This window comes from Xenopus laevis, chromosome 3L, assembly GCF_017654675.1.
Source record: "Xenopus laevis strain J_2021 chromosome 3L, Xenopus_laevis_v10.1, whole genome shotgun sequence".
Classification (NCBI taxonomy): Eukaryota; Metazoa; Chordata; class Amphibia; order Anura; family Pipidae; genus Xenopus; species Xenopus laevis.
Genome location: NC_054375.1, coordinates 132,540,457 through 132,676,464, shown reverse-complemented (window position 1 = coordinate 132,676,464; position 136,008 = coordinate 132,540,457). Strand labels below are relative to the sequence as shown.

The 136,008-nt window shown below is 39.8% G+C and overlaps 5 protein-coding genes across 8 annotated transcripts in view; 4 read left to right on the top strand and 1 right to left on the bottom strand.

Annotated features, from left to right (window-relative positions):
- Positions 1–5,937, top strand: part of stard7.L (StAR related lipid transfer domain containing 7 L homeolog) — a 17,082-nt gene extending 11,145 nt beyond the window's left edge. The window contains 3 exon segments of the mRNA NM_001097841.1: positions 808–907; positions 1,469–1,553; positions 1,868–5,937. Of these exon segments, the coding sequence (NP_001091310.1) occupies positions 808–907; positions 1,469–1,553; positions 1,868–2,043 (361 nt within the window). The 3' untranslated portion in view covers positions 2,044–5,937.
- Positions 5,938–9,943: 4,006 nt separating this feature from the next.
- astl.L (astacin-like metallo-endopeptidase (M12 family) L homeolog) lies at positions 9,944–26,816 on the top strand. The gene is made up of 12 exons (XM_018253431.2): positions 9,944–10,079; positions 11,900–11,992; positions 13,460–13,524; positions 13,906–13,996; positions 15,375–15,492; positions 16,754–16,941; positions 17,063–17,144; positions 17,695–17,843; positions 19,628–21,802; positions 23,277–23,408; positions 26,402–26,541; positions 26,688–26,816. The coding sequence occupies exons 1-12, from the start codon at positions 10,040–10,042 to the stop codon at positions 26,766–26,768; spliced, it is 3,354 nt and encodes a 1,117-aa protein (XP_018108920.1). The 5' UTR covers positions 9,944–10,039; the 3' UTR covers positions 26,769–26,816.
- Positions 26,817–26,847: 31 nt separating this feature from the next.
- On the top strand, positions 26,848–29,174 carry adra2b.L (adrenoceptor alpha 2B L homeolog). The gene has a single exon (XM_018253432.2). It carries the CDS (start codon positions 27,827–27,829, stop codon positions 29,057–29,059), a length of 1,233 nt encoding a protein of 410 aa, XP_018108921.1. The 5' UTR covers positions 26,848–27,826; the 3' UTR covers positions 29,060–29,174.
- A 35,274-nt stretch (positions 29,175–64,448) lies between these two features.
- Positions 64,449–116,041, top strand: gpat2.L (glycerol-3-phosphate acyltransferase 2, mitochondrial L homeolog). The gene is made up of 22 exons (XM_041586974.1): positions 64,449–64,571; positions 71,768–71,836; positions 75,210–75,323; positions 75,500–75,573; positions 76,358–76,468; positions 77,194–77,346; positions 80,495–80,594; positions 80,801–80,940; positions 88,332–88,413; positions 88,704–88,916; positions 90,646–90,759; positions 92,469–92,554; positions 93,883–93,983; positions 102,878–102,948; positions 103,580–103,841; positions 104,269–104,402; positions 105,043–105,120; positions 107,012–107,143; positions 110,031–110,151; positions 110,929–111,000; positions 113,492–113,547; positions 115,650–116,041. The coding sequence occupies exons 2-22, from the start codon at positions 71,786–71,788 to the stop codon at positions 115,767–115,769; spliced, it is 2,385 nt and encodes a 794-aa protein (XP_041442908.1). The 5' UTR covers positions 64,449–64,571; positions 71,768–71,785; the 3' UTR covers positions 115,770–116,041.
- A 1,091-nt stretch (positions 116,042–117,132) lies between these two features.
- On the bottom strand, positions 117,133–135,612 carry fahd2a.L (fumarylacetoacetate hydrolase domain containing 2A L homeolog). 4 transcript variants are annotated; one of them, XM_041585100.1, is made up of 9 exons: positions 135,515–135,612; positions 134,795–134,967; positions 133,470–133,734; positions 131,349–131,565; positions 125,231–125,290; positions 122,302–122,464; positions 120,935–121,043; positions 119,682–119,769; positions 117,133–117,496 (listed from the first exon to the last, which is right to left on the bottom strand). In XM_041585100.1, the coding sequence occupies exons 3-9, from the start codon at positions 133,727–133,729 to the stop codon at positions 117,434–117,436; spliced, it is 960 nt and encodes a 319-aa protein (XP_041441034.1). In that variant the 5' UTR covers positions 133,730–133,734; positions 134,795–134,967; positions 135,515–135,612; the 3' UTR covers positions 117,133–117,433.
- Between the last annotated feature and the right edge of the window lie 396 nt (positions 135,613–136,008).

Genomic DNA, 136,008 nt, shown 5'->3' with positions numbered 1-136,008 from the left:
GACACTGCAAAAATATGCTTACCCTGAGAAGGATCAGTGTGGGCCAGGTTATAAATAGCCATTGAACCTCACATACTGGCACCCAGTACATTTGAATGTTGGAGTTCCCTGTGACTCCCACCATAAGTCACAAGCTTGGCATGTTTCTATCTGACAACAGCAAGAACTTGCCAGGCAGCATTGTTCTCCGCCCTATGTACCTGGCGTAATGATGACAGAATGAAAGGGGAGTGACAAGGCAATTTATATGTACATGTACAGCTCCACAGATAGCACTCTGCTGCTGGCAAACTTGGAATCAAGCTTTAGGACCTTTTAACAATGGCCGCCAGGGGCCCTGTGAAAGAGCTGCAGGACGGTTCACTGTGTCCACTCTCCGGGCGGCGCGTCCTTCCCTGCCGGCGTAGATACCGTAGATATGCCCAGCAGTGCGACCCCCTGTGACCCGGCCCCAGCAGGACTGTCTGTGACGCCGCCCGGAGCAGGTCCAGGAGCTCCGGGCGGCGCGTCCTTCCCTGCCGGCGTTCGCTCCCAAAATGGCGGCGCCCATGGCCGCCATGTGGGTAGCGGCCGGCGCCGCTGAAAAACTCGGCTTATACGCGAGTATATACGGTATGCGAATTCCCTGCCCACCCCTAATTTACATATGCAAATTAGGATTCTGATTCCGTGCGGCCAGGCATGAGGATACGGCCGATTCTGAATCCTGCGGAAAAAGTCAGAATTCTGGATTCAGTGCATCCTTAATTATTTTAAAGGATAAAATGTCACTATTACTCTCTAGTGAGAGCCTGTCTCTTTTTGCAGAGCGGTGCAACATCCCTCCATTCCGGAATCTCCAGATTATGTCCGAGTGCGCAATTACCAGTCCCAGATGGTTATCCAGCCTCACACGTCTTTTGATGAGGTAGGTGCAAATTAGTCTTATGGGTTAATATGACTGAGCTACTCCCTGTAGTAAAAAGGAGGAGGACTTACACTAGGGTAAAAATTGTGTAAAGGAGAAGGAAACATACTGAAGCAGTTTATTGCCAATAGATTAGCCTCAATAGTGCAAGCTATAACACTATATTTATTTTGCAGAATGCTTTTCCATACCTGAGTAAACGGCTATAGACGCTGTGTTTGTTTAGGATAGCAGCTGCCATATTAGCTTGGTGTGAAATCACTTCCTGCCTGAGTCTCTCCCTGCTCACTCTGGGCTTAGATTACAGCAGGGAGAGGGAGAGAGGAGCAAACTGAGCATGCTCAAGCCCTAGCCCTGGAGGTTTAAGATGAAAACAGGAAGTCTGATACAGAAGCCCATGTGTACACAATAGAAGGAAAGAAATGCAGTGTTTCTTTTGACAGAGGACTCAGAGCAGCATTTCTTTGAGGGTTTACTGGTTTAGTTATATAGACCCTTCTCATAAAGCTTACTTCATTTTAGCCTTTCCTTCCCCTTTAACCGAGCCCTCTTTTCCCTCAGAATGGTTTTGATTACTTGCTGACTTACAGCGACAACCCTCAGACTGTATTCCCACGCTACTGTGTCAACTGGATGGTGTCCAGTGGTAAGTCTAAATTGTACATAATGTGCCAATTGCACTATTGATAAACCTCATTTATAGTTCCCAGGCCCAAACTATTGTGAATTCAATGGGGCTCATTTATAAACACTGGGCAAATTTGCCCCTGGGTTGTAATCCATAGCAGCTAATCAGCTAATTTGCCTTTTTCAGACGGCTGCAGGTTGAACGTTTATAGCGATCATCTGATTGGTTGCTATGGGTCACTGCCCAGTGTTTATAAATAACCTTACTGTGCATACAATAAACTACGCTCACTATGGTCTTAACCCAGACTTGTGCCCTCTCCGTTGCTATAGGAATGCCGGATTTCCTGGACAAATTACATATGGCAACTGTGCAGGCTAAGAACCAGGAGATTAAAGTGAGAGATTACATCTCCTTCCGCCCCCAGGATTGTGGCAGCGAGAGCAGAGCCAGCCCGGAAAGGAAGAACGCCGCTGCCCATCCTGCACCACACATGGAATATGCCTAATGCCGCCAGAGGAATATTCCTTTATTTCATTGTCTGGGGCTTGGACTGAATATGGCACTGGCTATACCAACGGCCAACTGAAACTGGAACATTGTTGAACACCATCCAAGGCACTCGTTCACCTTTTGGCTTTATAATTACATTTTGCACTGTGAACAAGGACAGCTTGGGGGGTAGGGTTGCCACCTTTTCTGGAAAAAAAATCTGGCCTTCCTATATTCTTGCCATTTTTTTAATAACATTGGCATCAAGCTTAATTTTTACACGCCAAGCCGGTAAAATACCGACCAGATGGCAACCCTATTGGTGGGGGAGGTCATGAAGTAGAGTCCTGCGCGGAACCAATTTGTTAAACCCGACCCGTAACCGCGTTCTTACCCGCTTGGACCCGCAAGTACCTTATACGCGACCCACTGACCATCAAGAATCAGGAAGTGCTGTCATTGTAAACCGGAAGTGACATCATCGGAAGTAGGCATGATCAGAAAAAAAGAGTAAAACTTGCTATTGAGAAGACTCGCAGAACCGCCGACCCACGTCTATACCCGCAACCCACAGGTTACCTGCTTTTTGCGGGTACCCGACCTGCTGCAGGACTCTTGCTTGAAGAGTTAGTTAGTAGTACAGGCTGCCTTTTTTTTGGGTATCTCTTTCAGTTGGCAGTTGTATTGGTGTTAACAGATGTATTGGTCACTGTTTCTATTCTAGGTTTTACTTGTCTCTGCCTATGCAGACTATAACCTCACTATGGGCCCTGTCAGCACACCTGTTATAACTGAATAATAGCAGCAGATTCTGGAAGACAAGCAGGGAGCATGTATGATCATATCTTCTCTGAGGGCCCTGGGAAGTGCCTTAAATCTGGGTCCCAGCTTAACCTGCTTGCATGAAGGAGTCTGTGCTTTAGGGCAAGACCTTGGATTGGATGTTTGACTCAAAGACTTTGCTCTTGAATGCATAAATAGGAAAACTGCCTTTTTTATGGATATTATTGTGCACAAAGAAATGATTGTACAAAGTCCCGGGAGATTAGAATCATTGACGTTTCAGCTGTTTGCGAGCTTTATAGGGAATGGTTTATGTACGCTCTTGTGATCAGAGAGCGCCATTTAGTTGATCTGTACTTGGGGTGTGGGGACAGGGATCTGCACTTCTGTATAACAACTGAAATACCAAGGGCTAATTAACTCTCAAGCCATTAGCTGCATAACATTTCATAGAGGGTGCAAACAGCATGCGCTTCACTACAATACGCTTAGCTGTGAATCATTTAAAAAGGGTGAGGGGGGGTGTTGTTTATCGGCGCAATACCTTGAGGAACAGAAAAGTACAGTATGTGTTGTACTAAAGGAGGCTGCCTCCTCCAGCAAAATTCTTCGGAGGGGGAACATGCTTTAAAATCCCACCTACGCTAAAAGCCATGTACAAACCCGCCACTTGCAAATCCCTCACCTGTACAGGGAAAAAAAAATGAATCATCGTATTCATGGAATGCACGAAACGATTGCTTAAAGGTGCAATTTTACCCCCAAAAAGCATTTTGAGAGCAAAATTATAAATCTAGGAAATCACAGCACTTAGAAATGCTGCTTTTAGTTTTTTTTTTTCTTTCCCTCTTGGTTTGTATTTCTTGGCTTGTATTGTAAATGATTCCTCTGAACGGGAGAGCCAATTATTGCCTGTAATGACTCCTAATGGACCAACCTGTTTCCTAGTTTTTTGTGTGAGTGTTGGAGCAGTCTCCCAGTTCTCTGTCCTGCCCTCCATTACCCAGAAGTATAACTCCTGTTACTGGAATGGTCAGAAAATGAAGGGGTTGGGGGGCACAGATTGGAGACACTTGGATTAAAGGAGTGGTTCGACTTTAAATTCACTTTTAGCATGTTCTACAATGTCCTAGTCGTAGCAACTTTGCCATTGGTCTTCTTGATTATTATTTTTTCTCTTCTGCCTTTTTTCAGCTTTGAAATGGGGGTCAGTAACCCCAGCAGCAAACTGTTGCTCTGTGAGGCTTCAATTGTGTTGTTCCTTTTTATATTACTCTTTCTTCCTTATTCCCTCACTCTTGTATTCATATTAAATTCTTTCATTCAAACCTCTGCCTTGTTGCTAGGGTACATTAGACCCCAGCAACCAAATAGCTGCTCAAATGCCAAACAGGAGAGCTGCTGAATTAAAAGCTAAATAACAGAAACAAATCAAGACCAATTGCAAATTATCTCAAAATACTAATGTCTACATCATACTTATAGTAAATGTAAAGGTGAACTATCATTGTAGGTAGCAGTGAGGTGTGTTTGCTTTGTTCAAAGTTGAACTAAACGCTGGAATAAAACTAGGGATGCACCAAAGTCAGGATTCTGCCTTTTTCAGCAGGATTCGGATTCAGCGAAATCTTCTGCCCGGCTGAACCAAATCCGAATCCTAATTTGCATATGCAAATTAGGGGCAGGGAATTCACATGACTTGTCACAAAACAAGGAAGTAAAAATGTTTTCCCTTTCCCACCCCTAATTTGCATATGCAAATTCAGATTCAGTATTTGCCCGATTTTTCACAAAGGATTCAGGGGTTCGGCCAAATCCAAAACGGTTCATCCCTAAATAAAACTAAAATATATATGCCCCAAGTGACACTCTCCATAGGAAATCCTCCCCATGGAGTCTGAGCTCTGGAGAGACGGAGCAATGTTCCCAAGCTCTGCTGTTGTGGCCTCCCCAGACCCAGAAATACAGTGTCCCTCTCAGAAGTAGCACTGATCATTGACAGGAACATGGTACTGCCTAATAGGGGTGGTGGTTCATAGCACCGGTCAATACAGCTCTGGGCCTAAAGGGCTGGTTCACCTTTAAGTTAACTTTTTGTATGTTAGAATTAATTTTAAACAACTTTTCAGTTGGCCTTCATTTTTTCTTTTTTTTTATAGTTTTTTGAATTATTTGCCTTCTGACTCTGAAAAAACAAATGCTCTGTATGGCTACACCTTTAGGGGCAGATTTATCAAAGGTCGAGGTGACTTTTCGAATGAAAAAAATTCGAATTTCAAGCTATTTTTTGTGTACTAGGGAATAGTCCAAATTCGATTCGAATTTGAAAAAAAATTAGAATATTGAACTTCGACTTGGTCTTTTTGAATTCGAATTTCAAAGTTTTTCAATTCGAAACTTGACCCTTGATAAATATGCCCCTTTTTATTACTCATCTTTCTATTCAAGCCTCTGCTATTCATATTCCAGTCTCTTATTCAAATCGATGCATGGTTGCTAGCGGAATTTGGATCCTACAAGACAGATTGCTGAAATTGCAAACTGGAGAATTACTGAATAAAAAGTTAAATAACTCAAAAACCACAGTTAATGAAAAATGAAAACCAATTGCAAATTGTCTCAGAATATCACTCTCTGCATCCTACTAAAAGTTAATTTAAAGATGAACAACCGCTTTAACTCATGCTGCTCCATCTCACACAGTTTAGCCAATAGGAACAGTAGACAAGGATTCCTTAGCAAATATCAAAATCACAGAAAGGGTGCAGCAGCTGGCAGAATGTTCAATAAATGGGGGCAATTCATTTGGCTGGGCGATTAAGGGAAGAGCACAGGTAAGGGCAGAGACACACGTGGAGATTCGGTGGAGATTAGTTGCCTCACGAGGAAACTTCGGGCGACTTCGGAAAACAAATCGCTCCGAGTGCCATCCCGCCGGCGATTTGGATTCTAGCCGGGGGGAAGGCCCTAATGGGTTTAATTCACTTAATGCATTTTATTTAGTCGTTGATTGGGTGGGGAGGAGTTCCATTTCATTATCACCAGTTTTCTGACATAGACTTATGGCCTTGATTGAGAGACAAACATTGGGAGGAAAATAGTAGGAAACTAGTTAAAAAAAAAAAAAGTTTTTTTAATGCAACAGGTGAACAGCTTCTGCTAATTGAACTGTGTTCCAGCCTTTAGTTGGCCTTTGGTGCTTATGGGGCTAGAGAGAAAGGCAGGGGGCATAATGGCACCTCCTGCACATGGCCGGGTAAGGATCTAAGTGCATCAAGGACATGCCAAATATTTACCAAATCCATAACCCAGTCCCTTCTGTGTTTGCACTACTCACCCCTTTAATGTTACATTTGTGCTACCGGGAGATTATTATTATTATTTTTTTAAACGTTTGTGAGTGATTAAATGTATATATATATATGTACCAAAATGATTGCCTGCCTTGTGTGCAGTCGTGTTTAGCATGAGGTACTGATACTTGTGAATGACTCAATAAAGCCAGTGTAGCCTACAGCGTGCCAGTACAGAACAGCAAAGGGAAAAAGCTCAGAGCCCGTTCTTCATTGTTATATTTGTTTTACCGGTAGATTTTTTTGCTTTTTAATTTAAGCGTGAGTGATTAAATGTACTCGTTTGTACAAACATGACTTCCTGTCTTTATTGCTTTATTATGGGGGGGGGTTGATTCTACAATTTGATTTTTTTATTAATAAATCACGCTACACGTAAATGGCAGAAAGAGGATGCTATGGTATAATGGACAGCCAACTCCTCCAGACTCCAATTAGATTTCCTTCTAGTAAAACATTCACTATCTTGGGAAAGAATGGCCAATGAAAACCATTAAAGGGGAACGCCACAAAAACATAACTTAAGCTTTTTGAAAAGTAAACATAATTACAAGCAACTTTGCAATATACATCATTTAAAAAATATGCAGCCTTTTCATGATTTCTAATGGTTTCTGACAGTTCCCTAAGCCTAGCCCCCTGCTCTCCTGCTGATCTGTCTGACTACTATGCTGAGCTGGCTGACTACTGTTACTTTGTATCATCAGCCATCTGTCCTCAGTCTGCATCCTCCAAACCCCACAATTCCCTGCACATGTGTAGGGAACGCATTTTAGGACATCCTGCAGCTAAATACCTGTCCTTCCTGAGATGTCCTATGCCTTCTGAATGGCACATTGGGTGCTTTTACCGTCACTCATCGCCCAAATCTGCACTCACACCTCCGTCCTGTACCCTCCCTTCTCAGGACGGGTATTTAGCCACAGGATGTCCTAAAATGCGTTCCGTACATGTGATTTCAATAAGGAACAGAACATCCCAGTGCAATGCATTGTGGGTTATGTAGTTCCTGCATGCTGTCTGCAAACTGTGGAGAAGTTATTACAATTTGTAACATCAGTGTTTAGTCCCTCCTTCCCTGCCAGGATTTCAAATGATGCAGAAAAAGAAGAAATGTTAAACAGCAGGATTTCAGCCTAGAACATGGCATTTATTCATACTTATTGAAGAAACAGGTAACTGTGGTGGGTATATTAGGGGTTTCTGTGTTATCTGGGCCTCTTTAAAATTAGTTTTTTTTATTATTTGTGGCTTCTGAGTTATTTAGCCTTTTATTCAGCAGCTCTCCAGTTTTCAATTTCAGGAATATGGGAGCTAAGGTCCAAATTACCCTAGCAACCATACATTAACTTGTGACTGGGATGTGAATAGGATGTGAATAGGAGAGGCCTGAAGGAGTAGACACACTGGGGTACATTTATCAATGCTGGGCAAATTTGCCCATGGGCTGTTACCTATAGCAACCAATCAGATTGCTGTACTCATTGTTCTTCTTGCAGCTGGCTTTAAAAAGCTAATCACTGATTGGTTGCTATAGGTAACAGCCCATGGGCAAATTTGCCCAGTGTTGATAAATGAGCCCCACTGAATTATTGTTAAGGGGCTGTACTCACACAGACGCATGTATGCGCCAAACGCACGTAAAATGCAGCATGCTGCGTCCCAACCTGCGTCTGGCGCTTAAATGCGTCAGTGTGAGTACAGCCCCCTTGACAATAATTCAGTGCGGCTACTCCTGCGCTCCCCTGTGGCTGAACGGAGGAAAGCGAAACGCAGAGGAGCGCACAAACAAACGGCCGTGTGTAAGAGCCCTGACCCTGGCTATCCTCAGTGTAGGCTTGAACAGTTCTGCCCTTACTGTGCAGAGAATTTGCAGAGAATCACACAGAAGCACAGTCCAACTTTACCCTTTGTAATCAATATTACATGGATCATTTTGGCATGCCAGTTTGGAGAGGGTATAATACAATCCGTGCTCCTTACTATACCCTGGGTATAATTTGTAGCTGCACAACAATATACCCGCCACTTGCCATACCAGGGTGTGTATATACATGAAGAAGTTATTGCTGCATCGCATTCCTCCAACTTGGTGTGCAGCACATTGCCCATAACTTATGCTTGTCCAACTGGTGGCCATCTAAGAGTTATTTATTGTATCCAGATTGCTAAGGAACTGCACAGACTTCTTTGAATGACATCATTTTATTATGGAGACATCAAAAGAGGCTGGCACAAGCCTGGAGCCAAAAAATAGTAGAGCCAAAATCAGATTGTAAAAGGTTAAAAGCTTACATTTTATTCTCCATAATTAAGAACCAAGGCACCTAGGAACACTCACAGCTGCTCACACTCCAACCTTCCCCCTCACTCCTTGCACCTCAACTTCCCACTGTACTTCTACCTTCCCTGTCCTCCTACCCCCAGTAGAGGTGAACTGGGAGGGCCAGAGATTTTGGCAGTCTCCCACCCAGTCCCCAGTGCAGTAGCTGCTAGTGGGGGGGGATGCTACCCCTAAAATGTTGCTACTCTAGGACTGGGCCTTTGTGGCCTTCCCTACTGAAGACTCTGATTCTGTGACCTGGTCCATAAAACTCTCAGTTCCTTAAAGTCCACCTTCTCAGAGACCTTTTAGCTACTGGATCAATGACGCCTCCATCTTCACTGGCTTCAAGCCCTTAAAGGAGATTTCCACCCTTTAACAAAAAAACCTGTACCCCCCACCCACGTAGACCCCCTACCTCCCCCCCGGGGAAATGCCCCATACTTAATACTTACCCCCTGGAGCAGATTCTGGCATCGGAGTTCCAGGCTTTGTTCCAGGATTTGTCACATAATACCTATAAAACCAAGTGGACTAGCCACTCTCTTGCTGTTAATTCTGATATATGTTCTTACAAAACTTATAAAATCTGTTTTCCCTACCCTTATAGCAGTTCATATACTTGCCAAGGCAGCCATATAAGTTTATAGGTCTATCCTGGTATATTTGGTGCCATATTGCAATTCACATGTTGGATGTTGGGAGCTGTAGTTGAACAACAGCTGAAGCACCTTGGGGAAAGATTTATCAAGGGTCGAATTTTCGAGTTCATGGGAGTTATTGAAAACTCCCATGAACTAGAAATTCGACCAATCAAAAATGTTTTAAAGTCGGGTAATTATGATGGACTACCAAACTCTAGTAGAATTCTCTGAAAAAACTCGAATGTCAGGAAGGCGGCAAACAACTCCAGATTGATCCCAGGACTTCTTCCATAGGCTAAAACAGCAATTCAGCAGATTTAAGACGGCAAATAGTTTAATTCGAGCTCTAAGGGCTCTTACTGACGAGCGTTTTTACCTGCGCTCCCCTGCGTTCCGTTTTTATGCATTCAGCCGCAGGCGAGCGCAGGAATAGACGCATTACTTTTTTTCCAATGAGGCTGTACTCACACAGGCGCATGTAGGCGCCGAACGCAGGTTGAGACGCAACATGCTGCATTTTTCCTGCGTTCGGCGCCTACACGCGCCTGTGTGAGTACAGCCCCATTGGAAAAAAAGTAATGCGTCTATTCCTGCGCTCGCCTGCAGCTGAACACAGAAAAACGGAACGCAGGGGAGCGCAGGTAAAAACGCTCGAAATCGTATTTCAATTATTTTAAAAACCTCAAATCTAATTTTAATTCCCTAGTCACATTTGACAGTTTTGGCCGTACAAAAAAAACTCGAAAATTTGAATTGAAAATTAGAATTTTCACTTCGAACCTTGGTAAATCTGCCCCTGATTATCCATAGTCATCCACCCCTTCCATGCATAACTTGGGCTGGCCAGAGTGCTTATAAGCCTGTGATAGTCTTGTAGACCCGCCTACCTTACCTGCATTCAGGTGCATTATGAGGGCTGCTGTTGCAATATGGCTGCTTGGAGCTGCAGGTAAACTAAGCAGTCTGGGGGCTGTAATTAATCAAAACAAATGGATTTTGACAAACATTCTGTGCTGTATCCTATGATCTGATAAAATGACAATATATTCATATACTGCCCATAACTGCACTTGTGCAAAGCTATTACAAGGTGTTAAAGCATTAGGTGGGGCAGGTTGCACATAGATTTTGTTGCACATAGATTTTGTTGCACACACATTTTATTGCACATTATTATTCTCGTTCAGAACAGAAGGCCTATGATATTCATGTGCTGCACAGCTGATTACTGCTCTGATTTATGATGGAATTCTGGAGACTCATCAGATTAGTAGCCATCCCTGCAGATCTATAATTGTAGATTATTAATGTTATATAGAGGCCCAGAGCTGTTGATAACACAGTACGGCATTTTCCACTTGCACTGCATTAAACGGGTGGTTCACCTTTTAGTCCGTTTTTATGTTCTAGAATTGCATATTCGAAGCAACTTTTCAATTGGCCTTCATTATTTATATTTTATAGGTTTTTTTTAAATTAATTATTTGCCTTTTTCATCTAATGCTTTCCAGATTTCAAATGGGGGTCACTGACCCCCATCTAACAAACAGATGTTCTGTTAGGCTACAAATATATTCAGGCCCTCGCCTATTCCTTTTCCAGTCTCTTATTCAAATCAACGCATAGTTTCTAGGGTAATTTGGACCCTAGGAACTAGATTGCTGAACCTCCAAGCTGGAGAGCTGCTGAATAAAAAGCTAAATAACTCAAAAACCATAAATGATAAAAAATGAAAACTAATTGCAAATTGTCTCAGAATATCACTCTCTACATCATACTAAAAGTTAATTTAAAGAGATTCTGTTATGATTTTTATGGTGTAGTTTTTTATTAGGGATGCGCCAAATCCACTTTTTTGGATTCGGCCGAACCCCCGAACCCCTTTGCGAAAGATTCGGCCGAATACCGAACCCTAATTTGCATATGCAAATTAGGGGTGGGAAGGGGAAACATTTTTTACTTCCTTGTTTTGTGACAAAAGTCACGTGATTTCCCTCCCCACCCCTAATTTACATATCCAAATTAGGATTCGGATTCGGTTCACCCAGGCAGAAGGATTTGGCGAATCCAAATCCGGCTGAAAAAGGTCGAATCCTGGCCGAATCCCGAACCGAATCCAGGATTCGGTGCATCCCTAGTTTTTATTTCTAAATGACACTGTTTACACTGCAAATAATTCAGTTTACAATATAAAATGTCATTCCTGAACCAGCAAGTTTATTTTTTATTCAGTTATAACATTGGTGTGTAGGCGCCATCTCAGGTCATTTTGCCTGGTCATGTGATTTCAGAAAGAGCCAGCACTTTAGGATGGAACTGCTTTCTGGCAGGCTGATGTTTCTCCTACTCAATGTAACTGAATGTGTCGCTGTGGGACCTGGATTTTATTATTAAGTGCTGTTCTTAGATCTACCAGGGAGCTGTTATCTTGTGTTAGGGAGCTGTTATCTGGTTACCTTCCCATTGTTTGGTTGTTAGGCTGCTGGGGAGTACAGCAGTAAATTTAAATATAAAAAGATCTGTTTGCTCTTTTGAGAAATGGATTTCAGTGCAGAATTCTGTTGGAGCAGCACTATTAACTGATGTGTTTTGAAAAAAAAAAACATTTTTTCCCATGACAGTATCCCTTTAAAGGTGAACAACCCCTTTTAACACATGGTTACCTGCAATAAAGAAATGTGGGGATGAGGCTGTGCAATGTATACAGATACAGCCTATTTTATTCTTCTCTTTCATTGGATGCTGATATCTTTACTTGATACCCGTTAGGTGTGCTTGGGTATCCATTGCCAAACCTGGATCCATCTGCCAGTTCTGGAGGAACAGCCAATAGCAATCCTGGCATACTGGACATCAATAGCCGTAAGCTTATCTGTCACATTTCTTTTATTTGGGAAGGCGTGGCATTAGGATAAACCGAATAGCTTATACATCATGCTGTACATGGCTCAGGTGTTTCCAATTCCACCTGCAGGGCTATTTTATTACAAAAATAAATAAACAGGGATAGTATATAATTGAGCAATGATAAAATCTTAAGACTGCATGCAGTGGTGTAACTACAGATGTTATTGGGCCCCACAGCAAATTAATTTTAGGGCCCCCCAAATATGCAGAGGTTGTCCTGTTTTACCAATACATATTAAAATGGCTCATTAAAGGAGAACTAAACCCTCCCTACCAAAAGCCCCCCGCCGCTCTCCCATCCCATGATGTGCATTAGTTTAAAAAAAAAAAAAAAAAACCCTTTAAAAAAAAAATCTGACCATTAAATGCAGAGAAGTGCAACGGAGCTCCGGCTCGCCATCTTCCGGCTCTTCGTATTGTTTTCGAGTCACAAAGCCTGTCTGAGCATGTGCGGTTGGGCCGAGTCAGCAATTGGCTTCAACCGAACATGTGCACATCGGTGTTGAGACCCGAAGACAATACGGAGAGCCAGAAGATGGAGGCCCGGAGCTCCGTTACACTTCGCTGTATTTAAGGGTCAGATTTTTTTAAAGGGTTTTTTTTAAAAATGCATATCGCGGGGAGGGAGAGGGGGGCCAATGCCTGAAAGTTTAGCGGGAGCTTTTGGTCAGAGGGATTTAGTTCTCCTTTAATTAGGGGTTCACGGGGGCACCCTATACCTCCTTGGCCCCCCTGCAGCTGCAGAGTCTGCTTCCTGTGTAGTTAAGCCCCTGACTGCATGTCTGCTTAGTTATAAATTCAAATGCATGCTGCAGACTGCACTGATTTCCATGCAGCTAAACCAAATTCTAATACAGCATGTATATTTTACAGGCTCAAAGTTGCTCAGCTATAAAAGGGCATATCCACCTCGTCCGTTACACACCCGCCAACATTTGAACATCATTTTCAAGGACACATTGTATACAGGAATTGCACAGAGAAGAGTTATTATGCCAAGTACTGGGTACTTAACTGGCGTGATTAGTTGACATGTAACACAACTTTATTGCTCTAATTATAGGGTTAGCATTTATAATAGGGACAGATTGCTGCTCATAGGATCAGTGATGAATGTCCAGGAACTGTCCTTAGGGGCATTCGGCAATTATGAAGCAATTATTATAAGGGCTGGCATCTCATCCCTAAAATGGGCAAACATTAAATACACCTCCTCTTTTTGGACAACCCCAACAAAGGAATGCCAAGTCAATGTTCATTTTTTTTAAGTCAGAATGTAAAATGAATGGGAGAGACATATAAGTATTGGAAAATGGGAAAACAAACCTCATGGTCAAGTCAGTAGCCCCAATAATACACTTTTGGCTAATGTAAAGAAAATGGCATAATTCGGGTTTAATCAAATAAATCTCTCTCTTCAAGCTCTAATTGAGGGTCGTGCTTCCAGAAACAGCTTCCTGATGGAAGGAGACATTATAAAAGAAAAGGTGAGTTTTCTAACAGAAAAGAATTGAATCCTGATTGAAACCATATATATACCGGGAGATGCTGGTGACTACAACTTCCAGCACTCATTGGCAGCAAACAACAGGCTGAAACTGTGCACCCTTGTGACTGGTACTGTGTATATTTTGGGGGTCAATTTTAATTGGGCAGGGCATTTGCCCCCAAGCTCAAGCAGCAATGTATTAAATGACCATGGGCTGCTTTTGCAGTTGCTATACAATTTAGAGCATTTTGATTGGTCCATCTAGACACTGCCACAGGAAACAGGCGTTATCTGTCCCAGAGGGCTTATAGTCTAAGTGGTTGAGTAAATTACGGACACCAGTATGAAAGTACTAACGGCTTCTTCTTGTTTCCTATAGAAATCTATCAGGACATTCTCTCCTCGAGTTGGAAAGTGGCCCAAAATAAATGGATCTGTGATTATCCCCTATACTCTGTCACCTTCCTATGGTGGGTAACATTCACTGTGTATTGTTCTTTCTCCTTGAACTCTGATGTTCAGCATCTTGTAAGAAGAAAAAACAGCGGAGCACCGTGAGAGTCCAGTAAAAGTATTAAAAAATGGAAAGTTTTATTCAGTAAGCATGTAAAAACAGTTTACAGCAGCAGTTCACCCTGGCTGCCCGCTTAATGCGTTTCGTGGCGTCCTGCCACTTCATCAGAAGCTGACGGCAGCCAACCTTCAACTCCTTAGCATCTTGTAAAATAACCAGAAAAGGACAAAATGAGGATTGAAAAAGTTGGACAACCAGTGGTTTAAAGGGGTGGTTCACCTATAAATTAACTTTTAGCATGTTATAGAATTGCCAGTTCTAAGCAACTTCTCAGTTGGTCTTCATTATTTATATATTTTTTTATGATTTGCCTTATGATTTGCTTTTCCTATTGACTCTTTCCCACTTTCAAATTGGGGTCAATGACCCTATCTAAAAGGGAATTGCTCTGTAAGTCCAGGGCTGTATTTAAGTCGGCTTCGGACCTAAACACGCCCCTACGTCGTGCACGCTGACATCACATGCCGGCGCGCTGACATCACGGGTCGTGCACGGTTACATCACGTGACCTATTCAGCGGAAGTGACATCAGTGCGCCATGCATGTGACGTCCCTTCCGCATTCTTCCTCTGCCCCCTACCCCTCAATCCATGGTGGAGGGTGGGGAGGGTTTAAAAAAAACAACAACAAAAAAAACCCCCACAAAAAATAAGAAAATAGACACCCCGAGGGCCACCCCCAAAACCGTGCTGCCCTAGGCACAGATGTATTGTTATTGCTACTTTTTATTACTAATCTTTCTAGCACCTGATTCCAGTCTCTTATTCAAATCAATGCATGGTTGCTAGGGTAATCTGGAAATTAGCAACCAAATTGCTCAAACTGCTAGCTACTGAATAAAAAGCTAAATAACTCTATAACCACAAACAATAAAAAATGAAAACCAATTGTAAATTGTCTCAGAATATCACTCTCTACATCATACTAAAATTTAACTCATAGGTGAACAACTCTAAGGGAAATATGTGTTTTATTACACCTTAGCTTGTTTTTTTTGTTTTTTTACAATTTTATCCTGAATTTGAATAATACAAGTTGTCCACATTTATAGGGTGAGCACTGAACGAGAATTGTTCTTTTCATTTCCTCTTCTCTCCCTGTTACTTATAGCTACTGCCTTAGTCTGCACCCCTCCCCAGTCTAGCGGATCCGTACTAAGGGGGTTATAATTAGCCCAACAGTAACAAGGTCCTAAAACTTAATATGACAAAGGTTAATCAAACGCGTGGCTTTAAGTATGTTAAATGTGGCTAATGGTTTCCCTGTCCATGCAGAAAATATTGACCGGAATATCATTCTAAAAGCATTTTGGGACTTGCAAGCTTCTACTTGTCTTCGATTTGTGGAGCGCACTACAGAAAAGGATTATATCTCCATAGAGCCATCTTTTGGGTGAGTTATATTTCTCTTAATTGCGAGGATACCAAACATTTTCTATTTCGCACATTTGTGACAACAAAAAGGGGTGGCTCACCTTTAAGTTAACATTTATGTTATAAAATTGCTAATTCTAAGCAACTTTTCAATTGGCCTTCATTTTTTTGTAAAGTTTTTTAATTATTCACCTTCTTCTTCTTCTTCTGACTCTTTCCAGCTTTCAAATGGAGGCCACTCATCCCATATAAAAACAAATGCTCTGTAAGCCTACAAATGTATTTTTATTGCTACTTTTTATTTCTCATCTTTTTATTCAGACCTCTCCTATTCATATTCCAGTTTGTTTACTACAACTTAAATGGATACTGTCATGGGGAAAAATTTTTTTTTCAAAATGAATCGGTTAATAGTGCTGCTCCAGCAGAATTCTGCACTCAAATCCATTTCTTAAAAGAGCAAACAGATTTTTTTATATTTAATTTTGAAATCTGACATGGGGCTAGACATGAACAGAAGGATAATGGATCTTTCCATATTTTGGATCTCTTAAAGGTATACTGTCATGAGAATTTTTTTTTTTTTCAAAATGAATCAGTTAATAGTTAAGCTCCAGCAGAATTCTGCACTGTAATCCATTTCTCAAAAGAGCAAACAGATTTTTTTATATTCAATTTTGAAATCTGACATGGGGCTAGACATATTGTCAATTTCCCAGCTGCCCCAAGTCATGTGACTTGTGCTCTGATAAACTTCAATCACTCTTTACTGCTGTACTGCAAGTTGGAGTGATATCACCCCCCCCCCCGCAGCCAAACAAAAGAACAATGGGAAGGTAACCAGATAACAGCTCCCTAACTCAAGATAACAACTGCCTGGTAGATCTAAGAACAACACTCAATAGTAAAAACCCATGTCTCACTGAGACACATTCAGTTACATTGAGATGGAAAAACAGCAGCCTGCCAGAAAGCATTTCTCTCCTAAAGTGCAGGCACAAGTCACATGACCAGGGGCAGCTGGGAAATTGACAATATGTCTAGCCCCATGTCAGATTTCAAAATTGAATATAAAAAAATCTGTTTGCTCTTTTGAGAAATGGATTTCAGTGCAGAATTCTTCTGGAGTAGCTCTATTAACTGATGCGTTTTGAAAAAAACATTTTTTTTTGATGACAGGATCCCTTTAATTATAAATTGTAGTAAAATAGCTAAACACTAAGTTGGCATTGCTGGTTATCTTCATCCTGAGTTAAACATTTTGGCTTCTTGTCTTCCAGGTGTTTCTCGAGTGTAGGCCGAGTTGGGGGGATGCAGCTGGTCTCCCTGGCCTTTGAGTGCCTGAGGACAAATAAAGGAAAGGGAATTGCTTTGCACGAATTAATGCACGTTGCTGGGTTTTGGCATGAGCATTCCAGAGCAGATCGAGATGATTACATCTGGATAATGTGGGATGAGATTGTAATTGGTATGTCCAGAAATTATGTTTCAAAAATTGCACTGGGAGGGCAGGTCCTTTTCATTGTTCAGTGCTCCTGACCATCTGAGGTCTAAGCAACTAAATCTGTCTTGTTCCTTTCTCTTCTCAGGTTATGAGAAAAACTTCTGTAAATATGATACTACCAACATGTTAGTGAAATATGAGCTTCAGTCCATCCTCCATTACCCCAGGTAAAGTATCATGGGAAACGGCAACATCTGTAGAAATGATCTTACTCAACGGACACCATTCTTTTACACACAGCAAAATAACCACATGGAAGCTGTCTTAGCACTTTAATTTGCACATGGAAGGCACTTCAGACTTTTAATATAATGTATACAAGTACAGGTATGGGACTTGCTATCCAGAATGATCAGGACCTGGGGTTTTCCTGATAATGGATCTTTCTGTAATTTGGATCTGCAAACCTTAAGTCTACTAGAAACTCATGTAAACATTAAATAAACCCAATAGGCTGGTTTTGCTTCCAATAAGGATTAATTATATTTCAGTTTGGCTCAAGTACAAACTACTGTTTTATTATTACAAAGAAAATAAATCGTTTTTTAAAAAATCTGAATTATTTGGATAAAATTAAGTCCCAATTACAAAGCACAATCATGCCCTGTTCTGTTGAATTGCCACCAAAGGCTAATGATGCTTATGACAAACATTGCTGCAGTTATTATCTTGAGAAAGAACAAGGAATTTAGAGGAAACTATAATTGTGTTTTACAGAAATGCATTTGGCAAGTCTGGCCAGACAACCATCAATCCGAAGTATCCCTATTCTAAAACTGAAATAGGCCAGAGAGAAAAACTCAGTGCTTCTGACATTCTAAGGGTCAATAAATTGTACTCCTGCTCCCAGTACACACCGTCAACTGGCAAGTAATATTTTTGTTAATTACCAGTTCTTAAGAAAAATGATAATTAAATGTCATTCTTTAACGTAACATCTTGTTTGCTGGTAAACATCCCTGACAGCTCTTGCGACAAATCAGAAGTTGGTTCAAGCCACATAACTATCAGCAAATAGACTTCTACATGCAAGCAGGAGACAGCTAACTAAGCTCCTATACTCAAAACACAAGGTTTTAGCAAGCATAATTCTGATATCTTAAAAAAGTAGGGTAGAAATGCTATATTATTAAATGCATATTATGTTTTGGGGTCCTGGACCAGCTCAAGGCAACTGCAGCCCTTTAGCTATGAAGATCTGTGTCATCAAATTTGCCCCTAGTAGTTCCCCATCTTCTTTTCTGCTGATTCCAAGCACACACTCTGTGCTGATTCAAAACCTTTAAAACTTCAGTGTATTCAGCACCTGAATGTAATAATCAGCCCTGTAGCATCAGCATCTACAACAGGAGAACCTCCTTTTTTGCTTGATGAATTGCGACGACCCCTAAGCTTAGCTTCTTAACAGCTGCCCACACTACAGTGAAGTGGCAGCATTGAAGGCCTTTATCATTTAGCTATAGAGATGCTAAAGTTTTAGGCTGCTGCAATATATAAAATAAAGCATTAATTTTTAGGGTTTACTTTTACTTTACTGCCAGAGATTGTAAAATGTGCAGTTTGCAAAGTAATAGCTCAGACTGACCTGGATCACTACTTTAAAAGGGGCAGCAGTTACAAAACAACAAATGGCTCAATGACAGCCCTCCTCTATGGACCTGTAGCTCTCCTGTGTTAATACACTTGTAAGTGAAATACACATATTGAGTATTCACCCTAAAAAGTGTTTTGTTGTCCAATGTGACTAATATGAGCACTTGTCAACTGCTACTGATTGCTCCTTTTACCCATAAAACAATCCCTGTACAGTGAGACTAGTAGAAATTGGATTTGGATTACTAATCTTAACTGTACAATACTTTTTTGTCATTTTTATGATCCTTTGTGATTTTTCTGCATGTTCTGGATTACTTGATATTTGCCTGGACAAACTGTGTGCATTATTTTCATTTTGGGGTCTCTACATGCTGCACAGTTAGATAATCCTATGCATATTGGGCATCAAAGTGTTCAGAAGACCCATGGCTTTCATATTTAGGTTGTTTTATCTTCGTACCATAAAATAGGAGGCAGAGAGGAAGCTGTAAATTGCATATTTTGAGCTGCTTTTTCAGTAATTCCATAAAAACCAAAAACTTGAAACACAGGGAGGAGCAAACAACTGTCATTGTGTACACTTACAATATAATCATTTACCTTTTTATCACCTTAATCTAGAAAAAAAATCTGTTTTCAGCCCTGTCCTAAAATCTTAACCTTTATTACACATGAATTGCAATTTGAAAGAAAGCTAGAAGATTCCATGCACAAACCTTTTCTGATGGTAATGTCCTGTTCTGCTTTCTAAAAGCACAGACCTCAAAATAGTTATTGTGATTGTGTAACAGTAACTGTGAAACCTAGTATATATCTAGAAGACATGTCTCTAAAGAGACTATTGTGCTGTTTATGTTGTTTAGACTACACCATAGGTATGGGGCACTGCTTGTACAAAATTGTCCAGTACCCTTACATCGTTCTTTGAGTTGCTATATATCAATCATATTGGATTACTTCTTTTTTCTATCCCTAACCTGCTAACTCTTCATGTCTCTCTTGCTGCACTTATTAGTTTAATTAACTTAATGCCTCTAATGTGGATTTCTTGCAGATGATGATGAGTTAATGTATTTTGCACCAATTTTTTATCCTTGCACTAAAGAAAAATTCAATGAGCCTACATCCACTGATGCAAATAATGAACAAAAGACTGGATCTTCTGAACAGTCTTTGCTAAAAGAGACCTCAGGACAAATATTCACTACCAAACTAAAGGAGATCCCAGGGCAGATATTCACTACCGAACAAACACCAAGAACGAAGCCTATTTTGAGTCAAATACCAGTCCCTACCACAAGCTTTGAGACAAGTGCAGCCAATGAAGGAACTGTAATAGCAAGGCATGGATATACAACACTTTTAAGTAGTGTTAATCACGGCACCAGTTTATTGGGAGAAAAAGTTACATTTTCCAAAGATGTCACTCTTCTAAATATGACTGGGAAGCTTCAAACTGGTACATCTACAGACTCTAATCGAAGTCCAACCAATTCCTCTCAGTCATTAAAGAAGCAACTGCAGGAAACTCAACAGAAACCAACAATGAGCTCAGAGAAGGGTTTATTTACATCGGTCCTTACAGCAATGCCAACACATGTAATTAATTTGAGTTCCCCCAATGCCTTTTCCTCCCAAGTAAACTTGTCTGCACAACCTATCTCCACTGAGAATGGAAGATCCGGATTACTCAACCAAGTGACTTTTGTTAATGTCATCGGAGATCATCAGTATAACCGCGTGAATTCCGAAACAGCCTTGACGCCACTGACCACAGCTGAGAGTGGAGCTGGATTAAATGTGACTTTTGAAACAAAGATAACATTTGCTTCTACTGAAACCATAAATTCCAAGGAGGTCCCAACATCGGCATCAACACCAGAACTTACTCACAATGCTTTGTTTACCCACATATCTAAACTTGGAAACAGTGCTGATGCTGGTGAAGCCTCATTATCCGAGAAAGTGACTTTATTAGGTGCACGCGGTGATCTTCAGCCTGTCACTACTGAGTCTATTAAAATACATTTTAAGAGCAATTTTTCTCAATTGGATACCACGCAAAAAACTCTAAGTTCACTTTCAACATTGCCCTCTTTAACACTGAACACTGTGGAACTGACTCACAATGATTTGTTTCTAACCACAATCTCTCCACCGCAACACCTAACAGAGGATAAAAACAGCATCTTGCCTGAGCAAGTGACTCTCTTTCATGTCAATAAAAGTGTTCAACATGGCACACCTACAAAGTCCAACCAAATTCTTCCTGAAAAATGTTCTACCAAGCCAACACTCTATCCTCCTGATCAGTTGGACTACTCAACAAACTCGATTAAATCAGATGGAAAGAGCCTCATAAGTGGTTTGGACACGACAACACTATCTAAAAATCTAGTTTTGGAAACTCAGCCAACTGTGAAATCCATGATTTCTACTTCTGCAGAAAAGGAAATCTCCAGCGTGGAAGGGACCGGCAGTCCTTCATTATCTATGACACTTATGTATAACAAAATGAATGGAAATATTTCTGTTTCCACTTACAGCAGTCCAAATGGAATAAGCACCAGTACTCTGTCTCAAAACACTGTGAGAGGAGAACAAAACCGTTCCATGCTAACTGCATTAGCTGATTTATCAGGCCATCGGTTTCCTGGACTGTTTCAAGATGTAGCTTATGAGTGGCATAATAAAGCAGATGATCATCACGGCCCAGAATATCATGATAAAATTGGCAAGAGATCTTTAAATGAGCCTTTACCTGTTATAAAATCCATTAGCCCAGTGGTGTCTCATATAAAAAGAGAGACTGAAATCCAAAACTCCCATATACGGCACAGTAAATTCAACGCAAGGAGACACAGAACTAAACTGCAGCATGTGCACATTGTCAAACATCCAAAGGCCACATTCTTAAATAGTGCAGAGGGGTCCAGTCTCTCCAGGATATCAAGAGATCCTCAGATGGATTTTGGGGAGAAGGCAGTAAATTCAGATCTTGCTTCAGTAGAACACACACAATTCAGAAAGTTTTCACCAAGATTGTCTCCACTCCATAACAGACTTTGGATTTTGAGCACAAAATTAAGCCATCGACAACAGGCCTGCAGATCTGACCATGGATTTTGTGAATGGAAGCAGAGAAAGGACGATAGACTTATCTGGAATCTTATTTGGGGGAGAAAAGATCATTTCCATGGAGGCCGGACTACTAAGGACAAACATAAAGGTATGCTGTAATTCATCAACCGGTATTAAAGTTGTTCGCTTTTGAATTAACCTTTAATATGATGCAGAGCGTGATATTCTGAAACAATTTGCAATTGGTTTTCAGTTTTTATTATTTAGTTTTTAAATTATTTAGTTTTTTATTCAGAAGCTCTTCCATCTGCAGTTTCCAAATTACCCTAGCAACCATACAGTGATTTGCATAAAAGACTGGAATATGAATGAGGACTTGAATAAAAAGCGTAATATAAAAAAAGTTAATTTTTTAGCCTTACAGAGTATTTGTTTTTAGTAGGGATGCACCGAATCCACTATTTTGGATTCGGCTGAACCCCGAATCCTTTGTTAAAGATTTGGCCGAATTTGAATATGCAAATTAGGGGTGGGAAGGGGAAAACATTTTTTACATCCTAGTTTTGTGACAAAAAGTCATGTGGTTTACCTCCACGTCCCTAATTTGCATATGCAAATTAGGATTCCGATTTGGCTGAATCTGAATCCTGCTGAAAAAGGCAGAATCTCGAACCGAATACTGGATTTGGTGCATCCCTAGTTATTAGAATCCAGGACCGCCATCAGAAATCGCAAATTTCCTGGGCCCCCTGGGCTGTGCCGACCGCAAGCCCCACCTACAGGTCCGCCCTTCCTACCCACAGGTCCGCCCCCCACCACACAGTAAAAAAACAAAAAAAATATCGGTGGCTTGGGTTCCCACATGTTAATAAAAAATAAAAAGATATTGGGGGTCAGGGGCCCCCATAAAAAAAACATTTGTGGCCAGGCCCCCCCATTAAAAAATCTTGGTGGCTAGGACCCCACATGAGAAAAAATATTGGTGGCCTAAATTGGTGGCCAGTCCCCTTAAACGTCCATGCCTTCCCGAAGTCAGCAGCTCTCAGAAAGATGGGGGGCCTGGCTAATCAAGTAAGTGTGGCGTGGCCGGGCCCCCCTTACCCTCGGGCCCCCTACAACTCTCCCCCCTGTCCCCCCCTGATGGCGGCCCTGTTAGAATCAGTGACCCTGATTTGAAAGCTGGAAAGAGTCAGAAGAAGAAGGCAAATAATTAAAAAACTATAAAAAAAAAAATATACCATAAAGGCCAATTGGAAAAATGCTTAGAATTCTATTAAATGCTAAAAGTTAACTTAAAGGTGAACCACCTCTTTAAATTGCTTTGAAGGAAAAATATACCTGTTTTATAACACTTGAATTACCTTTTAAGTGTTCAATAGAATTTATTGATGGGTTATTATGCCCAATGAACCATATAATTTCTCATACTGGTATGAGGGGATGCAGCTACTATTGCTTTGCTGAGATAACTTGCAAAATGCGATTGAAAAATAATGGGAGGCTTGCTGTAATTTCGGAAGGAATAGCTTCTAATCAAAGCTGCTAACACATGGGTAAACTATTATAGATCTATATTCGGGCAATATAATGTATAATGTTACTTTTAATTTACCATCTAACAGGGTTACTCTTATCAGTTCACAATTTCTCCCTGGAACCCATCCCAGAGCAGAAAGCTTTGCTTGTGAGCCCCGTGTTACACCTTCCCAAGTGCCTGTCATTCTGGTACAGGTTCTTGCCAAACAGTATTGGAGGTGAGTATCATAGTTAATCCTTTAATTCAGTCCAACCTTTGTTCTTCTGATTATGATTCCCATAATGCCCACCACATTTTTCTAAACAAAGGTTTTTAGGAAATTTAGATTTTCCATTGTCATTTCCTAAAATCTTCTTTCCTGCAATACTGTACATGGCTATCTTCCCCAAAATAGTGTAAACTGGGGAGTTGCCTGTAATGTCATCATTTAGTTTTCCAAGATCCTCCTGACAGTGGAACCAGACACGTGCTGGATCGTTCAAGAAAAAAACAATTAAGATTTATGATAAAGTACTCTGTAACCGAACAGAAGGATAATGGATCTTTCCATATTTTGGATCTCTTAAAGGTATACTGTCATGAGAAATTTTTTTTTTTCCAAAATGAATCAGTTAAAAGTTATGCTCCAGCAGAATTCTGCACTGAAATCCATTTCTCAAAAGAGAAAACAGATTTTTTTATATTCAATTGACATATTGTCAATTTCCCAGCTGCCCCAAGTCATGTGACTTGTGCTCTGATAAACTTCAATCACTCTTTACTGCTGTACTGCAAGTTAGAGTGATATCACTCCCCTTCCTTTTTCCCCTCAGCAGCCAAACAAAAGAACAATGGGAAGGTAACCAGATAACAGCTCCCTAACACAAGATAACAGCTGCCTGGTAGATCTAAGAACAACACTCAATAGTAAAAACCCATGTCCCACTGAGACACATTCAGTTACATTGAGAAGAAAAACAGCAGCCTGTCAGAAAGCATTTCTCTCCTAAAGTGCAGGCACAGGTCACATGACCAGGGGCAGCTGGGAAATTGACAAAATGTCTAGCCCCATGTCACATTTCAAAATTGAATATAAAAAAATCTGTTTGCTCTTTTGAGAAATGGATTTCAGTGCAGAATTCCACTGGAGTAGCACTATTAACTGATGCGTTTTGAAAAAACGTGTTTTCCAATGACAGGATCCCTTTAATGTCTGCTAAAAATCATTTACACATGAAATAAACCCTAATAGGATTGTTTTGCTGGGTCCATGAAGCTTAGTTATCATTAGGCACAAAGTACTATTTTATTATTACAGAGAAAAAGGAAATAATTGGCTCTAATCTATAATACTCTCATACAACACCCCATGTTATATCACAAACCCTACTGTCAAATGCACTCATAAACAACCACTTTGTCCTTCCAAAGGCATCAGATTTTTCTCCTTCCTACTATCCTTTTCACATTTTCACTTACAGACCTTTACCAGAAGAGTCCCCTCCCTGTGGAATTCATTACAAATAAACATGGGATACCACCCATCCTCAAAACTTACTTGTCTTTTGCCAACACACTAACCTCTTAACAGCTCACTCACAAAACTCCACCTCCCCACAAACATACAATTTTCACATTATATTGTGGATCAGGGGTCCCCAACCTTTTTTTTTTTTATATCAGTGAGCCACATTCAAATGTAAAAATAGTTGAGGATCAACATGAGCATGAAGAAAGTCGTAGAGAATGCAAAATAGGGGCTGTGATTGGCTACTTGGTAGACCCTATGTGGACTAGCAGCCTACAGGAGGCTCTGCTTGGCAGTATACTACCTCCAAGCCTGGAATTGAAAAATAAGTACCTGCTTTGAGGCCACTGGGAGCAATATCTAAGACTAGGGATGCACCGAATCCAGGATTCGGCCTTTTTCAGCAGTATTCGTATTCGGCCGAATCCTTCTGCCTGGCCGAACGAATCCAAATCCTAATTTACATATGTAAATATATAAATTAGGGGCAGGGAGGGAAATCTCGTGACTTTTTGTCAGAAAACAATGAAGTAAAAATGTTTTCCCCATCCCTAATTTGCATATGCAAATTAGGGTTCAGGTTCGGTATTCGGGGGTTCGGCCGAATCCAATCTAAAGGTGCCCATACATGGAGAGATCCGCTCGTTTGGCGATGTCACCAAACGAGCGGATCTCCCTCCGATATGCCCACCTTGAGGTGGGCAATATCGGGCTGATCCGATCGTGGGCCCTAGGGCCCAACGATCGGATCCTAGCAAACGCAAACCGCATCAACGAACAGATGCGGCTGCGATCCTAGCAAACGCAAACCGCATCAACGAACAGATGCGGCCGCGATCCGACGGGATTTTTAATCCCATCCAATCGAGATCTGGCCGACTTTCGGCCAGATCTCGATCGGGAAACCCATCGGGGGCCCCCATACACGGGCCAATAAGCTGCTGACTCGGTCTGTCTGCAGCTTTTATCGGCCCGTGTATGGCCACCTTAAGACGTTGTTGAACAACATGTTGCTCATGAGCCACTGGTTGGGGATAACTGTTGTGGATTCTCACTTTGTTTAAACAAAAAGTCAATTATCTCCAAGTTTAACGTTCATGAGTGCAATGGCCACTCAGCTATTTGTCCATCCTAAACATTCCAATGCAGTTGTATACTTTTATACTTTGTTCGTTATCCCTAAGTTCTCATATTATCTATAGTGTTTTATTATTTAGTGCCTGAACATTTCACTCCACAAGGGAAATTGCTACATTATTTAACCCAGTGGCATCTGCTTTTGGCATTAACCGTTACTTCAGCCGGGAATTCGCAGTCTATACACAAAGCCAGGATTTTATTTGATACAAAATGTATTGACCTATAAAGAGTTGCTAGAAAAAGATAGAGATAGGAAATGATTGCCTTTATCAGTGACTTTTATGCATTCATATATTTATACAGTAGAAAAAATTCTAGGGGGTTAATGTACAAAAAGTCATAAAGTTTGCACCCACAACCAGAAGTTTTTGGTTTCACACAGGTGGCCAGTAAATTTAATTGCTGGTTGGTTCCCATTGGTTATTAGGCATAATGTAAACGTTGCCACTTTTATTACGATACGTCTGCATCAGGATTTGGCCAGGCTGTTACATTGTCCGGACTATTATGTCTAGTGGTAATTTGTGGAGAAAGCTGACATGATTATTCTCTCATTCTCAAAGGAACGCTGAATGTTTATAGCAGGCCAACTAACATGATAGGAACATGGACTCTCTTGTGGACAAATCAAGGACAGGAAAATCTGGGATGGAGTAAGGCACAAATACAATTTAAAAAGCAACATCGGCATAAGAACTTGCAGGTATCAAGTGCAAACAATATTTCATTGTTCAGTATACAGTATAATATCAATATTGTTTGGTTATAACAGAACTTTCATTAAACAGTACTTGCTTGCAGTGGAGCTACCCGTATACACTTAATAACAACCCTTTGCTTTCATTTTAGATAATCATGGAAGGAGTTGCAGGACCATCTGCTGAAAGCAATATACGTATTGAGAATCTGTACGTTGGTCGGTGCAGATGATGATAATATACATCAGATTTACTGCTCCAATAAACGTTTTAATTTAAACGTGTTGCTACTTTTTTTTTGTGTGCAAAGAACGGCTTTCTGACTAATGATCAATAGAGGGCGCTGCTGCTGCAAGGTACCCATGCTGTCCGTGGTGCTGATTCTCTCAGGTTTAATCATGTAAAACTGGGCATTTACACATCAAACTGTATTTTATTTTAAATATCATTCTTATAGGAGTCTAGCACTGCTTCTGGAGAACTGCTTGTCCTAGAAGCAAAACTCCACAGGATAGCAAAGGTTTCGATGATGACTAGTGGAAAGGGAAACAATATATTAATGACTCTAACAATGTAAACACTGGTTCTTTATTACATAAGTATACTTTTTATCAACATTGTCACAAGAGAATCCAAGTTTTTTCCACCCAAATCGAAGGAAAACAACATACAGATGCTAACCGGAATATAAAGAAAAACAGTATACTCACTGCAGTGATAGAGATGACCACAGAAATGCTTTTTGCAGTGCACATGAAGAGCTGTATTAATTGCACTATTTGCTAATGGGGCTTTGTTTTCTGGTTTTCTGAGCATTGCTTTGTAGGAACACAAGTCTAACAGCTTTAGAGCTGAAGTTGGAAAAATAAAGCTGCAAGTAGAAGAAGCAGGCAGCAATTCTATTCTCCCTCCCCCTGTGGGAAGGACACCGAGCAAGGCAGGGGCTGACGACATACAGTGAGGGTGGTAAAACAAAACATCCAGTCTTTAAAAAGCTAAGCAAAGCTCGGTTTCCCACCTCAGTGTGAGAAGCTGATGATCAACACCCTGTCGATTTGAAATACCCAGTGAAGAAGATTTCATAGAGTCTGCATTTCATGTACGGATTCCATTCTCCATGCACCGTCTACAGGAACAAACTTTCTTTATGGAAAGCTGAACTTCAGTGTTGACTGTCTAAAAGCAATTCTGATGGAGCCCTACTGGCTGCACTTCAAGTTTTTCTAGATCATTTATCCTGTGCTCCAGAAGAGGGTAAGCTGTGTTGGGTGTCCAGTGCAAGTCTCAGCCATGATTGCTCCTCTTTCATACTCCATCCAGGCTACAGCTGTCATAGCAGCCATCATCACCTTTCTTGTTCTCTTCACCATTTTTGGAAATGTGTTGGTCATCATAGCTGTGCTAACGAGCCGTTCATTGAAAGCTCCTCAAAACTTGTTTTTAGTGTCTCTGGCAGCAGCAGATATTTTGGTGGCCACTCTGATAATACCCTTCTCCTTGGCCAATGAGTTAATGGGATACTGGTATTTTGGCAAGACCTGGTGTGAGATGTATTTGGCCTTGGATGTTCTGTTCTGCACCTCCTCCATTGTTCACCTATGTGCCATCAGTTTGGACAGGTACTGGTCAGTAAGTCAAGCTATAGAGTATAATTCCAAGAGGACACCAAAAAGGATCAAATGCTTCATCCTCATTGTTTGGACACTTGCAGCCTTGATCTCTTTACCACCGTTGATTTATAAAGGCAAAAGCAAAGACCAAAATGCCAAACCTGAGTGCAAGTTGAATGAGGAACCCTGGTATATACTTTCTTCTAGCATCTGTTCTTTCTTTGCACCTTGCCTTATTATGATCCTGGTGTATTTAAGAATCTATCTCATTGCCAAACGCAGGAACAGGAAGAACACTACAGGCAACAAACTTAAGAAAACGGCACCTGGACTCTTCAGCCATTTGCATAAACATAGTACGAACAGTTCACATGCACAAACTCAATGTAGTATTATTTCTTCACAGGAAAAAAGAGGGTCTGCGTTAGATGATCTCCACCATGGTGTCCCAGTGTTGTCTTCAACACTTGAGGAACGCAATGGACACTCAGAGCCAATTAGTCATCAGCCCCAAGGGGAGAACCTAAAACACCTGAATGGTCATGAGCCTGCAGTGATGGACACAATTGCAACTGTCCGAGGTGTGATGCTGGTGCCAAAAGGGGCTAAAGATTCTGATATAAATTCAGCCAAGAAGAAAAGTTACATCAACAGGGAAAAAAGGTTCACCTTTGTACTGGCTGTGGTTATAGGTGTTTTTGTCCTGTGCTGGTTCCCATTCTTTTTCACCTACAGTCTTAGAGCCATCTGCACTGAGCTCTGTTACATTCCAGACAGTGTCTTTCAGTTTTTCTTCTGGATTGGATACTGTAACAGCTCCCTTAACCCTGTTATATACACCATTTTCAACCAGGACTTCAGAAAGGCTTTCCGAAGGATTCTGTGCAGTCACTGGTCACAGACAACATGGTGACCTTTAAGGAAGGGGGTGGGGATTTCAGAACTTAATATTTATTAGTAGGGATGCACTGAATCCACTATTTTGGATTCGGCCGAACCCCCGAATCCTTTGCGAAAGATTCGGCCGAATACCGAACCGAATCCGAACCCTAATAAGGGGAAAACATTTTTTGATTTCTGACAAAAAGTCAAGCGATTTCCCTCCCCACCCCTAATTTACATATGTAAATTAGGATTCGGATTCGGTTAAGCAGGCCAGGTGGATTCAGCCGAATCCGAATCCTGCTGAAAAAGGCTGAATCCTGAACCGAATCCTGGATTCGGAGCATCCCTATTTATTAGACTTGATTGACTTCAAGGAAATTTAAGTGATTGAATTGTTGACTAGATAACGTTCTAAACACTTTTGGTTAAGAATCCATGAATGCCAACTTTTCATAGTGAGACTGAAAACTTCTCTTTTCATATTGTAGGATGATTTTGATTCCAGTCCAGTTCTCTTCACCTTATCTTGCAGCTCCAGATTCACATGACCATATGTATTGTTCTCTTAATATTTGGTTCCCAAAAAACCAACCAACTCATTGTTGCTCTACATGCAGTTACCAAAAATGTAGTAAGTATTTTTCAAATGCAAATACTTTGTAAATGCTAAGAAGAATTAAAACAACCTTTGCCTCTAGAGATTCATTGCATAATGTTGACTTTGGGGGGAGTCTAACGTTCTGCCTTTCAGTTGAACTGCAACACCCTGTTTGCTGTCATGGCTGTAGGTTGACCACCCCTGCTGTAGGGAGTCTCCAAAGACATAAGCTACCATTTACATGAATTGTTTCTTCGTGTTCTAGTGCAAGAAGAGTGGGGGGAATCTGAAAAGGGGACATTTGTTGAGACTTAAATGCCTTTCTCAGTGCTGCAAAATCTAAAGCGTGTTTGCTTGTTTATGAAGAATAGAAAAATCAAGCAATTACTGTAACACAGGGAAGTTAAAAAAACAACAGCACTCATTTTCTAGTTGTTTATTCCAAATCTAAATGGAAATGGTACAAAAGCGAGGCTTAATGTTACTAATGGTTTGCCTTTCTGAGATTGCTTTTAATGTGCACAGCTGGAACTCTGTTTGTTCAAGGAAAGTTTCCAAGGCATTCACGGGGTAAAATGGAAGGTTTTTGTTTTTTATCATTTTTTTTAAAGTCTAAACAGAGCTGTTTATTCTCAGCAATCACAACGCGGGTGATCGATTTAGGGTTTGTGCATGTGGGCAGCTGAAAATCCTTTTGCCAACGCATGTTGTTGCATATAAATGTTTAATGTGTTTAGTGCGGGTCTGGGACTTTGGAGGCTTTTGGCAGGAATTTAAATTCAGAGAAAAAATATAATAAAAATGTTCTAAATATGCACCTGGCATGCGTTGGCATTGACTTCCAACATCCATGTTTGTCCAGCTTGAGTTAACTGAGCAGGCAGTGGTTCTTGAAACTGATACACCAAAGGGCACTATTACATCATGTGCCGCAATGTTTTAGTTTTGCACAAAAATGACAGTTACAAACATAACTTTAAATCCATTGGACAATTTTTAAAGAATGTAAACTAGAAAGTTGCTTAAAGTTTGCTTTCCTTATGTAAAGTTTTTCGGCGGAGGACCTCTTTTTAAAACCTCCCGACTATGTGCTGTTTGTGCCCCTGTACTGTCTGCCCTCTTGCTGACATATGACAGGGTGGGTTACAAGGGGTTCTGTGGTTTATCCTCCATATGTATTAAAAAGCACTGTTTGCCCAAATACGGTTACATATAGCAATCAATAAGATATTTGCTTTTAAACAGGTGACCAGTAAATCCTACCTGCTGATTGGTTGCTATCGGTCACTGCTCCTGGGCAAAGCCTTTTATTACATATGGGGAGGGTTTGTGTCTATATGAAGAGAAAAAAAGTAGTTAAATATTCAACAGAAGTCTACTTCTCTGCATCCAATGTTCAAAGTGACCTTCGAAGAACAGGAGGGATAGGGGCTGGTGAAGCACCTACAAGCAACAAACAACAACTGATGTGTATGTAGCCTTAAGGTGGCCATACACGGGCAGATAAAACTGCCGATATTGGTCGTTTGGACCGATTTGACAGCTTATCTGCCCGTGTATGGGGGCTTCCGACTGGTCTTTCTGATCGATATCTGGCCACGATATCGATCGGGAAGGTTTGATTTTTAACCGACTGACCCGTCGGAGCCCCATGGCGCATCGTAATTCGATCATTCGGCCATACGGCCGAACGTTCGAATTACCCCCGATATAGCCATGCCGTTTGTGGCATATCGGGGAAAGATCCGCTCGTTTGGCGATGTCGCCAAACGAGCGGATCTTTGAGTCTATGGCCACCTTTATACTGTATATCTACAATATGGAAAACAAATCCTGCATAAGGGACATCTCTTATTTTTAACGGGACACTTTACTTACAGCAAAAAGGCTGGCGGTTGGGCAACGTTGATATAAAAATAGTCTTCCCCTGCTATTCCACACTCTTCCTACCTACCATGTGTGTCGATGCCAGGACACTTGCCCGCATGTGCACTCCCACTGCACTGAGCTCTAACCCCTGTAATATCCCAGGAGCAGATTCATTGTACCTGTGCCAAACTCATCACCTGAGTCTCTAATGAAGTTGTGAAGTTGGCTGCCAATAGAATGCTGAATATTTTCACTGCTGCGTGACCAGATAAAATATAGGATCTATTAGGAGTCCATTTCAAGCAAATATTTTTTTTCTCTGTAATAATAAAATAGTACATTGTACAGGTATGGGATCCATTATGAAACCCGTTATCCAGAATGCTCCGAATTACGGAGAGGCTGTCTCCCATAGACTCCATTTTATCCAAATAATCCAAATTAAAGTGATTTCCTTTTAATCTATAAGAAGAAACAGTACCTTGTACATGATCAAAACCAAGATATAATTAATCCTGATTGGAAGCAGAACCGCCTATTGGGTTTATTTAATAATTACATGATTTCCCAGTAGACTTACGCTATGAAGATCCAAATTACAGAAAGATCCATTATCCAGAAAGCACCCGGTCCCTAACATTCTGGATAACAGGTCACATTCTGGTATTTGATGGTAACTAAGCTGCATGAATCCATATTGGCAGCAGAAAATTCCTATTGGGGTTTTTTACATTTCTTAATGTTTAGTTGTTTTTTTAGCAGACTATGGTGATCCAAATTATGAAAATGCCTCTTACCTGGAAAACCCCAGATCCCAAGAAATCTGTATAATCGATCCTATGCTTCGGGGTTTAGTGGTTGAGAAAACAATCAGCAGATGGATGTTAAAATCAAAAAGATGACTTTATTGAAGTACTATTTAAAATAACAGGCCTCAATCAAGGAAGTACTACTCTATGATATGTGTGGTCATCTGACGCGTTTCATGCTTCTTTCTGGCACTTCATCAGAGGTGAGGTCACAGGATATCCTGTGCCTTATAAACCTGTGTCTATTAAAATGTCTATCATTAAAAGAAACTAGCAAAAACACATTTTGCTTGTTACATATCATATAAGTTACAACAGTTATTACAGTAAAAAAAGTTAAGAAACATTTGCCGAACATCTTATGCACATTTTGAATAAAAAGTTGTTACAATTATTATGGTTGGAAAAAAAACGGTTCCTTCCCAATCATTATTAAGGCGTGGGTGCCGTATTTTAAGAGTGAATATCTAGTATGTTTCTCTTTGATCAATTATCTTTTTAATATCTCCTCCACGTGGGCTAGCTTAACACTCTCTATGCCTTGGAATCTGATATGACTAAAATCACCCCCATGTTTATACATGATATGTTTGCCTATGGCTGTTGTTCTTTTATTAACTGGATTTGTTTCCTCTATTCTATTCAGATCTAGGGGTGTAAGGTGTTCTCTAACCCTTTCTTTAAGTGATCTATATGTTCTGCCTATATATTGCCCAGTGCAACTACAGGTAGCTAGATAAATGATACCTTTTGAGTCACAATTGATGTAATTTTTAACGGGGAATATCTCTCCTGTTATGCTGCTTTTAAAAGTATTTTGAACTAATACATGTTTACACACTTTACAACTATTTCTTCCACATCTATAGGATCCTTTCATCGATAATAGATCCTATACCTGTACTGAGAACTCTTTAAACATGCATGGCGGCCTTTGGTTCAGCCTGTGTTACTGCACTGGGCTCCAAAAGGAAAGGGGCACCAGACTCGCCATTATGTTTCTACATAAACTCTCTACTTGTGCCACTCAAGAGTCTGCAGAGACCAATGCTTACCATATACTTTAGCCAGTTGTTTTTCTACAAATGCACAGGTTATTTAAACTATGCAAAAATACGAAATAATGGGGAAAGGTATTGGTACTGGCCTCTTCCACCGCCAGTTATACGTACTGCAAAAAATGAAAAGCCAATACCTGGTTCAAAAGTGGGGTGTTCCCAAATTTATTGTGGTGCTCCAGACGCGTGTCGGGAGCACCACAATAAATTTGGGAACACCCCATTTTTGAATAAGGTATTGGCTTTTACTTTTTGCAGGTTATTTTAACAACTGCTCTTTATATCTGTAAGTTGTTAATACCAATGGCAGAATGATTTTTTAAGCAAAATCATAGTGGAAGATGCTAAGGAATGTGCAACATGCAGCCGTGAACTACAGCTTCCACCACTTGTTGTGATGAATGATCTCAGATGCAGTAACCATACGAATAGTGTGTAAATCTGACATCCCTTTGCTAATTTAACTTGATTCATGCATAAGCAGTGTCATTATGTTGTTATTCATTGCTAGTGATTTCATTATGATTTCATAAAAGGAAGACTTTGCAGATAAAAGAAACCGTCATGAATACACTGTAGTGCAAGGAAAGATCTGACCCTTGTTAGTCTCCTGTCATCCGTACGGTTTAATCATAATTCAAACCCCAGGCTGGGGGTTTTTTTTTTAATAATACACTGTCCAAAAACATTAAATAAAACTGAGAAACAACTAAACCCTGCCTGTAGCCAGCAGAAAACGGCTAATTCAATCTGATTGTAATTTGGATTCAAGGTGTGTTCTTCTTGAGAGCATCTTAAAAGTAGGATAGGAGTCCTGTACCCAATATAGGAGATGGAAACTAGACACACAAATAAAAATAAATAAAAAATAATAAGTACCCGAAAAACCCCATATAAGGTGTTGCATCCAAGGTGAACTGAGTGTGACTGAGCTTGAACCCACGGCCTACGTGTGGTGCAGATGCAGTAATTCATGTGCAAAAAATACCTGTGTATAAAGCATAAGAGCAGGAAAATCCAAAAATATATAGGGAATAATGTAGCCCCCTTTGTGAAATGTAAGGTATTAACGGTCATTGGTGAGTTGATATAACCATGTACAGATCAGGGAACTCAAGGGGTGACTGCTCATATCCTCAGCATTCTAGTACACAAGTTTCAGTAAACCATATGACATCACTAAGCACAGATTATAACTGATGACATCACTAAGCACTATTTATAAGGATATAATGTATAGGATATTAATGGCATTTGTGTACTATATACAGGTATGGGACCTGTTATCCAGAATGCTCTGGGGTTTTCCTGAAATCTTTCCGTAATTTGTTTATCCATACTTTAAGGAAGGAAAAGTTAAAATTAAGTAAGCTTTATCAGAAAGGTCTATATAAATACACTAGTAACCCCTCAAAGTAATGCTGCTCTGAGTCCTCTGTCAAAAGAAACACTGAATTTCTTTCCTTCTATTGTGTACACATGGGCTTCTGTATCAGACTTCCTTCTTTCAGCTTAAACCTCCAGGGCTAGGCCTTGAGCATGCTCAGTTTGCTCCACTCCCCCTTCCTCCTCCCCTCCCTGCTGTAATCTGATCCCAGAGCTACAAGCGAGCAGGGAGAGACTGATGTCACACCAAGCTAATATGGCAGCTGCTATCCTAAACAAACAGAGAGAGCTTCTAGAGCTGTTTACTCAGGTATGGTAAAGCGTTCTACAAAATAAATATAGCATTCTAGCTTGCACTATTGTGGGTAATTGATTGGCTATATACTGCGTCAGTAGCTTTCCTTCTCCTTTAAGTCTACTACAAAATCATTTAAACATTAATTAAAGCTAATTGGATTGATTTGCCTCCAACATGGATTAATTATATCTTAGTTAGGATCAAGTACAGGTACTGTGTAATTACAGAGAATTTGTTTTTTTAAATTATTGGATTAAAATGGAGTTCATGGGAGAAGGTCTTCCCACCAGAGCTGTCTGGATAACGTATTTCTGGATAATGGATACCATACCTGTATATGTGTAGGCTATCTTTTACAGGGGAGCTGTCACTCATTACATACATAAAAATCCATGGATATAATAGGGTGTTGGTTGTCAAAACTTTTCGGTTCAAGCCCCCCCTTTGGAGGTCAAATCTTTGTGGTGGACCACTCTCAGCCTTAGCAAGGTTACAGATATATAAAAACTAGAGAGGCACCAATCTCATTATTTTTGGACTAATACGGAATCCTCCACAATACAATTTAACAGAATCCCTTCGGGCTGAGTCCACCTTGGCACAGCTTCAGGTTCACAGAGGGGGACCAGCCCACAATTTGGAAGTCACTAAGGGAACTTGTCTGCCTAATAATAATGAGAGATGGTGTGCTATCTGCTTTGTTTAAAAGGAATTGCAGTAAGGGTCAGTGTCTACTGCAGTGCAGCTGTATGTCTGTTGCCTGGGGCAGATTGCTTCTGTGATAAAATAGCCCCACTATCTATAGATAACCTAAATACAACACCAATGCATGTATTGTAATATGCAAAAAGTATCTTCCAGAAACAACAGATCCATTGTTTTGACACATAGGAAGAATAAAAGGGTTATATTGCCCCTTTAACTATCCATTAGACAAAAATGTATGTATTCAGCATAAGCAAGTGGTTAAAAAGGGTCTGCTCTCAGTGAGGCGTGCAGTGTACTATTTGGCAGGTCTTAATGCTTTTGGCCTGATCCACTAGGTCAGAGGAACATGGCTGGCTTCCAGCAGAGAGCATGGGAAATGTTCTCTTGTTCCTGACAAATGGCACGGAGGAACAGCTACATGTCATATCTTATGAAGGATGAGTAGATGACTTCACAAACAAAGGTGCAAAACAGAATTGTGAAACTGCAAAGTATTATTTATTATTAGAAATGTCGTACTCTCTAGACCACTGGCTGTCAGACATTTTCATTAGATCAAGGCTCTCCTGAGCAAATAACAAGGTTACAGAAAGTGGAAGATATTTAGTCATAGTTCCAAGAATTTCTAGGGCAGCAGAAATCTCCCCATGTATGGCCTTCAAGCTGAGCCCCTCGTGACAACAGGGGAACCAGCCCCACAGTTAGGGGACCACTGCCCTAGACCTTGTTTATCCATGATGTACTTTTCCTGATTCAATGATCCCAATTTTAATTTAGGGACGGTAGAAAAAATAACACAACACGTGTTAACATTAAACACATGTTAGGAAATCTTTATGCAAGCCTCTTCCATGGGAAGTACAAAAATACATAAAATACAACATTTCTGACATCAAATAGATGTTAATTGCTATCATAACTTAACTGTGCACATCTTAAAAGGTAAAGTGCCATATATTAATGAATAATGGAGGGCATTATGCACTTGTCTTATGTCCAGATGCCTCTTCAAGAAAAGAAACGAGTGAACCCTGGAGCTTGGGATAGAGAAACAATCAAAGCAGAATATGAATGACAACTCCCAGTTCTACATTATGTAGAGAGTAATTTTACTCCCAACAGTAAACAATAGTAAACAATTCTTACTCAAGAATTAAACGGGTTATTTTTTGGGGGCAGGTTTATTATTTTTTTGTATTTTAAAGGTTTAAAAAAAAATTTAATTTTCCAGATTTATTATACCCCACCCTGGAAATAGCATAATTCCGACAATATACCACCCTGTAGAGGCCATGTAGGATTCAATGGCAGAGGTCCCTTGAACCATTTGAAAATGTTAACAGCCTGCTTAATGTTCGAGTTTTTTTTAAATAAGATACCATTTGAGTTTAAAGTTCATTCGAGGTAAAAAAAAAAACTCCAACACTTGACCTTTCATTAATAACCCCCTTAGTGTGATGTAGAGAGTGATTTTCTGAGACAATTTGCAATTGGTTTTCATTTTTTATTATTTGTGTTTTTTTAGTTATTTAGCTTTTTGCTCAGCAGCTTACCAGTCTGCAATGTCAGCAATCTGGTTGCTAGGGTCCAAATTACCCTAGCAACCATGCATTGATTTGAATAAGAGACTGGAATATGAATAGGAGAGGCCTGAATAGAAAGATGAATAATAAAAAGTAGCAACAACAATACACTTGTAGCCTTATAGTAGAGCATTTTTAGATGGGGTCTGTGACCCCTATTTGAAAGCTGTAAAGTCAGAAGAAAAGGGCAAATAATTTAAAAAAACCTATGGAAAATAAATAAAGAAAACCATTTCTATAACATACTAATAGAAGGTGAACCACTCCTTTAAAGAAAGCAAAATGATGGTTGGATAAAATGCTGGTTGATTTATGTTCCCTAAACTGAATTTATATTACAATATATTTTCCCTAAACTCTATATATATTTCAATGCCCCATATTAGGCAAGTGCAAGCTGTTCCCTATTCCTGCTACGACCTGCTATGACCTGCTTAGTGGCATCAAGTTCAAAAACCATCGAAAAATCTACACTATTATTTCCATAAAATAGAAAATTTGATAAAAATTTACAGTGCCTTCGAAATGCGAAAAAAAGGTTTTTCTCCAGACTGAAGTCTACATTATGCAATGACAGCTTCCCAGACACAGAGCAGTATATTAATTGCAATGTGTTCTGACCTGTTAGGCAGATGCACCATTACTGTGGTTGGTTTCCCGGTCTCTGCTCAAGTGCTACATTAACTCCACCGTGACCACTGCATAATTATCTACACCAGGCCAAAAGCCTCCAGGTTTGAGTAGAACAGAGATATATGTGTGGGAAAACAAAACAGAAGGGCTCACAGTTCCATGACTGCTCTGTTGCAAAGAATATAAATACTGATATTACCAGCAAACAATGTGTATGTGTCCACAGGCAAAGTACATGTTCAAATAGATAGGGCCTAGGGAACCTAGAGAGCATGTAAATATAGAAAGAATGTCAGGTAGCCTGCAAGAAGAGTTATGGAAACTAGCTCAGGCAATTGATGTGTATCTCTGAATAGTCAGTGGCTTTAATGCTAATGGTACACGGAAGGATTCTTGGCCCTACGGATTGAGGAGGTTTTCATCACCTAAAAACACAGAGTCAAAATTCTTAAAATTGCCAGCTGCTTGTGTTCAGGCATGGCGGGAAAAATGCCAAAGAATAGACCTGAATCCCAGAGGCCTATGAGGTTGTTGGTGTTTAAAGCCTAACAAAACTGAAAACCTGTTCTGGATGCAACCATAATATTTTTCAAGCCCAGGTGCAGTGAGGCTTCAAGACTTTCTCCTTAAAGCCACTTTTGCCCTGTGGACCGTAAACAACTAGATTCCCCCCATGACACAGAGATCTTGAAGTTAAAGATCACTGGGGTAATTGTGAGAGTAGAGCTTTGCTTCAACGCATCTGGTTCATGATATGAAAATAAAAACAGCCTTTGGTGTTCGTACTTGCAGCCAATCAGTTCTGATCTTGTTCATTTCTGTGGTACTTAGTTTCCCCAGCACATGCTGTTACCAATCAGATGCATAATTAAATGTTTCCCAGAAAAGAGACGGTACACTGAATAATGCAGTATGTTGTCTGAGCTCCATATGCATGAAAAACATTCCTCAATGTATAATCATAGCAGATAACATGTAAATATAATGTACAGTATATGAAATTATTTGTGTTCCAGGGATGTCTATATATAATGAAACCATAACCATAAGGTTACTCCTTCAATAGTGCCAACGTGTTGTACTTCTGTAGGATGTATTTCATATACAGCCATTGATGATCCCTAATTATATGCTACATGACACCAAATATAAGAACACCTGTCTGTCCAACCTCTCATTCCAAAACCAATGATAATAATATGAAGTTGGTCATTGGTTCCTGTGCTGCTAAACCATCCTCTGCTTCTGGGAATGCTTTCTGTGAGATGCTGGAACATTATTGGTGGGATTAGTTTCCACAGTAGCATTAGCGATGATTGGTACTCATGTTAGACAATCAGTCCTGGCTTGCAGTCTGGTTTTCAATAAATCCTGCAGGTCTTTAGTTGGGTCAAGGTCATGAATCTGTGCAAGGCATTTAAGTTCTTCCATCCCCATCTCAGAAAACCAGTTTGTGGATCTTGCTTTGTGCATGGGGATATTATTGTGCTCAAATAGGAAAAGGCCTTCTCCAAATTGCTCTAACAGGACCCTAACACAAACACAGCCCCATACCATTATTCCTCCTCCATCAGCCTTGGACATAAATCTTCAACCAGTTTTTACAGTTCTTTACACATTCAAGCAAGTAGCGACAATCGCCAAACCGAGACCATCATTACTGCCAAATGGTTCAGAGTGATTCATCACTACAGAGGAGGTGGTTCTTTTCTTTCATTAAACCACTCCAATGAATGCTTGGCATTGGGCACGGTGATGTTAGACTGCTTTGTGTCTGCTTGCCCATGGAAATCCCATGGACTAATAGTTCTTGTACAGATGTTGCTTCGGGATCATCTTCTTTGAACTTGTCAAAAAAAGAAAAAACATGCGCAGAATCAAGCATTTAATTGTGCAAATTCACCAACTTTTACGGCAAACAATTACATTATAAATATACAAGTATTCATACATAACACATCACATGGCAGTGTCTCCCCCCCTGTCTGCATATGTCGTGTCAGCCACTCCCTTCTGACGCATTTGTCGCCATTGGGCCTCACCTTGATGAGAGGTTCTGAACAAACATCTTTTTTTGACTTCGTGCACCCATGAACAGTACCCACCATTTGGCAGCATTAACCCATTTAAACAAAAACTCATCTTGGAACTTGACTTGAATATGATGCCCTACAAGCTGCAGCACTTAGTAGTCCCTATCTGTGTGTAGTTGTCACGATTGCCACCCTACTCAAAACTAACATCAAGATTCCGGTCTTGGCTCACTCACTCACTCACTCACTCACTCACCTTTGGCTTTGGGAGGAGCTCTCAACTACTCAGACACCGTCAGGATTTAGGGTGGCCATACACAGGCAGATTAAAACTGCCAATATCGGTCCTTTAGACTGATCCTGCCCGTGTAGGGGGCATTTCGACGGGCCTTCATTTTTCTTTGCGATCGAGGACTGCATCGGCTGCGGTCCTTGTCCCGCCTGCGCCTATTCTCAGCATTGAAATTCGATCATTTGGCCCTATATCTCCATGCCTTTGGTGGGCATATCGGGTTAAGATACAGATATTTATAGTCATTGTAGTTTATATCAGAGCTGGTGGAGCAGAAAATATTAATGGGGTGGGCACAACAGCTTAGTGGGTAGCATAACTGCCTTGCAGTCCGGGGGTCCTGTGTTTTCTACATTTGCCCCTAATTTACTAGAAATATTATATATTGATACAAGGAAAGATATAGATATAAAGGAAACAGCCTAGTGAACTGGTTACTGGCTGATCCAACCACTTGTGTGATAACCCCAAAACCCCTAAAAGATATTTGTCTAACATATTTTAAGTGATAAAAAAAGCAAACATGTTTTACTGTATGTACTCTGACCATAAACATAATATTGATGGTCTGATGTGAAGCCAACAGGTTCCCCCATGGGAGACATTAGCCAATCATATGACTGATAAATAAGGGGCCACTTTGCACAATGTCTAACACATCAGTTATCAAGGATGGGGCCACATAACCTGAAATCGGAGGGTCGGTGTGATGGAACAGGAACAAGCAACAAATATCAAGGACCACAAGCCTTGAAATATATTCTTCTACAGCAGGACATGGGCCCTTTAGAGCCATGGATGGAGCCATGGTACCTGATTGGTACTGAGTGGAGCACTGTGGTCATACCTACTTCAGTTTGTGAGTTGGGGGGGGGGAAGAGATGGGATTCTGTGTATGTTAGACACGCAGAAGCACTGCAAATCCTCATGGCCTGAGAAATTGTTTACATTGAGATAACTTTACCATCTGTTGCCATGTATTATATTAGTAAAGTGAATGCAGGCAGTCAACAACACGAAAAGCCCAAGATAAGAGCTTTGACCTGCCTTATTATATACCTGCCCCAGCTCCTCTGGTGACATAATACATTACGTGCGTTCTTTGTTTCTGGAACATGTTAAATATGGCAAACGGAATAATCATATCTCTATACTATGTCCCCCTTCCAAGCAAACATTTACCAATGAAAAATGTCTTATGATAGATATTGTCATCAACTTGGCCATATATTCAATGCATTTTTATAGCAAAGACCTACACATTCTTTTTTATTGTAACCCATTCTAAGCATTCTAACCATTCTATCATACACAGTGAATTCATTCAATACCGCCCATCTTATACTGCACATTTTACATATTTACCGTTCTACATGTCCAACATGCAGATTCTATCTGTTTTATTTAACATGCTTTTGGCATTCACTACTGAATATTCTCACTATTGTATTCTTCACACCATAACTATTCTATCTCACTGAGTTTAAACATTATGCCCTGTTCATTCTAACATTTGGAACCATTCTATACCACTCAGCCATTCTATCCTTATCATTGCACCATTATAATACCGATACGATCAAATAAATATGCATGGTTACTCACTTAAAGCATTTATTAGTGAACAAACTAGGGATGCACCTAATCCAGGATTCGGTTCGGGATTTGGCCAGGATTCGGACATTTTCAGCAGGATTCTGATTCATATGCAAATTAGGGGCAGGGAGGGAAATAGCATGACTTTTTGTCACAAAAGTAAAAACATTTTCCCCTTCCCACCCTTAATTTGCATATGCAAATTAGGATTTGGGTTTGGTATTCGGCCAAATCTTTTGCGAAGGATTCAGCGGTTTGGCCGAATCCAAAATAGTGGATTCGGTGCATCCCTAGAACAAACTAGTTAATTACAAAATAGTGAAAAATAAACTCATATCATACCACATGGCAACGCCTTCCCCCTGTCTGCATAGCTCATGTTAGCCACTCCCTCCTGACGCATTTCGCACCATTGGGAGGTTCATCAGAGGAGGTGGGGGATTCTATACCACTTAATTTAAGTATTTTCTCACTGGTGCATCTATAACATTCATTTTCATCATCATTTTCTGTATTATTTCCATTCTACTCAAAATGCACTCAAATCTCAATTATATCCCACACAGTGTAAATTTCTGAGCATTCAATCCAAAATATTCTCACTGTTCCATTTCTAACACTGCACCCCTCAAATTCTCACCATTCTATTTTACTCAATCTACAAACGTTCGCTTTTTCGAGCATTCTCTGTCTATTTTGGTCCTGCATATTCTGCCCATTCGATTGTACAATTTATGTTCATTCTAATCCACTGCTTTTATCTGTTCCCTATACAAATATTAATGTTGACTGTCCTAGCTATTCTGCACATCCTTATCAGACTATTTACAATTCTGTACTGCAAATTCTCACGCTATTGCACACATTCTGATCATTCTGTCTGGTGTAATCGCAGCATTCTATCTAACTATAAGCTTAAAGGACTTCCTCACAGCAAACACTTTATTCTTTATCATGATGTCCAAAGACAGAAAACCTAGATCACCTGTAACAGTGTAAACCAATAGGCAGGAAATATTGATGTCAAACATTGACACTGCTTCCATTATCATAGTTTGACCTTTCATATTTCAGTATGAATAAACACATCAATATGGACAAACTGAAGTTTTGTGTAGGAGAGTAGGTAACACAGAAGTTAAAACAAGAGAGATAGCCCCATAATGGCCTAACAACAGATTACACTAGCGACAGCACATCCTGGTTTTACAAAATGAAATCAAACGAGTAAAAACAAATGACCAGTACAGGAAAGCGAGGGAATGAGGGAAAACCCCTATGTGTTTATTCTTCACTGACCAAAGATGAAGGAGGGTACTCTGAATTGATAAACAATGCAACCAACCGTATACCTGCTTCAAACCAAAACAACAGTGGTCTTCTACAATTCTCCTTACAGTCAACAAGTAGAATCTGTCAAAGTCTGCACAGTTTTGCATTATGTCTAAAGCCAAAATGTAATTTGTTAAAAACAGCATTCTCAGTTGTAGTCTTGTGGTGTACATTTACTGACCTATGTATCAGTATCAAACCCCCCTTCTCTCTATAATGTCTTTTAGTGTGTACAGACATACCCTTTATATTAATTACATTATTGCTTCCAAGCACTTTATATTTAACCTAACTGTACACTGTATTTTAAGATTTATTAACATGAGCAGAAACGTATGCATATTTTCTACAGTTTTATATATGTACACATTAGAAAAAGTTTTAATACCAACCAGGGTATCGGCCTATTAATGAACACATATCCCTACTCTGCATTCAAACTCAGTGTAATACAATGTATGGATGGATTGTGGATTGGTAGAACTCCCCACAACTCGTAGGGGCCCATTTACTCGAGTGAAGGAATGAATAAAAAATGGTTTCGAATGGTTTTTTGGCTACTTCGACCATCGAATGGGCTACTTCGACCTTCGACTACGAATCGAATGATTCTAACTAAAAATCGTTTGACTATTCGACCATTCGATAGTCGAAGTACTGTCTCTTTAAGATAAAAACTTCGACCCCCTAGTTCGCCACCTAAAAGCTACCGAAGTCAATGTTAGCCTATGGGGAAGGTCCCCATAGGCTTAGCTAGCTTTTTTTATCGAAGAAAAATCGTTTGATCGATGGATTCAACCCAAAAAAAAACAAATTAAATCCTTCGAAACATTCAATTCGAAGGATTTTATCGTTAATTAACCCATACAATGACATGAAGTTACATAATTATAGTTACATAGTTAAGTTGGGTTGGAAAAAGACCAAAGTCCATCAAGTTCAACCCCTCCAAACGAAACCCAGCGTCCATTAACACACTCACACCGACCCCTCCATACACTCACATGAACTATATGGTATATATGGTACAGGTATGGGATCTGTTATCCGGAAACCTGTTATCCAGAAAGTTCTAAATAACAGAAAGGCCTTCTCCCATAAATTCCTTTTAATCCAGATTTTTAAAAATGATTTCCTTTTTCTCAGTAATAATAGTACATTGATACTTGATTCAAATTTAGATATAATTAATCCTTACTGGAAGCAAAACCAGCATATTGGGTTTATTTAATGTTTACATGATTTTCTAGTAGACTGACCCAAATTATGGAAAGATCCTTTATCCGAAATACCCTAGGTCTCAAGTATTCTGGATAACAGGTCCCATATCTGTATACCAATACCTATAAATAACTGTAGATTTTAGTATCACAATAGCTTATGATATTTTGCTTGAAGTGCTGCTGTTGCTGCTAATAGTAATTAGATCAGTCAATTTTGCAACAGTGAAAGAAACCATTTAGTGTAGGACAGCGGGGACATTTGCCCTAGGCATTCAGCACTAGAGGGGCTCTCGGGAAATAAACATAACATAGGTAGAAGTACAAAGGCTATGTTATGTTGTGTTACATTTCAGAATATACATCAGGGATGTCCCTCTGACTGTTGTTCTGAAACCCACAGCATCCTTCTGATCTGTTCTATGTAAACCCCCCCCTCAGATGGGGTCCCAGTCTCCTTGCATTGTCAAGGTCTCCCTCTTCTGTATCTCCCATTTTGCCTGCAATCAGTCCTTCAACCTTGTGCCTTATTTTGGTTTCTTTTCACAGTCTTCGCATTGTCTGTAAATCCTGGGTTTCCCTACTGCATTTGATCCTCAGAATATTCATTAATGCAATTGAAGCAGTCACTGGTCAAACCAAATTTGATTTGGCCTGTGGAGCAGAGCGGAGATATGAAGGTAATCAGACTCCTGCCATCCAGCCGATTGGATTTGGTGCTAATGAATTGCCCCACAAGCTGCCTGCAGTCCTGGGCTGCCCTCCTCTTTAGATCTGGAGATGCCCCAGGCCCCACAGGGCTAATAACATTACACAAGCTTGACAGGGGATCTGTGGGGCAGCAGACAGCAATTTGTTAAGAGACACCTAAATAAGAAACAGTGTATAGAGAACCCTAGGCTGGCATTTAAATGGCTGACGCCAATTTCCTATTATTATAAGCAACATGAGTCACAAAGATGCTGATAGACTGAAAGCAGAGAGAAAATAAAATGCATATAATATTTTTTATCTAGTTCCATTATTTTTAAATTCCTTTTTTTTTTTGCATTTATAAACAAGCTACAGAACAGCATTGGCTATCTCAGTTCAGATAAAAGAAAGCTGTTTCACGCATCCCTATTCTAGTTTACCCATGTCACTAAATGCTGCAGGATGGTGGAAGAAGCAGTTCGGCTACTACTGTTGTGATCACTATGATAGGTATAGGATTTATTATGCAGCTTTGGCCTGGGGATTTCCAAATATGAATTTCTTATAAAAAATGAAGAGCAGTCTGTCTTTCTAATAGAAGTCTAGCACAAGCTCGACGCTTGCCGTTTTTGTACATTTTATTAGTACATTTTGGAGCCTTTTTGAAATCAGTGTTTGAATGGAATGCTGAAAGAATGGAATAAAGCTGGCCATAGACGCAAAGATCCGATCGTACGAATCCTCGATTCGTACGATTTTCGGATTGTGTGTGGAGTGTCCCGACATCTGTCGTGCCATGCCAATCGGTCGTTCAGTTGATCGGACAGGTTAGAAAATTTCTGTCGGCTGCCGATTAATATCTCTGCATGTATTGCCGATCTGCCGATCTTCAGTGGGAGACTGTCACCAGCTTTTGTCGGACATAACTTTCGTACAATTGCTGTAGGGGCAGAACATCGGCTGATCTGTTCTTTATTTGATCTGAAAGGTTAGTGGCAGGTTGGGAGATGGGGAAGTCCGATAAATCCGATCGTTCGAGGATTCGAACGATCGGATCTTTGCATCTATGGCCAGTTTTAGTCAACTGCCAGCCTAGGCCAGGGCTGGTTTTACACACAACAATGTACTAGCCAGTAAAATAGCAATAACTAGTCCATCTGCCCCCAGCACATCTTCCATCTGCCCCAATCTCAACTCCTAAAGGCACTAGCCATACTTACAAAATCCCATCCAATTCATCTTCCATCGTGAGCTGGATCAGAACAGTTTACATGCACAGAAATGACAGCTTTACATGATAGGACACTTGCAGTGAATAATTTAGAGTTTGTGGAAGATCAAACTGGGTAGCCTTGGCTTGATTTTCCATTTATCAACACATTCATTGGGGAATAATAAAGATTTAGAATCTTAGCCTCCCCAAAGGAGTCCAACTGTTATATATTCATGAGTTCTCCAAAGGAAAGTCTTCTGTAGCATTCACAAACACAAATTTCAACCTCCATCCCTCCTCAGAATTTGGTTAATTATCTTCAGATAAATTATTAAAAGATTGGTTATTTTTGAATGGTATACACTCCCATTTTATTCAGTACTACTGGGCTGAAAAGCTTAGAGAGTTAATTACAGATATAGATACCGGTACGAGACAAAGTAATACACCATGCCTTGGTTCTGAATGTTGGAATCCACTGAAATACTTTGGGATTTGTGGTTTGGTACATTCTTCAAATTCTGAAGTGTGACAAATTATCTATAAAGGCTGGAAGTGGGGGTTAAGAAAAAAAATGACATAATTGTGGAAAAACTTGGAAAAAAAATTTGCGTTTTGAAATGTCCAAAACTATTTTTAGTATATTTAAAAAAGAACAAGTAGTCTGTTTTGGCTGTTCTTTTGCTACTGGAATAATGAAATCAGACATTGTTCCCTGGGTTACTAGGACAGCGCTACCGTTGCCCCGGTTTTGCCTATTGCAATTGGCATCTGTTTGTTTGCCCACATTTATCCATAAATACTGTATGCTGATATGCAATTACTCTACTGGTCTGACTCCCATCTCTCTCCCCTCAAATCAATCTTGAACTCTGCTACCAGGATCCTTCTGCTCTCTCCTAAAAGGGAACCTGTTCAACCAAAATCATTAGCATGGCTGCCTATTAAGCAAAGGGTAGCATATAAAATCTTTCTACTAACGATTCAAAGCCCTTCACTCCTTTGTTCCTCATTACATTTATTCTCTTGTCTCGCTATACGTTCCTGGTTGTCCACTGTCACCTCATCTCAAACCCTTATATCTTGCTGCTCCTTACCACTGGAATTCCATCCCTAAATTCCTCCTTAAGGAACCCTCTCTAAATCTCTTCAAGAAAAAACTAAGAGTCTGCCTTTTGGAGTTGTTATTTTGCCCTATACATGTGCACACACTGTATAGTTTAGGTGCCATATGTTAGGAAATGTAGGGGGGAAGGGGGGTGCCCCCCAAAAATTTTTCGATCTTTTTCAGCAGTTTTTTGGGACTTAGAAAAAATTTAAATTTTTTTTGAAGCAATCCCTATGTACTCTATAGTACTTCGCCTGGTCTGAGGTGGCGAAGGCAAGTCTGGCGCAAGAGGTAATGTTCAGTAAAATGTGCAAGTTAGTGAATTAGCATAGTTACGTCTCTTCACTATAGCGCAACTTCGCATGGCGTAAGGGTGCGTAGTAGCGCTTGAGTAGGTCCACTTCGCTAATGAATTTACACCAGCGCCCGTAAGTAAATCGGCGAAGTAACGAAATGATGTCACACTGGCGATTTTGCACTAGCATTAGGCACTTCGCGCTTTAGTGAATTTGCCCCTATGCCTTACCTTGTGCACTTTTTCATCTCCAATTTGTGCTTGTATGTTAGCCCCCCATCCACTTGGACTGTAAGCTCTACAGGGCCTCAACATACCTCCTTCCCACTATTTCTCTTACCACATAGCACTTAAGCTCTTTGTCCTGATATGAATTTTGTGTATATTTATTATTTGATTTGTCTTTCCCGTGTGTAGTTGTATATATATTGTACTTTTATGCACTGTACAGTGCTGCAGCTCCTTAACATCACTTTACAAATAATGTTATATATACATACATACATAAATGTATCACTAATACCACACCCTTGTGAGTGCTTGTAAGATATATATATATATCTATATATATATATATATATAAATATATATATATAAATATATATATATAAATGTATGACTAATACCACACCCTTGTGAGTGCTTGTAAGACATATATATATATATATATATATCCTTGAAAAAGGATATACAAGGATATACATCCTTGAAAAAGGTCCCCAGGTGGGACCGAAACGTCGGATAAAAATGTGTTTTGTTTGAAAATAAACACTATTACTTCACTACAGAACAGTGTGTGCTGATCCTTCGTAAGAACATATATGATTTATTGATCATGCACCACTGGCAACATCTGTCTGAGTGCTGGTACTGTGGGACTGTATATATATATATATATATATATATATATATCCTGACGACGGTTCTGAGAGAGCCGAAACGCGTTGATGTGGGGTAGTTTGTAACACTCCAATAAAAGACATTCCTTTATTATCACAACCGTGAGTGCTCCTAATTGCAACTATTTGTTTCCCCTTGAGGAGCACCCGGGATTCGATTTACTGAGGGTGAGTGCCGGTGAAGCATCTGTCTATATATATATATATATATATATATATATATATATATATATATATATATATATATATATATATATATATATATATGAATGTAGCCAGATAATAGGGCTCATTTAGAAAGTAAGGTGCAATCCACCAGGTTATTTACTCACAATGTTACTTTTCAGCATTCTAGTGTAACAGTAGGTCTGTCCTGGTAAACTGTGTGCAAATCGAGGCACAGCTTGGATTGTGGCAATGTGGGCACAGATTGTGTTAGTTGTGGTGTGGTTTTTACAGTGCAGTGCATTGATGTGTGTGTGCGATTTGCACTGTGCTTTGCATCTGTACAAGAGCCCTAATAAGTGTTATCAACAACAATATTATCTACATAAATACATAATAGTTGATTTGAAAGACCATAGTTGTCAATGGAGGTGTCCAAGTCAATGGTCTGATGTTGTCGCTTAATATGTGCACAGTTCCAAGCCACTACATTTCCCCCACCCTCCCCCTGTTGCAAAAACAGCAATCTCTCTCTGCTCTGTACATGTCTCTAGGCCACAGAGGATACACACAGACAGCTGGTTATATACACACAAATAAATAGACGCGCGGTGTCCCAGCCGTACTTTGACCTTCTCTGAGCTCAATGTTCCAGCAGAAGCTTGGGAGATAGGGGATAGTTCACTGCTGGAGAGGGGAAAGGTTGTGTGAAATGAAACTGACATGATATGTAGGGGACATCGAGGGGAAGCACATCCTGTTCCGCAAGCTGACTGCATGGGTTAGGAACATTTGATATACTAACTGCTGACTTGTTAAAGGAGAAGGAAAGGTTAAAACGAAGTAAGCTTTTTCAGGAATGTCTTTATAAATACACCAGTAAACCCTCAAAGTAAACACCACATTTCTTTCCTTCTATTGTGTACACATGGGCTTCTGTATCAGACTTCCTGTTTTCAGCATAAACCTACAGGGCTAGGGCTTGAGCAGGCTCAGTTTCCTCCTCTCTCCCTCCCTCCTGTAATCTGAACCCAGAGCTATGAGTGAGCAGGGAGAGACTCAGTCAGGAAGTGATGTCACACCAAGCTAATCTGGCAGCTTCTATCCTAAACAAGCAAAGAGAGCTTAAAGAGCTGTTTACTCAGGTATGGTAAAGCATTCTGCAGAATAAACATAGCGTTCTAGCTTGCTCTATTGTGGCTAATCTGTTGGCAGTAAACTGACTCGGTAGCTTTCCTTCACCTTTAAAGGAGCAGCCATAAGTCTTGTCAGGAAAGTCACTGAATGCTGTAGCCATGAGGTTTGCTTTCAATGGTATCAGGGGCCCATAGATAAACCATAGACAACAGACCCAGACCATTCCTCCACCAAACGTTAAAGTTGGCATTATGCATTTGACAGGTTAGACATGTGTCAAACCCAGAGCTTTCCATTGGTGAAATTCTACTTATTAACCCACATGGCACATTTCCACTTAGAGTCCAGTAGTAGTGATTTTTACACCATTACAGCCAATGCCTGGCATTATACAACAGGGATCCCCAACCTTTAGAACCCATGAGCAACATTCAGAAGTAAAAGGAGTTGGGGAGTAACACTACCATGAAAAATGTTCCTGGGGTGCCAAATAAGGTCTGTGATTGGCCATTTAGTAGCCCCTATGTGGACTGTCAACCTACATTGAGCCTCTGTTTGGTAGTGCACCTGGTTTTTATGCAACCAAAATTTGCCTCCAAGCCTGGAATTCAAAAATAAGCTCCTGCTTTGAGGCCACTGGGAGCAACATCCAAGGGATTGGAGAGCAACATGTTACTCATGAGCTACTGGTTGGGGATCACCGTTATACAAGGTGATATTGGGTTTGACATTGCTTACAGAGACAGTTGGAACCCTGACCAAGTAAAGTAATTTTAGTCCAAGTGTACAAATACCTTTGGTCAAATACAATAACAGCAATTTTGGGCTTTTTATTGTAAAGGAGATTAATAGCTCTGTGGGCGGGTGAACAAATGTCTGGAATTGCTGCATGTGCCATAATCCATTAAAGTGAACTTATATTTTATACTTATTTATAATAGGGCAAATGTATCCATTGCGATAAAGCCCAGCAACAAATCTTCTTTAAGCACTTGGGGGCATTGCTACAAGTATTATTATTGGTTGGAAGTGGTTCAACTTTGTTCCTGCCTTACTGAAAGCCTGCAGCTTTGACTTCAGATGACCTTACAAGGCAGAAATATGGGGAAAGGCTCTGCTTATACATCCTTTATCAACAAAGCAGCAAGCCCTATTCCTCTGACATTAGTAGATGTGCAACCCCCTTGCATTTTCCTATTTATAATAGTACAACTGAGCACACGAAGGGTGAAAGGTGCAGGATTTATTCCAATGCACAAAATAGCTGTTATTTTACTTGCCAATCCCCATTGTTATGTACCCCCTTGAAACTCTTTCATCTCAATATACACCGGAAAGAATGATTGTTTAGTATTATCCAGGGAACATAAAATTCCAGAATCTCATCTATGGCTGTTTATCTGTCTGACTAATTGCGGCTTCTCCATTACTTTGCAGACAAAGGAGCAGAATGAAAACAATTATGCTAGGTACGCGTGGTACAGGAGGCTGACAAGCAGGCACTTCAGCAGCTAGAGAAGTGAGAACGACTGTGGGAGCCAACAGCATATTTTGATTTAAATCAACAAATATCTATTTCAGCTGTTTGTTTGTTATTCGATTTAAACTACTTCTGGCAGGGACATGGCTTAATGCACCCCTGTACTCTCCAAAGCCAACGGCACATATGACAAAGTCCCTTTAACTCATTCTCATGAAGGATCAGACAATAAAGTACTGTTTCTGTGAAAAAGGCACGCGCAAAAGTCCCATCATGCTGTACTCTAAATATGAGAGAATGGATGAGATTCGCTTTTAAAGTGTCAGGGAACCCTGTCTAGTAATTAGTAAAGGTACGGAAATGGTGCTGTCACTTGTAACTAGAGAACAATGAGTGTGCAAATGAGGCAACCACTCAGTGCCCATTTAGGAACATTTGCAGGCTGACAGAACAGCATTAAAAAATGTATATCTATTTAAATGCAGACCAGAAAATGATATGTAATGTAATGAGATTTAAATGATATCCACAATACCCTACTACCCGCAGTTGACTTCTCATACCCAGGTTGTCTTTCTGGTGTCATCTCCTCCAAGATCAATATTTTTCTGTCTGTTTGAGAATCCTCTATACTATCAATACTATACTAAGTTGCATTATGAATCTTAAAGGGGACCTGTCACCCCAAATTTTTTTTCCAAATTCTATTTTATCAAGTTAGTACTGATGGGCGAAATTATTCGCCAGGCGTAAATTAGTGGCGAATTTCCACGTATGGCCTCTGGCGAATAAATTAGTGAATTTGCTGCAAAGTTCCGATTTGCCGCCACAGTTCTGACTCCGGTGACAATTAAACGCACGCAGGAAATTTCATGGGAAAGCGAAGCAGGACAAATTCGCCCATCACTACAAGTTAGTCAAGCAAAATAAACTTTAATGCACTGGCTGCATAGTGAAATGGTAAAGAGAATAGGGAAATGTGGGGAGTGCAGTGACATGTAGTAAGTGCTGAATGGAAAGTGAAAGTAAATGCTTGCTCCTGCCTATAGGGGCAGGCAATAGTTGATTGACAGCTGAGATGTTTAAATGAGTTTACAACCTCTATGAATGCATTAATAAAAAAGAAAAAAAGAATTTGGATTTCAAGTTCAAATTGAAAAGGACTTTTATTAAACAGCCTTTTATGTCTGGGTGACAGGGCCCCTTTAAATGGCCAGTGTACCCCCTTTTCAACATAAGTTAAATAAATGGGGCTTGTGCTGAAAATACCTTTTGCCTAGTATTTTAATTACAAAAATCAATGTTTTTTTTTTGCAGGTCTTACTTAAACCAGTATGCCAGGGATGCTTGACCGAAGAGTGGAACTATGGGTCCCCAAGTTGTTTATTCCCCTGAATCAAGGTTCTCCTGCAACAGAAAAAATCAAAATGAAGTACATGAACCGATTTTTGGGTCTAGTTTGAGAACTTAATCCAGTGATATATTGAGTTTTGGCAATGTATCTGATTTGAATGCATTTTCCCATGTTGCTTTTATATCCCAGTAACAGTTGATAGGAGAGAGACTACCGTATATACTCGTGTATAAGCCGACCCGAGTATAAGCCGAGGTACATAATTTTACCTACAAAAACTGGGAAAACTTATTGACTCGCGTATAAGCCTAGGGTGAGAAATGCAGCAGCTAAGTTTCCCTAAATGTGGCTCTTCTAGAGAGCACAATTGTGCCTCTCTGGGCTAGCATCGTGGAACCCACAACCTCCTCCAGAGCCAAAAAGATGAGGGGGGGCAGCAGCAAGCAAATGGGCCAGGATCACCCAAGTGGCAAAGCTCTCTGTCAAGCATCACCTAATATCACTTGAGGTTCAAAGCAGCCTGGCAGTTCCAGTGCTCTCGGGTACCATATAACAATAGGATGGTGATAATAAAACTGTTTAGAATGTATGTGATAAATGTATGGCAAAATACCTTCTTCAGAAGAACTGCTATCTCCATCGTACCCTGTTTCAGAGCAGTCACACTCAACCTTAGCAGGGAAGGGGTTAATCATCACCCCTGGCTAGCTTCTATTACTAAACTGCAATGTTACCGTGGTAACCCGTACCGCACTCTCTACTGGCCACTGCCATCTTGCCCACTGAAAGTCTCGTGAGAGTTGCAGAGGCTGAGCGAGAGCGGACGGGGAGTAACTTGTACCGGTAACTTGTGCAAGATTAATACGGAGTCCGGGAGGATCTCGCCACTGTCCGCAAACATGTCCGCAGTTGTGGCGGACATGTTTGCGGACAGTGGCGAGAGAAGAGGCGCTGGTCTGTGAGCGCTGCCTGCAGGAGCAGCCGTAACACAATCCCAGGTACTGTGTGTTGTTCTGCAGGGAAACTGCATAGACATTGTCCTATTCACTATTTTAGTACCTGCCACGGACCCCAATAGTGAACCCGAACCTGCCCGCGGATATCTCTGGTGCGCATTGGCTTTATCGCTCGCTTGTCTGCAGGGTCTGGTCTGGTACTGACTCGAGTATAAGCCGAGGCAGACTTTTTCAGCACATTTTGGGTGCTGAAAAACTCGGCTTATACTCGAGTATATACGGTATGCTCTGTATATTCTAATCTGTCCCCTAATAAATCTGGAAACTTCTGTGGTCTGTGTTATTTTTTTTACTGAATTCCAGTTTTAACATTTGGAAGGCAAAGGATGATCGGCCTTTTGCACTGTGGGAATGTGATTCAGACACTCCAGCTGCAGAAAACCAGTGGTCTTAAAGGAGTGGTTCATCTTGAAGTTAAGTTTTAGTATGTTATAGAATGACCATTTCTTAGCTGGTTTTCAATTGGTCTTCATTATTTAGTTTTTAGAGTTTTTTTAATTATTTGCCTTCTTCTTCTGACTCCTTCCAGCTTTCAAATGGGGGTCACAATGTCAGGGGGGCCTATCGGCTCCCTAAGGGAGAGTCAGGACCAAGGAGGAAGCTTAACAGGGACAAAGTTCCAGTTCATAGTACAAGCAAGGGTTAAACAGGAAATCGTGGTCCAGTCACAGGCAGAAGTTCAGAAGGCAGGCAGAAATACAGCAGATTCAAGGTCCAGGCAAGGTTCAAAATCAAGGCAATATTAATGGGAACAATACAGAATACCCAGGGACAATGTAACAAACAGTTCCTATACTTGGGCAGTGATTAGGTGTACTGGGCGCTCTTTTATTACAAATTTGGCGCCATTCCAGCGCTGGCGCAGCGCCCAGCATCAGAATTGGCGCGCTGATTTTGGATCTTGCGCCACTGGGAGAAGACGTGCTTCTGAGCGCTCCCGGCGGCGGCGACACACAGACCCCATCTAAAATGTAAATGCTACACATTTATTGTTATTGCTTTTTATTACTTATCTTTCTATTCAGGTCTCTCCTATTCATATTCCAGTCTCTTATTCAAATCAATGCATGGTTGCTAGGGTAATTTGGACCCTAGCAACCAGGTTGCTAAAATTGGAAACTGTTGAATAAGAAGCTAAACTCAAAAACCACAAATAATTGAAACTGTCTCTGCTAGGTCATCCACCTATGTGACAGTCAATGGTTGTCTCTCAAATTGACAGTCTAATCTGAACATGACATTTCAAAAGTGCAATGTATCTAGTCCTGTAGACATGGTTGGTATGTCCCTCAGAACAGCAGGGTCATATGCAAGAAAATATATATGTCTTTCTCTGATTTAATGATAGGAAGACCTGTGTCTGTGCGTCTAAGTGGTATTTCGAAAGCCATCTTCTACTCTTCTATTCTTGCCCCTGCACCTTGGTGCATACAGATCCTCTTAAGAAAGAAATCTGAAGGTAGAGCTTATTGCTCATTTCTATAAATAATCAGGGTGATACAATCTGTAACAGTCACTGACAGTCACTGTCCTCAGGGGCAAATTCACTAAAGGGCAAATTTTTGCCAGCAACCGCTTCGCCACACTTTGGCAGGGGCAAATTCGTTATCACTATGCTAATTCACTAAAATGCAGCGTCTCAGCAGCTGAACGCTGGCGAATTTTCGCTAGCGCTACTTCAGCAGTGAGAGCATTTGATAGTGAATTTTCGCTAGAGTTAATTTCTTATAACTTTGTTATTACTCTTAGACTTAGGTCAATTTTAATAGAGCGGGTACATAAAAGGCATATGAAAGTCTTTATTAGAGATGTTGGTGCTCAAAGTGGCCAGTTTTTATTACAAATGTCCAATGAACCATGATAAAGACATAAAAGATCCTCTAATGCACTAGACATGAGCCCACCCTAAAAGAAATGTGGCATGCCTCTCAAATGTCTGGAAAATTTTTTTAAAAAATCTTTAATAGATAGGACTTTTGAAGGCAATCCCGCTTTTAAAATGGAAAGTCGCCAGCGTTTTTTTAGAACTTTTATGACTTTCCGTTACACAGGATATGATGTCACTGACATAAGATTGAGGAGGATGCAGCATCGTTTTATCAATTCGCCTGGTCTGAGGTGGCGAAGTAAACTCTTGCGAAAAAGGTGATGCTCAGTAAAATTCTCATCTTAGTGAATTTGCGGAGTAACGACCAATCGCCAGAGCGAAAAGTTGCCTGGCCATAGAGTGTTAACGCACGCTAGCGACGGTCTCTTTGGTTAGCGAATTGTTGTCTACGCCTGTTAGTAAATTGCAGATGTCCCAAAAGATAGAATTTCTGCCGAATTGTCGCTGTCCGCCACTTCGCCCTATACTGAATCTGCCCAATAGACTTGCCATCCATTTTCATAAGATATAGGGTTGAAGCCTATACCATTTTGAACAAATATTTGTTTTGCATTTTTAAAGAAAATAAATTTGCCCTGAAATAAGGATGATATTTGTCTGGGATTATAGATTACCTGGTTTGTAAGAGTTACTCAGATCTGCACAAGTCAATGCTCGACTTGTCAAACGCCTGCGTTCTCAAATTAGCCTAATTAGCAGCTGTTCCTTTTCAGCCATCAAAGTCACAGAGTAGATCCAGGAGGCTGGCAGAGCTCAATATAGCAAGTCCCAGCTTTAGTTAACAGTTTATACAGTGGGGTAATAACAGTGATGATTGCAATCTCAAACTGCAGCCCCAGGATAAAGGAGAATTAACTCCAATTTTTTTTTTACTGTGTTGTCAATTAAGCAATGTTTGACATTTTTCCAAATATAATGTATTAGACATGTTCCACTTCTTTTAAAGATATCTAGAAATTACTCCTCCGACAAGTCAACTGAAAAAAAAGCATTTCCATTGTTCTCCTATTGCAAATGTGGGGTTTGTAGGGGACAATGGGGCCCATTATTAAAGGGGTGTCTCAGTTTAAGTTAATTTTTAGTATGTTATAGAATGGCTTATTCTAAGCAACTTTTCAATTGGTTTTCATTATTTATATATTTTTATAGTTTTTTTTTAATTATACGCATTCTTCCACTGACTCTTTCCAGCTTTCAAATAGGGGTCACTGACCTGATCTAAAAATAAGTGTTCTGTAAAGCTACAAATGTATTGTTATTGATACTTTCTGTTACTCATCTTTCCATTCAGGAGTGTGATCCAGTTTATGCCAGCACACCACTATTTTTTTACTTGCTACATTGCCTTCCTGAGCTGAAAGTTTGGGGTTTGTGCACCTGGATCCCCCATTTGCTTGGTTAAGTTAACCCCAAAATTACTACCCATTGCATAGGCACTGAACATTTTTTTATATATGTTTCCATTCAGGCACTCTCCTATTCAAATTCCAGTCTACCATTTAAAGCAATTCTCTGTTGCTAGGGAAATTTGGGCCCTAGCAACCAGCTTACTGAAACTGAAGACTAAAGAGCTGTTGAATAAAAAGCAAAATGACTCAAAAGCCACAAAAGATAAAAAATGAAAACTAATTGCAAATTATCTCAGAATCTCACTCCCTACATCATACTAAAAGTTAAAGGTGAAAAATCATTTTAAGTACTGCCCACATACATACTGTAGGGCTCATTTACAATCAGTGGGCAGGGTGCAAATTAAAAAAAAAAACAGATGCAAGCCACCATGTTTTTAGTGCTCTGCTCGCCATGATTAAAGGAGAAGAAAAGGTTAAAACTAAATAAGCCTTATCAGAAAGGTCCACCTAAATATACCAGTAAACTCTCAAAGTAGTGAGTCCTCTGTCAAAAGAAACACTGCATTTCTTTCCTTCTATTGTGTACACATGGGCTTCTGTATCAGACTTCCTGTTTTCAGCTTAAACTTCCAGGGCTTGGACTTGAGCATGCTCAGTTTCCTCCCCTCTCCCTCCCTCCTCCCATCCCTGCTGTAATCTGAGCTCAGAGCTGTAAGTGAGCAGGGAGAGACTCAGGCAGGAAGTGATGTCACACCAAGCTAATATGGCAGCTGCTATCCTAAAGAAACAGAGAGCTTCAAGAGCTTTTTACTCAGGTATGGTAAAACATTCTACAGAATAAATATAGCATTCTAGCTTGCACTATTGCAGCTAATCTATTGGCAATAAAATGCCTCCGTAGCGTTCCTTCTCCTTTAAGATAATATGATTATTACTTTGTTAATGGTGCTTTGCCACGCTAGAAACCTGCTAAAATTGCTACATTATGACAGCAGCAAATACTAATTCGTTGGATGATGTCTTGTCAACGAGGGGAACATAGAAAACTCCTATTAGGAATGTTTTGCGTCACATGTCAACCACATGTCTCTCTTTGCCATCAGACCATAGCAGAGATCTGCACCCAAACTAGGTCTCTCCACTCTAATCCCTGCTTCTGTTTAACAGGATAAACACACTGTGCAAAGTCAGTGAGTAGCAGAAGACATGTTTCACATATACTTACAAGGGTTCTTCGGGAGCCATTCTGATCCACCCAGTCACCTGCACTTGCAGTCCAGCCACCCACTCCCTGTGATTTGCACCCAGATTAGGTTCACCCAACCATTGAAAACTCACTCAATATCTTGAGAAACCAGAACCAGCTTTTGAAGAAGAGAGTCCGATCATGTTGCTCCTGCATTGAGGGAAAAGCTTGCTGCAAAGTGCAACAAGGTTCTGGGTGCAAGTGGTTAGTGGATCAGCACTAAGGGAGTGGTTTTGACCCCATAAGTGCTTTGAGGCCCACTGAGTTTTCCTACTCACAGCTCAATTAAAGATTTCATTCTTCAGAATGGTTAGTTAAGATTATATTCTCAAGAAAGCATTGACAGAAAGGTTCACATGTATTCAAAAAAATTGAAAGAAACAGATTCACCCATCGTCAGGACTTTGGTTTGCAAGTACTAGATCAAATGCAAATCGCAGGGAAAAGCTGGATAGCATAGCACACTGCACTGCAGGATAGGAACCAATCAGCAGCTAGGCTGACCTGATAGGGAACTGAAGCCTGTCTTTGCTTGTGATTGGCTGTCTTAGCAAGTACTAGATAAAATGCAAATAGCAGGGAAAAGCTGGATAGCATAGCACACTGCACTGCAGGATAGGAACCAATCAGCAGCTAGGCTGACCTGATAGGGAACTGAAGCCTGTCTTTGCTTGTGATTGGCTGCCCCCCTTCTACTGGGTTTCTGGCCGGGACCATTAAAACACGCCCATCTCTCATATGAACTAGGATAGCGACTGTAGCAGATCTATAGGGAACTCCAACAAAGGCTCTGTTTTTCAAGATATTTATTTGTAGCCCAAAGTAAAACCAGCTCCATATAGTATTCATTGTTGCCTACAATATAAAGGGGTCTCACTTATCCTACATGTCTCCTTTAAGCAGACAGCACATCTGTCCTGTAACTACCAAACCTCTCATACCGGTATATGCTTCTTGATACATATCTTGATCTGTACCTTTCCCTAGTTCACATGCTTTTCATCTCTTTTTTTTTCCGGTTAAGCTCTGTAGGCAGCTGGCACCTATGAGATATGGTTTTAGTCTTGTCAACTTGGAGCTGGAGTTACATCCATTAAGCTAGAGACTGGCAAGGAGGTGTCAAAACACCCAATAGCAAGCCATGATTGACCAGGCAACCTTTTAGATTTATGGACCAAAATCTCTGTCTTTCCATACTATTTCTTTCATTGGTAATCATACGTGCAACTTGTACTGTTTGCATAATCAAGAACCAATCCTCTGCAGTATGAGTGTGTGAGACAGCATATCTTTAAAAGAACAGTAACACCAAAAATGAAAGTAATGAAAATATAATGTAGTGTTGCCCTGCACTGGTAAAACTGATGTGTTTGCTTCAGATACACTACTATAGATCATTTAAACAAGCTGCTGTGTAGCAATGGCGGAAATTGAAAAAAAGTCTATATGGCACAGGTACGTAATAGATAACAGATAACACCATTATATTCTACAGAGCTTATCTGCTGTGTAACCTGAGCCTTTTCTCCTTTGAATGGCTGCCCCCATTGCTACACAGCAGCTTATTTATATAAACAATAGTAGTGTTTCTGAAGCAAATAGAGCAATTTTACCAGTGCAGGGCAACACTATTATGTTTATTACTTTAAAACACTTTAATTTTTTTTAGGTTACTTTTCCTTTAAATAGCACCCTCATGGGTTAGGTTTGTAGCATTGGGCTCTGTTCATATAAAATAGTGCATTTTAGACTAAAGATTGACTAGCGTCACGCAGGTAACTGTTGCAACTCTGCTGAGGAGTAGTGACGGGTAGAAAAATATTGCGTTTGGCCCTGCTGCAGAGCATCCTCCAGGGTGTCCTTTGTGTTATGCCGCAGGAATAGTGACATTAGCTATTGAAATAGATGTTCCAGCCCTGATTTTCACACCAACACACACACTGCTGATTTCCTGATGTGCCTGACAAGCCCCCTCAGTTAACTCCACTGAACACGTCACTCTTCCTATTCCTGTTTGTGACTTTTCGTTCCCAACTCTGCATTGGCAAACTTAATGATTTCCATACCTCCCTCTACAGCACCCAAATAAACCACTAACTCGAAGAGCACAGCTTGCAGCCCACGCAAAAGACAACTGAAGTTTTCAGCAGTTTCTATTCTGACAAACATCTAATATTGCCTTCGCTAGAATTCCCCAGTGCATATAGCCTCTATAACAGCTAGCAACAGAACACATTATAATATTAGGAACCTACTCATCAATAGAAGAAATAGCTTTATTAAAAAATGTTTTCAATTTTCCAATTTGCCTTTTTATTCATTTAACAAAATTCCCATTTGGGTAAAAATCTTTTTTTTTCTTACTTATATTATTCAGTCTCAACCTAATTTTATGCAAATTCCTCACTCGTGCACTTGTCATTCAGACATGCAAATTGGGAGACAGGAGGGGGGACACCTACATGACTACCACCGGCTGTTTCTGTTTAATACAGCATCGCAGAACACTCCAGAGAACCTGATGTTTAAGGGTAGGACTACATAGACGTTTTCGGCGCGATCCGATGCAACAAAGCGCCGGCGTCAAATCACATGCAACAGAAACAATGTATGTGAATGCATTGTCGGATGGTGTCGCAGCGTTAATCCGACGCCACACGACTGTCAGATGCAGACGCTGCCACTTCATCCAACATTTACATTACTTATCTTATTTCCGTCGCATGCGATTTGACGCCGGCGTTTTGTTGCAGCGCGTTGGATCACGCCGAAAACGTCCATGTAGTCCTACCCTAACAAAAAACAAAACAAAAACAATATATATATATATATATATATATATATAAATAAATAAATGAAGTGTATTAAAATGCACATCTGAAGGGACATGGATATAACAAGGCAGAATAAAAAAACTTAAATTAAATTAATTAGCTTATGCTTATGTGTGCTCCTATAAACGATAAAAAAACCCAAAAAACGCAAGCATTTCGGAGCTCTGCCATGCAATAGGTGGCTCATTGTACTGAACGATTGCTTAGAAAAGTTGCTTAAATGTACTCAGGAATATTTCACAGTACAGGTATGACATCTGTTAACCAGAAACCCATGATCCAGAAAGCTCCGAATTACGGAAAGGCCGTCTCCCATAGACTCAATTTTATCCAAATAATCCAAAAATTTTTAAAATGATTTCCTTTTTTCCTGTAATAATAAAACAGTACATTGTATTTGATCCAAACTAAGATGTAATTAATCATTATTGGAAGCAAAACCAGCCTATTGGGTTTATTTAGGGGGTTATTTATCAAAGTTGAATTTATCTCAATATTTTCTGTTACGAAGTTTAGTAAATAAGACCCTTAGTGTTTATATGAATCATTCTAGTTGGTTATGAAGATACAACTTACGAAAAGATCCGTTATCCAGAAAACCACAGGTCCCGAGCATTCTGGATAGCAAGTCCTACCTATACAGTGTATCCAGTGTAGATAGGTCTTAAGCAACTGGACTTTCTGAAAACTTTTCGCTACTCATTTGAGCGGCTTCTTCAGTTCAACTGAAACAGGATTTGCCCGAATCCGAATCCTGCTGAAAAAGGCCGAATCCTGTCTGAATCCTGAACCGAATCCTGGATTCGGTGCATCCCTAAAGGAAACATTTTCAAATATACTCAGAAAGTCTAGTTGCTTTAGACTTATCTTTATTAGAACCTGTACAGGTATGGGACCTGTTATCCAGAATGAATGGGACCTGGGGTTTTCCGGATAACGGATCTTTCCGTAATTTGGATATTCATGCCTGAAGTCTACTAGAATATAATGTAAACATTAATAAATTAACCCAAAAAGCTGGTTTTGTTTCCAATAATGATTAATTATTTCTCAGTTGGGTTCAAGTACAAGCTTCTGTTTTATTAATACAGAGAAAAAGGAAATAATTTTTAAAGAATTGGATTATTTCATTATAATGGAGTTGGCCAGTCCGTAATTCAGAGCATGTACAGCTAACAGTTTTGGGGATCCTGAGTGACGGTTTTGGGAGGGAGGCCCCTGGAAGCCAAGTTTTTTAACAGGGTTTTGATCCCCTTTAAAGTATTTCTCAAAGAAAAAAACTAATTTTACGTGAAATAACGATGCTTTTCATTGCTTTTAACAACATGTAATCTTCTCCGTTTTTGCGCTGCACATTTGCAAAGACTTACCCACCGTGTGTGGCTGCATTGTGTTGTTTTGCTTCCCTCTACAGCACGATGGAACAGCCCCAGGTATAATTGTTGTCTATGTAAACAGAATTCATTCTTGCCCCTCAAGGTATGTCTCCAGTATACTGCCTGTTCATATTGCCACTAAAATGACACGGGTGCTGAATTGCATTAGGATTTGTAATGTTATTGTTGTGTAAAGTTTCAACCCTTGTTTTACATATTTGCTGAACGAAGGCTCTAGTTTAACCCTGCAGATGATGCTCACGCAGACCTCAGAGAGGCTAATGGGTAATTAAGGAACAGGTCGATGCTTTGATGTGACAGTGTCTTCTATAAACACATTATCACTGCCTGGAATTGGCACAGACAAAAATACAGTCTATTACGTCACAGCGGAGCAGACTTGTTACCTCCGACTTGAATGGGTGCAGACTCACTAATCTTTCCTATCATCAGCATCTCACAAACAACAACAACATGGTGCCAAGTCCTCGTTCTGCAGATTATTAAATAATTCATTAATAATTAATTAAATCATTTTATTATTTAATTATATTATAATTACAATAATTAAATTAATTATTAAAGGAAAACTATACCCCCCAAATTAATTCTTGAGCAACAGATAGTTTATATTAAGTGGCACATTAAAGAATCTAATCAAACTGGAATATATATTTAAGTAAATCTTGCCCTTTTACATCTCTTGCCTTGAACCACCATTTCGTGATGGTCTGTGTGCTGCCTCAGAGATCACCTGACCAGAAATACTGCAGCTCAACAGGAAGAAGTGTGGAAGCAAAAGACAGAACTTTGTCTAATTGGCTCATGTGACCTAACATGTATGGTTTGTTTATATACACCGTGAATCATACGATCCCAGGGGGCTGCCCTTTTTTTTTTTTAAATGGCAGTTTTTCAGTTTTTTATTATTTGTGGGTTTTTAAGTTACAGGGAGTCCTCAAGTTACATACAACCGACTTACATATAACTACATACTTACAGACGGAGGCTATTACAGTAATGTACTGTGGTTTGCTTTGCCTTTATTAGCATTTAGCTTTAATAAACCACCTGCCCCAATCCCCTCTGGCATGTGTTGTCTACTGCAGAGCACAAAAAGGTAAAGATAAATACTATGTTAAGACAAACATCTGTCTTGTTGCATTTAATGTATAAAGTAAATGTATATGTTTCAACTTACATACAAATTCAATTTAAGAACAAACCTACAGACCCTATCTCGTACGTAACCCGGGGACTGCCTGTATTTAGCTTTTTATTCAGCAGCTCGCAATTTCAGCAATCTGGTTGCCAGGGTCCAAATTACCCTAGCAACCATGCACTGATTTGAACAAGAGACTGGAATATGCATAGGAGAGAGTCTGAATAGAAAGATGAGTAATAACAATAAATGTGTAGCCTTACAGAGCATTTGTTTTTAGATGGGGTCAGTGACCCCCATTTGATCAGAAAAACGATAGAAAATAAATAATGAAGACCAATTGAAAAGGTGCTTAGAATTAGCCATTGTAAAAGTAAATTTAAAGGTAAGCAACCCTTTAATAGATGAACACTGAGCAGTATCAAACTGCCTGCAGCACAAGTGGCAAGTCTTTTGTGTGAAGGTCTGTCTGTCATTGCCCCAGTGTCACAAGGTCACTTTCTTTAGTATAAAGAGCAACAACAGGCAAGGGGTATTTATTCAGCTTCTGTTTCCACCAGATGGCAGCAGTTATAGGCCATAACCTTTAGGGTGCAAAGTTTGCAACAGGTTTAGAAACAGTTAGCATTTACTTATCACCTCTTTAAAATGCTATTGCTATGCAGATTCTCTGAGCAACATCAAACTAGCTACAGCTCCTATCTTTTACCTCCTCAGCAGCTCTTGCCTTAGTCTTTCTTGCCCCTCCCCTTCTTACTCTAGCTGGACTGCTATTGGCAAATGTCCATCCACTTCCTGTTGCACAGCTTCCTGGGATATGTAGTTCTCAGGCTTCCTAGAACTCCACCAAACAGATTCGCTTCAAGAAATATATCAGATGTTTCCAGAGTCTGTGCTTTGAAAGCAGGTGAGCAAAGTAGGAATGCACTGTCCATTTATAGCAGCCACTGTCTCACAGCATGATGCCCACACAGGCTACATACTCAGCAGGTTGCTACTCTTATTAGTATATATAAATATATATATATTTTTTTATTTAAGAAAGTTACAGTTCAGTTGTGCAAGAATATTTTTTCAGGGGGTTATATATTGAGAACTAAACTTGTTTAGTGTGTATATATATATATATATATATATATATATATATATATATATATATATATATATATATATATATATATATATATATATATAAATAAAACAAACAAGGGAAAGTTGTGCTCACCACTACATTTTAAAACCATTAGGCGGGGGTGCAATGAGGCTGTGACCACAAAATACATATAGTCAAATACACTCTCTGCACTCAACCCATTATCAATATATTTAAGACAGCGACATTTTGTGCATACTGCTACTAAAAAATGCCTTACCCTTTAAACAACACAGGGATTGTTTGTCCATATATTGCAATATATTTAAGCTGGCCAACTACGTCAAAGTCATCCCATATCTGGCCAGTCCTATGCTCAATTTTCATCTGATTCATTAAGAATTCTATTGCTTCATTATACAAAGGGACTAAGTTTTACCTGCAACTTACTAGCTGCTTTCAAAGTAAAACTCCCAAACTTGGCTGCCCTTTTATTAGACACCAGTGGGATCACCTGACTATAGCTGGGAAGGGTGGGAGCTACAACATGGAGCTGGTCACTGCTCCTTTATAATCATGGGGCCCTGTACCGCTACATTTTCTGGGCCCCCTGGTCCTGCCCACCCCCAAGCCCCACCCCATATCTCTCCCAACCCACACAGACAGAGCTAAAACATTAAACCCCCCTAAGTTATAAAAAGCCATTGGTGGCTGGTGATCAGTAAAAAAAAATACTGATGGCCTGGGCCCCACACAAGTTATTAAAATCCACTGTTGGACCCTCCTTTAAGTTTAAAATAAAAATAAATGGCGGACAGCCCCCCCCCAAAATTTAAACAAGATAGCTTGCCAGAGCTAAGGGGGCCCCGGCCATGCTTCACTTACTTGATAAGCCGGACCCCCTGCTGTTAAGGTAGGATCCTACTTCACCTATCCAATCCCTGTAAACTTAATCAATCAATGAGGATACAGAGAACTGAAAATTAGAAAAATCATGCACGTATGATCATACACGCACTGGAGCTCCTGTGCTCTTTTCTGAAGATTTCAGCACGCTGACAGCAGGGGGGGCCAGCTAATAAAGTAAGTGAAGCATGTCCGGGCCCCCCTTATACACAAATACCTGCGGGGCCCGGTACAACTGTGCCCCCCTGATGGCGGCCCTGTGTAAAATATGTATATATAGGGCCAGGCCAGATGGGCTGGGCGCCCCAGGCAAGTGGTCAGCTGCGTCGCCCCGTTCACTGTGCGGGCGCATACGTAACTGTGCGCATACGTGACCGTGTGCATACTTAAGCGCACGCATGTGCGCTGGAAGCAGTCTCACAACGCACGCCACCCTGCTGTAAGATAGGCGCATGCGCACATAGACCAGGACGCACGCAACCCTGATGTCAGATAGGCGCATGCGTACACGGAACAGAACAGCAGACTGGACAGGGGTAGGCAGCACTTAAAGGTACGTGTCGGGCGCCCCCCAAGCTTTGCGCCGTAGGCACGTGCCTACTCTGCCTACCCCTAGTTCCGGCCCTGTATATATATATATATATATATATATATATAGCCTTCGTGCAAGTCCGCACACGTCACTTTGTCTATTACTTCGGGTGCAGTGTGTAGATTGCACACCGTATTGAGAATCAATAATTTATTTATTAGCACATTAATGCATCCGCATCGACGTTTCGGTTCATGGTCTTGAACCTTTCTCAAGATGCTTTACCATATAAAATTTAGCAATAAAGTTACAAAATTTAAACCAAACATAATCCCGCCCATCTAGTGACACCACGACAGATGATTGGTGAAATCCAACATATCAATTATTACAAAAAAAACAATAGATCAGTGGAAATACAAACATATTAATACTTGTAGAAAAGAAAAAAATTGTCAGGTGGCTCGAAAGGAGTCAGATCTAATAATTTTGCAGAATTTAACGCTGGTCTAGAAAACAATTGAGTGAGCAATACTCATTGAGTCCATTAGGTGAAATAGTACCAAGTGTTTTAATCCAAAAGGATTCACGTTGCAATAATAGCCGTGAACGGTTTCCACCCCGACGAGGTGCCGGAACATGGTCAATTGCTAAATATTTAAAAGTGGGTAACCCATGTCCCATGTTTGGTTTAAATTTTGTAACTTTATTGCTAAATTTTATATGGTAAAGCATCTTGAGAAAGGTTCAAGACCATGAACCGAAACGTCGATGCGGATGCATTAATGTGCTAATAAATAAATTATTGATTCTCAATACGGTGTGCGTATAACCTTGGAATGCTATATATATATATATATATATATATATATATATATATACATTTATGCAAGAAAGTACATAAAGTACAGCATTAATATTTCCGGGTAACTATAGTCCCAGGACAGTGACAGGAGTATTATTCAATTAAAGGTTCAAAGTTTGTAACAGGGTCTCATTGGAATCTAGGGTTACTACCTTTTCTGGAAAAAAACACCGGCCTCCCTATGTATTTATCTTTTTCCCTATTAATAACGTTGGGATCAACCATCATTTTTACTGGCCAGGCCGCAACCCTATTGGAATCCTGGCCTAATCTCAAACCCAATCCTGGATTCAGTGCATCCCTATTGGGATTAGGCCAGGATTCCGCCTTTTTCAGCAGGATTCACATTCGGCCGAAGGGCCTGGCTGAACCGAATCCGACACACAAACAAGGAAGTCAAAATATTTGTAACCACGCGTTTTAGTCCTTTGTATTGAGCCCAATATTTCACGAAGGATGCAGAGTTCGGCTGAATACCAAAGTAATAAATTCGGTGCATCTGTAATTGGTTGCTATGAGTTACTGCACCTGGGCAAATGTTGCACCTTTTGATATTTTAACATATGGGAGTAGGTAACTAAAGTCGACCATTCACGTGCCGATGCCGCACAGTATCCAACTACTGACTTGTGGGTTGACAGATAATAGGGCTCATTTACAGTGCACTAGGCAGTGTGCAATTTGCAATAAGCAATTGTTTTCACTGTATGGAGCATTGTGCAAATAGCCACAGACCTTTGTGCTCCATTTCCGAGCACAGAGACCTGCAGCTCCCTTCGCTAATACAACACTAACTTTCACGAAGGATTCAGAGTTCGGCTGAATACCAAAGTAGTAAATTCGGTGCATCTGTATTTGGTTGCTATGGGTTACTGCACCTGGGCAAATGTTGCACCTTTTGATATTTTAACATATATGAGTAGGTAACTAAAGTCATGTGCCGATGCTGCACAGTATCCAACTACTGGCTCATGGGTTGACAGATAATAGGGCTCATTTACAGTGCACTAGGCAGTGTGCAAAGTGCTATGTACAATAAGACATCTTTTTCACTGTGTGGAGCATTGTGCAAATATTTTCTGAATGCAGAGACCTGCAGCCAATACAACACTTACTCTATTAGTGCTGTATTAGTGAAGGATGGGCACTCAGGTAATGGCATGTTGGTATCCCGTGTACCGTAGAGGTACGGAGAGGCAGGAGGCACAGCCTGCATTGATCCTGAAGCTGCTCTCTTTTTTTTAATATATTTTATTTGCAGGTGCTTCCCATTAAAACACTTTTGATAGCAACAGACCGACTGTGTGCTTCCAGTTGGGCAGCCTTGCTCTAGGAGTAAGACCTACTGGGAGTAAGTTATTGCATATATATACAATTGTCCTCATAATGCTTGTGCATTAGTCCAGATGGCATGGAATAATTCAAGTTTCTATTGGCCCTTTAAAAATTTGATTTCTTAGTTGCTCATGGGTGGATTTGCTCCTGATATTATATAATTTTACACTGTGTACCCATTAAAATGCACTTCCATGTGGGGGTGGGGATCCCACTAAGTGCCACTCTCTCCATCACGGAGCAAAGTTCCATTTTCTGCCTGATCTGTTAAATGAGTATATTTTGCTCTCGTGTTTTGCCTCCTGGATGTCTGTCAAGAGCTGCAATTATTCCATCCCACAAGCCTGGGGAAAAGGAAAACTGTAACCAAACAGTAGTAACGCATTCCCAGTAAATAAGTGAGGCTTTATAAATGTATTAACATATGTATTCCCTCCATCGACTATTTATTTTATCTTGTGATACTGTAATTATCTGCTTTTTCTTTGCTAAGTGAAATATAAATGGGTCCCGGGGGAGCTTCCATTGTGCGATGTTCTGATGTGGAATAGAACAAATGAAGATGTAGAGTAATATCATTTAGTCCTTTTAGTGATAAGCTTGTAATATGCCATATAACCAGGGAGGTAATACACTTGATTTGTCACTAACAGTATCTTTACTGGCTAGATGTTGACGTTTTGAAAAGCAGAAATAAATAAAATTGTTTGTAAAATTTAATCCTGCTTTCACGATGGCTAGACTATATATATATATATATATATATATATATATATATATATATATATATATATATATGATGAAGGGATCAGCACACTCATTTGTAGATGAATCAAAACGTGCTTTTATTTAACACAGCATTGTGTCCAAAAAGCACGTTTTGATTGTGTTAAATAAAAGCACGTTTTGATTCATCTACAAATGAGTGTGCTGATCCCTTCATCATATATAATACAATATTTGATCGTGCACCTCAGCAAACTAAGAGAAAAGAGTGCGGACACCCATGGGACTTATATATATATATATATATATATATATATAGAAAAAATAAAAACTGCTGCCCTTGGCTTGAGAAAGGGGTTTGTATACCCCGAAACGTCGCCCTATGGGCTTTGGTATGTCTTTCTACAATATATATCTTTTTTTGCATACGAAATTTGGAGTGCTGTGTCAGTTTTTATTTCTTCTATGATATTGGCTACTTTGGCAGTGCCTTTTTGACTACTTGCACCCAGAAACCAAGAGGGTTGTGCGGCAATATCTCTTTTTTTTATATAGTATATATATATATATATATATATATATATATATATAGTGAATAAAGTACCCCCTCTTGTAAAATATAAGGATATTATTAGTTACCGAGGAGTTTCATGACCATATAAAAACACGAGGCCGAAGGCCGAGTGTTTTTATACAGGTCATGGAACTCCGAGGTAACTTCTAATATCCTCATATTTTGCAACTGGGGGTACTTTATTTATTATAATACACAAATTTTAGTAAGTCATGTGACAGAAATGACATCACTACTCACCGTTTATAACTGATGACATCACTACTCACCGTTTATAAGGATATAATTTACAGGATATTCATGGCTTTTGTGTATTATATATATATATATATATATATATATATATATATATATATATATATATATATATATATATATATATATATCATTTTTTTGCAGGTAAAACCTAGTCCCTGTGTAAAATGTATAATGAAGCAACTGAATTCTTAAAGAAAATGAGTTGAGCAGTGTCGGACTGGCCCGGCGGGACACCGGGAAAATACCCGGTGGGCCCCGACCCTCATGGGCCCCCGCCGGGCCAGAACCCCTCTCTAAATATTTATATTTAAAAAAAAAAAAATTATCGGCGCTGAGTAGCGCCGCCTGCGCATGCGCGCCAAGCGGCGCTGTTGCGCATGCGCACCGAGCGGCTTCCTTGCTCGTCCCCGGCGCGTCACAGTGGGAGGACGGGTGGCCGGAGGGGGGCACTCGGCAACAGTCCCGGTGGGCCCCGGTCCCCCCAGTCCGACCCTGGAGTTGAGTGTAGAACTGGCCATTCTAGGGATGACTTTGACGTTGTTGGCCAGCTTAATAATATTGCAATATATGGACAAACAATCCCTGTTTTTTTTTTTTTTTTTAAAGGGTAAGACATTTAGTAGCTTAAAGGAGAAGAAAAGCTACCAAAGCAGTTTGTTGCCTATAGATTGACCACAAAAATGCAAGCAATAACAATTTCTTTATTCTGCAGAATGCTTAACTATACCTTAGTAAATAGCTATAGAAGCTCTCTGTTTGTTTAGGATAGCAGCTGCCATATTAGTTTGGTGTGACATCACTTCCTACTTGTGTTTGTCCCTGCTCACTCATAGCTCTTGGCTCAGATTACAGCTGGGGAGGGGAAGGGAGGGGGAAAAGGAGAGAGGAGCAAACTGAGCATGCTTAAGCCCTAGCCCTGGAGGTTTAAGCTGAAAACAGGAAGTCTGATACAGAAGCCCATGTGTACACAATAGAAGGAAAGAAATGCAGTGTTTCTTTTGACAGAGGACTCAGAGCAGCATTACTTTGAGGGTTTACTGGTGTATTTATATAGACCTTTCTGCTAAAGCTTACTTAGTTTTAGCCTCTCCTTCTCCTTTTAAGGCACAAAATGTCTCAATGTCTTAAATATATTGATAATGAGTGCAGAGGACTTCATGTATTTGTCTGTATGAATTTTGTGGTCGCAGCCACATTGCACCCCCTCTTAATGTTTTTAACAACTTTCCCTTGTTTATATATATCTTCTGGTGACAGCACTCCCAGTGAGGTAAATCAAACAAAATAGGTAAACTAAAGCAGGTTTATTTAATCCAATGTTTCGGTTCTATCTCAGAACCTTCATCAGGGAAAGGATCTGATGAAGGTTCTGAGATAGAACCGAAACGTTGGATTAAATAAACCTGCTTTAGTTTACCAATTTTGTTTGATTTACCTCACTGGGAGTGCTGTCACCAGAAGACTTCTACATTGTTTACAAAAACGGACTGGCACCCAGGCTTTGATTTAACTTTTGGTGTGCGTAACTTTTTTGGCCAACATGGTGCATCAGCAGATACAATTTTCAAACCTGGTGCATTGATGAACAGGCTAATAGTGACAATGGCACAATCATGACCAGCTATCACACAGGTATGGAAAATGTTTCATATTGGTATGTGTATGGCCATTTAAGCTGAGTAATCCAATCAGGTACATCCTTTTATTAGTCTTGCTGTTCTATACAGATACAATCTAATTTTTGATCTGCTGATGCAGGATATGAGAATCAAACCTCTCTCTCAAGCATGCATTTGATCATTTGCTTGTTACAGGTCTTTAGAGGTGCCAGAATGGGAAGCGAAACACCCAACCTTCAGAATCCTGCAAAGTTCATGGTCTCGGTAAGTTTTACTTTTTAATGTTTATACCCAAGAAATGTCAACACTGCTGTGAGTTACAAAATACAGTTCTTTAACTGTCCCCCAGTGGATGGTGGTGGTTTGTTTATAGACCTGTAGCCAGGGCTTTCCTTAGTCTACATGACCTTTGAGCCAAAAAAACTTTGTGGGGTTCCATTATTTTTTAAGGCAGGGGTGGCAATTCTTCAGCTGTTGTGAAACTACAACACCTAGAATCCTGTCTGAGGATGCAACCAGACAATGTTAGTAGAATTCAAGACCTTGAATTTATGAATTTTCAAGCATATGGCAAATGTGGTAGAATCACTCACCCAAGTAAAGACGTGGCCCAGGTGCTCCAGCCCCAGGCCCTCAGCTCAGGGGAGCAGATATTCCGTATACAAAGCACATAAGTGTTGGTGCCGGGCACACTGGCAAACTCACATATTGATCAGACCGGAAAAGTAGTAAATTAAAAATTGAAGCTTTATTATATAGTCATCTCTCACCTGACGCGTTTCATGTCACTAGGACACGTAATCATAGTGATTACTATATAATAAAACTTCAATTTATAATTTACTACTTTTCTGGTCTGATCAATAGGTGAGTTTGCCAGTGTGCCCGGCACCAACACTTATGTGCTTTGTAGTAGAATTCAAGACACCAAGCTCTCAACTTGACTCAAGAGCAATTGAAAACTTGCCCCAGTTGTTAGTTTTCTTGCACATTTCTTCTTTTTTTTGTATAATGGGAAAGGGACCTTTGACTGTACTGTTCTGCACATCAAACAATACAAAAGGCATCATTTGTTGTTGTTAATAGTTTCTCTACATGTCTATGGAGTTAAATGTCTTTGCAAAGCCACATAATATAGCAGGTACAACCACTATTAAAATTTTAATAGAGTGGTACTGTTCTTGGACACTGGTATATACTGTTCTGGGATCTCATTAATTTATGTCCTGGGAGATTTATGAAAAATAAGTAAATTCTTGGTAATTTTTTTCCAAAAATACTCCCACAGCCTTTACAGTACAGCTATGGGACCTGTTATCCAGAAAGCTCAGGATCTCCGGTTTTTCGGATAATGGATCTTTCCGTAATTTGGATCTTCATACCTTAAGTCTACTAGAAAATCATGTAAACATTAAATAAACCCAATAAGCTTGTTTTGCCTCCAATAAGGATTCATTATATCTTAGTTGGGATCAAGTACAAGATACTGTTTTATTACTACACAGAAAAACGAAATTATTTTTAAAAAATTGGATTATTTGGATAAAATGGAGTGTATAGAAGACGACCATTCCACGGGTTTCTTGATAACGGATCCCATACCTTTACCAGTAAATGAAAGGAGAGCTAAAGCTTAAAGGGGTGGTTAGCCTTTAAGTTAACTTTTAGTATGTTATAGAATGGTCAATGCTAAACAAATTTTTATTGGTCTTCATTATTTTTTTTTTTATATAGTTTGCCTTCTTCTAAAATGTATTGTTATTTCTACTTTTTATTAATTATCTTTCTATTCAGGCCTCTCCAATTCACATTCCAGTCTCTTATTCGAATCAGTGCATGGTTGCTAGGGTAATTTGGACCATAGCAATCAGATTGCTGAAATTGCAAATTGGAGAGCTGCCGATTGTCTCAAAATATCACTCTCTACATCATACCAAAACTTAACTCAAAGGTGAACCACCCCTTTAATAAAGTAGGTTAGAAATGTTATGTTTTTGGGTTCTGCACCTGCAAAAGGCAACCACAGCCCTTTAGCAGTGAAGATCTGTTCCTCCAAATATGCACAGATGCCACTAGTTGCTCCCACATGCTCTCTGCTGCCAGGTACCTGATCTTAGGGAAAGATTTACAATACACTGTGTATGTATAGATCAGGGATCCCCAAACTTTTGAACCCATGAGCAACATTCATAAGTAAAAGGAGTTGGGGAGTAACACTAGCATGAAAAATGTTCTTGGGGTGCCAAATAAGTACTGTGATTGGCCATTTGGTAGCCCCTATGTGGATTGTCATCCTACATTGAGGCTCTGTTTGGCAGTGCACCTGATTTTTATACAACTTGCCTCAAGCCTGGAATTCAAAAATAATCACCTGCTTTGAGGCCACTGGGCAACATCCAAGGGGTTGGAGAGCAATATGTTACTCATGAGCTACTGGTTGGGACCACTGATATAGATGATAGATGTCATGATACAAGGCTGATTAGTAATTAATTCAGATGCCATTAGCATCAGAATTTAATAATCAGCCCTGTACTATCAGTTTTTATGACATGAGACCCTCATTTTCTGCTTGATGATTTGTGACAACCCCTAAGCTTAGCTTCTCAGCAGCTGCCCAGATCACACTGAGCATGTGCGTGTCACTGACACTCTTAACAAAATTCTATGGGGCACATTTACTAAACTGTGAATTTTCTCTTCCCCTAACTTCGCCAGGTGTATTTTCACAACATATCTCCATAGTTACTAAAAATCATAAGTTCACTTTTTCAAGAGAAATGTGGTGAATTTTCTCCTGGCATAAATTGGCCAGTATATTTCCCCATACAATAGTAGTGTGGAAAATTCTCTAGAGAAAAGTAGCATGGAAAGGGCAATGTAGATTGTGATTTAAAAGTGGCTGCTCTATCTTTATAATGGGGTTTGCCGGAACCTGGCAAATTACACTTTGGCGAAAAGGGTACCGTTCACACTTTGATAAATTACTGGATTTTCACTAGAGAATTTTCGATGGAGAAACTTCGCTGGAGAATTGTTGCTGGCGAAACATCTCTAGCGCTGAGCTTTTATGCTATCAAATTGTCGTCTTCTAGTAAATTGGCAAATTCGCTGGAAATTTTCGCAAAAAAAAACACAATTCTCCCTTTAGTAAATGTGCCCCTATGTAAGATCCAGTGAAAACTTTAAAGTCCCACATTATTACTATTATAAAGATAAAGTACCCTTAGCTTGGTTTATTAACATTAGGGAGCAGATTTATCAAAATGTGAGATTAGAGCTCGCCACAGAAAATCTCACCGATGTTCTATTCATTCCTATGGAATTTTTAGAATCGTATTGGTGAACTCCATTGATAAATACACTTTTATAAATCTGCCCCTAAATTCAGCATATAAGATTTAATATAAGATATAAGATTTTCGTGTGTGGTTCTACTAAATGTGGGAAATTTAGGGTTCGCTCTCTCTTTCCATACTGTGATTAATATTCACCTATAAAATTACAGTATACTCAGAATTAGCATGAAATTAGCATGTTCTTAAATAGTGTAATTCATGGGAGATTATGGTTGCCGTTTCCTTTGTGTTTTTTTGTGTATTTGTGTTTTATAATTTATACTCATATCAATTTATAGAAAACTATTTGGCCTATTGGACTAGGACTGAAGGTTGATACCATATCTCCCTTTCTTGGGAAGTACCGGCCCTTTGTTGGACAGCCTTGTCAGACATGCACCCCTAAAAGCATGGTGAGTTCTTAGAAATAAAGTCAGAAATATGTTTTGTGATGTTCTTAAGTTTGTCTATCTGTAAATAATACAAGAATATATATATATATATATATATATATATATATATATATATATATATATATATATATATATATATATATATATATATATATATATACTCCTTTGAATTGCAGGAAATCTTCTTTTACAAACGATATACACAGTTGGGATTTCGGAACGCTCTTCATATTACAGAGCAGGACAGCAGGTAAACGTGGCTTGTGTGCGCATGGATTATCTAAACATGACGTGGCAGTCGTTCTGGGGTCTCTTATTGTTTCTTTTATTTACTTGGGAATAGAGAAGGTAGGGAAGCAATGTAAGGATTATGCTCAGGAGATCAAAGGTACCTATTGCAGGGGCCTATTTAATCCAATGTAGCTAACATATATATATATGTGTTTAGTGAGTTGCAGCTTTGGGAATGGAACAGACTGGATTCTGGATTTGCAACTGATCTTCAATTCTTTTTAAAAGGCTGGATGGTTTTGAACATTGACCTTAGCAGCCAGGCAGGAAATTTAATGGCAGATAGAAATATAAACTCACTCTAGCAGTCTCCTAAAAAATCCTGGGTTATATATCTGTGCTACAGACTGCAGTATTCCCTCTTGAGCACTGCCTACTAGCTTTGTGCCTTGCTGTGATGTTAGGAAAACAAAAAGGAAAGGTTGTGGGAGCACTCCAAGGCTAAATAAAAATGTACTAAAATACAATGGAAGTGTTAATGATCTGGCCAAATTAACTACAGACATAGAGAAAAAGAAGAGAAATTGATCAATGCACATTCCCTGTTCCCCTGTCATATAAGTAATCTATGCAGATGCATGTATTTACAAAGACAGGGGTTTTTTAGTTACAAAATTATAATCATAAGATTGATAAGCCACCATACCACGTCAAGGTAAAACCCATATGGCGGAAAACCTAAAACGTATCCTAAAACGTTCTCACTCTGCATGTGTATGTTTATCTCTTTGTTCTGTCTGCAGGTTCCGTGGTTGGTTAGTGAGGAGATTGAGCTGTATAGTGTTCATTTGTGACCGCTCAGCAGATAAAGATGTGTCCTCAGACTTCTGTCAGAAGATATTAAAGCATCCCAGGTCTTCTCCTTAATTAGTTTTAGCCTCTGTGTGCTGGTCAGTGGGTTGTGTCACTGTCACTTCCATGTATTGCTTTACCAATGTGTTTGCTTCACTAATTCTTCAGTATAAAGGTGGCCACACACGGAGAGATCCGCTCGTTTGGCGATGTCGCCAAATGAGCGGATCTCTCTCCGATATGCCCACCTTGAGGTGGGCAATATCGGGCTGATCCGATCATGGGCCGTGATCCAACGGGATTTTTTGTCCCATCCCATCGAGATCTGCCCGACTTTCGGCCAGATCTGGATCGGGGAAGCCCGTTGGGGGGGCCCCATACACGGGCCAATAAGTTGCTGACTTGGTCTGTCGGCAGCTTTAATCGGCCCGTGTATGGCCACCTTAACTCATAAGGTGGCCATACATGTGCAGATAAAGCTGCCGATATCGGTTAGACCAATTCGGCAATTTATCTGCCCATGTATGGGGGCTTCCGATGGGTCTTCCCGATCGATATCTGGCCACGATATCGATTGGGAAGGTTTCATTTTTCCGCCGACCGAGCCCCAATATAGCCCTGCCATTGGCAGGCATATCGGTGAAAGATCCGCTCGTTTGGCGATGTCACCAGATGAGCGGATCTCTTCATGTATGGCCAGCTTTACCCTTCCCATAGTTTTTTTTGTCTTTCTGTAACCCTCTTTTCTTGCTTTCTGACAATGCATTTTGATCTCATGATTTTTCAGTCTTCAGTCTGCTAAAGATAAAGATCTGACACAGGATGAACCTGTTGAACACGCAGAACCTACAACCACCAGATCCTTTGTGGATAGTAATCACATGGAAGTGCTTGAGATTCTGGGTCAAATCCAAAGGTCTCTGTCTCCAGGTCTCACTAGGTAATTGTCTTGTTTTGTAGACAGAAAAAATCTTGCTTAGGGAATAGGTATAACGGACCACTTGTGGACTGACTTCTCTTTTAAGTATAATAGAATTATGGAAATATAATGCTTCACAAAGGGGCGGAGTCCCAAAACGTTGCACTTCCGCAGGAACAACTTTTGCAAGGGCTTGCCCTGCAACTACAAGTCTTGTGTGCCAGTGTGTTTCTTTACTTCTCTTTTGTTAAGGCCATATGTAATAATCACTGCTATTTGTGACATTAGCCAGTGAATCTGTGGTTCAGTGCCACTGCAGTGGCCCAGACAATCACCCTGATCTACTGATATGTATATCGGTTATTGATGCCCTTTTGTATAGTTATCCAATTCAAGCAAACAGTTTTCATGCTCAAAACTCATCTCATTAAAGTGATACTGACCCTAAAAAATTGATTTTCAAAATATTAATCTACATTAAGGGGCAGATGTATCAAGGGTCGAATTTCAAGGGGTTAAATCCCTCGAAATTTGACTGGGGAATAGAATCGAATAGGCAATTCGGGCAAATGTACACATTCGATCGAATAGTCAAATGGGCGAATATTCGCCCGGCGAATAGTCGCACAATCGAATATTCGATCGAAGGATTTTCATTCGATCGAATGATCGATCGAATGCCTTTTTATTCAATCAAAAACTTAGAAAACAAGCCTATGGGACTTTCCCCATAGGCTTTTAAAGCAATTCGGTAGGTTTTCAGGTGGCGAAGTAGGTAGTCGAAGTATTTTTAAAAGAGACAGTTCTTCGACTATCGAATGGGCGAATAGTCGCAGCGTTTTTGTGCTCGATCTATTCGAATCATTCTACTCAGGCGAATTTACGCCAATTCGATAGTCGAAGGAGCACAAAAAACTACTCGAAATTCGAGTTCTTTTCCCTCTATTCATTCACCCGAGCTTGGTGAATGTGCCCCTAACAGTTACCTATAGGTCACATTGATAATTTTTCACTGAAAGTTCTGCTTTTGTAAGTAATTGTCACTTGAAGTTCCTAAACCTGACTGTCTTGACAACCTGACTGTCCCTTCTTAAAGGAAAAATATACCCCCAAAATGAATACTTAAAGGAACAGTAACACCAAAAAATGTAAGTGTTTTAAAGTAATGAAAATATCATGTCTTGTTGCCCTGCACTGGTAAACCTGATCTGTTTGCTTCAGAAACACTACTATAGTTCATATAAATAAGCTGCTGTGTAGCAATGGCGGAAATTGAACAAATGGCTATATGGCACAGGTTAACTAATGGATAACAGATAACACCATTAGACAGACAGAGTTTATTTGGTATCTGCTGTGTAACCTGAGCCTTTTCTCCTTTGAATGGCTGCCCCCATTGCTACACAGCAGCTTATTTATATAAACAATAGTAGTGTTTCTGAAGCTAACACATCAGTTTTACCAGTGCAGGGCAACACTGCATTATATATTCATTACTTTAAAACACTTTTATTTTTTGACGTTACTGTTCCTTTAAGCAACAGAAACAAAAGTCACAACTCTCTCTGTTAATTGGCTCATGTGACCTAACATGTATGGTTTGTTTGTGTGCACAGTGAATCATACGATACCAGGGGCCTGCCCTTATTTTTTAAAAATGCCAATTTTCTATTTATGATTACACAATGGCACATACTACTAAAAAAAGTATATTATTATGAAAATGGTTTACTTACATGAAGCAGGGTTTTACATACGAGCTGTTTTGTGCAATATCTTTTTATCGAGACCTACATTGTTTGGGGGTATAGTTTTCCTTTAACCTGTCAGTTTGATTTTCTAATGCTAACCGACTACTGCTGCACAAATATGGCAGCCTCCTCACAGAGGAACAGGACAGTAAGAAAGGTAGCGTAAAATCATCAGGCAAATACTTTTATGGCAAAATTATAAATAGTATTCAAAGACAATGTTATGATAGATAATAAAAAAGTATCTCTTTAAGTCAACTGTCAGTCTTCTTCTGCAGCGCGTCTTTTCTCCTTTGTCCTTAATGAAAAACAATATTTCAAGGGCCACCAACCCCCTCCATATAACTAATTATGTTTAATATTCAAAATGTTGCACATTTAATAATTGCCTAAAGCTTTAAAAGCTGATGAAGATTAGAGCTCCACAAGCTATCATCTAAAACCATAGGATATCCCTCAATGTGAAATATTGTTAGACATCAGTAACAAAGTTTCTCAAAGCATTAGATCTTTACTATCCAGCAAAAAAAAATACTAAAATGATTCACATTACCACACAAATATATTAGTTATTTGATTTAATTGATCAGCAGTATATTTTAAGCAAAATATTCTTATTAAACGTGTTTTAATTTTTTCTCAGTAAAATATTACCTTGATGGTAATCCAATCCATATTGGTGGCAAAACAATCATGTTGGGTTTATTTAATCTTTAAATGATTTTCAGCAGATTTAAAATCTGATGATTCAAATTACATAAAGACCCCTTTTAAACTCCGTTTAGACCCCGTTTTTAAAAAAGCTCAGTCGGGGTGGTAAACGCCACTGAAACCACACGTGAACGTCAACACGCGTTTTTCAGCACGTAGGTTTCTTTTTACAACATGCACTTCTCATTGTTCCCGTTCCCCATAATTCTGCTGGCTAGAAATAGAAAAGCTATTTAGAAATAAAAAAACTATTTCCATGCAAAATGGAGCAGGAATGATCGTCAATATGCACTGTAATTACGTCACTGACGTATATGCGTCATTTATCGCGCAAGAATTTGGACGCCATATTTAAAATACGCTGCGTATTTGCGTTAAGTGTTTTCAAACTTGCAGATCCCATAGAATCTATTGATTTGGTAGTTTCTTGACTTATTGGCGTTTCTGCTAAAAAACACCAATACTAGCTTACAAGCGCCCTGTGAGAATTGCCTTAGTGCGTTTTCCATTCGTTTTAGTGGTAGTGCAGTTTATGAGTATTTACATCCGACGGAAAAAAACGCAATGTAAAAAACGCCACGTCTGGCCTTGCCCTAACAGCCTATAAGATAGGGTATATTTTGTCCATCACTTCTCATTTTGACTCCTTGATCATCAAGTCTTTCTGTTATTCTAGTCCATCCTCTTTTCTCTTTTTTTTTCTACAGAATGATTCGCTGGCTTCTTGTCAAAGTTCTAAACGCCATGTTTCTAAACCTCCAACTCCATTGTGGGCAGGTGGCTACGCTCCGAGAGGCATCTGCAGCGGTGAGACTCTTGTATAGCTCAGTGCTCATCACTCAAGCAAAAGACCTCTAGCCAAATCTGCCTTTTTATATATTGAACGAGGAAAGCAAAGAAGTAGAGAAGTTATTGCTTAGATTTGATAGAACTCTTATTCATATGATATAGGCTTAGATACAAAAATACACTTGGCTGTACTAATGATGATTTTGTTGCTGTGTCTCTCTTAGAGTCCTGGTGTTCCTGTGGTGTTCCTATCCACACAACGATCATGGCTTGATGGCTTAATAATACCGTTTCTGCTCTTCTCACAAAATCTGGAAGTTCCTCGGGTAGCGTGGGAGAGCACGCACTGCACCCCATTTTTCAGGTCAGTTAAATAACTTTCAGTGGTGTTTATATCAATACTGCTTGCAATATATTCCATTTTTACGCCATCCATGTAAGTATTCTACCGGTCTCTGTGCTGCCTTTACAAGCAAGCCATTTACTACTCTCTACTACTCTCTGACTGACTATGTGTTTAAATAATTTAAACAACCACTGTAGCTTTAATATAAGCTTCATCATACTAAAATTGGAAACTTTCTAAATACAATCTATTAAAAATTCTGAAATAATCAAGTTTATATTCACTATCCCTCTCTCAGCATCTGTTTCTCTTCATTCTGTCATTATGCAGCAGTTGGGTGTCAGATGGATGCTCCAATATATCTCATAGGGGGGGGGGGGCTCCCTTTCCTAGCAGACGAATTAGAGCTCACTCAAATAACTGATTCGAGTACAAACAAAATCTAACAAAATAACCGCCTTTTGCACAAGTCCTGCATGTAGAGAGGATTTCTGGTGATTTTAATAAAGTGAGCTCTAATACATCTTTTAGGCAAAACTGATAACCTTTTCCTCTTTAATATTAAGACAGCTGTTGTGTTTGATTTAATCTAACTTGCATACTTGAGTGCTAATGGCAAAACAATAGTCTGTGTTTCATTACATATTAGATGGTGTTCCAAATTACAGCTAAAACCCCCTATCCTGAAATCATCAGGTCCTAAAAATCCTGTCCCTATAATAATAATAAAAAAAGGATATATTTTTTTAATGTTGAACGTGAAGACACTTTATTTTAATATTTGAGGCACAGAATAATAATTTAAAACGTGTTCAGTGACTGTGGTGTGAGCAGCGGTACAGCAATAACTTTAAACGCTTGGGGAACATAATGTTAATATTGTTGGCTAAATCAATTCTATCAAAATGGATATGTCACGAAAGCCATTACACATATTTGGAACATTACTAATTAAATTCCGGTTTAAAGCCTTAATTAGCAATCAGCCGAGGATTTTAAATACATTTAAGGAGGTAAGATGCTGCGTGCGGTGAGAAGTATTATTTTATTAGATTGCTAGGAACAGGCTGTCTAAAATGAAGATAAACATAACATTACAAATATTACTGTAAATTCCTCCTCATGCACAATCTAATTTTGGGTGCCTCTGCGTCCCAGCAGAATGTTTTATTAGAAGCAGGTTAAATTGGACAATAAGCCCAGGATCCACTTTACATTATCATGTAGAGAATAATCCAGTAGCACACTGATTATGGTGTGATAATTGATAATTTGTTTATTTAGCCCACATACATACAAGATAAGGGCAACGTTTCGGACCCCACTGGGCCCTTTGTCAAGCCTAGTGGTCCAATACAAAACAGTGTTTTATAGAGTGTACAATGGGAGTGGCCTGTAACTCCTCCCCATCAAATGACATCATAATGAATCAGATGAAACAAGAATACTTAAAGTGTCCATTTAAAAATAAAGTCCATTTGTATAAGTCCATACATCTGTGTACTGAATAATATAAATTTAGCAACACAATAGATTGGTCTAGTATTACCTGAGAAGCTTATAGATTGCTGTTGCACATGGTACTCAGCTCTCCCTGAGATTCATATGCAGATCTAGTAGTCTGCACTCAGCAAATTTTCCAGACCATCTAGTAACCTTGTGAATAAAAGAGAAAAAGCATATTATTAAAAACAGAACTATTAGAAAATGGAACAAAATAGTTACGCCATTGTATGCATCCTACAACTTACTTAAACATAAACAATCCAGGGGTATAATCTTTATTTAAGCCTCGTGGCCTAATTTATGTATCCAGTACATCTCTCGATATTTTAATTGAAGTAACCGGTTCCCACCTCTTCTTGGTATGTCAACAGTCTCTATAACTTGGAATTTGAGTTGACTTATTGAATGTTTGGCCTGGTGGAAATGATAAGGGACTGGTAAAGTGGTGATTTCTTTGCGAATTGTGGATTTGTGCTTTGAAATCCGATCCCGGGTCTCCCCTATGTAAATTAACCCACACTACTGTAAATTCCTCCTCATGCACAATCTAATTTTGGGTGCCTCTGCGTCCCAGCAGAATGTTTTATTAGAAGCAGGTTAAATTGGACAATAAGCCCAGGATCCACTTTACATTATCACTGATGGTTAGAGAATAACTTGTTTGTGTAGTCTGTGGGGTAAGCATTTTTTATAAGAGGACACCACTAGAAGGCAGGCAATGTATGACTAGCTTCAAAGTAGACATACATGAACTAGTATGGTCAGGCAGTTTGGTCAATTTTGGCCTTCTCATCTCATTGCTTATTACACCAATTGGCATGTAAGGCAGCATGCTGTTTCTGTAATATAGCTTGTCAGGGTTGTTAGCCCTGATTTTAAAGGGCATGAAAAGCCTACATTTTCCTACCATGTATATAAGTTGGGCATATCTTCCCCACCCAAGCCACATTATTTGTACTGCATATACCCCCTCCATTTGTCAGCATCATCATCACATTTTCCTAAAACAAATAGCAGCTTTCACTAGGCGGCCATTTTCCCTCTGACACATCATCAGTAACATTGACATCTGCAAACAGGACATGTATGCTGTAAAGTTCATGCAATGCAGAATGCAGGTTTACACAGACACAACATACTTTGATAAAACGTTCTGCTGGTGTTGAGCACTGTAATGGTTAAGCTGAGCTCAGGAGAGGTGTTAGGAGAAAAAATAGGATCCGACAGTTAGAGCAGAGTTTCTATGGGAACCAGTAATGCTATCACTTCATTGGCTGTTAGACTGGAGGATGTGTTTAGTAATCTGAGAAGAACTGAGCATGCTCATGAGCCAACAGCTAAAGCAAATTCCTGAGGGAAAGGGCAGATTGGGTTAGAGGAGCAGAAGGATTTCTAAGTAATTAAGGAGATGCTGAAGCCTTACTGTTAACCTTTTAACAACCAGAGTGGCAGGTATCTAAAGATTTCAAAGAGGCTGTTCAATGATTACATTTTTGTGGAGGGGTTTACATGTCCTTTAACCCCTAAACCTGGAGGATTGGTGGACCAATTTTACTCTAGTCTCTACCCTTTGACCTGTCCAAAGGTGGCCCTACCAGGAGCATATGCTCCAATCAGCTTAGCTCTCCCAAATTTGACAAGGTACTCATCCACCTGAAGGTAGTTTTGACCTTATAGCTCCATATGTATAGAAATTTTGGAAGGCCAGAAAAAATGTTCCTAGATACTGTAGATTAGGGATGCACCAAATCCACTATTTTGGAATCGGCCAAACCCCCGAATCCTTCATGAAAGATTCGGCCGTATACCGAAGCAAATCTGAATCCTAATTTGCATAGGCAAATTAGGGGTGGGAAGGGAAAAACATTTTTTACTACCTTGTTTTGTGACAAAAAGTCACGCGATTTCCCTCCCGCATGTAATTTGCATAATTTGTGGCCAGGCAGAAGGATTCCGGTGAATCCGAATCCCGAACCGAATCCTGGATTCGGTGCATCCCTACTGTAGATTATCAAATTTGCCTATAGTTGTTGTTTGTTGTTGAGTCTATAAGTCATCAGCAGATCCAGAAAAGTAAGTGGAGCACAGATCCTTTATTTCTGTTCAGATTAACTCCTTTGGACAGTTAGTGAATGAACTGATCTTTGGTATCTGGTCTTTCATGCATATGGCCAGATCCAATAACATCCTCGACCCCCTGTGACCCCCTTTAGTCTGTTTCTGGCTTGGCAAATGCATCGTTTTCTTATTTTGTTACTTCTTAATTTGGCGATGATTGTAACACAATTCCTCTGTGTGCCAAGGTTTTATATAATAATGTTTTCCCAGTAATGAATAGAGAAAGACAGAGGGGGTGGGGGCGCCTAGTTCTTTCAGTACCCATAGGATCTATTGTAAATTAAATTGACTCTGAAAAGGGCAGCAAAAAGCTCATGCAGTGTTCCTGTGTCACCAAGCTGCTGTGAAAGCCTTCAGCTGCAGTAACTCTTCATAGTAATAATCCACTTCTCTCTGTGCTGTTTATGGGACCTGTGACCTGTTGCCAGTGTTTTGGGACTGAGCACTTTGGTCATATAGTCTATAACTACCTACCTTTTAAAAAGGCTATGTAAAGGCTAAAATGAAGTAAGCTTTATCAGTAAGGTCTATATAAATACACCATTAAACCCTCAAAGGAATGCTGCTCTGTCAAAAGAAACACTGCATTTCTTTCTATCTTTTGTGTACACATGGACTTCTGTATCAGACTTCCTGTTTTCAGCTTAAACCTCCTTGCCCTGGGCGTGAGCATGCTCAGTTTGCTCCTCTCTCTCCCTCCCCTTTCCCTCCTCCAGTCTCTGCTGTAATCTCAGCCCAGAGCTAGTGAGTGATCGAGGAGAGACTAAGGCAGGAAGTGATGTCACATCAAGCTAATATGGCAGTTGTGTCCACCACCAATGTGTCTTTTGCTTCAAAATGGACTCCAAAATGGCAGACTATTGGGCCAGATTCAGGTTGGTGGTAGCTCTGGGGCTATGCAGCCTCAATAGGTGCAGTTGCCCACTATTCATCAGAGGAGACATGATGGGCACTGGCAACCATGTGGACTTGCAGGATCCTATTTAGATGGAAGTAACTTACTAAATTGCATCAATATGCTCTCTGCATTGCATCCATTTTGTTCAGAAATGACTCCTGATCAGATTTCCCTGTGTCTGTTTGTTTTGTTTTCCTCTAGCTGTTCCCTTTTCTTCCATGTTCCAGAAACCTACAGACTGGTTAATTGGCTCTTGATGACCCAGTGCATGTTGTGTTGTTTCAATGGCTAGCGACCTTAGATTGCAAGCTCCCTTACAAAAATATATATATATATATTCTTGAAAACTGGCCTTATTCTGTACCAATAACTGCACTGCGCTATTTAAGCATCGGTAATATGCCATTGGGAAAAACGGAGGAAATGTCATTACAAAGTTACAGTAATCAGTTTTATTGCAGTAATCTCACTCTAATTAGGAAATTAGTTAGGAAATCAGGATGAGTAATCACAACACTTTTTGCTATGGTTGGATTGTGCCACTTGAGTCTCCCAACAGGGGGTGGATGCTAATGGCAGCGTCTAGTGCAACATATGAGAAGGTGCATAGACACCCTTTCCTACAGAGTTTGATAAATATCTATGAATGGTATTAACCCTTTACTCATAAACACAAGGAACATACTTAGATGAGGGTTGAAGTGAAGCTACTTGGAGCATTTGATATTGCTCTTGAACAGAATATATATATATATATATATATATATATATATATATATATATATAATACACAAAAGCTATGAATATCTTGTAAATTATATCCTTATAAACAGTGAGTTCTGATGTCATCAGTTATAAACGGTGAGTTCTGATGTCATTTCTGTCACATGACTCACTGAAACTTGTGTATTATAATAAATAAAGTACCCCCAGTACCTCGGCCTTCAGCCTCGTGTTTTTATATGGTCATGAAACTCCTCGGTAACTTATAATATCCTTATATTTTACAAGAGGGGGTACTTTATTCAATAAATATATATATATATATATATATATATATATATATATATATATATATATATATATATATATATATATATATATATATATATATATAATTGTAATGGGCTGACTGGTTCTTTTTGGACAACAACCTGGCAGGAGAATATAGTTGTGATTAATGAGACTCTAGGTAGCTGGACCAGCATGAAGGAAAGTACCCGAAAGTTCTGTCCTTGGCCCACTTCTTTTTAATGTATTCATTTAAGCCCATGGAAATGGCATTGGAAATAATGACACAAAACTACGCTTGTTAATAAAGAAAGAGGTGGAGGTTTGTCCTCTGCAGAGACATCTATTCAAACTGCTACCGTGCAGGTACAGGACAGGTTTTTTTTATATTTATGATTATTATTGATTACTTATTAAGCATATTGCATTGTGCTTTGCAGTCCTCGCACTCAACAAACCGTGACATGAATACACATTAACAGCAATATAAACTGTATAGCGTGCAACTGTGAATCTACAGGGATTATGGAACAATGTAATATAGCAGGGATGATAGACTGGGGCTACATTTTATAGAGAGGAAGGCGTCTGTTCAGTTGAGAAGTTTTTTTTTCAAATATGATATGTGTGCAGAGTCTTTCAGATAGCAAGTGAACCAATGCTCATGTACAGTATGTTGCCCCTAGCTGTCTGTATTGCAAAGGCTTGCATGTGACCTTGTCATTGGCACTGGGGCTAAGGTGCTCTAAAATTTCTCTAAAAACATAAAAATGATTCACTGTATTGTACATATTAAAGGAAAACTAAAGCTTTACTAAAGAAGTTGGCTAGAAATGTTCTACATTATGTTTTGGGCTTCTGTGTCAGCTCAAGGCAACCACGGCCCTTTAGCAGTAAAGATCTGTGTCTCCAAAGATGCCCCAGTAGCTCCCCATCTGCTTTTCTGCTGATTCATTGCACATGCTCTGTGCTGCTGTCACTTACTGAGCTTAGGGACCCACTCACAATATACAGTACACATAGAATAGAAATGTCACGATATAAGGCTGATTAGTAATTAATAAGGATAATTACTACACAGTGGCACAGAAACCAGTGCAATTAGCATCATAATTTATTAATCAGCCCTGTAGCATCAGCTTATATTACAGACCAACCTCATTTTCTGCTGGATAATTAGTGACGAGCCCTAAGCTTAGCTTCTCAACAGCTGCTCAGAGCCCACTGAGCATGTGAGTGTCACAGACACTTTCCAAGATGGTGACCCCCTGTGACAAGTTTGAAGTCCTGGATCATTGCTGCTATTGACAAGCTGAAACTTTAGGCTGGTGCAATAAATTTAGTATATAAAATATACAAATTTTTGCCATATTCATTTATGAGAGTTTAGTTCTCCTTTTAAAGGGGCTGCTGTTTGTGTCTGCTGCTCTCCCCCTGGCCAGTTTCCTGTTGACACATAGCAAGAGACCTACGCGGGTCTGGTCGGGAAAACCTGTGCCTGACCCAGACCCGTTGTCCCCCAAGGACCTGCCACACAGATATGCCTACTATCCAAACCCATCACCTGACCCTACCCACAAGAGGTTAACTTACCATCCGGTAGTGATATGTGGTTCGAGAAAATCTCGACCCGCACCCAACCTTACCCAAACCAACATGCACCTGCCTTCTCCTATATATATATATATATATATATATATATATATGTATATATATATATATATATATATATATATATATATATATATATATATATATATATATATATATATATATATATATATATATATATATATATATAAAATAAAATAATTATTTTGTGGGATAGTATAACTCATTTAATGCTCACAGGTAAGGTGATACGATGTGTTCACAGGACTGTCCTGCAGTGCACAGGAGCCGTGTTCCTTCCTCAACAGACGGGATCACCAACCATGAGTGACGCTGTCCTTTCTGTGGTATGAACTTGCTTTGTGTCACGATCCCTCTCTTTTACTAAACAATACACTTGCCCTAGAATTTATCTTTGAAACCCTATGCTCTGCCTCTTTCTCTTCTTTGGACTTGACCTATCTATCTCTTTTTCTAGTCCTTATCAGGAATGCTAGCTTATATTTGTGATTTGTTATGGCTTTTTATGGTTCTTATTTCTCTCCAGTACCCCAACCCCATTTATAATGACTTCTCATTTTTCCTATAGTATAATTGCATGATTTAACTATGTATCCTTGCTCTTTTGCTTTCACAGTACGTTGAAACCTTTCTTGCTGAAGGACATTCTTTACTTATTTTTCTGGAATCACCTTCCACCTCCTGTCCTCATAACTTGTCTCCCATTGGGCAGAGGTGGGTGCAGCAGGTTATTGCTGCTTTGAAGTCTGCAGCAGTGTCTGATGTCCTCATTGTACCTGTTGGAGTTTCCTATGACTTCTCTCCAGTTTTCAGTTCCTCAGGAGGAGAGGTAGGATGATGTCTGCCATCATTCAAAGACAAGAGGTCTCCTGCACTAGCCCATTATCAATATATTAAAGGGGTGGGTTCACCTTTAGGTTAGCTAATGTTATGTTATACAATGGCTAATTTAAAGCAACTTTTCAATTAGTCTTCATTATTTATTCTTTAGGGTAAGGGCACACCTGGAGATTCGGGCAACTTCGGAAATCGAAGTGGCGCGAGTGAATTGCCGCAGGCGTTTTTTCATTGAAGCAGGCGGAAGACACAGGGAAACAGTCGACTAACAGTCGCCCGGCGACTAAATCTTCCTGAATCTGCCCATGTGCCCCTGCCCTCATAGTTTTTTTAATATTTGCCTTCTTCTGACTCTTTCCAGCTTTCAAATGAGGGTCACTGACCCTATCTAAAACAAATACTATGTAAGGCTACATATGTATTGTTATTGCTACTTTTTATTACTCATCTTTCTGTTTAGGCCTTTCCTAGTCATATTCCAGTCTGTTATTCAATTATACCCGCAAGTTGCTTTCAAAGGTTACAACCCCCCAAATGATTGCTCCTTTTATCGGCCACTACTGGGATCACCTGATGGGAGCTACACTGTTCCTGTATAAACTTTGCAAACAAGGAAAAGTTGTGCTCACCACTATATTTTAAATCATAAACCAGGGTTGCAATGAAACTGCGACCACAAAATTCATATAGACAAAAGCAAGAGGTCCTCTCCACTTACCCAGTATTAAATAAGGACATCAAGGGGCCTGTTTATTAAACCTCGATTTTTTCTGTTCAAGGTTTTTAGGGGTAAAACTCAAATTTTTCATGGAATAAAAACTCAAATTTTTCATGGAATAAAAACTCAAATTTTTAGAGATTTATTATACCCCAAAGCTGCTAAAAATACAAAAGTACTTCATCTGAAACCTGTCAAAGTTATGTAGAAGTCAATGGCAGATCTTGACACTGTGATCTGCGCTGGATAATTTGCAAAATTTGGGGGTTTCAGCGAAAATCTGAACAAATCGGGTTTTTGCAGCGTCAATTCCGTAAATCAAGTTTTCAGAGTGTCTATTGCGTAATACGAATTGATGCTCGATTTTGTTGTCGTTTTGCCTTGATTTTTAGATGAGTTAAAATCGGGGAAGGGCGATTGATCAGATCTGTTTTTATAAAACAATTTGATTACTTTGAGTTTTAGTAAATGTACCCCTAAGACATTTTGTGCATTAAGCTACTACAAATGCCCTCCCCTTTAAACAAAACAGGGACTGTTTCTTGATATATTGTAATATATTCAAGATGGCCAACTAAGTAAACGTGTGTTGTTTAAAGCGGAGTGCAGAGGATCCCCCCATATTTTTTAAAATTGTCTAGTGGTGAGCACAGCTTTCCCTTTTTTGTTATAGATTCAAATCATTATAATCCTGTTACCACTGAACCCAAATTATGTGTGTATATGTGTGGGAGGAAGAGTTATGCGTGAGGCTGTTATTTGGTGCAGGAATTTGTTTTATTCATCTGTTTTATGTGAATAACTGATAATATTTGCTAATCAGGTTTGACTCAATGAACTTCTGATTTGTTTATTGATACGTTAGACTGAAGTGTTTAATTATTTCAACATTTTGATGTCAATCATTATTATTTGAATTACCATTTGAATTACAATAAGCAGTTTCCCATTTACTACTGTTACTTTAATCATTTTGCTTCTTTATTTGACTTCGGTCTCCCAGGTTGTTCCGACCTCTTCCTTAGGTGCCTTGCGTTCCCTCCTGTGGTGGCTCCTTCCATGGTCCAGCAGCTTAGGTTGTGCACGTGTGGATTTTGCTCAGCCATTTTCTCTACAGGTGAAAAAGAGGCAAAAGTTAATTACTTACTTACGCTTACTACGCTCCTCTACTGACCTGATTCTCAACTCTTCTCTCATTACCTCCTCACATGCTCGCATTCAAGACTTTGCAAGGGCTGCACCCCTCCTCTGGAACTCTCTCCCACCGTCTGTCCGACTTTCTCCCAACCTTTCTGCTTTCAAGAAATCTCTTAAAACGCACTTCTTTCAAGAAGCCTACCCTCACTCTGCTTAACTACCAAATGCAACACCACATACAATACCACATTTCTCACCCTCTTAATTCGATCTTTCAAACTCCCACACCTTGTGTATTACTCCCTTCCCTTTAGAGTGTATGCTCTTTTGCATAGGGCCTTCCTCACCTTTTTGTACCAATATTGATTGTGATGTATGTAACTCCATATGTTCTATGTATAGCAAAATAATTACAGGGTTTGGGGGCCTGGGGTCCAAATAAAAGTGTGCAGAGGTATGTCAGAGCCAATGTCTGGCCAGTTCTTTGTGTGATAGGCTGTGCTATACCATTGTGATGCTATCGCATGTATTTGGCCATCAGTCATATTTGTCAACTCGTGTGTTCAGTAGTCACTGCTTCAGCTAACAAGTTAATTTGGCTTAGAGGGAGAGTAAACCCTATTCAAAATCTTTGTAGATTAAACGCAGCAACAAAATTAACCATTTAGGTTCAACATTATCGTAGAACCCCCGAATCCTTTGCGAAAGATTCAGCCAAATACCGAACCAAATCCGAATCCTAATTTGCCCGCCCTTCATTTGCATATGCAAATTAGGATTCGGTTCGGAATCCGAATCCTGCTGAAAAAGCCCGAATCCTGGCCAAATCCCAAACCAAATCCTGGATTCGGTGCATCCCTAATTGTAAGCAGTATCTAGTCTGTTCCTTTCTATTCTATGCATTGCTGATTCTGACTTTTATAACAATGTAGCAAAAGCCAGTTGCCCGTCTTTGCTGGAGGAGAACTGCCTTTTGCTACATTGTACAGTCAGAACTGGCAGTGCATGAAGTGACAGATCGCTTTAGAAAGAAATTACATTGCCAAATAACTGTGAAATTACTGAAAATAAATATATTTTGGAATTACTTTTGCTTTAATTTATTTTTGGGTTGAAATCCCCCTTAAAGGTGTTGTTTGCCTTTGAGATAACGTTTAGTATGATGTAGAGAGTGATGTTCTGAGACAATTGGCTATTGGTTTTCATTTTTTATTATTTAAGATTTTTGATTTATTTATTTTTTCTATTCAGCAACTCTTCAGTTTTAAGCAATCTGGTAGTTAGGATCCAAATTACTCTAGCAACCATACATTGATTTGAATAAGAGACTAGAATATGAACAGGAGAGGCCTGAATAGAAAGATGAGTAAAAAGAAATTAGCAATCACAATACATTTGCAGCCTTACAGAGCATTTGTTTTTTTAAAAGGGATCATCGATGCCCATTTATAAGCTGCAAAAAGTCAGAAAACAGCTAATAACTTTAAGACTATAAAAAATAAATAATGAAAGCCAGTTGAAAAGTTGCTTAGAATTGGCCATTCCATAACATACTTTTACTTTATTACCTTAAAGGTGAACCACCCCTTTAAAATGAGTTACAATAGCTGACTCACTGTTATGAGTGCAGTGGCTATTTAGTCACTGCCATGGTGAGTGGTAAATAACTGCTGTATATTTCTATTTCAGGAGTACCTTAGCAGCTACATGTGGAGACATTTGAACCTGCCTCTACCACTGCAAAAAACTCTGCTCCCCTACATTCTGGGAACTAGGTAATATGTGATGTTTATGCTCATAGATCCATAAAAAAAACAGTTTGTGCTGTATGAACAGAACAAGATGTTGGTGACTGTGCTTGACAATTTTTATTGTGAATTTGGGGGCTGCAATGTGCACCCCATTTCACTGGGTCCCCAGGAGAGGGAGTGGCTAAGGAGGGGATTATATAGTTATCTATCAAGAGGGCACCCATAGCCACACCTCTTTATAATAAGCCCAGCTTCTCCCAGTTGCACATCATTTTACTATTTTTCACTGCATTAGTTCACTGGGTCCCTAGGAGAGGGAGTGGCTAAAGAGAGAATTATATAGTTATCTATCAAGAGGGCACCCATATCCACACTTCCTTATAATAATCCCATCTTCTCCCAGTTGCACCCCATTTTGCTATTTTTCACTGCACTAGTTCACTGGGTCCCCAGGAGAGGGAGTGGCTAAGGAGGGAATTATATAGTTATCTATCAAGTGGGCACCCATAGCCACACCTCCTTATAATAAGCCCAGCTTCTCCCAGTTTTCTTACCAGGGCATGTAGCAGTTATGTAATGTCTATACATGATTAATGGAATGATTGCATTTTTAGGACAGTGCTTATTAACCTTTATAATATTTGCCAGAGGCGTAAGAGGGAGGCTTATGTTATAAAATATTGGCTTGCATCTTTGCATATTTTTTTATTGTAATAAAACCGATAACAGGTGGGAGATGAAATGAGGCTTTAGTTCTCCTTTAAGGAAATGCTGTTTTTGCTAATAATTCTGGGGATTGTAGTTTAGAGGAAACTGGAGAGCCCTAAGATGGCAGTGCCTGGTTCATAGATCATAATAAAGAGCAAAGCTTTTCTTCACTGATTGCCATCACAATGTAAATGTAGTTCTAGAACATCTTTATAAAGTGGATTTGCTTGGCAGGATAAGGCATATCCAAGAAGATTAGCTGTCCACAGTATCAACATAAGATGTTTTGCATGTTACTTTTAATGAGTCAGCCAAATGCAGATATTTGGGGGCCCCAGCACTGTGCAGAGGCTCAAATCTATGCTATTGGTTTCTGCACTGGTTTAGATTTACAGTTTTAGCCAATAAGCCCAACACTGCTCACTAAGATTGTAACAGAAACGTATTTTCCAGTCTGGCTGGCATGATGAGCCTCTTCCCCAGCCAGCTCAATCTAACCAATGATCTGTAAACAAGTAAACAGAAAGAACTAGATGCCGAGGGCACATTTACTTCTTTTTCTTATGACTCACAAAATATTAGCATCTATCCAAAAGTGAAATCACAGGCAGGACTAATGGAGCTTGTTTCCTTTCGCTGAACAGGAGCAGAATGCAGGAGGAAGAAGAGCTGGAGGGAGATGTATGCGCAAGTGTGAGCAAAGAGCAGGCTCTGGTGGATAGATTTATTCTGCATTGCCTGAGAGGTAACCAGGCTGGAATCTTATTTAAAGAGCCCTTTGCTTCTTTTGTGTCCCTTTAAAATGAACTGATCGATATAGTATACAGTGTATTTATTATTCTTTCTACTTTTTTTTCTTGCCTATTGTCTTTAACAGAATATGTCCAAAATCTCACTGCCCTTTACTGCTACTGTCGGATTCCATCCAAATAAATGAGAAGCTGCACGTCCAAGTTTAAGGATTTGTCCACCAGCTGAACAATACACCCCATGTTCAATAGTTATTTGTCTGCAGTAGGGATTTAGGGCAGAGACACGCTGCTATTTTGGGTGATTAGTCTCCCAGTGACAAATCGCTTCTTCTTCTTCGGGCGACTAATCTCCCCAAACTGCCTTCCTGCCGGCTAGGCATTTGCAGCTAACAACCCGCTAGTTTCCTTAATAACCAGTACTGAATTGTTGTACCCTGAACTAATCACAATTCTATGAAAAAAAAAAAAATGTCATGGATTATCAGTGTCTATAATATCATGTTATTGACCAGTTGTGAATGTAGAAAATACTACGTCTATTACCCTTTTTGTTTTGTTTTTTTGGAAGGTAAGTTTTATTTGTTTCTCCGAAAAAAACTTGTTGAGCATTATACAAGGACAAAAGTATTGTCACATTTAGCAAGAAAACAGATTGAGTATACAGGTTTATAGTTTACTACAGGTATGGGATCCCTTATCTACCAGGCTGGATGCAGTAGTAGGTAGGGATGCACCAAATACACTATTTTGGATTCAGCCGAATCACCGAATGCTTCGTGAAAGATTGAGCCGAATACCGAACCGAATCCTAATTTACATATGCAAATTAAGGGTGGGAAGGAGAAAACATTTTTTACTTCCTTGTTGTGTGACAAAAAGTTATGCTATTTACCTCCCCACCCTTAATTTGAATATGCAAATTAGGATTTGGTTCAGCTGGGCAGAAGGATTTGGCCGAATCCGAATCTTGCTGAAAAAGGCCGAATACCGAACCGAATCCTGGATTCGGTGCATCCCTAGTAGTAGGCAAGCGAGGCACATGACTTGGGCGCAGCTCTAGAGGTGTAATTGACAGGACTGGAAAAGGGAGAAATGGGGGCACCATGAGGAGCAAAGATAGGTGGTGGGCATGTAGGGCATTGATTAGCAAGGCTCTGCCTATCTGGAAACCCAATATCCAGAAAGATGCAAATTACAGGAAGACCATCTTCCATTGAGTACATTTTAAGCAAAAGTATTTTTTCTAATTATATGATTTTTCTCTGTAATAATTAAACCGTACCTTGTACTTGATCCTAACTAAACCGAGGTGAGTTTGTTGAGCATGCATCGTGGCTCTTCCACATGAGATCAGAGGCCCCATTCTTACCAAGGACCCCAAATTATTTTAAATTTCACACACACTCATCTCATCCAGTAGGTTAGTTTTATAAAACAATTCAATTTATTAGCAAGAGGACCCAAACATGTACAGATGGTATTGCATGTCCAATGCTTAGTAATATTCTTAGTGTAAAAATGTAGTGTTCTGTATCTTTTTCGTGCATAGTTAGTATAAACTAAGTGCCAGAATGTCCAGAACACAGACTGTAGGATTTATAATTCTGGGAGATCCCTGATTAATGGTTGACCAATATCTACAGGCCCATATTATATGGAAAAAAAATAATTCAGGTGTGGTACATATGGAAAACCTTCTTTGCTTTGCAACTCATTAGTTTCAGTCTCATAGGGGATATGGAGACCTGATGAAGGATCTTGCATTGTATAAACATAGCTTTAGGTAAGATTAATTTGTAGCTCTTTTGTATGGCTTTAACCTTGTTTTTCTGAGACACAGCAGGGTTCCTAGGCATTCATCTCCTGAAATTATTTGGTAGGACTTGGTATGTTATGGATACTATTTTTGCGCAAGTAGGTGAATGATGTTTAGTGCTGGGGAGAGAGAGGAGAGCTGAGAGGACAAGGCATTTCTTAGCTGGTGGTAATGAGCAGTGTTGTGTTTGTGTAAGTTCTTGTGTTGCAAAAGCTGAACCGACTACAAGATCTCCTTGGTATTTAATCTTGTGTTTAGGTCAACGAATAACATCTTGTTGTAAATGGGGGGGGGGGGGTGTTGGTTACTTTCCACTTAAAGGGGTTGTTCACCTTTGCATTGTTTAGTATGATGTAGAGAGTGATATTCTGAGACAATTTGCAATTGGTTTTCATTTTTTATTATTTGTGGTTTTTACGTTATTTAGCTTTTTATTCAGCAGCTTTCCAGTTTGCAATTTCAGCAATCTGGTAGTTAGGGTCCAAGTAACAGTAGCAACCATGCAATTATTTAAATAAGGGACTGGTATATGAAAAGCATCTACATATAAAGATGAGTAATAAAAAGCAAAACAGTACATTTATAGAACATTTGTTGCTAGATGGGGGTCAGCGACTCCCATTTAAAACTCGATAGAGTAAGAAGCAGAAGGTGATTCATTTAAAAAAATATAAAAATCAATAGTAAAGACCAATTGAAAAGTTGCTTAGAAATAGCCATTCTATAACATACTAAACGCTAAAGGTGAAACAACCATTTAAACAAAAACAAAAAAAACTCCTGTCCTAACATGTTTGTGAAGATTCTCATTTGTCCAGGTCATGGTGTGTATATATATATATATATATATATATATATATATATATATATATATATATATATATATATATATATATATAAATAAGTTGAATCAACTGGGCTTACTGCTTTTTTTTTATTCGTCCTAACATTTATCCATTTCAAAATAAGTATAATGATTGCACGCTCAATTACTTTAAAAAGTCAAAATTTATTGTATCAAAAACGTGCACAAATCAGCAATTGGCCCTATGCGTTTTGACCACCTGGGTGGTCGTCATCAGGGGATTAATATATCAAAGGAACAAAAAGGCCTGCCTTTTTATCCTTTTTGTACTTTTGATGTATTTTTTCCCCGATGAAGACCACCCAGGTGGTCGAAATGCGTAGGGCCAATTGCTGATTTGTGTAAGTTTTTGATACAATAAATTGTGACTTTTTAAAGTAATTTAGTGTGCAATCCTTATGCTTAAAGGCTTCAAATGGGCAGTCTCCATTGGATTAGCACCTCCACATTGTCTATTTGGGTATGGCACCTTCCTAATTCTAGTTCTATCATTTATCCACTGATAATTTAGTCACCGGAGTACCCTGTTTTATGCCGGTCTATGGATTCGATTTTGAAGTATACTTATTTAAGAAGCCAGGCTGCATTGTAAGCTCTAGAAAAATAAACGAGTGTAGCAAATCTAATGACCGAAAGAGTTAAGACAACTATCAACTTCTAATCAGTTCTATTCAAAAGTATCAGGCTCAAGGGAATTTAGACAGAAGGTGCCATTGATTTTTCCAGCTGCGGTTATAGGAGGCAATTGCAGCCCTCCAGTTTTAGGCTTTTGGGGATGCTGGGAGTTCACCATTTATGGAAGGGCAGACAACTGGAGGCAGAGCATTGCAGCTTTACCCCAATGTGAATGGGGTTAAATGTTTTCAATTCTAAAGCTGTCACCGGCCCACAGAGAAGCCCCCCTTCTTGCCCATTGCTTTTCTCCTCATAATATCTCGTAGGCGGGCATCAGATGGATTTATTCACATTTCTTCCCTCTTCATTAATGTAAATTGCTTTATCTCCCTCATTTCTTTTGTCTGGGAACCTTTTGAATATTGTGATACTCTGGGGATTTGCGCATATCTCTCAAAAACAAAAAAAGAAAAATGAAAAACAAAGGCGATTGTTCAGCACAAAGGAAAAGAGTTACATTATTAAAGAATGCTCCTTTGTTAATGGAAAGTACTGGTGTGTGGCCCTCTGTTAGTTCCGTAGCCTTTACCTCTGTGTTTTGTGTTAATGTAGCGCTGAAATATTGTCACTGACCAGGGGAGCTGTGCAATTATATCAGCAGATTGTATAAGTGTCGGGGACCAGGGGCCAACTTGGACTGTCAGCGTCCACTGGTCATTAAAGAGGTGGTGCACCTTTAAGTTAACTTTTAGCATGTTATAGAATGGCTAATTCTAAGCAATTGTCAATTGGTCTTCATTATTTATTTTTTATAGTTTTTGAATTAGTTGCCTTCTTTTTCTGATTCGTTCCAGCTTTCAAAAAGGGGCATCAAAAAAACAAATGCTCTGTAAGGCTACACATTTATTGGTATTGCTACTTTTTTTTATTACTAATCGTTCGATTTTGGGTCCTCTCCTATTCATTTTCCAGTCTCTTATTCAAATCAATGCATGGCTCCTAGGTCAATACATGGTTGCTAGGGTAATTGGGACCCTAGCAACCAAAGTGCTGATATTGCAAACTGGAGAGCTGCAGAGTAAAAAGCTAAATAACGCAAATTGTCTCAGTATATCATTCTCTACATCATAGTAATAATTAACAACTCCTTTAAAGGAAAATTATACCCCTCAAACAATGTAGGTCTCTATAAAAATTTCATAAAACAGCTCATATGTAAAAACCTGCTTCATGTAAATAAACCATTTTCATAATAATATACATTTTTAGTAGTATGTGCCATTTGGTAATCATAAATAAAAAATTGCCATTTTAAAAAATAAGGACCACCCCCTGGGATCGTAGGATTAACCGTGCACACAAACAAACCATACATGTTAGGTCACATGAACCAATTAAAAGACAGAGTTGTGTCTTTTGCTTCCACACTTCTTCCTGTTACAGTTAGAGCTGCAGTATTTCTGGTCAGGTGATCTCTGAGGCAGCACACAGACCATCACAAAATGGTGTCTCAAGGCAAGAGATGTCAAAGGACAATATTTACTTAAATATATACTCCAGTTTAATAAGATTCTTTAATATGCCACTTAATTTGATATAAACTATCTGTTGCTGAAGTATTCATTTTGGGGGTATAGTTTTCCTTTAAGGGTTGAAGTGTGGAGCAAGGAGTAAGAAGAACTGGGATGTGCTGCAAGACAGGTGCTTGAAAACAGGGACACACGTAATTATTGGAACTAGGCAGAACAAACAAGATAAAATGGTAGGTAGGTCAGGGCAGGCACCATACAAGGGTCAGGGTCAATACCAGGATCAGGATCAATAGCAGAGGCAACTACCATCAGTAAGGTGACCAGCAGATCAAATTTACACATAGGCACTGTCATTGGCGTCCGCAGGCCTTTTAACATAGAATTTTGCACTAAAGTGTGTCCGTGTGTCACTATTTACACCTGGACCCCTACTGGCCATGACGCAATGATGTTGAAATCATGGGAACACTTGAGGTTCACCCGTAATGCTCCCTCACTATAAAACAACAGACCGTGACACTAAATTGCAAGAGCTATTGGGAAGCTTACTCATCTTTAGACCAAACCATTGGAATTTATATATACTCACTGTTCTGTGTGGGGGAACCCTTGATTAGGACCAGGCTAGAACTGTCCTATAGCCATTCAGCAACAGAAGATTCACAGGGCTAGCCCATCATGTAATCCATTAGAGTATCAGAATGTTTAAAGAGCTAGACTAGCCTGCATGTTAAATACTGTGAATTAAGCAAACGGTCCGGGGCATGTATTAGAGGAAATTAATATTCCTATATTCAAAAGTTTATTCTTGCTGTAGTATTTGAGCACACCAGTGTATAGTGTAAATTCGAGTGATTGATTTGCTATGGTATGAAATTAAAGGAGAACGAAAGCTAATTTGCTTTCCTTTACTGTAGAACACGTACTACGTACACCTGACCCATCCAAACTAATCTCACAATTATACCAAATTGTCCTCACTATGGGCCCCAAACCTTTTGAGACATTGAAAAACCTCTGGCTCATTGATATACCCAAAATGACCCAAGAGAACTGGGAGGAAGCAACTGGTAATTGTTATGACTACTTGATCTCAGCTAGAGACCGAATTATCCAATATATAGTGAATAAAGTACCCCCTATTGTAAAATATAATTATATAATACACAAAAGCCATGAATATCTTGTAAATTATATATATATATATATATATATATATATATATATATATATATATATATATATATATATATACATACATATATATATATATATATATATATATATACATACATATATATACATACATATATTATAAATGGTGAGTACTGATGTCATCAGTTATAAACGGTGAGTTCTGATGTCATTTCTGTCACATTACTCACTGGACTACTGTAGAGTTGGTGTATTATCTTATAATACACAAAAGCCATGAATATCTTGTAAATGATATCCTTATAAACGGTGAGTAGTGATGTCATCAGTTATAAACAGTGAGTAGTGATGTAATTTCTGTCACATGACTCACTAAAATTTGTGTATTATAATTAATAAAGTACCCCCAGTTGTAAAATATGAGGATATTATAAGTTACCTCGGAGTTCCATGACCTGTATAAAAACACTCGGCCTTCGGCCTCGTGTTTTTATATGGTCATGAAACTCCTCGGTAACTTATAATATCCTTATATTTTACAAGAGGGGGTACTTTATTCACTATATAATACACAAGAGCCATGAATATCCTGTAAATACTATTCTTATAAATGGTGCTTAGTGATGTCATCTGTTATAATCGGAGCTTAGTGAAGTCATTTCTGTCACATGACTCATTGAAACTTGTGTATTATAATAAATAAAGTACCCCCTGTTAAAAATGCAAAATATGAGAATATTAAGTCACCTCTGAGTTCCGTGACTTGGCCTTCAGCCACGTGTTTTGTTCATGGAACTCCTCGGTAACTTATATTTTATATAGTCAATAAAGTACCCCCTCTTGTAAATTATAAGGATATTATAAGTTTCCACTGAGTTTCATGACCAAATAAAAACACGAGGCTAAAGGTAACTTCTAATATCCTCATATTTTGCAACTGGAGGTACTTTATTTATTATAATGCACAAGTTTCAATGAGTCATGTGACAGGAATGACATCACTAAGCTCCGATTATAACAGATGACATCACTAAGCACCATTTATAAGAATAGAATTTACAGGATATTCATGGCTCTTGTGTATTATAAGATAATACACCAACTCTACAGTAGTCCAGTGAGGCTCCATGCCATGGATAAAAGACCAGACACCACTTGCCCCTGGTGTAATACAACGCAGGCCACGTTCTTCCACATGATATGGTCTTGTCCTTATATCGTCAGGTACTGGTCCAAGGTCCTCAAGATTCTGGTTGATTTCTCAGAATTTCCCAACACTGTATCTGCTAATTTGTCTCCTGGGGGTCCTGGATAAGCTTATTGCGTACAAATACGCCAAGAATAGATTCAGATCCCTCCTGTTTTACCCAAGAAAGAATATTGCTATGCATTGGACGGGCCCATGCCCACCTTCAGTTAAAACATGGATGCAATTGGTCAATAAAGCTATACTAATGAAACTTACCTCTGGAGCAAGGGGCACACAGGGAAAATGTTATAAAATTTGGACCCTGTGGTGTAAAGCGGGTTTAGACTAAATTCCTAGGCTAGTTGGTTAATGCAGAATAGCTAGTTTAATATACTCCTCAGACATGTTTTATACACTTGACCACACACATGATATTGCCCAATTTCTGATTTTTACTGTAATACAGTGTTGGCTTGGCATAATGTGATATTATGTTTGTTTATTTACTAAACCTAATAAAAAAAACAAAAAAAAACAAAAGGCAAACATTAACCAAAGCTCTCCCGCCCTGCCCCCCATCCCATCACCACAACATGGTCAAGAACAGCTCTTCTTCCCTGTACCTGTGCTGAAAATACAGTTTTGGCCACCGCCATGTCTAATTGTCTTCTTGTCCTCTGCTCTCTGGTGGGGATCTATTGGAAAGTCCCCCGAAGTAAAAAGGTAGCAATTTTAGGACTAATGCATCGGCACCCCATTGGTACCCCCTGTGTTTTAGGCTTTTGTTCTCCTTTCATGCGACCATGAACACTATAAGTGGCCAGAAGCAGGTGTTCGTTTATCCAACTGGTTCCACTGTCCCTATTATGTTTATGAATTGATATTTATTTGAAATGTGTTTCTGATTATTTGTTGTTAACTTATGAATTAATTTTTCTTGAGCAATTAACTGATTGTTGGTATTATTTTATCATTTGTTCTATGCGATTAAATAGCTAATTAGCTCACACTGTGTGCATAGTGTGATTTCCTATTGTATTATTGTCTTTTGTGTTGGCTAGATTACCCACAATTTTTACGAGATGGATGAATGAGGATTCATGTGGCCCTTGTATTCTTTTTCTTTTGTGTTTTGAAAATAGTCTTGGATGGAGGCTCTGCTTAATTTTTTTGTGGGGGGTTTCTTTGCCTTTCATTATCTTTATTGGCGTATTCCCTCTGTGTAAGACCTATTAATTAAAGGGCTCCTCTGTGCCTAGAATTAGGCTTTGCAACTCAATAACAATATCCCCCTCTATGGCTCATGGTTTGGTTTTGGTGAAGAAAAGAAAATGTAGCACAGTGGTGGTTTTTTGGATATAAAGTTTCCATTTTTTTGCATCTTGTACCACAAGGTAGCCCAGAATCTCACCTGACTTGTACAAATAATGGTGCAATGGTGCTAGAGCAGGGTTTTGGCCATTTAGTGTACTTGTTGAGACTGCGTGCTACAGTGTGCCCCCTGAGACTGTGTGCTGGAGTGTGTACACCGAGACTGCTGGAGTGTACCCACCAAGACTGTGTGCTAGCATGTGCATCCGATAATACTGGGATCTGGATGATATGGAGTGCCTTGTTTTTTTTAATAAACCCCTTCTCTGGGACAGGGAATGAGGAGCTTGTAATGTCTTTGTTTTCAATTTGATCCTGAACTGATTAGATCTTTTCTTTTTTAGGTGCCATTTCCTGTTCAGCTGTTATGCCTTCCCACATCATGGCCGCACTTCTCTTACACAGATACAGAACAGTGAGTGCAGCAGAAGCTACTATAATGCCATATATGTCTATCATATACTGTGTATGTATATATCTATCTATATATATATATATATATATATTCCTGCCTTTCACTCTCATTTGGTCTGTGATGCCATGATTTTTCCCACACAACTTTTTATGGCACAACTTTACTTCACCTCTAAACTGGTGTGATGTGCATCTCACCAACAAGATGGTAACATACACTTGATATACAGAGTTGATATACAGAGTTGATATACAAAGCTTGCATGATAGCCAGAATAAAGTCATCTATCCTCTTTATTATCACAGGTTGACACATTGGCAAAGGGCACTCAATATTACTCTTTATCTTTTGTTTTGTTTTTCTCCGAGTGACCTGCTTCTGTCCCTCAGATCTGCAGTTTTCACCTGGTTTGTTGTGTTTTACTTGCTCCAGCTAGGGTTGCCATCTGGCCAGTATTTTACCAGCTTGGCCGGTAAAAATGATGCTTGATGCCAATGTTATTAATAGGAAAAGACGGCAAGAATATAGGAAGGCCGGTATTTTTTTCCAGAAAAGGTGGCAACCTTAGCTCCAGCAAGGCACACTCACCACTTCCACCATTATTAACCTACTTCTTTGCATTTACATTCAGGGGGTTTCCTTTTCCCGTCTCCTCAGCGATTTCCCTGCATTGACCGAGGAGGTTCTCCTTCGTGGGTTTGATGTGGGATTTTCAGGACAGCGCTGGGACCTGGTTCGCCACAGTGTGAATCTTCTCAAGAGGAGTGTGTCTCTTCACTCTGTGGCTTCTCATGACATCTATGTGCTGTGCCAGGGCTCACAGGCAGCTGTCAGACAGCTATGGCACCAGAGCGTCACTTTACTCTCTGTTTACCTCTATGAAGCTGTGGGAGGTGAGCTTTGGTATAGGAATTTTCATGCTTCTTCTTCTTCTTTCTTCTAAGAGAAATTTACATTTGCCTGATTTTACGTTTTCCCAGATTTTACACCATTATTATGTAAAATGGGGGTTCTGTTGTTGGTAGTAGTGCTACCTGATGTGTCCTACTCTCTAAAAGACAGTCAATTCCTGATAGGTGGAGTGCACCAAAAACTTGCAGGTTGGGAATCCCTATTCTAGGTTATCTTCCATCTGACCCCCTTTATCCATTTATGGCATCAGCACTTTTCTCCTGTATCAGCAAAAGTTTGGGTACTCTCAGGCCCCCCAAGTATTCTCCCTTTTCTCAACCCCAGATGCATCTGCCTTGTCCCCACCTCTTTCCTTGATTCTTCTAACCTCACATTCCATTCCTTAAACTAGCTCTTCTTTCCTTGCAGCCTGTGCAGTGCATGCGATCCTGTCGCAGGTGGCCATGCTTGGAGTAGTGGAGCTGTTGTTTACTCAGGATGAGCTCACTGAGAAGTTGCTATGCCTGTGTTCCTTGCTTCCAAGAACTCTGCTGCTTATTCCGGTATGTTAAGAAAGGGTTGCATTTAGCAAGGTGTATGTACTGCAATACTCAAAGGACCTAGATCCTTGTAATATGCCCACCATCCAATCACTTCTCCGTTTCATTTTCGCATTGATACTACCTAGAGACCGCCAGGTCATTGGCTATTCTAAATATATTCACTTTGGAGACAAACAATATCGTTGATACATACACTTTAGCATAAACCTGGTTTCCCCTGAACAGGCAGCAGCACCTCTTGATATACTTATCTGCTATGGAACTGTCTGTTGGTGTTACATTCTGCATCATTACTGATCTGTAATCAGGACACTGAATCAATGGCCTCCTTAAAAATCTTTAAGGATGCACCCCGAATCCAGGATTCGGCCGAATCCTTCTGCCCAGCTGAACCGAATCCTAATTTGCATATGCAAATTAGGGGCGGGGAGGGACATTGCGTAATTTTTTGTCACAAAAGTAAAAAATGTTTGCCCCTTCCCACCCCTAATTTGCACATGCAAATTAGGATTCGGTTCGGTATTCGTCCGAAATCTTTCACAAAGTATTCGGGGGTTCGGCCAAATCCAAAATAGTGGATTCGGTGCATCCCTAAAAATCTTTACTTCGTACTTACTTTGTTAAACCCCTTGTGTTGCAGCCTTGCCAGTCCATCTATACTGTGTGTCAGGACGTGCTGGACAAGCTGATTCAGTGCGGCCTTCTCTCTATGCATGAGGTGAGACACATTTATATGTTACCCTGCAACTAAGTCACATATATGTTACATGATATCACCTAAAGTGGGAAGCTCACATTACAAAAAAAAGCACCATTGCATGCCTATAAGTTATCTTTTGGTATGTTATAGGCTGGCTAATTCTAAGCAACTTTTCAATTAGCCTAAATTTTTTTCTTTTCTATAGTTTTTGAATTATTTACCTTCTTCTTCTGACTCTTTCCAGCTTTCAAATGGGGGGTCACTGACCCCTTCTAAAAAACCAATGCTCTTCAAGGCTACACATTTATAGTTATTTGCTACATTGTATTACTCATCTTTCTATTCATGCCTCTCCTATTCATATTCCAGTCCCTTTTGCAAATCAATGCTTGGTTGCTAGGGTTATTTAGATCCTAACAACCAGATTGCTGAAATTGCAAACTGGAGAACTGCTGAATAAAAAGCTAAATAACTCAAAAACCACAAATAATAAAAAATGGAAACTAATTGCAAATGGTTTCAGAATATCACTCTCTACATCTTACTAAAAGTGAATTTAAAGGTGAACAACCCCTTTAATACATAATGTTGGAAAAAACTGGTTAATGCAGTACTCCTGTTCTCATCTTAAATATGATCAAAATAATGTGGACTTTTAATGGATGCTTTAAAATCAATTGCACTTTGGATGTAATGTTTAAGATCAAATACATAAATCCGCTAGTATAGTCCCTGATATCTAAATCATAAGCAGGCAGACTGCACCAATATTCACTACTTGGCATTCACACATAGTGAGAGAATACTGTAAATTCTGTAAAGTCCTGATCATTAAAAAAAACCAAGGGAGTAATTTTTAAAATAATATAAATATCCTCAATCTTTATGGGCATGATTTTTGCCATCAAAAAAAAAGGGGAATTGTAAAGTGACTCTTTTCGACGATTCTGGATTTTTCAAAAATGAAAGGGGCAGAGCTGGGGTTAATAAGATCCTTTTTAAAGTTGTCACATACCTCCCAACTGTCCTGTTTGTAGAGGAACAGTCCCTCTTTTGACCGCTCAAACCGCAGTCCCTCATTTGTACTGAAAAATCTCGCTTTTCTCTGCACTGAACAGCCAGAAAAAGAAACAATGTTTCTAACTTAATTGGCTTTTGGCATAGAGCCCAGAACAGCCACAGCAGCAGATAAGATGCTATTGTAACAATTTCAAGTTAAGCAAATATGCAATTGTAACAATATAAGATAACAGGTCCGTTGGGAAATGTTAGACTCACAGCTCAAAGGGCAATTCACCTTCATTTGCAAAACTGTTATAACTGAAAAAAAACCACAGAAAAATGTTCAAACTTTCATAACTTGCCAAATTTTGTAAAATTAACATGGTAATTATGGGGATGAGGCCAAAAAAATGTTGCTGTGCTCAGCGCGTCAACTTTTTTGTCCCTCTTTTTATTTCCAAAATGTTGGGAGGTATGCTACACTGGCTTCCGTACCAGCCCAAGGCAACCACAGCCCTTTAGCAGTAAAGATCTGTGTCTCCAAAGATGCCCCAGTAGCTCCCCATCTTCTTTTCTGCTGATTCACTGCACATGCTCTGTGCTGCTGTCACTTACTGAGCTTAGGGACCCACTCACAATATTCCCTTTTATATACACCTACACTGGTAGATATGTCATAAGACTTAAAGTGCCAGATTGTGATCACCTGCTAAAAGACAGCACTTATAAGCTGTAATTCATATTCAGATATTCTTGTATAAAATTCATAACATTTGAAATCTGGCACCAGGAAGCCCTGTCTTTACCACCTGCCAATGAGGATTTTTCATATTGGTTTTCCAGAACCATAATTTAAGCATTATTTGTTAATATAGGCCATGATGGGGATTTTTTTCCTTCATTTTAGGACCCCAGTGCTCCTGCTGCCTGTGATACAGGAAGGAGACGTTTTGTTGACCGGTTGTTGTGGAGAGCGACAGATGATGTGACGGACAGCGACAGTGATGGCATTGAAGAAAACGTCAAGCGTTACTACAAGGTAAATTATTAATAAAAGGTATTAACGTATTTATAAAGTACAGGTGTGCGATCGGTTATCCAGAAACCCATTATCTAGAAAGCTCCGAATACCGGAAAGGCTATCTCCCATAGACTCCATTTTATCCAAATAATCAATAAAAATGATTTGTAATAATAAAACAGTAGCTTCTACTTGATCCCAACTAAGATATAATTAATCCTTATTGGACGCAAAACCAGCCTATTGGGTTTATTTAATGTTTACATGATTTTCTAGGTATGAAGATCCAAATTATGGAAGGATCCATTATCTGGAAAGCTTCAGGTCCCAACCATTCTGAATAATAGGTCCCATACCTGTACTAACCTTGGCCCTGTATGATAAAGGGCATTTTATTTTCCTCTATGTTTAGATTTAACATTTCTGCAAACATTCTTTATAAAAAACAATTCCTATACCCAGGGTTGTATCGGCCACAAACGACAGTGACAATTTTCCCTCCAGTAGCAAATAGTTGCAAAAAGGTTAAAAACCTTTTCTTGAGTTTATCCAGGGATTGTTGCTCTGCTGTCTCAGTCCACAGGCAACAAAATGGCTCAGAGTGCTTCCATGTTGGCCTTTGACATTACAAACTTGCTGTTCAGTGACATCAAAAGACCAAATTTAAAGGGGAATACAATTCCCAAATTGGCTTTTAAACCCATATATGCTGCTTAAGGGAAAGAAGAGTCCATCATGCCCAATCGTTGACCATTACAAAATAGTCGTGATAGGATCAGGACTCTACTTGCTGAATAGAGACACATTTGGGTTTTGAAACCTGTTCAAATCCTGGATTTGGGGAAGGAATTAGTTATACTAGGAGACTGCTTATGCACTGGCTTTTATGCATGTCAGGTTTACCTTTCCATATAGGTGTCCCGTTGACTAGGCAATGCTTGTGTTCTTCGTGAATTTCTATGTACAAATGTATATTTTTATTTGTATAGCGCTCCTTGAGGGCAAAGCACTGTACAGCAAAATAATAAATTAGTAGTAACAAACAAGGGGTCATTGCATCAATAAGTAACAATAAGTGCATCATTAGAAATACAATTCACATAAATATAAAATAGAATTACAATACAGATTAAGTGCTCAGTGTCAAGGAGACAAAAGGATGGAGGACCCTGCCCATAGGGCTTATAGTCTAAACGGGAGGGTAAGTTACAGACACAATTTGGAGGGGTATTAAGCGGTGTAGGTTACAGTGTGTGACACTGTCATATAAGTGCCAGTTCCCAGTTCAAGTGTTATCCAGGTGTTAATGAATGTAATTGATATTGAGTGTTAACGTTCCCTTGGAAGAGATTATGCTTGGCGTAAAAACTTTGGAAAGAAAAGTAATTCAGTATTGCTCATGGGCAATAGTACTTGGCTGTATTGTTTGTTTGTTTTTTTAAATCTTTTTTTATTGCTTTTAACAAACATATTATTGTTTTTTTTTGCAATACAAAACAAAAAACAAAAGAAATAAAAACAAAGTGACAAGATAAGACTTTGTGGCCTGACAACTTTGTAGAAGTTACAGTCCATAGTGCGGTTGCTTCAACCAGGTGTAGTCTTTAAGGGGCATGTTGCTTATTGGCTAAGTTAGGGGGGTAGTGTCCTTGTGGTACGGTGAGTCCAGCCAGGGTTGCCATATAAGCTGAAATTTGCCTGGGTTGCCCCTTTGTATGTACACCAGCTGGGCTATCGTAAAGTATTCCCGTATTACATTTTTCCACACAATAGTATTAGGTGAGTCCCACGCAAGCCACTTCAGAGCAATACATTTTCGTGCAAGGAACAGTGGGGGTCATTTATAAACACTGGGCAAATTTGCACCTGGGCAGTAACCCATAGCAACCAATCAGATGTTTGCTTTCAGTGTTCAGCCTGCGGATGGCTAAAAGAAGCTAATTACTGATTGGTTGCTATGGGTTACTGCCCAGGTGCAAATTTGCCCAGTGTTTATAAATGAGACCCAGTGTTTCCCGGATCTGTGTAAGCATATAGTGAGGTGTGATGCGACCCCCAGTAAACACGTCTTAGGAGAAATGGTAACTTGCAGCGTGGTAACTCTGGTACTTCACAGATATTTTCCCAGAATGCTACAATACTTTTGTAGGCAGGTCCACATCAAATGAAAAAAGTCAGCAGCAGGCATTTGACATTTCTGGCATCTGTCATCCGTTCTCAATTTAGCTTTGTTCATGCGGGTAGAGCCTGATGTAGAATGAACATCTGTGAGAATCTACTCCTAACATTAAAGGATACTAAGGCTATTGGCTGTATTGTTTACTTTGGATTTGACTCTATTAAAGGAAAACTAAACCCCCCCAAACAAAGTAGGTCTCTATATTGCATAAAACAGCTCATGTGTAAAACCCTGCGTCGTGTAAATAAACCATTTTCATAACAATATACTCTTCTAGTAGTATGTGCCATTGGGTAATCATAAATAGAAAATTGCCATTTTAAAAAATAAGGGCCACCCCCGGGATTGTACGATTCACTGTGCACCCAAAACAAACCAACAAACCTTACTAGTTAGGTCACATGAGCCAATTAACAGACAGAGTTCTGTCTTTTGCTTCCTCACTTCTTCCTGTTACAGTTAGAGCTGCAGTATTTCTGGTCAGGTGATCTCTGAGACAACACACAGACCATCACGAAATGGTGGCTCAAGGCAAGAGATGTAAAAGGGCAATATTTACTTAAATATATATACCAGTTTGGTAAGATTCTTTAATATGTCACTTAATGTGATATAAACTATCTGTTGATTAAGTATTCATTTTGGGGGTAAAGTTTTCCTTAAAGATGAGTCAATAACTCAGATCTCTCTGCTGAAATACATTGCATTGGTTCCATCTCCTCACAGCTGGGACGATCAGAGCACCATGCGGATTCCTTTGTTTTCCTGTGCCATCTTCTGTGCCCCGTCCTGAGGACATATGAGCGAACTGCATTATTCCTTCAGGAAAAGACAGACACGGTGCAAGGTAAGACCTGGAATAAGTGTGTGGTTATCAGTCTGGGCACAAGTCTTTAAATCTGAACTATTGTCAATCATGGAGGCAGGACTCATTGTATAGCTTATTTCATTATGTGGGACGGTGCCCTATTTATGGACCCAACTTTTTTTTTAATAATATATGTATTATACACGATTACACGATGTGTGCTTGCCAGAACCCCTACCTAGACTGGAGACTCATTCTCATTGGACAAAACAGTGAATACACTATTTATATCTTCATGCTCTGTTCTGTTTTTTCCAAAAATGGGTGAAGATGTAGGTTTTTTTTGTTTACTGTAGAGCTGTGCTTCAAGTTAAAAAGCTCTGCACTGCAGCACCACCAATGTGCATTCAATAGTTGTGGTGTGGGGGGATATCAGTTATAATAATATTAAAATTGCACCATAATCTATTTTGGATCATTGTGCCATAAAATACTGGGGCCAGTGTTACACTAGAAGGGGTTGGATACGTTTACGTGGCATACTGGTGGTATCTGTCGCATAATATAATTGGGGTCACTGTGCCTAATATACTGCAGGAGGCACCTAGCCATTGTCTAAATACCCAGTACCCCACTTCCTTTCCCCCATGTCAGCCACTGGTTCCTATTAGTCTTTAGAGAGGTAGTAGGCAACTGATTGTTCTGGATATCTTAGTAGTAAGAGCAGAGAGTGAGATATAGATTAAAAGTGTATTCCAGGAGCTTTGCAGAATTCATGGTTTAGTTCATGCACTGCCCATTGTTTTCTCTCTGCAGAGAGCGAGGCAGGCTATGTGGACCGGTTACACTTGTACCTTCTGCAGAAAGCCAGAGAAGATGGATCTTTTGGTAGGTACAACATTGGGACTTGCAGATTATTCCATGTGATTAGGTGATATACCGTTTACTCCATTCTCCAAGCTGCAGGATCTTCACCCCAAGGTGCCTGTGTCCCCCAATCTAGGGAAGAGAAATACCGTTTCCATTGGAAAATAATAATTCACAAACCTCACCATTGCAAATCAAAATACAGAGACCCCCTTTTCTGTTTTGAAGGCTGGTAAACTTAATGCTTAGGCCTTAAAGGAGAACTAAAGCTTAACTAAAGAAGTAGCTAGAAATGTTGTACATTATGTTTTTGGCTTCTGTACCAGCCCAAAGCAACCACAGCCCTTTAGCAGTAAAGATCTGTGCCTCCAAAGATGCCCCAGTAGCTCCCCATCTTCTTTTCTGCTGATTCACTGCACATGCTCTGTGCTGCTGTCACTTACTGAGCTTAGGGACCCACTCACAATACACAATACAGTACACATAGAATAGAAATGTCACAATATAAGGCTGATTAGAAATTAATACAGATAATTACTACATGGCAGCACAGAAACCAGTGCAATTGGCATCAGAATTTAATAATCAGCCCTGTAGCATCAGCTTATATTACAGACAAACCTCATTTTGAATTTAATAATTTGCAACAACCCCTAAGCTTAGCTTCTCAACAGCTGCTCAGAGCCCACTGAGCATGTGAGTGTCACAGACACTTTCCAAGATGGTGACCCCCTGTGACAAGTTTGAAGTCCTGGATCATTGCTGCTATTGACAAGCTGGAACTGGAAGTTCAGTATATAAAATGACATTTTTAGCCACATTCATTTTTAATTCTCCTTTAAGACTCTTTCTTTATGGTTCTTGGACCACCCTTTTTTGTGTTGCGAGGGCAATAAATATTGTAGGGTCTTATGAGGGGCAAATTCATGTTTTCCCAAATTGACTGGATTTTTGAGGAGGATATATTACAGTGAGTGATATTATGATTTCAAAGATTTCCAGATGAAGACTGTGCCTCCTGACGCTCCCTAACTTGTGTTTCAGTGAGTGAGCAGGTAGGGGGTCCTCTTGGAACACAGCAGAAAAGAAGTGCAGAAACCTGCGGCTACTTAACACACCATGTGCAAAGTGCAACAAAAATGGTTGCTTGTAGCCTTATTTTGCACACTACGTGGTGCATTGTAAATGACTCTTTACAGTTCAGTCCAAACTCATTTTATATTAAAGTTCTGGACAACTAAAGAAGAACATTTTTGATTCAGATATTGCAATTTGTGATGTTAATTTCTCATGATCGCCCAATAGCTGCCTGAACCAAGACAGAATGCAGTTAGACCTTCTATATGAAGACCCCATTTTCAATGTGTTTACTCCAGAAAACTTAACTCATCTGGATACACAGAATTGCCTTAGCAATACACAGTTTATAAGAAATTAGGGTGACTGCTTCTGTTTCTCTCCCAAACCCAGCACATAGATTGAGTTACTGGGGACACTGCCGCCATAGGGAAGTTTCTTGGAGCAGCAACAGAAATGTTCATCCTAAAATTAACTTTTGGTACAATACAGGCAGCGTTATTTTAAGGCAAATTGCAATACTTCCCGGGTTTCTGTTTTTGGTGGGTTTTTTTCAATTATTTTGTTCATAAACTGGTTGTTCGGATCCCACTTATCCTAGAAACCTGGTAAAGGCCTGGATGAGAGACTGAAAATGAAAAGGAGAGCGGCTGAATAGAAGGATAATTAATAAAACAAGCTTAGAAGGAAAGAAAAAATATCTGCAGGATAATTATCTGTCCCGTTACCTGCTGTTAACATTTTAAACTGATCATATCCATAATCAGGCAGCCCAGCAATATGGCTTATCACTTTTATGATCATAACTTTGTAACTAAAACCCAGTTTTTTTGTAAACACACGCACTTGCATTTATACTGAATTACTTATGAGACAGGTGGCCAGGGAATGTGCATTGATTAACCGGCCAAATCAGTAGCACTTCCATTGTATTTAAACACATTTTTACTTAGCCTTGGAGTCCACCCACAACCCTCCTCTTTTGTATTGTAGCCCAGCAATATGGGCTGCATCACTACATGCCCGGAGACAGACAGGGAGTAGTACTGGTTAATGCAAGTGTAAAGACTTCGGGTCCTGTTTAAAATCTCTCATCTGCCTTTATTGTGCGAACGCTGCATTAGCTCCGACTATTTTAGGAATCTCTCAAAACCTGGGTGTAGATCTTACAAAATCTTAAGCTCAAGGTGTGAGTTTATCCATCTGTCTGTGCATTGATACATCTGTCTGTGCATTGATACATACTCGTCTAGCTAGTCGCTATATAAAACAGCTGTGCACATTAGTACTAAGCCCATTGCTACTGAGGTCTCAGGGACAGCTCCAGGGACTGCAGGATGGGAATTGTCAGCATAAAGCAGAGGGCTGTTACTGCTTCCTTAGTCTGAGAGTTCTACATTACACTTACATTCTCCAATTTATCTTTCGTGTCCAGAGTGTGCGGAACGTTCCCTGGCCGTCTGTGCTGTGAACACATTTGTGGATCTTGGGGTAAGTGCATATAACATTCAGTCTCGCATATAACATTCAGTCTCGGGCCCAGGGAGAGTGTTGGGGCCCTGTAGATATTCAATAACAGCTTGGGGATCCGTGATTTCACAGCCATGTTAATACGTTGTCATTATGAAAGGCCTCATAGCAAGTTATAATAATAAAAATGCCTGTGTCTTAAGTGAGCAGCTTTTTATCCCATTGGCCAGTGTCGGTCTGGGCCCGGCGGGACACCGGAAAAAACCTGCCAGCCCAGATCCGCTTCTCGGTGGCATCTTTGTCAGGGTCGCTGTAAAATCAAAAGTTAGCGTGTGACGCGCATATGCACAGACGCAGCCGGAGGGGGGCCCTGGGCCAGTAGCCCAGGTGTGCCCCAAGCCCCCCCAGTCGGACCCTGCCATTGGCTCTCTATCTCTCCTCTTCCCCCTCCTTTTTTTATCTTTGGATTCAATTCAATTGCAGCACAACGTGAAACCCAAAACCAGCTGTGCTTTAATTGGGAAATAAACCCATTTTTATACAATATGGCCTTGGCACAGGCACTGCATCCCAACCACATCACCCAGACTCATAGACGTGGTCCCTGTTCCTGTGTTTCAAATGCATAGCTGTCCAGCAGCGTCGGTGGCTGCCATGTTTGTTATTGTCTGCACAATGGCACTCGATAACCAGGAACACTCACCCATCAGTTTGGCTTGGTGAATGGATTTTTTGGAACTGGGGCCACTTTTATGACTCTGGGTGTTCTAGTTTGGGTGGAGACCTTTTGTAATGGGCCCTATTGTGTAAAAATGGCATTAGGTCTCCTTTAAACTATATGGGATGACTTTGACGTAGTTGGCCAGCTTAAATATATTGCAATATATGGACAAACAATCCTTGTGTTGTTTAAAGGGTAAGGCATTTTTTAGTAGCAGTATGCACAAAATGTCTCTGTCTTAAATATATTGATAATGGGTTGAGTGCAGAGGACTCTTGTATTTGACTCCTTTAAACTGTGACACTTGCATACAGTTTAAGCTAATTATAATAGGAAGTATTTATAATGTATGCAAATCCAAACGAAAAAAGGCAAACTCCACAAAAAATGCATCTGCAAAAATCGAAAGCTTCTTTATTTAGGTGGGATCTCCCCTAAATAAAGAAGCTTCAGATTTTTGCAGTTGAGTGGAGTTTGCCTTTGTTTCGTTTGGATTTGCATACAAGGAGAGATTCTATTTGCAGCATGGCCTACAAAGAGCACCTCCCATCATTATAAAACTAAATATTCTTTTGCGGTTAAAGATTACAAGGAAGGAGTTAAAAAGTTTTGGTTAAACAGTATTTATAATGTGCCCCATATGAAGCCATCTATAGACTTACCGGCAAAACCTTGGAAGTGTGTTTCCACCTTAGACTATAGATCAGGGATCCTCAACCTTTTGAACCTTGAGCAACATTCAAATGTAAAAGGAGTTAGGGAGCAACACTAGCATGGAATATGGGCTTAGGGAGCCAAATAAGGGCTGTGATTGGCTATTTGGTAGCCCCTATGTGGACTGACAGACTACATGAGGCTCTGGTTGGCCGTTCACGTGGTTTTTATGCAACAAAAACTTGCCCCCAAGCCTGGAATTCAAAAATAAACACCTGCTTTGAGGCCACTGGGAGCAACATCCAAGGGGTTGGAGAGCAATATATTACTCACGAGCTACTGGTTAGGGATCACTTTTATAGATGTACAGCAGGGAAAACAAGGGTCCCCTTTAATAAGACCATAAACAGGGTCGGATGGACTATTTTATGAGCTTTTATACTGCAAAATCATCTTGTCTGTGTCGAGAATGTTACATGCCCTACTCTGTTAGCTCATACTTCATTAGCCAAAATGGCATCCAACAGTTCTACTCAGTCTTTGTCCTTAACTCTGTTCATAGGTTACTGCAGAACAGAATCACGTTTGAGCTAATCAGATTTACCTGATTACAGTTACAATAAAAATGATGGGGCTATTTAATCTGATATCCACATTTTATTTCTAGCATGTGTTGCCACACTGGGTTGCTCTGTACAGATACAGCCTGACCTCCCGTCTCCATTATCTGTTTGTCTTGTCTCTGCAGATCTTCAGCAGACATCTGGATGGAAATGAGCCAATGCTTCAGCTTTCTGAGACGTTTCTCATTGAGGAAAACTGCACAAAGCTTCTCTCTTTCATCCGGCAGTTTGTGTATGGCAGCTAAAACCCAAAAACCTAACATTGGACATCACCAACCTCAATGTTACTTTTCAGTCTTGATAGTGGACAGTTCCTGGAAACAGACATCTCTCATATTTGCTTTAAGTGAGTCATTCATGGCTGCCCAATATGTCTACAGCATGACTACTGTGGAGTTGTTCCTCTGCTCCACTAGGGTAAATAATCCCTGTAATCAGAGCTTTAGCCAATCAGAATTTAGCCTTATCCAGACACGGGCATTTCCAAAGTTGGTTTAATAAATTGGGAAGAACCATGCATCATAGGAGGGTGGTTTCCTTTATATTATTGGTAGATGCAACACACACACAGTATGGGGGTTATTTATCAAAATACTATTTTTTTTAAAGGATAAGTAAACATTTAAAATAAGGGAATGTAAAATTGCTGAGGGTGGTATCCTAAGCACTTTTGTCATTTACATTCATTATTTATTTTCTTTCTATTCCAAGATATTAAGGGATACATGTGCTGTTAATATGAATAAATTGAGTTACAACAGCGCCACCTGCTGGTCAGTTTCCCACCAGTCTGACCACCAAGTAGTCAAGGAGTCAAGGAGGTTTTCAGGAGAAAGAAAGAGGCTGCTCTGATCTCTGGTTCTGTTTAGGAAAGATTTGAGAAAGGTTTCTAATTTTTTCCTAAGCAGAAGAACATCAGAGCAGCCTCTTTCTTTCTCCCTTCCTTGACTATTTGGTGGTCAGACTGTTGGGAAAATGACCCGCAGGAGGCGCTGTTGTAAATCAATTTATTCATATTAACAGCACACGTATCCCTTAATATCTTGGAATAAAAAAATAAATAATCAATGTAAATGACAAAAGTGCTTAGAATAGCACTCTCGTCGATTTTACATTCACTTATTTTAAAGGTTTACTTATCCTTTAAGTTATAAAGTCTGACCACGATTTGACCTTATCATTGAAAAAACGCGATAAATTCGGTTAGGGGAAAAAACTTCGAATAAACCCCAATTTCTGTGGGTTATATGCCGAAACGTTAAAAAGTTTGAGAGATCCCCAAATTTTTTGCAGAAACTCAGCGCAGACCATAATATCTTCAAATTTTAAATGGGACCCATGCCATTGACTTCTACAGGACCCCGACAGCTTGGCGATGGAGTATTTTCAGATTTGGAATTTTTCCATCCTCGGGTTACAATAAATCAGTTTTTTTTTTCGACTAAAAAAAAAACCTCTTTTTGAGTTTTTGACATTCAGACTTTAATAAATAACCCCTATGTGGTGTACGCCACACTTTATTGTTGAGCAATTAATCGATATAGAATTCCAGCCTCTGCTGTTCCTAATAAATAAGCCGTGTGCAGGCTTAAAATACAAACACTTTAGTTTAGTTCTGGGAGTTTATTTAGCATTTCTGATAGAATGAGCGTTCAGTACACTCCTAATCCTGCTGGCTCATTGTCATGGAGAAAAATCCATACTTTTCATTAATTAGTTCACAATTATTAGTACCGTTTCACAGCTTGTGAGGCAACACCTTTAGCAGCCAAGCAAATCAACAGGGAGATTTATTGTTTGTGCTTCTTTAATTGTTCGGTGAGTTTGAATCTGTTGAGAATGCTCCATCTGCTGGTCAGCATCTACATTAAACCCATTGCACTTCTCTTGAGATTGAATCTGTGAGTATTCACACCACCGGGTTACTGATAGCTCCCAGCTCATCTATCTCACAGCGCACCACATCTCCTGCCTGAAAGACAAATGAATAGGATGGGAGGAAAGGGGGGAAATAATAGAAACATTGACATCAATGAAAGTGAATTCAATAATGTGCAGGAATGATGTTTCTGAGAGGGAGAACTGACGGGGATTGAGCTCTGAACATAAAGGTCTGATGGCTCATGAAATGGAAAGAAGAAATACATACAAAGGCTTGAATATTAAAGGAGCATCAAGTAGAGTGTAAGGGTGGGGCTGATTCAGGTGCTTTAAGCACCCTAAAAACCCAATGTCCGGCCCTAGTTATCTGAGGCTTTGGTATAAAAACCGCCAGTACTACTGATATATATTTTGATATTAGTCATTAGCAAGATTGTGGTGGCACACAAATGACTTTGCATCAATATATATGGAGGCACATTGAGCTCCCAAAACCTCTTCTTAAAGGAGAATTCAACAAATCCTTAAAGGGCATGTAAAGGCAAAAAAATAAAATCCCATTTTTACTTTCTTTATGAAAAAGAATCCCAATATACTTTAATTTAAAAATGTGTTCCGTTTTTATAAGAAACCTAAAATTCTCCCTTCATTTACTGCTGTGGATAGGAATTGTCAGATGGTCCCTAACTGCTGAGCAGGGAAACAATCATACTTATGAACAGCAGGGGGAGTCCCCGCCTTACTTCCCAGCCATGCAGAACTCAAACAGCTTTGTTTATGATGATCCCTAAGCAGCCCAGACCACACTGAGCATGTGCACAGTCTTAGTCTTGCAAAGATGTTTAACAAAGTTACAAGATGGTGACCCCCTGTAGCCAACTTTGAAAGCATAAATTATTTGTTTGATTATAGGCTTGTGGTGCAGTAAGTTCATGTTTATATTTAGTATACAAAATACAGCATTTCTAGCCTTATTCTATTTTAGTCTTTACATGCCCTTTAACTACAAAAAACCCCTACCCTATGTAGACCCCTCCTCCCCCCCAGCCTAGCTGCCCCCCTGGGGCCCCCCTCAGTGCAGATTCAGGAATCACAGTTCACGGCAGCCATATTCCGGGTCTTCGGGAATCTGAGACCAGCGAATCGCCGCACGCGCAGTTGGGAGCAATTTACAGATTCGCGACAACTGCGCATGCGCTGAAAAAGACGGAAATTTCTGAAGAACCGGAAGAAGAAGACCCGGAAGATGGCTGCCGTGAACTCCGAACCCTGAATCTGCACTGAGGGGTAAGTAAAAAGTTAGGAGCATTTCCCCGGGGGCAGCTAGGCTGGGGGGATTGTTCAAGGGTTAATAGTAAGGCTGCAGCATCCCTTTAATCACTTAGGATTCCATCTGCTTCTCTACCCACTCCCTCAGGAATTTGCTTTGGTTCATGTTCAGTTCTTCTGAACTCAGATTAATAAACACACAGTCCAGTCTAGCAGCCAATGAAGAGATGGCATTGCTGGTTCCCATAGAAACTCTTCTGTAGCGGTCTGCTCCTATATTTAAATGCTAACCCCCTCTCCTGAGCTCAGAGTAACTATTACAGTGCTCAATCCAAGCAGGACTTGTCATCATAGTAAATTCTGGCGTGTATGCCTGCATTCTTTAATTACGTGAACTTTACAGCCATATGTGCTGTTTGCTGATATAAATGCACTGATGGTGTGTCAGAGGGAAAATGGCCCCCGGGTGAAAGCTGCTATTTGTTTTAGCGAAATGTAACGACGCCGGCAGACAGAGGTGATGTATGCAGTACAAATAATGCCATTGGGGTGGGGGAGATGTGCCCAACTTATACGGTAGGAAAATGTAGGCTTTACATGTCCTTTAAGGGTTGAACACTCCTTTTAATAAATCATAGTAGCAAGTGTTTATTGTATAAGAGTATATGAACCGTATGTGTGATTCCAGTGATACATGTTTGTGTACTAACACACGGCAACATATGTGTTCATTGATTCTTTTCTGCCCTGTGGGTCTGTGCCCACACACTGAATGCAGAAAAAAACAATCCTTTAAGTAGGGACTGCTCCCATAGGCACAGACTAGAGGGCAGAATAAAATCAATTTACACTTGACACTGCAGTTGAATGCACAATACGGCAGTCTCATGGGTATGGATGAAACACTCATCTTAATGTATGCTGATTGCCCTGGAGGTATAACGTTATACAAGGACACAAGTCTTTCTTCACTGACAGCGTCAAGCGCCTGATACATAATTTCTTACCTTGAGAAAGACTGGCGGCTTCCTAAACACCCCAACACCAGGAGGGGTACCAGTAAGGAAAACGTCTCCTGGATTTAATGTCACGAACCTGAGAAACCAAACAAAAGTCATAAGCGAGCGTCGTACCCCTTTATTAGAGATGTGTAGCCTGTGCAATAAAATGACAGATAATTCCTCTCCCAACAGATAAAACTTAAAGGAATAGACTCATTTTATTTTGATGTTACTATCACTAGTTGTACTTTATCAAATATGCTTGCGAGTGCCCTTAAAGAGATACTGACACCTGAAATTAAACTTTTTTTTTTACATCTATTATAATATTGGCTTTGCAAGCTACTTCTAACTTTGCCATAAAGTATTTGCAGATGCTTTTACATTATCTGTCTGATCCCCCATGTTCCTGTATGAGGGGGGCTGCCATATTTGTGCAGCAGGAGTCCGTTAGCCTTAGAAACTGTAACTAACAGGCTGAGATGGGACAGTCAGGTTGGCAAAGTCAGAGTGTCAGAGAGTCAGGCTTAGGAACTTCAACTAACAATTATGTACAAAAACAAACCTTTCAGCAAAAAATGATCAACATGACCTATAGGCAACATTTAATGTACATTCATATGCTAAAATTCATTTTTTAGTGTCAGTATCACTTTAAAGGAGAAGGAAAGGTTAAAATTAAGTAAACTTTATGAGAAAGGTCTATATAAATACACCAGTAAACCCTCAAAGTAATGCTGCTCGGGGTCCTCTGTGAAAAGAAACATCACATTTCTTTCCTTCTATTGTGTACTCATGGGCTTCTGTATCAGACTTCCTGCCTTCATCTTAAACCTCCAGGGCTAGGGCTGGAGCATGCTCAGTTTGCTCCTTTCTCCCTCCCTCCTTGCTGTAATCTGAGCCCAGAGCTATGAGTGAGCAGGGACTCAGGCAGGAAGTTATGTCACACCAAGCTAATATGGCAGCTGCTATCCTAAACAAACAGTGAGAACTCATAGAGCACTCTACTCAGGTATGGTAAACCATCCTCCAGAATAAATATAGTGTTATAACTTGCACTATTGTGGCTAATCTATTGGCAATATACTGCCTTGGTAGCTTTCCTTCTCCTTTAATATAGGCAGCACGTGCCGCCTTACTGCAATGTCGTGCGTTTATTAATAAATTGCAACAACCACGACCGCTAACTGATCCTTCCATGCTGAATGTGACTATGGGCACACCACCATTAGGTTACCAGGATAACACTGTGTGCTCACTTAGACGCCCATGCGATGAGAGCTTCTGTCTTGAAGACCATCTGGTTTGTGTTACTGTTTTGGACAAGATCCCCATTAACACGGCAGCGGATTCCAAGGTTGTGGGGGTCTGGAGAGGAAATAGAGCTGGATAAGGGCCACATTAAGCACCAAGTCAATTTACAGCTTATTTTTTTATTGGTTTCTCTCTTTTTATTGAATGCTCTGCTGACTGGGATATAACAAGTACAAGAGTAAGGCGCTTCAGCCCTTGCACTAATCATATCCTACTAATGGAGCTCCAGATGAGAGTTGGTGGAACCTCCCTTAGACATTCCGTGGTTGCAATTCCCATCATATTCTTATGGTGCAAAGCCACCAATGCCCTCCAAACACTTGCTAATTAACCCCAATGCTTCAACTTCACTTTAATATCTATTAAGTCATAGCATTGTCCAAGGGAGTGGCAAAGACCCCCATGGGCTAAAGGCTCTATTTATACAAGTGCTGCCCCCCATGAGCTGAGCTCTACCTATTCCCAAACTCAGTATCACTGCTTAGGAAACTACTCCTCAACAGGTGCCAGAGCCTACTACGGTTAAGTAATGGAGGGTGGGGCAAGCCTTGAAGCATTAGATTAGTAACAGGGTTGACGTCCTGGTTATTATGCTAGAGCAAATAAAATATATGTGCAATACTGGATCCCAATAGGATCTTAAAGGAGAACTAAAGCTTTACTAAAGAAGTAGCTAGAAATGTTGTACATTATGTTTTAGGCTTCTGTACCAGCCCAAGGCAACCACAGCCCTTTAGCAGTAAAGATCTGTGTCTCCAAAGATGCCCCAGTAGCTCCCCATCTTCTTTTCTGCTGATTCACTGCACATGCTTTGTGCTGCTGTCACTTACTGAGCTTAGGGACCCACTCACAATATACAGTACACATAGAATAGAAATGTCACAATATAAGGCTGATTAGTAATTAATACTGATAATTACTACATGGCAGCACAGAAACCAGTGCAACTAGCATCAGAATTTAATAAGCAGCCCTGTAGCATCAGCTTATATTACAGACAAACCTTATTTTCTGCTGGATAATTAGCGACGACCCCTAAGCTTAGCTTCTCAACAGCTGCTCAGAGCCCACTGAGTATGTGAGTGTCACAGACACTTTCCAAGATGGTGACCCCCTGTGACAAGTTTGAAGTCCTGGATCATTGCTGCTATTGACAAGCTGAAACTTTAGGCTGGTGAAATAAGTTCAGTATATACAATATGGCAATTTTAGCTACATTCATTTTTAGGGTTTAGTTCTCATTTAAGAAAAAGAAACTATGAGATGCAACATATTTGTATAAGTTTGGTGTTTATGAATTACAGTGAAATACCTGATATGACGTCCTTAGTAACCAGTGCTGGACCCAAAGGACAAAACGTGTCAAAAGTTTTACCCAACAACCACTGCTTCCCATTCTTTTTCATCTGCCAGTCCCGGGCACTGACGTCGTGAGCAACGGTATATCCAACCACGTGATCCATTGCATCCTCCTCCTGTATGTACAATAACCACACATTGTGTTATTTGCCTTATATATCCCTTTGTGAGTGACAAAAACATGGTTCATAGGCAATTCCCAGATGCCCATCTGGGTAAGTCACTTAAAGGCTTCTAACATAAACTGTGGCCTACTTAAAGGAGAACTAAAACTTAACTAAAGAAGTAGCTAGAAATGTTGTACATTATGTTTTGTGCTTCTGTACCAGCCCAAGGCAACCACAGCCCTTTAGCAGTAAAGATCTGTGTCTCCAAAGATGCCCCAGTAGCTCCCCATCTTCTTTTCTGCTGATTCACTGCACATCTGTGCTACTGTCACTTACTGAGCTTAGGGACCCACTCACAGTATACAGTACACATAGAATAGAAATGTCACAGTATAATGCTGATTAGTAATTAATACAGATAATTACTACATGGCAGCACAGAAACAAGTGCAATTAGCATCAGAATTTAATAATCAGCCCTGTAGCATCAGCTTATATTACAGACCAACCTCATTTTCTGCTGGATAATTAGTGACGAGCCCTAAGCTTAGCTTCTCAACAGCTGCTCAGAGCCCACTGAGCATGTGAGTGTCACAGACACTTTCCAAGATGGTGACCCCCTGTGACAAGTTTGAAGTCCTGGATCATTGCTGCTATTGACAAGCTGAAACTTTAGGCTGCTGCAATAAGTTCAGTATATAAAATATAGCATTTTCAGTCATATTAATTTTTAGTATTTAATATTCCTTTAAGTCTTAAAAAGACAGTTGATGACAGATAATGGAAGGTGTCTGTAGAAACAAAGGAGGTGGTCTCAATTGAAGGTGAACAACCCCTATAAAAGGGACAGTGTACAGCAAAGTAAGAAAGCTGGGAAGTTTCGGGGTGGAGGTTGTGGCAAAGCAGCGTCAGAAAAAAACAATTCCTGCCAATTTGAAGTTTTATAAATAGGGGAAGATTGAAAAATATAAATTATTGATTATTTTATTGACAATAAGTGCAGATGCCTGTAACCCTCTGGTTATTCCACCGATAAATCCTCTAGGGATGCACCGAATCCACTATTTTGAGTTTGGGCGGAATCCCGGAATCCTTCGCGAAAGATTCGGCCGAATACCGAATCTGCAAATTAGGGATGGGAATGGGAAAATATTTTTTACGTCTTTGTTTTGTGATAAAAAGTCACACAATTTACCTCCCCGCCGCTAATTTGCATATGCAAATTATGATTCGGATTCAGTTCGGCCGGACAGAAGGATTCGGTCGAATCCGAATCCTGCAGAAAAAGGGCCGAATCCTTGATTCGGTGCATCCCTAAAATCCTCGTAGTTCTAGTGGCAACAATATCCAGCCTACAGCCTCTTAAAGAAACCCAGAGACAGCAGCAGCAGCTGTACTTTAACAACAACCCAAATGGTCAGCAGCGAACTTAGAGACCCAGTTAATATCTGAACATATTTATATTCATTAAATTAGAATATATACAGCACTGTATACCTTGTGTATGCACTTTATATATATGACTTTACTGCCACCTTCTGTCACTAAATGGCATTGCCTCTGGAAAACCCTATTAACACTATATTGTATTATGTATTTCAATGACTATTGCTCTGTGAGGCTACAAATTGCTATTTTTTTAAAATTATTTATCTTTCTATGCCGGTCCTCTGCTATTCATCTTTTAGTCTCTCATTTAAGCCAGTTCCTGGTTACTAAGGTAAATTGGACCCTAGCAACCAGATAGCTGCTGAAGCCCTAAAATAAAATAGACAGCTAAATAATTCAAAGACCACAGAAAATAGAAGAGGAAATTGTAAATTGTGCCAGAATGCCAATGCCTGAATCAGATTTAAAGTGACTTTAAAAGTGAGCAAAATGTAATAGAAGGCACAACGTTTGCCCAGGAGCAGTAACCCATAGCCATGAATATGATGTTTGCTTTTAAATGCTACCTGCTGATTGGTTGCTATGAGTTACTGCTCCTGGGCAAGCTTAGTGCATTTTATGACATAACCACCTTGCTTTACAGCAATCAGCAGGCCGGACTAGCAAGCTGTAGATGCCATAGACTAGAGGTCCCCAACCTTTTTCACCCGTGAGCAACATTCAGATGTAAAAAGAGTTGGAGAGCAACACAAGCATGAAAAATGTTCCTAGATGGTGCCAAATAAGGACTGTGATTGGCTATCGGTAGCCCCTATGTGGACTGGCAGCTTACAGGAGACTGGTTTTTATACAACTAAAACTTGTCTCCAAGCCTGGAATTCAAAAATAAGCACCTGCTTTGAGGCCACTGGGAGCAACATCCAAGGGGTTGGGGAGCAACATTTTGCTCACGAGCTACTGGTTGGGGATCACTGCACTAGACAGTCACTATACATTGGGCCTGGGGGGGGGGAGCTGTTTTGGCCTCTTTGGGGCATGTTTACTAACATTGGAGATAAATATCTGGAGAGATTTCTGGAGACGTTGCCTATAGCAACCAATCAGATCTTTGCTTTTGTTTTCTAACTTATATGTGGCTGTTTAAATCGAATTGCTGATTGGTTGCCAAGGGCAATATCTCCAGATATTTATCTCCAATGTCAGTAAATATGCCCCTTTGTACTTGAATTTTCAGGGCCTATTCTGAATCTTATTCTGGGTCTGGCAATCATTCTGCAAAGATAGAAGGTGTGGGGTTAATCCCTGCACCCGATTATTATTATTACCCTACAAACCACAAGTCCATTGAGTGTGTGGAGCAGAAACTGCATCAAAATGTAACGTTACCTTGATGTTTTTGCCCTTTTTTCCGATGACAAAGGCGAGTTCAGCCTCCCAGTCCACCTCCTGCAACACAACAGATCAATGTCACACAGAACTCTATGGGAAGTACCTGACATAGTTACACATTAGCAGAGGTTGAAAAATGTCACATGCCCTGGGTTGAAACCTTTTGTGTAAAGGAAACAGAAGTGTAACTGCAGAGGAAGCAGACCCTGTGGCTGCAGGGGCCCAGGAGGCCCAATGAGGCCCTAATTAATGAGCAATTTCAATATATATTGGTAACACAAGACAACGTCTGCTTATGTTGGGGCCCTAAAATTAATTTGCTGTGGGGTCCGGTTACACCTAGTTCCGCCATTGAAGGAAACCTGCCCAACAGATGAGGAGCAGGGCTAACACTGCATACAGAGCATTATGAGAAGGCAATGCAGCCATCTAGTGGTCAGAGATTTAAATAACAGCTTGGTAAGGAATCTCATAACCAGGATTTAAAGGAACAGTAAGACCAAAAAGTGGTTTGAATTAATGAAAATATAATGTGCTGTTGTCCTGCACTGGTAAAATGGGTGTGTTTGCTTCAAAAACTCTATTATAGATTATATAACTAAGCTGCTGTGTAGCCATGGGGGGCAGCCATTCAAGCACAGGACACACAGCAGATAACAGGTAAGTTCTGTAGTATACAATGGGATTCTTCAGAAAGTATCTCACAGATCTAGCCAGTTTCTTTCTATTGAAGCCTTCTCCTAATTATACGCCAGTCTGTCATTCAGACCACTGCCTGGTTGCCAGCATAAACTGGACCCTAGCAACCAGATATATCCTGGAGTTTCATTCCATAGCTGCTGGGGAAAAAAATGAAGTCCAATAGCAAATTGTCTTGGAATATCACTCAACAACATGTTGATCAAACTTCAGTATGACAGATGCTACTTCTGCCTGACATCTGTCAAACCTCAAATACAAAACCCTCGTTTCTCGAAAAAGTATACTAGTCTAAAAAAGTATGAGATTAAAAAGCTGAGAGCCATTTATGGCCTAGATGAGGCTGCTGATACAGCAAAACACTGTTATAGGATTAGCAGCATTTCTAATGGGCCTGAATGTGGAGGTTGTGCTCCCAAGTGACTAGCCTTAAAGGGGTGCTTCACCTTTACGTTAACTTTTAGTATGTTACAGAATAGCTATTTCTAAGCAACATTTCAATTGACCTTCATTTTTTTGACTTATTTGTCTTTTTCATTCTGACTCTTTCTAGCTTTAAAATAGGGGTCACTGACCCCATCTAAAAAAACAAATGCTCTGTAAGGCTACTAAATGTTATGTCAATGCATGGTTGCTAGGGTAATATGGACCCTAGCAACCAGATGGCTGAAATTGCAAACTGGAGAGCGGCTGAATAAAAAGCCAAATAACTCAAAAAACACAAATAATAAAAAATGAAAACCAATTGCAAAGTGTCTCAGAATATCACTCTCTACATCATACTAAAGGTTAATTTAAAGGCGAACAACCACCTTTAACAATGAAATAATCATGGTATGGTGCTTTTCAAGGTTTATTATATATTTCTTAATTTAATAATTCAATATAAAAGTTATGACATAACTGCCCCTGTCTCGGGTTAATATCTCATACTTTGGAATGATCTACTTTTAGGGGAACCAGAGTTTCTTTCGAGGTTTGAAATTCTAATTTACATAAGGGGCCTATTTATCATGCTGTGTAAAAAGTGGCGTGAAGCATTACCGGTGATGTTGCTCATAGCAACCAATCAGCAATTTGATTTCAACAGTTAGAAAACAAAAGCAAAGATCAAAAGCAAAGATCTGATTGGTTCCTATGAGCAACATCAGTGGCCGTGCTTCACTCCACTTTTTACACAGCTTGATAAATAGACCCATTAGTCCTCCATAGTCTTGTGATTAGGTATGGGATCCATTATCCGGAAACCGGTAATCCAGAAAGCTTCCAATTACAGAAAGGACGTGTCCCATAGACTCCATTTCAATCAAATAATCAGAATTTTAAAAAATTATTTCCTTTTTCTCTGTAAAAATAAAACAGTATCTTGTACTTGATCCCAACTAAGATATAATTAATCCTTATTGGAAGCAAAACCAGCCTATTGGGTTTATATAATGTTTACATGATTTTCTAGTAGACTTAAGGCATGAAGATCCAAATTAAGGAAAGATCCATTATTCAGAAAACCCCAGGCCCCGAGCATAACAAGTCCCAGACCTATACTGAGTTCTGATTAAAAATTACCTGCTGCTGACTTTCAAATTTGTAAATCCAGCGTCGGCCCAGCCCCCCTCCCCCGATCTCTGGGCCCCCAAATAAAATGAATTGACGCGCCGATTGTGCACCAGCATTCGCACTGCACGTTTGGTGCATACGCATCGGGATTCGTGTTGCTCTGTCTCGTTTGCACATGTGCCCTGACGTTTGTGCATGCACGCATTGGGGCCCGGAGGTCAGTGACCCGGTTGGTCCCCCATGTCCAGTCCGACCCTGTGTAAATCCCTTTAGCGATACCAAGACCCAATCTGGGAATTTTCTGACCCCCTCCTTAAATGTAAACCCTGGAAACAAATATATGTACAAAAAATTGCTCTTCTGAGCACGTCCATGAATTATTTTGTTTGTAAAACAGCAGCACTACTTGCTTTGTCACATGATCAGTGTGATAACAACCAATATCTGCAAAAGAAGAAAAAAAATGCATGTAAATGAAAAAAAAGAGCTTCTTTGTTTCCAGGGTGTACATTTCCCTTAAGCTTCACTGGGAAAATATACCTTAAAGGGGACAATTATTAGCAATATTATCATCAATAATAATAATATTTGTATTCTAAGCACTTGTGTAATGCATCTCTAGTTATTTCCCAGGCATCTGACATGCAGTGTTGCACCCTACACCCACCAGGCTTGCACTTACTCAGTGAATACTTCCGCTTTGATCTGTGCTGCTATGAACAAGGAACAACTTATGCTCTCATACTGTCTGACTTTGAGAAAAGAAGGGAAATGAAACACTGTGTATGATCCCCTTTGATGCACTTTCTGTCAGTCCAGTTATGCTGAGCTGCTGTATGACAAATACTCACTGACCCGAGTCTGTACAACCCGAAGCAAAGAGCAGCTGCAAGCAAAACAGAGTTCCACGAGTATTGACATTTACTGACAATTTAACAGCGGTTTCACCAATGAGAGAAGAAATGCAGCATAAAACTGGGCCTTAAATTAGCAATATTTGGCAGGGCGGAATCCAAATCATCCAAGTCATACAAAAACAAATGTTGTCACTTTCTTTTTTTGTTCTCAAATTTGAATAAGCAAATGATTAAGTGTTGGTCCAGTATTTGTCAGAATGTTTAGTGAAGGATCAGGTATTTGGCCAAACCCATAATGGATTATCACTCACAGGGTAACACACAAATCGCCCAGCATTATTTGCAAGCCTTGATTCCCTCTGGTGTTCCGTCAAGTCACCACAAAAGTACTTCAATCATGGGTATGGAAATCAGAGGCAAACAGCAGAATACCTGCTAATCAGTGCTTTATTGTGCGTCCACACAACATGTTTCGGGCAGCAAAAAGGCCCTTTTTCAAGTGTGTACAAGTCACAGTGAAAAGTTGCTTTAAAGAGCCACACAGGAAATCCCACCTCTTAATTAATCAATCAATATATCACATTTAACCCTTAAAACAATTTTTTACAATTGGCTCTTAACAATGTTACCAATGCTTATCTAGATATATAACATATAAAAAATGTTATAAAATCCATAGAAAAAGTTAAACGTTAAAAGATCATATAATTGTGAAGATGATGTTTTGGTCATTTGGAAGGGAACGGAGATGGAGTTCCACCAAATGATTGATGAAGCCAACCAAAAGCATCCCACAATTAAGTTCACTAGTGAGATCTCTGCCTCCTCCATCAATTTTCTTGATGTAAACATAAGTATTTGTGATCAGCAGATTGTTACGCAAATGTTTTCTAAACCCACAGACCGCAACACTCTGCTTTCATACGATAGCTTTCATAACCCTAGCATTGTAAATGCGATCCCCAAAGGTCAGTATATAAGGGCGAGACGAATTTCCTCAGACAATGGTCGTTTTCAGTCTTCCATGCGAAATTTGACTAAGAAATTCCTCACTAGAGGGTATAAAATGAAGAGATTAGCACCGCTGATGGAGGAGGTTAGCCAAATAGATCGAAATGAGCTTTTACGGACTAAAAAGAAAGAAAGAGGTGATTTGGAAAGAGTGCCTTTTGTTACTAGATTTGGAAAACAAAGTAAACAAATTGAAAAAATTATCAAACAATACTGGCCAATTTTGGGACAAGACCCCCAATATGGGTGTTTATATAAACAACCCCCCCTTTTTTGCTATACTAAAGGGCGATCAATAAGAGACATGGTATGTCCCTCTGACTGTCTTAGTAAACCCACTAAGTATCTAGGAAAACCCAAAAAAGGCACCTTTCCATGTCTCAATTGCATTTGCTGCTCTTCGGTCATTAAAGGCAATATAGTTAACCATCCTACTAAAGGTACCCCATTTAAGTTAAACGACTTCTCTACCTGCGATACCAAATATGTTGTGTATATGTTAAAATGTCCATGCGGCATGGCATATATAGGACAAACTATTAGATCAGTGAAGATGCGAATTAAAGAGCATAGGAATAACATCAGAAACTTTAAAATGGATACAGCTACTGACACACCCGTCTCCAGACATTTCCATAACCAAGGCCACAATTTAAGCCAACTCAGATGGCTGGTTCTTGAAAATATAGTCCAGCCAAAAAGAGGAGGGGATAGGAAAAAAATACTGGGACAACGAGAGGCATACTGGATTAAAAAAATGAATACAATGGCCCCTTTGGGCTTGAATGATTATTGGAGCTTATCTCCCTTTTTGTAACTAAATGATTGATACATGTACCTCTTTCTTTCACAGATACTGATTACTGCCCTGACTTAGAATACATAGTAGCGAGCAGCGACTTTAGGAAATATCTAAAGGGCAAGACTTATTGGTAAATTTCAGCAACTTGAAACAATGTAATATGAAAAGGGTAGTTATAACAAGGTACTCTATAGGTAGGCTCTTTTGTGAGCAATTCCTTCAGGTGTTTATTTTTACTGTTTTTATTGTATATACAGGTTGATTTTATCACATCACTGGGAATTGCCTGGAACACAATGCACAATTTTTTAACACCATTGCGACACGATGGATGGACTTGGAGGCTATTATATTTATATGTATTCTTCACAATTATATGATCTTTTAACGTTTAACTTTTTCTATGGATTTTATAACATTTTTTATATGTTATATATCTAGATAAGCATTGGTAACATTGTTAAGAGCCAATTGTAAAAAATTGTTTTAAGGGTTAAATGTGATATATTGATTGATTAATTAAGAGGTGGGATTTCCTGTGTGGCTCTTTAAAGCAACTTTTCACTGTGACTTGTACACACTTGAAAAAGGGCCTTTTTGCTGCCCGAAACATGTTGTGTGGACGCACAATAAAGCACTGATTAGCAGGTATTCTGCTGTTTGCCTCTGATTTCCATACCCATGATTGAAGTACCATAATGGATTATGATGGATTAGCTACATCCCAACTTTATATCCTCATAAACCTATAGGGATACAAGCAGTACTTTGTATTCTACTCAAACTTGCTCGGCCCTCGCAGAGGCCAGAGAAAGTCTTCATGAGGTCTTCCTACTTTGGTTACCGAGTCCATATACAAATCCATAATGGTGTTAATGGCTCTTTTACATATCATATTTTACATATATTTTTTTAAAAGGTGTTCTTTTTATTGTTTTAAAATATTTTACATATATTTTACTATGATATGAGAAGTTTTAGTTTGGCTGCAGGAGTTACAGATACTTGAGCTTCAGTATCACACACCAAAGATGGAAAGGGTGGTATAATGCCAAACTAGCTCCGAGTTTGCAACTCAGCAGACTAACTTCTAGTGCTGACGTCCACTATGCCATACATATATCCCTTATGCAATGTCTCCTTCAGGTTCTCTGTTCCATATTTCCTTTTCCCCTATCCACCCACTCACCTGACTTTCTTCTGGAATTCTGATGGGGTCACTTGGACCCACAATGCTGCTGGCAAACTTGTTGAAGACGATGGGTTCTTTGGGGACAGGTACGTTCTGCTCCAGGCAATGATCCACGTAGTTCATTCCGATACAAATAATTTTCTCAGGGTTGGTGATGGGAGCCAGAAGAGAAATGTTGGAGTGGCTGAGGATGTGCTGATTGGAGTCCAGGGCACTAGATCATGGGAACAGTGAATGAAATAAAAGGCAGGTCATATGATATTCCATCACTTAAACCCCACCTGGACTTCTTATATAGAGTGCAAAGATATCAGGCCTAGTCTGCTACAGTGTAATGCTTCTAAACTGGGTATACGCATAGTTGGACTGGAACATCGGGGGCCCACCGGGGCTGTGACTTTAAGGGTCCTTCTTGTGAACTCAAGGGCCCTCCTCCTGGCGCCTATCGTTCCCCTTTCATCACCACTCACACGCCCCGTATTCTTTAACTCACTTCTGCTTTACTGTCTGTGCACAGGAGTCCTGGGCTGAAGGGGCCCATTGGGTTTTTTCCCCCAGAGCCCTGATAACCTAGTCCAACATTGGCTATACTGGGTTTTTAAAGCAGAAAACTGAGTAATCAGAATATGAAAAAAATGAGACGCATATGGATATTACCTGTCTGTCTGTCCGTCTGTGTCTGTTGCTTATAGATTCTTCAGTAAAATTAATATATGAACACCCATTTCCATGCTATGCATTTTTTTGTGTCTTCCATGGCTCTGGGTATATCCATTGGAGTCTCTGGAATGTTGCGGTCTGTTGATGTTTTACAGAAGGCTGCCATTAAACTGACCTTAACCCTTTGTTGTGCCAGGGTCCTTTCATCTTGCTGCTTCTGCATGTAGTCACACACACACACACAATGACACAGAACAAAGTGGGACCCAGAACCATAGACTGCATCGGCACAAGGGTATTCCTGTATAGATTCCACAACACATGGTGCATAAAGGAGGGTTGCACCTCGTAATTAACCTTTTATTGTGTATCTACATCAGGGGGTCCTTCACTTATTAGTCAGGAGCCTAAAATTGGATCTCCATTCTGTTCAGTTTGGGTCTCTATGACTCTTTAAAGAAAAACTAAACCCCTTAATAAGAAAAGCCTCTACCTACTAACATAGGTAGTTCCCCCACCCTGCTTCTACCCCGCATAGATAATTACCCCTGAAAGTGTCCAAAATACATTGTTCACATATCGGTGCAGAGTAAGTGTAGCAGAGCTCATGGGCCCCATTTTTCTGATTTTCGGTCTTCTTCTATAAGGAGCACCGTATTGGAGCATGCACAGTTGGAGCAGTCTTCATAGCAACTGTGTATGCGCCAAAAGTGCTGTGAATTGCCGAAGGGAACTAAGAGGACCCACAGAAGACCGAAGATCTGGAAGAAGGTGCCCATGCTCGTGGGGAAGCAGGGAGGGGGGACTATCTAGGGTAGTATGTAAGGGCTTTTCCTATTGGGGGGTTTAGTTCTCCTTTAAGATGAAATGTCCTGCTACTATAGGTAATAGTAATTGAAAATGGTGCATAAGTAGTTCTAAACCAGTGTTTTGGGTTACAGAGCAGACTCCCTGATTTAATCTGTCTCCTCTGGAAGAATAAGGGTTACGAATCCTTAGTCTGCATCATACAAAAACATGAATTCATCCAGAATTCATCATTAAGATTAACATGGCACAGGGCTCATTACATAAGTAGGCCAAGAATGTGGTGCCAAAGTTCCCCCAAATGCCTGCAAGTACAGACTGTCTTGTTTCCATGCTACTCTAAAGTCTTGTTTCCAGGCTAATCTAAAGGGCCCTGTGTGCCATTACTTTTAGTTGACAATAAGCAAATACTGATCTTAAATTAAAATGTACCCCTTAAAAAAGCAGAAAGACCAAAAAATGAAGAAAAAAAAAAAAAAACAAGATTAAATATTATCAGCTTTTCCGTTACTGGTGTCCAGTAGCATTTTAGGTTGGAGAGAGGTTGAATAGAAAGGTAAATGTCTCCATGGCACTATTTAATCAAACCTGATCGATTCTGAAGATAATTGACCAAATGTAACACCACATATATGTTAGAATAAGTCCTACCTCTTAGCTGTCTGTAAGGCTGATTCTCCCATCTCAAGGAACTCTCTCATCCTACAGGGCAGTGATGGATCGTAGGCGTTGAGATCAATGATGTTTCCTCCATCTTGCAGCTCCAGCCCAATCCTGGGACTTAGGGAACCGGAGCTCTGAAACTGGACTAATCTCATGCTGAGAGCTGGGGACTGAGAGATATTCCTTTTGGGAAGGGTCAGGTGGGCGTTCTTTAGTACACGTAGGGCAACTCTGGTCTGGGTCAACATCAGCTCTTTAAAAGAATCATATTGGCAATGGCAGAATTATATCATACAAAATACTACCATAGGATGCATACATATTTACACTGAAGCTTTGCCTTTATATATAGTGCAGATATATAGTATCTGCTGTACTCTATATTGTCTTGTGTTCAACATAAAGGGCCTGGAATCCAAACAAATTGCTGGATGATCAGGGTGTAAGATTTAAACATAAAGTCTGAAACTTTGAAGACACATGTCAAGAATGTGTATTTTTTTTATTTAATATTATTTGTGGTTTTTCACTTATTTAGCTTTTTATCCACCAGATCTCCAGTTTGAAATTTCAGTAATCCAGCTGATAGGGGCCAAATTCCCCTAGCAACCATGCATTTATTTGAATAAGGGACTGGAATATGAATAGGAGAGGGCCTCAGTAGAATGATGAAAAATAAAAAGTATCAATAACATTAAATGTGTAGCCTTACAGAGCTTTTGTTTTTAGATGGGGTCACTGACCCCTGTTTGAAAGCTGGAAAGAGTCAGAAGAAGTTGGAAAGAGTCAGAAGAAGAAGGCGAATAATTAAAAAACTATAAAAAATAACTAATGAAGACCAATTGAAAAGTTGATAAGAATTTGTTTTTTTATAACTCACTTAAAGTTAACCTTGTGAGCATGCAATGAATTGTGGGATTGGGAGATAAATTCTGCCACAGTGTTACACTAGTCAGAACCAGCAGTGAATGGAGAGATTTGCAAGACACAAAGACTGCTTTCAAGTGCACTTGCATTCGTTTGGACACACAGGGATACAACGCGAGTTATATTTAAAGGTTACCTTTGTTCTGAGAAGGGCTCAGTACCGGTGCCTGTGTCACAGATCAGGGAGTCTATAAGTTAAAGTTTCACAAGCTGGCAGGGTATATTAGTGTATTTTCACTTACCTGATTCAGAGCAACCTAATTGGGTACAATCATATCAAATGACTTAGTGTCTCTCTCCCCCTTCTCTTCTAATCCCTGGGACTCAGATAGGGACACTTGAGACACCATCCCCTGCCTCTGTGCTACTTACTCTGTGTAACTTACTCTGTGCTGGAGCAGCGACTCTCTGCTCTGTCTTGTTCCTGAGGTGGCTGGGAGTTTCTGTGCAGGGAGTGGGAGGAGCCCTTCTGCTGTGAACTAGGCAGGAAGGAAGGCCTAGCAGCTAGAGACACACACAGAGAGACGTGCAGGCAGCAGCTGGGAGTGGGATATACAGTCTGAAGCAGAGAGAGAGACAGGGAAATACGTCAGGAGAGAGAGAGAGAGAAAAATACATTCACAAGCAGAGAGAGAGAGAGAAAAATACATTCACAAGCAGAGAGAGAGAGAGAGAAAAATACAGTCACAAGCAGAGAGAGAGAGAGAAAAATACAGTCACAAGCAGAGAGAGAGAGAAAGGAAAATACAGTCAGAAGTAGATAGAGAGAGAGAGCGAGAAAGGGAAATACAGTCACAAGCAGAGAGAGAGAAAAGAAAATATAGTCAGAAGTAGAGAGAGAGGGATATATAGTCAGAAGTAGAGAGAGAGGGATATATAGTCAGAAGTAGAGCGAGAGAGAGAGAGAAAGGAAAATACAGTCAGAAGTAGAAAGAGAGAGAAAGAGAGAGAGAGAGAGAGAAAGAGAAAGAGAAAGGAAAATACAGTCAGAAGTAGAAAGAGAGAGAGAAAGGAAAATACAGTTAAAGGAAAACTATACCCCCAAAATGAACACTTAAGCAACAGATAGTTCATATCATATTAAGTGACATATTAAAGAATCTTACCAAACTGGAATATATATTTACATAAATATTGCCCTTTTACATGTCTTGCCTTGAGCCATCATTTTGTGACTCTATCTGTGCTGCCTCAGAGATCACCTGACCAGAAATACTTCAACTCCTAACTGTAACAGGAAGAAGTGTGGAAGCAAAAGACACAACACTGTCTGTTAATTGGCTCATGTGACCCAACATGTATGGTTTGTTGGTATGTTTGTGTGCACAGTGAATCCTACGATCCCAGGGGGCGGCCCTTATTTTTTAAAATGGCAATTTTCTATTTATGATTACCCAATGGCACATACTACTAGAAAAGTATATTATTATGAAAATGGTTTATTTACATGAAGCAGGATTTTACATATGAGCTGTTTTATGCAATATCTTTTTATAGAGACCTACATTGTTTGGAGGGTAAAGTTTTCCTTTAAAAGCAGAGAGAGAGAAAGATGGATATATAATCAGAAGTAGAGAGAGAGGGATATACAGTCAGAAGC

Bases quoted from the DNA above. Each gene is read 5' to 3' on its own strand.
- astl.L (XM_018253431.2), top strand. From the start codon at position 10,040: ATGAGGGCTGCTGTTGCAATATGGCTGCTTGGAGCTGCAG. The intron at 17,145-17,694 runs GTAAAGTATCAT...TGTGTTTTACAG, and splicing joins TCCATCCTCCATTACCCCAG to AAATGCATTTGGCAAGTCTG. The intron at 21,803-23,276 runs GTATGCTGTAAT...ACCATCTAACAG, and splicing joins TACTAAGGACAAACATAAAG to GGTTACTCTTATCAGTTCAC.
- gpat2.L (XM_041586974.1), top strand. From the start codon at position 71,786: ATGGGAAGCGAAACACCCAACCTTCAGAATCCTGCAAAGTTCATGGTC. The intron at 93,984-102,877 runs GTAACCAGGCTG...TTTCTTTTTTAG, and splicing joins TATTCTGCATTGCCTGAGAG to GTGCCATTTCCTGTTCAGCT. The intron at 103,842-104,268 runs GTGAGCTTTGGT...CTTTCCTTGCAG, and splicing joins CCTCTATGAAGCTGTGGGAG to CCTGTGCAGTGCATGCGATC.
- fahd2a.L (XM_041585100.1), bottom strand. From the start codon at position 133,729: ATGTTGACCCAGACCAGAGTTGCCCTACGTGTACTAAAGAACGCCCAC. The intron at 131,566-133,469 runs GTAGGACTTATT...CCCATGATCTAG, and splicing joins GCCTTACAGACAGCTAAGAG to TGCCCTGGACTCCAATCAGC. The intron at 121,044-122,301 runs GTATTTCACTGT...TTTCCTCTCCAG, and splicing joins TACTAAGGACGTCATATCAG to ACCCCCACAACCTTGGAATC.
- adra2b.L (XM_018253432.2), top strand. From the start codon at position 27,827: ATGATTGCTCCTCTTTCATACTCCATCCAGGCTACAGCTGTCATAGCA.